The sequence below is a fragment of the Convolutriloba macropyga genome, chromosome 5 (genome assembly GCF_964194025.1).
Source record: "Convolutriloba macropyga chromosome 5, txConMacr16.3, whole genome shotgun sequence".
NCBI classification, from domain to species: Eukaryota; Metazoa; Xenacoelomorpha; order Acoela; family Convolutidae; genus Convolutriloba; species Convolutriloba macropyga.
The window spans coordinates 10,469,800-10,613,978 of NC_134472.1; the positions used below are offsets into that span (position 1 = coordinate 10,469,800).

Genomic DNA, 144,179 nt, shown 5'->3' on the forward strand with positions numbered 1-144,179 from the left:
AGTTTGTTTAGTAATTTTCTATTGCTAAAAAAACAAATACAAACAAAAACTGCGATTCTATGCATAAGTAAGGTGACTGCTTCCAGAAGAGAAATCTTTTTGAGAGAAATGAAAGCATTTTCAAAAATTTTTTACCTGCTAACTGTTCTCAATGGTTATCGTGGACTGAATGATAACCTTAGCGCCGCCTGCAATGGGCACTCCAATTTGGTTTGGCTCAAAAAGCCTGCACAAAAGATATTTTTTCACCAACTTCCTTATAACTTCCAGGACTGTTATAAGGTGAAACAAAAAAGTATCAAAAAGTGCACATATCGTAAAATGATGACAGCATCCCAATACACTGCAAACATGGATTAAAAAGACCACTATGATGCCAATAACAGCAACTGTGTTTTTCAAAAAGAGCATGTAATTTGTCCAGGCCAAAATTTGCTCAAATCAAAGGATTAGAAACCCTTTGTCATCTTAGAAGGATGAAATTAACTTTTTAATAACCCCATTGGGTCGGTTCGGAACAATTGTTAATATCTTTTTTAATGAGGCAAAGCGGCATACCATAATGGTGTCGAAATCAGAAAGGCTGGATATTCTTTGGAACATAAATGTTTTGCTTTTTATGTATCTATTTTGCTTTTTTAAGTTAAAACAGGTAATCATCTCGTTTCAGGTGAAGTGGAAGTTTTCGTTTTTGAAGCATCGAATTCAGAATCCATTAGCCTAATTCACCTACCTACCTTCATGGTCCTTCACTCTGCTTAAACTCCTTTCCCCAAACCTCACTAATAATCCCATTTCTTTTCCTTAAGTGTCTTGAGTTAGTTTTGCTCAAGTTATTCAGCCCGTCCTTTGCAGACGATTGTACCTCCAATCAATGAACATCAAAAAAATGATCAAAGACTGAATCAATGAAACGGCAAAAAGTTTACTTGTTACTATAAAACATTGCAATCTTGTTAAATTTAAGCAATTTTATATCTAAAAAATGCGTAAAAATGAAAACTTCAGATAAGAAATTGGACTTGGTCGTTGGTGAACTTGGCGTAGAATTGGTTTCTTCCGCTGGCGAAGTATTCAGTTTTAAATAAAGTATCAAGGTTTAAAAATCAGCTCCCGTTACATTCGCAGAAAATTGAAAACCGCGAAGCTTACTGTCACTTTTCATCGTATCACAAAATCTGAGCCTGTGATAAGATGCAAATATGACAGTATTTATGGAGAAGGAGGAGAACAAAATTATAGTGGAAAAAGCGCTGAGCTATCAAGTGTTTTTATATTGCTGCTTTCATGAATTTGAACAGATTGCGTTGAAAAAAAAACAATATTGTTTTGAAGCAAAAACGAAAGTATTCACCCTCGAAATCCAACTTTTCAAAAATTCATTTACGTGTTTATCAAAAATCGCGTCGTTATCATCTCTTAGTTGAAGTTTCTCAGACAAAACCCTTGTACAACCAAAAGTTTGAATCTTTTCCCCCTGAATCTAGTTCTTTCATCAACTCATGAGCATTTTTCAAACTCCCTTCTCATAAATTGGATGATTTAAAATTGCGGTTGCTAAATAGCAGAAAAAACTTTTAAATGCACCCATTTTCTGAACGCATATAAGTATTTTTTCAAAAAAGAACAAAAATATACCTACTAAATTTTGACTCAATTAAACCTGGTCAAATTGCGCGACCAGAAACCATTGAAGCAGAACTTTTGTATATGATGCTGAAAATATATTGTAGCTTACCGAGAGTCTCTCCGAAAAATTATTTTCACTGTCAGATAACACTGCTGACCTCGGTATAAAAGAATGGCTTGTTCAGCGAACTTAGCGTTATGTGCATTTTAATTTCGCTCTTCGGCTATTTTGAGCCCCCCCCCCGCCTTCTCTGCCACTTTGAAAATTGTTACTAATCGACGCGGTGAAGTCTTGGTAATGTCACAAGCAGCTGATTCGCGGAACTATCTAAGATGAATTCAGAATCCCAATTGGTCTGGTTGTGCTTGCAGAAATAAGACTGCTTTTCTCTATGACAACGGAAAGATTCGCAGACAAGAAAACAGGAACAAGATAACCTTACTTCGGACCATTCCTTGCGAATCTGTCTCCTCGACCGTGTCAACTGACAGCATGGTCACTGCAAAGATCTCTGGTTTCCATCACGCAATATTTACATTCTCGCTAACCAACACCAACCGGAATGCCTAGACGGTACCTCAAGCTTTCTCCAAATCCATTCAATTTCAAAGGAAGGTCCAGTACTGCAAGCCATTTTCCTGCTTGTGGAAGAAACAACGACAAGAGTAGGGCTCTTTCGGCTTCGTTTGTTTGGATTGATGGCTTCTTGAAATTTGGTTTTGCGTATAGTTTAGAACGCAGAGTAGTTGTTTATCTAGCAAATGCAACTCAGAGGTTTCAGAAACGAAAGAGGGAACTGATCTTATACAACCAATGAAAGTGGATTTTACTTGATCAACAAGCTCTGTTTTCCTATTCTTGACAAAATAAGAGACAAGCTTGCTTGAAGCCATGAATCTTATGACAAAGATTTAGCAATGAAGTTTTAAAAAATGTGTGTTTGAAGCTTATCAAAGGATTTTAATAGTACCAAATCTTAAGAAGGAATACTGTACCTCAGAGGAAAATTAATTTTGACAAAGCCACTACAACTTCTGAAATTCACTACTGCGCAATGTTTTTGAAACGGGTGAATGCAGCGTGCTAGGAGTGCAGCTTTTTTTACTCGTTTCTGATAACATCAGACCCTGTGTACGGGAGCCCTGCCACAGTTCCGAGTACGTCAAGACCTTAGTTGACTGATTGAAGGGTTGATGAAGTAGACAATGCAAACAAAAAAGTCTTAATGGTTGAAACTGCAGCGCTCAAGTTTGTTTAGTAATTTTCTATTGCTAAAAAAGCAAATACAAACAAAAACTGCGATTCTATGCATAAGTAAGGTGACTGCTTCCAGAAGAGAACTCTTTTTGAGAGAACTGAAAGCATTTTCAAAAATTTTTTACCTGCTAACTGTTCCCAATAGTTATCGTGGACTGAATGATAACCTTAGCGCCGCCTGCAATGGACACTCCGATTTGGTATGGCTCAAAAAACCTGCACAACAAATATTTTTTCACCAATCCTTATAACTTCCAGGACTGTTATAAGGTGGACACCGCCTTTGTTTCTTTTTAATAATATCAGAGAACAAATTCATAAAAGGCTGGATACAAACTGGAAATTTGGATTAAAATTGTTGAAAATTATGAATATTTTTTTTGATCGACACTGCGCTGTACATTGAACCGCATGGAGCAAATGCTCCAAATTCATTTCATTAGCGCAGCGGTGCCATGTTTGAAGAACGTCTTGAGCTGATCGAAGACGATCTGCTTACCGAATAACTGCGAGAACGAAGACAGTTCTGCTCTCTTTACTGTTGACCATTTGTATTCTTGAGGATGCAGTTTTTTATGCTTCTTGTGTGGGTTTATCGACTCAATCTAGGCCCTAAATAGAGGTCAAAATGATGGTTACCCTGCCAAATTATTGCTGCATGATTAGGATTTCGACTCTACGTGACAGAAAGTCATTGTCCTAATGACAGCTGTTGTTCCATTTGGCTTGTTTCTTTGAAGCTGCTGCTTTCTATAGACCACCAACGTCACTCTTGTTCCAACGCTCAGTTCAAATGAGCAGTTTCTGTTGCTGCTTGTATTTTTGTCGACCTCTATTATTCAATCAGTACCAAATTTAGGCACAACAAGAATTTTTCTCTCGATGTTCGAGTCTTGGGAAACCTTCGCAAATCTTTGCGGAATGTCAGTGACTAACTGTGACAGTTTAATAAAAAACATTATTGCAGTCTAGGCGTTGTTTGGGTGGAGTGTATTTAAAAATTACATACTGTTGCTCACCGTTAACTTGCTTCTTGAATGCGTTTTTTTCTAGGTGCCTTTCAATCAATTTTATGTCAGCGGAACGAAAGCACAAAAAATCAATCTTTTCTGACAGCGCTCTGGAAATCCGTCGCGACATGTAAAAAATTCCAAGTGAAGCCACAGTGTGTCCACATAGATGCAAAACTTTGTGAACCGCATTACTGGAGAGAGAGAGAGCTCAATTGTTGATACGGCCCTCTGTTTATTTCAGACCTCTCCCACCCTACACTATGAAAGGAGAAGAGAGTGCTTTTGATTGATATCACGCCTTTTCTTAGATGGCTTCGCTCACATGTTAGCATCTACTTTGTCCAGGGCACAGATAACATTCACCCCGATAGGAAACAAATTGAACGTAAAAAATTTACGAGAAAAAGGGTGCTGGCTTTAAAAACTGTTATTGTGTTAAGTATAATGTTGAACCTGAAGACTTAAAACATGATTCTTGGCAATTTTATCGACGAAGAATTCCGTGATAATCAGTGAGTGCAATTGAGTATTTGTGTTACAATCGCGTTCTGTTTAAAAACTGCTGGAAAAACACCAAGTTTCCATTATCACGATTACGGATCGAAAACCGCTGCATTAGTCGAAATCAGATTAGTCGGAAGCCGACGAATTTCTACGTAGTGTTAATTTGGGTGGAAATTCGCTACGTTTCTAATAACTTAAAGGGAACGCCTAAATAGAAAGAATTTTGATGGAGAAACTTAAATTTCAGAATGAAATCAGAAGAATGAAACATGCTCGAAAAGGTGTGAGATGAACAAAAACCGTCCTCACTAGACTAGAGGTAAAATTATGTCAATTGATCAACATGTACTAATTTACTAAAGTGAAGGAAACAAGGGAACATAAATTGGTACATTTATCTTCTGTACTACATATCCGCCCCTTTAAATTAAAAAATTGACGTGCCAAAATTTTAACAACAGATATTATTTAACAGTTTAGCGAACTATTTGAGAAGAACAAAAACATTTTTACTGATATATATATATATATATATATATATATATATATATATATATATATATATATATACATATATATATATATAATATATATTTGCTCTTTAATATAACTAATAAATATTATATGAATTGGTTAACATAGCTAGTGACAATCGTATTATACAATGGTACTGCCTTTGCAGGTTATAAATAGTTTTCGTCATTCCGTGTGGCAGTGTACGTATTCGCGTCCGTTATGAACGAAAATAAATAATTAATAGAAATGTGATAGGTTTCCAGAGAGAAACATAACAAGAGTATTGAAGAATTGAACAAAATGCTTTGGAAATGAGAACTAAATTGACTGCGCTATAACTTACATTGTACAGTTAATTAAAAAATGTGGAAGTTCGGCAAAATTGAGGGTTAAACAATGGAATATTGTTTTCAAATTGTTTGAATACTAAAATTCAAATCTGATTTTTGGGATCAAAAACCGACAAACTAATTTCTCTTTCGTAGTCCTCATATTCGTAATTGGTCGGAGTTGAATTCAAGGGTCTTGTGGGGGGTCACGGGAGCTTGTCACTGTTGAATTGAATGTAGGTTTCTCCATGGGAGGACAATTTTCCCCTTCTTGATGCATTGAGGCGATTAATGCGTCGTCACGTTGAGAGCTCTAGAGCTTTGTTACCATCTGAGTCAGTGACAGAGCTCACATGACAGAGCTCATCGAAGCATATCGTTGTCGTTTTCCAGTCGAGGTTAATGGAGTCGACTGAGCGAACTAGGAGATTGCAGCACTACTTCGGCGGTGTTACAAAGGAAATTGCTTTGTTGGCTTTCTGGAAGCCATTGATTGAGATTTTTGGTTTTGTTGAGAAAAAACCAGTATCTGGCTGACGCTGACGAATCTTAATGTCACCCTTGTATTTCTTTTTCAGTTTTTTTGTGTGGGAGCTTATTTGATCTTGTCAGACGGGCCGGGCTGACTTCGAGCCTATTGCCAAAAATTCGTACTTCTTTCGACCTTGTTGCCCAATTAAGTGATGTCGCTGTTCCGTACGCGACCTTCCTGATCTCCTGGCTCCTTGATTATGGAAGTTCTGCTTCGAATATGAGTGACAACTGACCCATGAGCGAGAGTTTCATAAAGGCCTTGTAAGTAACGTTTTGATCGCTTCTTGTCTTTTCGTGCCAGTTCCACTGAATGCTCAGTGCCAGGATACGGGATTTGTGAGTTTGGGGTTGATGATGAATCTAGGTACCGATTTGTTTTCTTTACAATTAAATCGTGGGCCAGCATCCACTTGTGTTCTCGTCATTGCCTTCCCGATGAGTAGGTCACTCCTGTCTGCAGTGGCTTACCCATTATTGCCTAGATGTTCAGAGACGGGTAGGGTATCATTGTCTAAATGTAATTTAAAAATCTTAAATAGATTTGTGCCGTTGGGATCAGTATTTATATTACAAAGTACTGTGTTTGGCAGTCTGTCCAAAGCTGCTTGGAAAAGTGCCATTTTTGTGTTGTTTTGTTTGCATATACGTAATTGATTTACTATTGATTTAACTGGCGAGTCTATTGTAATTGTGTTTGAATTTTTTTTTACTGATTTCATACATCGCAATCTCCTTTTGATGGTTGGTATTATTCATTCAACTAATCTTTTTGCGCTATGATCATTAGCTGGTGCAGTGATCATATTTATTTTGTTTTTACACAAATTTCCAACTTTGTTTCTGATAAGGCTTTGACCTGAACCGATCAAAAGTTTTGAGGTACACCATATATGATCATATAGTCTTCTAAAAGGCTTCACAATATTAGAAACTTTAGCTTGTTCATCAACTTTCAATTGACGGATACTTTGAAAAGCAATAAAAACATGCAAGAAAATGAATATCTTGTCCCTTTTCGTTTAATGTCAATTTGTATTCCTTCGTTTGACTCAGAACTGTTACGGTCACCACTGTGATGGGGGTAATGTTGATCGTAGGTTCTTACCAATATCAGTACTGTGTTTACACTAAGCAGTCTTCTTAATATTTTCCCTGTGCATATATGGCCAAAATGTGTATTATCCCAGTGAGAACAGTCGCTAGCTGCCAGGACGAGTCATATGTAACAACTCGTAAACTACCTCTTGTATAGACTTAGGAACCGCCACACGTTCGTCCACGCAAATGCATCCGGAGCGGAAGCGGAGATTCCACCAGAATGAGTGTAAATAAGTATTTAGATGCTTACACCGTTGCTCATCGTTTTAGAGGATACAGTCTCTCACCTCCCTGAGAACGGCATTCTTTGTTGTTAATACTGCGAGAATGAGAGGTTGTTGTCAAAGTTTTCTTTTCGAGAGATCTCAACGTTTGTGGATGACCGCTCTCTTGAGGACTTCGTCACGTTGTCATCTGAGTTGGGTGTAGACTAGAAGTTCGCCCGTCCAGATTTTGTAAGTAGAGTGCTTGGCGAGGTATTAGTGCTACATTTATTGATTTCTGAGTGTGACTGGAAAAGCGTTACGATTGATATGGTCAATAAAGCAACTGATTTGTACGACGATTGGGGGCAGAAAGCATTTCAGAATTGTTTGATAGTTAATTATTAGTGGCACGAGTGGAGTGTTTCATTTATTCTACCGTGATTGAAAAATTGACTTTGGGAAACGTATATAAAATAGTGCAATTGCGTCACAAATGCGCCTAATTGTAGCAAATATAAAAAGCTTGTCGTATTTGGTAGCAATATGATCTTCCCGCCCCATTTTTGCGCCCGGAATCTGTTGAATGAATAAATCAAATGGTATGGAATGATCCACTCACCGTGTCTACTACTATAGGATTTTTTATTGGGGTTTCCAATTTGAGATTATAGTGAGTATTTTTTTGTATATGGGACCTGATTTTTAATGTATTGGAAATGTGATTCGAAATTATGATTGCTTTTAATTTTTGTTTTTTTTGAAGTGGACGTAATGTAACATATTTGTGAAAAATTTTTAAAAAAACCGAGTCGAGAAACGAAAGTAATTGCTTAAGACTTTTTGCTGCTGGAAGATTTAAATACGCCGAAGCCTCTGCTTTAAAACCTGAGATGCCTAACTGCTTGAATTCATAGCCGAACCATTTGTTTTCTTTTCATTCAGATTGACCATCAGGAAGATTAATGAAAAGATTATCTTAGTCAAGTTTTTAAAGACATTTATATACTAATTTAAGATGTTCTTCTGGTCAACCACGACTAATATTTATGATGTGATCTAAGAAACTGAGTGTTTTTGAATCCATTTAAAGTATAATCCATAACATTATGGAAAGGTGCCGTCATATCAGTTTAGCCGTAGAAACCTGTAATGAAACCATTTGACCAGTATATTCGCCCCCTTACAATAATGTTGCAATGGCGTGACGTCCCATTACTAAATTTCATTTGTTGTATGCATATTTCAAATCCAGTGATGGAGAAAATGAGAATATGTTGTCTAATGTGTTGGCTGTGAATTTAAAATTCGTTGTATCGTATCTATCAAATTGTCAGTATTTGGCATTTGATATTTATGTTTATCAAATTTTAGTAGTCTAGTGCTGAATCAGATTTGACTCTTTTTACAGTAGGAGATAATTGGGGAGATAAAATTATAAACTGAACAACTTTTTAGTTTGACAATGTGTTTTTCATCTAGAAGATCTTGTAGTTCAATATTGACTTGAATTTGGAGATTATTAGGAACACTTCTGATGTGTGGTTGTGAAATTTTTGAGCAGTGTCCATTTGACTGTGTGTATACGTAACTTACCAATACGAGAGTTGAGATCAGGAAAATCTTGATATATATATATATATATATATATATATATATATATGTCTTGATTGATTTAGGGAGAGACCTAATTGTTGAAAGAGATATCTGCCAATAAAAGGCCGACGACCGTCTTCAACGACAGTTACTTAAACGTTTTCAACTTTCCAATTTTTACAATTTACTGTGGTGATATTCGTGCCCAAGTCGTGATAATGTTGTTTGAGAAAGTTTTCAAGTCTTTTTTTGTCTGTAGTTGTCATACAAAAGCTCTGTTCATCTCCATTGACCACTGCGTTAGCCAGACATTTGTGGATTATTGTGCAAGCAAGACTTCTGTGGTTCATCGGGCAAGCACTTCCGGATTCCCCCAATGTTTTTGAACTGCTTCCGGCAGTAATTAAAGATTAATTGGTTCCACTTCACGGCGATATTGGTTATTAGAAATGACTGCTGAGTATTTGTGATACAGTTTCTGTTTTAATATTGTTGAAATAGTGCAGCCTTTCCTCTATCACAATTACGGAGTGATTTTGTCTGAATCAGATTACTGGAAAGCCGCTGCGTTTCCACGTAGTTTTAAATTGGGTGCAAACTTGCAACGTTTCCAATTACTTCATTGAAACGGCTCAATGTTTGAGAGAGCAATTTAAACTTTAGAAGGAAATCAGAAAAATTGTATCAAGTGAACGACATTCACTAAAGTGGAACAAGGCAACAAGGGGACATAATTTGGTACATGATTACCTGCACCGCAGATTCGAGGTCATTACTGATTAGAAGTTTTAAAATAGCAAACTGCAAAATACTTTCTGCGACTCGAAGTAAAGTTGGGGAATCGCAAGAATACTCTGAACTGTTGCACTCATACATGTGTTGTTCTGAAGTAATTTCGAACGATATTAATCCTAGAAGTTCAGTTTTTAAAAAAATTTGGTTTTTTGGATATCAAGAATTGCGTGGTTTGCAGTTTCTTAGATAAAAACCCTTGTACAACAAAAAGTCTGAATCTTTCCTCTTGACTCTAGCTATTTCGTGAGCTCTCCTCTGTAACTCAGCAGCAATTCTCCATCTCCCTTCGTAAACATTGGAAGATTTTAAAAAAATGCTGAAAAGGCCAAAACCACATTAAATTGCGCATATTTTATGCACACGGAGCAGTATTTCATCAAAAAGGACAAATCTGTACCTTCTAAATTTTGACTCATTAATAACTCTGGTCAAAATGCGCGCTGGCTGCAGCAGTAAAGTCATGGTAAGGTCAGAAGCAGCCGATTTGGGCAACTCTCTTAAGCGAAATGAGAATGTCAACTGGTTTGTTTGTGCTCTCAGAAATAAGGCCGCTCCTGCAGACGAGAAAGCTGGAACAAGATAACCTCTTCGGGCCATACTTCGGAATTTCGTCTCCTCGACCGTGGCAAGTGATAGCGTTGTCACCACAAAGATCTATGATAGCGTGGTTACTGTGGCAAAAGTCACACCGGAACGTTTATACGGTACCTCAAATTTACTCAAAAACCATATCCATTTGTTTAAAGAACAAGGTCTAGTGTTGCAGGCCGTTCTTCTGATCGAGGAAGGAACTGCGTCAAGAGGAGTGCTCTTTGTGATTCGTGTGTTTTGGTTTTTGACTTCTTGGAATTTTTTTTGCGCATAACTTGAAATGCGGAGATATGAGAGGCTTGAAGTTAAATCAACTTGAACTTTGGTTTTTAATTTATTAAAAGAATTTTTTTACTTAATCCCGACTTGCTATTAGGCCATGCTTCTTCTGATAATGTAATGGTATATCAATAACATTCTCAAAGGTGTGTCTTCGAAGTTTCGCAATGGGTCTGAAGAGTTCCAAAACTTTACTTGAAGGAACACTGCAGCTAAAGGCATAAAGCATTTTGACAGAGCCACCACAATGGCTCAAAGTCCCTAAAGCGCAAGGAGGGTAAAGTGGTCAAATAAGGCGTGCCAGGAGTGCAACTAATTTTTAATCTTTTCTTATAACATCAGACCTCGTGTGTGGGAGTCTCAACCGCACCACCAAGTACTTCAAGTCCCTGACGCTTGTTTCGTTGGATTGATTTATCTACATCCAGCAGTGTACAAACCTCACAGTCGTCCTTTCGTATTGTTTAATTTTTTTCTGCGCTCTCCCTGCATAAGACATGATGCGCTAGAACTAATTCATTTTCTTTTCCAGCTACAAAGCTGTCATAGCGATAGCATCTGATCTTCACTAGTTCTTGAACTTCTTCGTTGATTGATTGAAGGGTTGTTGAAAAAGATATTGCAAATAAAAAGGTCTTAATGATCCACCATGCTGCGTTCTAGTAAGTTTAGTAAAAATTTGTTCGCAAAAAAGTAAATACTTGTGCATTGAAACAAAATTTCCATGCATAAGTTTGGTGATTGCTTCCAGACGAGCACTCCCTTCAAGGGAAATTAAAGCACTTTCAAAAAGTATTCACCGCCATAATGAATTCTTGCCATAATGAGAAAGAAGTGATTTTTTAAAGTCTTTCGCGGACTGAAGAATAAGTTTAGCGCCGCCTGCAACACTTCAATTTAGTAGTGTTCAAAAAAATTTTCGTTTTGTCTTGAATCTAACATATTGCTTTGTCTTGAATCAAACATTTTGGTACCAGTTTCCTTTAAACATCTAGGACGGCTATGAGGTCGACACAATCTTTGTTTTTCTTTAACGCTGTCTGAGAACAAATAAATAACAGGGCTATAAACTGTGGAAAGCTTCCTCAGCCAGCTTCGTTAACTCATTGGGTGAGAATTATGAAATATATTTCCGATTGATATTGCACTGTACATTGAACCTCATTGAGAAGTTACTCTAATTGCATCTCAATGGCGCCGCAGTGCCATGTTTTCAGAACGCGTTGACATTATTAGTGACGATCTATTTGCTGAATAATTGAGAGGAGGAGGACAGTTCTGCTATTTTAAGAGTTGACAAATCGTTTTCGGTAAAATGCAGTTTTTTATGGTTCCTGTGTGAAATTATTGACCAAAATCTTGGCCAAAATCTTGGTCGCCTAGCCAGAGGTTTGCTGCTTGAATAGGATTTCAACACTACCGGACAGAACATCATTGTCCTAATGAGATCTGTTGCGCTCCGTTGAGCTTGTTTCGTTGAAGCTGCTTCTTCAGATATACCACAAAAGTCGCTGATGTTCCATCGCGCAATTCTACTCAGCAGTTCTCTTTGCCGTTTGTGTTTTCGGTTACCTCTATTATGCAACCTCGGTTGACATTTGAACAATTTTTCCAGGTTCAAGTCTTCGGAATTCTCCACAAGTCTTTGCGGAACGGCAGCGATTAAATGTCACCATTTAATATAAAACAAAATTGCAGAATAAGGCATTACATGGGAGCATATACTTTTGCTCAACGATAATTACTTCTATGTATTTCAGACCAGAACAATGCTCAATTTTCTCACAGTCTGTGCAAACAGTTAGTACTGAAAAAAATCGAAATTTCGATCTCAATTTATTTTGATTTTTCCAAAGCAAAAAACTATTGTGATCTTACTTAAGTAACGACGAACGACGAGCTAATTTGTGCTTACTGTCTAAATATGGACTAACGCCCTCGTTCTCTTTTTGAAAAATTCAAAACAGTTGTTAAAGCTTCCTGGAATCTCATTCGGCTGTGTTTTGAGAGATTTTCATTCATTTTCTTGACTGAGTAGCAGACAATGTTTGACGTAATTAATGAGAATTAATCTGATCTTTTCTAACAAACTACAAAATAAATCGTGTTTTCTGTTTAAAAAGGGATTGATGTCATGATTTTTTTGCTAAAATAATTCAAAAAAGCTAAGAACCTTTTGCAAATAATCACTTAGCATCGTTTTGACAGTTTTGTACATTTCGTCAACCGAAAACCAAAAATATGTGATATAATTATTGAGAGCCTGAAACTCTCTTTAATAGTTTTTACATATAAACAATCTCTAGTGACTTTTTCACATATAGTATCACATTCTGGTAAATTTAGCGACTGATTTGTCTTAGTTGAACTATCCCTAAAATATGTTTGATTTCTCATTTCGTTCCTTCTAACTGTCATTATTTTTATCCTTATTGTTTAATATTTAGTTTTTGATCTTTTCGAAGCAAAATCAGCAAATACTGGGATTTTGGAAAATTTTAGTAAGGTGGGTAGTAGAAAAGCGTGACGTAATTATTGAGAAGTATTCTGATCTGCTCATCTAAGTAAATACAGAACAGATCGTATTTACTGCTTAAACAAAGATTAATATCATCAGTCTCTTGTTGGAAATTTTCTTGCAGAAAGACTATTAAACTCTTGCAGAAGTTCATCGGATAGTGTTTTGAGAGGGTTTCGTACCTTTCCTCCAGTGAGTAGCAAAAATATGCGACGTAATTATTGAGAACCTTACATTCTCATTCAACGTTTCATACATTAGCAGAAATGCGTCACGTAGTTAATGAGAAATATACTGATCTTAGCTAAGTAACAACAAAACAAATCGCCCTTACTGGTTAAATATGGATTACAGTCAGCATACTCTTTATGGAAGTTTTTTTTAAAAAGCTTTTCAACTTTTACCGAAATTCATTGGGCAATGTTTGGAGAGCGTTTCACACCCTTTCTCTAGTGGTTAGTAGAAATGTGTGCCGTATTTGATGAGAACTATTCTGATCTTATGTGAGTAACTGCAAATCAAATAGTCTTTTCTGTTTAAACATGGATTACCGTGATCAGTCTCTTGTTGGAAAAGTTCGGAAAGGCTGTTAAACTCTCGCAGAATTTCATCGGGCTGTGTTTTTAGAGAGTTTCATACATTTCATCCAGTGAGTAGCACAAATACGTGAGGTAATTATTTAGAACTTTAAATTCTCTCTCAAGTTTTTGAAATGAAAGCTTTTTTTCACATCAAGTACCACATTCTGATAATTTTTAGCTGCTTATTTGTCTTAGCTAAAATATCCGTAAATTATCTTTAGTTTCTCAGTTTAGTTCCTTGTAAATGTTATTTTTGTTATCTTCATTGTTTAACTATTGCTCATTCCAAAACCAAAACAGCAAAAATTTGGAACTTCTGAATTTTTTAATAAATTAGATTAACGATTGGAGTTCTTTTAAGTTAAGTTTTGATAACTCACCCCTCTTTTGGACAACAGAGACGCTGGCAGCTTTGCATCGACTCCTAATTTCAAGCTAAGTTCTTTGAAATTGAAGAAAACTTATTCCTCTGGTCTATCAAAATACCCCTAGGTAGATATTTTTGATTTAAATTTTACAATGTTACCTCTTACTGCCATAATTTAAAGTTTCCATAACAAAGAATCACATTAATTCGAGATTGCAGAAACTGAAGTATTTCAAAAAAGCAATTATAAAAGAATCATATTTACTGTTCTGCATTTAAATCTCACGGTTCAAAGAAATCAGGATTGCATAATTTGTATCAAAAATTTTGGAAAAAATTAATAGAATCAATTTACAATTTGCTCCGATTGCACAAAGTATTCTTATTTCTGCATGTTTCATGCGTAGAGTTATCATAAAAAATAAAGCTTTCGCTAGAGTTTTCGCTTTTAATTTTATTTTCACTAGAGTACTTGAAAAACTTAATTCATTTCTGCAGCAAGTATACCGAGCATCTGGAGAAATAAAAATTAAACACATTTTTAACGACAAAGTTTTTTCAAAAGGAAGAAAATCTAGTAAATCAAAATTTTCTCTGAAACAAATCTTTGTAATCCACTGGGTTTTGTACTTATCAAAATTATAATCAAAAACGTCACCAAAACAGTTTTGCGGTAAGAGAACTGCATTTTTGTAGCGAACTTATAAGCTACGAAAATCTGAACATTTTTTGACATAATAGTGTTAAGAAAACCAAAAAATTTCCACAATTTGTTTTTCAAATATAGGAAGTTTTTTTGTTTTCAACTAGTTTTTTTTTGTTTATATTCTTCAAAACTTAAAATTTCTTTTTCGGTGACATCACACTCAATTTTTGTTGTAAAAAAAAATTTAGCCAGTTTTGGTGACAAGATAGGTGGAATGTTAGATAACGCAACAATCAAGATAAAAAAAATTGAATAAAACTTTTGAAACACAAGTTTTTGAATAAAATTTTTTGAACAAAATTTTCGAATAAAATCAAAACGATCCGATTTTGTAGAGATGTCGCTTTGCGACTGCATGCATCTCAGAAAGCATTTTTTTTATTCAGATATCCGATTGCTTCCTTTTTGCTCTGCAAGAATACTTTTTTATCTCCAAAAAAACTTGCTGGAAGCTGAAATTTGGTAAACTCACAAAAGACATACAACTTTGGCGATCTTTAATTTCTTGACATTTACAGTCCTTCTAATGACTTATTTCAATTTTAGAAGGCTGTTTACCTGAAATGATAGATAATTCAATCTTACATAAAAACAATTCAAAGAATAGATTTTGTGTGATTAGATAGATCAAAAATAATAAAAGTCAACTATCTGAACTATCAATAAAAGCTGTTAAAGATGTTTACAATATTAAAAACAGATATTAACAACAGAGAAATAACTGTTGCCAATTAACAACAGAATGAGAATTTTCTGAAAAAAATTATGAGACTATAGTGATGAGGCTACGTTTTCCTGTAAAATCCAGGTTGACAAAAACAAAATTTCAGTTTGTTCAAATAAATTGAGCATTTGGAGTGTGTGTATAATTATTCTGCTATAGCACATTTTGGAGTTGAAAAATTTTGCAGCATCGTCCAGGACTTAAATTATTTTCGATCGCAAAATTGCCAAAGAACGATTTTTTTCTTCAAAGTTGATGTCTCTGAAATGCCCTGATAATGTTTTTTAATTATGTAATTCATTACTAAAATCCGACAATTTGTTCAAAAATGGCAGACTTGGTAGCCCTTACAAAGGTAAAAAAAACTCTTTGGCATAATTTAGATAATTTTATATGGTGCATAATTTTTGAGGTGTAAAATTTTTTATCACATGCGTGGTTCGAACCTACGGTCTACGAACGCCAGACTTTACGCATTAAGCTGTGCTGGTTGTTACACGCAAAATTATTACCCTCGCTTAATAATTTCAGAGTGACATCGATAAAGATCACGCAAAAATCAAATAATAAAGCGGGAAGAAGTCAAATCGCAACTAAATAACTCACACAAATGGAAGAATGTTCCAGATGACGTTTACAATAAATCTATCAAACTGCGTTTAAGCGCAATTGAAAACATTAAATGTCAAACGAATTTGCTGACGGTAATTTTGAATCCTACTCTTAATTTTCCTCCGTGTCGCCAAACTCCATGTGATCGGATTGAAAGCATTTTATTATCTAGTCAAATTTCAAGAACAACTGTGTACGCTATTCTCATAAATACTCGATGTTCTGGACGTTAAAAAATCGAGTTCTAGAGGCACTTTTTGAGGCCCGACAAAATCAAAAAATACAAAAACGTAGAATTTCGGCTTTCGGCGTTTTGTGTCAAATTCATCAAAATTGTCCAGGTCAGCATTTTTTGTGTAGTTCATTTCGAGCCGCCCCTACAGAGATCATTCCGTCATAATCTTTGGCATTTTGACATTGAAAGTAAAAAATTGCCAGAGAAATTTTAAACTTAAACTTTACAGTATTTTGTATTCGCCTTTTCGTGATAGTTTAAACGATTTGTCAAATAACAATTTTAAATTTTTTGACATTTTTCAAATCTCAGTACACTGAATACTCAAAAAATTATCCGATAAACGTTGGGAGCATCACTCTTAAACGACTGGGGAACAGTTGGCTTCATCAGTAGCTAGTTGCGGCTTAGAGAAGCTATCTTGAGCTTAATGGGTTGGGGGTGTGAGCATGGCGGGTAAGTGTTCGGCGTCACGGGTGAAATTAGGTGGAGTGTGGCTTACGCTGGAGAAAAAGCGGTCAACCTCTAAGAACCGACTTTCACATCATGAATTTATGGCTACTGAACAGTTTCGGAAAATCCCATACTTGGAGACTTGTGATACGTGCTGAATCCCACACTTGGAGACTAGTGAGACGCAAGGCTCTAGGAAAAGCTATTGCCCTCGAGCTTTACGTGTCTATCCAGATCTTGAGGACGAAAAGTCAAGAAAATTATACGAAGAGTCAGTAGAAAAATTGCATTTAAAAAGACGACCATGACTAATATAATTGCTACAAACTTTTTTCGAGAGCATAATCTTTTGGAAAACTTCTTTGGATAAATCTCTTTACGCCCTTTACTATGGCACAATCCTATTTCTCTAAAATGCGTTAAGCAATTAATGATTTTTATTTAAAGAACCTACCATTCCCCCATTTTCTTTTAAAATGCAATACTTGGTGGATTAGTATCATATTCTGCCAGAGACAAAGCGTGCGAACCTGTCTCTCTTACAATGGTTTTATAGCTACTCCGAAAAAATTCCTGGATATGAAAACTTGAATTAAATCGAGTCAATAAAACGCTCAAATGAAATCCAAGTTTGAAGTGTAGTCAACGATGTGACAACTTAATCAGGCCACCGGCTCGTGACATCACAGTTGTTTTAGTCATCTGGAGTTCAATGTTCTCCTAGGTGGTGGTGACTTGGGTGAGGTTATTACTTGGCATTGGAGTTGGGTCCCCTCTTCTTTCCTGGTCCGACTACAACATTGATGAACCTCTTAGTGTACTGTTGTCTCCTCTTGGCTCGTCCAGTCAGCTTCTTGCGCTTGTCCTCGTTCTTCTCAACCTAACAAAACACAACAGTCAGTCAACTTCAGAAGTCACTGCCCATGTTGACTGAAAACAGAACACAATAATTTGATTAAATTGTTAAACCAAACAATAGAGTTAGGCAAATTATATAGGTAAAATTCTGTCATTTCTATTCAGAAACAAGAAGCTGATCATCACATGTTGCTAATTTTCTAAATTTTAAGACAGCAACCAAAATTCTGTTCTCACCTTTGGTGTCTGGTTTCGGACTTTTCCAGCACGAGCCAGAGATCCATGCACTTTGCCTAAAACAATCACCCCCATTACTGTTTCAAATATAAAGCCGTGTTCAAAATAATCACCCGACTGGAAAGAACCTTGATTTCAACTAGCAATAAATAGCTTTGTCTTAGGTGTCAAACTCTCACATGTCTGCTTTCTTAACCAAACTACCTGGTTAAACTGATACAGGTACGCTCTTAGTGTGCATCTAAAAGAGCAGCATTGAAAAAGCAACAAAATTTCTGATGCTACGGAATCTAGGATAGACAATCAGAAAAACCTATGTTATCAAGACCACCGAAATGGACCATCAAGTAGTCTAACCTCCTGGAAGTCTGGCAAGCATCTCAACAGTGCAGTTCTCACTCAGCTGCTCCTCATTCTCCAGTGGGACTCCCCCCACAGCCAGGTAGCACTGCTCATCACTGAACTCGCCAACCAGAGCATCCAAATTATTCACCTCGGTGAGGTTGGTGGTGCCATCAAGTTGTCGGACGAAAATCTGCATTTTCTCGAATTCGGTTTTAATACTCTTGTAGGTGATAAGTATAGACACTTGTAATCAATCCGTAAACGGATACCGATACACTCTGAAAATGTTCATACCAATTGGGTTAAGGAGCTGGAATAAACCAGAGCTATGACTTGTCATGCAGTTACTATCTACAGAAAGTAACTTCACTGAAAATAAAATCATTGAACTGGTATCGACGGAAAAAGCTCTTGACAGTAAACCTAAAACCTGCAAGCTGAAAAACCGTAATAAGTTTCACAGGGGCACCCACGTCACAACTTTAACAAATTGACGTAGTTTCAGATTGTCAGGGTTTGTTTTAACGAAAATGGTGTTGCTGATCAAACCTTGCAGTACATTTTATCCATACTTTAATCTCACACATTGCAGTACATTTATCCATACTTATAAGTCTCGCATACTTAAATCTAGAAAAGACGATTCAAGGACAGCTTTATTCTCGTCATCCATGAAGAAATTGAAAAGCACCAATCAAGAGAAATAAGAGGCGACTTATTGAACAATAACATAATCAGAGTCATCTCACAATTCACTCTCGATCAAAATGCTGCAAAAATGTAAACGACAAATCATTATTGCCAGCTATTCCACTAATGTCATGTCGTGCTGTTCGGATGTCTATTTTCCGATGTGTTCGTTGACAACTGAGAGTGCCTCCGACTCTTCTCCAAAGTCAATGATGACTGCACAGGAGCACTTGACTACCTTTCTGGCATTTCCTGTTTCGTCATACTTGCACTGTCCCACCCACTGTCCAAGAGTCTGGTTACTGTCGACCTAACAAGCCAAAAAAAACAAACTTACCCTAAATTATCAGAAGTGATATCGATCCATATTACACTTTAATGAATGGCAATTTGCAAAATTAAACTGCAACGCATTTCCCCTCCTTATCCACCAACTTAACTTCTAGTAACAGCCTAATAATGCAAAAGACAACTAAAGTAGCTGGCCTAAAAATATTGAATTTTTTTTGGATTAAGGGAGAATGGCAATCTCCGTGTTGACTATTTAAAGCGATACTCGGCAAAATGAGAGCAGCTGAAAATTAAAATAGTCTGAACAAAATTGCAGCTATAGAAGCTGTATTTTAAATGCCATCTCAAACAGCACTGTCTATTTATAGAACACCAATCAAGCATACAAACACACAGTTAAACACACAATTGTAATATTGCATCATAATTACGTCAGACTATTCTGGCGTTTCTTCAATGGTTCTGTTCTATTTTAAAAACTGAATTCATCAAAAAAAATTATGCCACAATTCTCAGAAATGTACCAAAACGTTCAAAAAATAGCTTTTAAGAGCCAAAAAATCAAGACTGCGGTCAATAAATAACCATTAAAACACGGAGCCAAACAGAAACTACAAGACTAATGACAGCCATGTTTTCAAGTTAGTCCAGTAACAGATAAGCAATCCAATTAATCAATTTTCGCACATTCCGAGAAATGACTTTGGGAAAAGTGAGAATCTGAAACTTTTACATTACGAGCGACAATCAAACTTACTAAGACAGAATGTGATTGGAGTGGAGGGTTCATTAATTTGAGAAACAAGTCCACAAAAAGCACACGAAACAATCTGATCCAAAGTGATAGCATAAAATTTTTCAAGTTAAAAAAAATGTAACAGCTGTCATAAATGAATTCAAACGGACGGCTGCGACTTAGTTCAGAGAATATACATGAATTGATCTCAACTGACTAGCGAGGCGTTGACTTTGGCAGTATCTAGCTTATAAGCGGAAAAGCTCACCTCACTGATAGGCTTAGAAAATATGTTTGGCAAACAAACCTACAAAAATTGTCCGAAACAATAAACTCGATTTCTCTGAAGTCTACACTTTGAAATCAAAACGGTGCAAAGAAAACTGCACGGCAACTTAACGCCATTGTTTAAAAACAAGGAGGCTCGGTAATGTGCGTACGCACATAAGGTTCCGACCCCGCTCATCCACATTCATGACTAAATTGGCTACCAAATGATGAAGAAATAGAAAACTTTCAATAACAAACATGCCGTTCCAAGAACAACCAATGGAATACGATAATGCCACCCTAAAGGGCCGTTGAACGTTGTTGATAATAAGACTACTAGAAAGACAATAATAAATATCAAACAACAAGCATTATTTACGACCAAAATTCGATGTCTATAATAAATAAAATCAAAACAAAATCATCAAACTCGCATCAAATAAAACCTAAAGGAATCTATTTAACCTATACTTATTTAGATAAAATATGCAACTGGTTAACACTTTCTCCTCATTTTAACACGAAAGAGTTTTCCTTATAAAAGGAGTAAGTAGACATGACAAAAAGTAACCCAGAAATTGAACAGTATAGAAATCTCACAAACTTTTATGAAAGTAATGGTCAAATCAATCAGTCACAACGTATAACCACGCGCAAAAAAATTTTGAGTCAACAAAAATAATGGAGTTTTCTAATTAGTGAGATTGAGTTACATGGTTACGAAAATGAAAGCAAAAAGAACAGTTGAAAATTTTTTAATTTCAATTTTAGTCATTAAAACAAACAGCTATAAACTGAAATCTCTAATCAGAATGAGATATACGTCTTGCCGAAGCAATTGAAACCTAACGTTATCAGGTATATGGCGTAAAACAACAAAAAGAAAGACAAACATAGGAAGAAACAAAAAATCCATAAATTTTTGCGAGATAACTGTCTCAGCCCAAAAAGCATAAACTATATAACAAATACGATTAACATATCCAGATACGCCTTTTTCCAACGCTGTGCATTTCCCTACTATGCTTTCCTTCAGTTAGATTTGTCAACAATGTTATTATTCGACAAGGAAACAAATGAACTCATAAAATATGCAATTATGCTCAAAAATAAAAAAAAATTAAAACGCGTAGTATCAAAAAGAGGCCAATAGTTGAGCATAAAATTGATACGGAAATTAATTTAAAACGCACAGACAAGAGTTTCTGCTTGAGATCTTTGCTGGGATTGAGCCCGAAGTTGAGAGAAATAAGATAAAATGGTGGCAAAGTTCAAAAATTAACCGATATCTTAAAACAAATATATTCAAAGTCATAGCACACATTAGATAACATTTGAAAAAATTGTCTAGGTTCATTTTTAGCTCTTAAAGAAACTCGATCCTTGACTGGGGACATTAAGTCTACAAAAAAGGGCTACAAAAAGATAACAAACGAAAGCAAAATTTAAGAAGTACATAAAATTTTACGAAAACAATTGATCAGAGCCATAAAAATCATGAGCTTAACTCTGAAACCGTAATATAATCTCGTTAGGCTTCATTTTTTGTAAATAGTATCTGTCATGAATTGAGCCCTGATGTGAAATTCTTGTAAGTAAAAAAAGTTTACATAAAAATTTACACTCGGGAAATATTTTAAAAAGTCGCGGCCCATTAAAATCTAAATTTTTATCGTAACGATACATAGCGAGATCAAGATCAGCCCAGATGTTGCTGCGCGCCAAACCAAAAACTTACTTCTTCAAATGGTTGAGAAATAGATTAATTTTTTAACAAAATTTTTTAGTTTGTCAAAAATAAAAATGCATTTTGTTTAATTATCGAGTTTAAATTTGCAAAAAACTGGCATAATTATAATTACAGAAGACTCTCAAAGCAAGTAGATGTAGAACTAACACGTTTGTGAGCTTAAAAAGAATATGGCTGCAGTTTTAAGGTATCTACTTCCAGCAAATTTAAAGCAAGTGGGCTAAAAAGCAAATTTGGTCCCGAAAAGTCGAATTTTGAAAAATTTAGCATAAATTCTAGTAAAAAAACTCGGATCGAACAGTTCAGCAACCCTCCTCTATCAGAAATAAAGTCAATAACACTACAGTTAACAATCTTAACAAATTTTAGCAAAATTGTCGAAAATTAGGTCAAAAATACCGAAAATGTGAATAAAAACAGCTGAATTACGTCTAATATTCACAAAACTTTAAACCTCGATAACTCCCTATAAAAAGCGAAATTAAAAAAATCTTTTTAATTCCATATTCTACGCTCGACGGTCTTTTAATTGATATCACTCACATTTCTCTACGGTGAATATATCGATCGGCCAAAATTGTCTGAACAAAAAAACCCATTTGAGTATATAGTTCCTCCCCAACTAAAGTAGATCGGAACAACTACTAACCGCGAATAATAGCTATCAATATCAGATATCTCAAACCCGGATGACTTGCTCTCGAACAACAGGCGGGGTTGTAGCTCAGCAATGTTTTATGGGTGCAAAAAACGCCCCAACAGGGGTTTAAAACCTGCACCTCCAGGTTACCAGTCTTATCTTAACCACTCAGCTACAATGGCTTTAATCTCATTTCGCTTACTATCACCTAACAATCATTTTAACAACCAATTAATTTCAAAATGAGAGCAATTCACTTCACTCAACAATGAAGAACTAAAGTGTGAAAAGATTTTTTTCTGCAACAAAACGGCAAGAACAGTTGCACAATAGTTGTTGCTTCAAACTTCGTTGGAGAGCAATTAAAAAGAAAGAAATATCTTATTACCCAAAAGAGAGCATTGCAGGTTTTCATTGGCCACTAAGCTTATCTCTTTAACTCTAAAGTATAAGCACACAGCCGAAATAAACCCGATTTTGACCTGAAAACAGTATCTACCATACAAATTCAAGACAAGGATACGTACCTATTTCACACGCCATTTAGAGTTACTGATTATAAAATCTGTTCTAAATTTGTGTTCTTTATTAAATAACAATGATTCTATATTGTGTTCAATGAAAAAAATTCAAAGAGTTGGCTGTAAAAAACTATTTGATAAGTTGACTCAGATAATTACCAAACTTTGTTCTAGGAAATTTAAAATCGCTGATAGTAAACATTGCTGGGATAGCTTTGTTGACTTGTAGTCTCAAAAATTCAATGAAAAGTATCTGTTCTACAAAATGATTTACTTATTGAGGAATAATTGAGCTGAATTAGGCAAAAGTCAATTTGAAGTACAGCCAGTTTGAGAATGAGGCAAGGCACAATTGATCAAAACAATTATTCGCACAAAGGAACACAATATTTGCTCCACTAAGTATCCGCTGTGAGAATGACATCGCGGAAACGTGCCGGAACAATGATTAAATAATGATTAAGTCCAATAATAGCTCCAATCAGGTATCGTTCACGGTTGAAGCTATTGATAAAAAGTAAGCTTCTCATGAAAATTAATTTTGCAGCATTTGCCATGCTATTATTATTACTTTAATCTCAAATCCAAATTCAACATTGCACTTTTCAATCAAATTCGAATAAAAATTTTTACACTTGAACAAGGAGCATATAAAAAAACTCGCAGATATTCAAATCTCCTTTTTAAGTCTCAAAAACCACTCTTCAAACATTAACACTCCCAAAAACTTTGCGATACTGAGTACATGTAGATACTAAAGTCTGTGCAAGTGCTTTATAACAAAAAAGTGTTCAGTAGTTAATTGATAGTTCACCATATAAACAATTTAATTTCACCGGATAAACGAGTCACCTTGAGGAGGGGAATGGAGTGGAGGGTGCAGAGTGCTTCTACCAGTCTAGAGTACTGTGGCTCATCGCAGTCCTTGGCCAGAATGCACAGATGGGCTGCCCGCTTGTCCAGGTACTTGACAACCTCCCTCAGTCCCTTCTTCACCCCACTCTGGTACTTGGCCTTCTTCAACACCTGGGGAAGGGCCTCTTCTAGTGTCATTGCGGATGCCATTATAATTATACTGTTGTCTTGTTGTTATTCTACTTTTCTGCTACACACGTCTTTATCAAACAGATCTGAAAAAGAACTTTTTCAAAAAAATGATTTTTTCTAGAAGTGAAAAACAGTTAAATTTAAATAAAAGATTACTTTTTGCCAAACTTTCATGATGCCAGACTTTTGACAGAACGCCATGCAAAGCATGGTCAAAAACGATAAAACAACAAAAATTGATCCCACACGCTTGGTTAACAATAATTACTCTGCTAATTATTACATTTCAAGTTGAGTTCGATGTGATTTGATCATAGTTATGAAATGTCTGTTGTATGGCAATGCCAGCGATTAGTAGACATCTTGCAGAAAAAACACCCATGTTTCAAAATGTATCAATGAATTTACAAATATGACTTTGTTTTGTACAAGTATTTATACATACATATCGGTAAACCAAAATCAAAAGCACGGCAGTAGCAAATTTATTATACGCTATTTATCTCAACTTAAAACATGAGCTCGCAATGTTCTGACAAGAGTAATACTCTTTAATTGCTAACGATTAGGAAATGACTTATAATAACTTTAATAAGTGAACGAGCTAATAGCATGTTAATTGTTCTTGTTAGCTGTCGTCGACTTATCTATGGGCTTCGGAGGTGGCAATCCTAATAACTCACTGATAACATTCCTCGTTTCTCGTGCACTTTTAGTGTCTGCTTTATTCCAATCGAAATCTGACAACAAATTCTGAACTTTCTCCTGATCCTCTTCAGGTAACTCCATCGTAATTTCTGGACAAATAAGAATATTCTCGAACAGTTGACCAGCAGCGTGCTTTCTCAACTTGGGAAATTGGTGACCCAAAAATATCAGCATTTTCTTCAGACAAGGTGCGTGAATTTTTGAGTTGGAAGACAAAAGCAGTGCCGAGAACAAATTCACGAGCAGAGCTAACTTCGCGTAGGAAAAGGTTCTCGCTTCCTCACTTAAATAGCCGACTAGCCTCTCACCGAAATCAGTTTCTTCAGCATGTAAAGCGTCAAAAATACCCGCCTGCAACAAAAGCGCAGTGCCTTCTAAAAAAGGTATAATAATCCGATCATTGCCTCTATTTTCTTCGAAAACTTGCAAATAAGCGTTGAGAAAGTATGAACATTTTTCCGAGTCGTGTGCAATCATTTGTACGTAAGAATGAAAAGCTGCTAAAGTTTCCCGACAAAAACTTTCGGACATTCCCCCAATACACGAGGTTAGACCAATCAAAATATAATACGTATACGTATCTAAATGCAGCATAGGATAAACGAAACGAAGCATTTTGATCGAACAATAATTCTCACGATCTTCTTCATTGATGGAAGCAAATTCGCCGACTAGTTGCTCAAGTTTTGCACCCTCTTTGAAATGGCGAATCAATTTATGGTTATACAAGATTGTCAAACAGGACAAACACTCCCGCCGAACAGAATCAATTCTGGAGGAAATTTGAGTCATGATAAGGCACAAGCAACGATTCATTTTATCATCAGGTAGCAAACTTTGAAGATCATTAGCTGCAACTTCGGAAAGACAAGATGCGAATACTTGCATAGCTGCTTCTCGCGTTTTAGCACCAATGTTTCCGCGTTCGTTCACGCTGTAGTCCTGCAATCCAAAATTGATTGCATCAAAAATATTTTCCAGAAATTTCTCAATATTTGCCTCCTTAGCTTCACATTTTAAGGAAAATATTGCACTGATCGAGTTTAGAGCATTCACTCTCGCTGGGGCATAAACTGCGTTTTCGATAGTTTTCTCAAGTAAATTGAGGAAATTTGTCACAATTTTGTCCAAATAGTCGCTCGTGAAAATGCTGGTTGGCAATTGGCCACAAAGCAGGGCAAAACCAGCACGTTCCGAGCCATCATTACACTCCAAACCTTCCAGTAAAATCTTAGAAACTTCCGCATGACAAGAAGTAAATCTATTTATGAACTGCCGCGTAGATAATGCACCTGCTGTTTGGATGGCTTCCTTTTTGTGTTTGACACACGATATCAAAAAGGACAGCAAGTTTGATTCAAGATGTTGATTTGCAACATCATAAAAATCTGTTTCACAGACTTTTGAGATGAATTCACAAATAACTGGTTTGATTGTTTCTCCACCCAAACCTTTCAGAAAGTTATTATTCTCAAGGTTATTTACAAGCTCGTTGATATTTTTACCCATATCTTCATCAACGATTTCTTTCGCCGAGTTACCCAGATTGTGCAAGCTCAGTAGAACACTAGCTGTTGATTTTATAGAGCCATACCTAACATTTAATTCGTTTCTCGACATGTTTTTGACCAAAGTTGGCAAAATTTGGTTCAAAATGTACATCGAGTTGACTGAACAAAGTCCTGCCAGAGCTTCCGCAGCCAAGATCCGGATGGATTCATCCCAATGATTCACCCGTTTTTCGGCTATGTGATCAATGATACTCTTTTCGTAATTATGAAACCTGGCTATTTCAACCGACATTTTTACATAGCAATCGGAGCGGACACCAACTGCGTTGTAATCGGCTAAGGTTAAAATCTCAATCCCGTTTGGTAACTTCCCATGTCTTCCAACATTTTCCTGGAAGGCAGCCGATGCTGCACGTCGGCAATTAACTTCTCGATCAAATAGCACCACTAGGATTAAATCTGAGGCAATCTTTTCTACAAACGGTAGCATCACAGACTTGCTGAAAGTTCTAGGCAGAGCCCAAGCAACGAAACAGGCTGCGTCCCGAACACCCGCACCCACACTTGTGAAGCCCCGCTGCTGTTCGAATTGCAGGCTTTGGCCCAGAACTGGGATCAACTCGGGGAGCCGTTCTGGTAAAATTAGACCTCGTCTGGCTAGCTCGGCCAGAGCAAGGCAACTACCACTCCAAGTATGTTCGTTCTCAAGGACGTTGAAATTGCCCATTATTGTGTCAATTATATCATTTGCAAGCTCCAAAGGCAACCTTAAATATTGCAAACACATTTTTTAAATATCAGACAGATGAAATTCATAACTTTCCCGAATAGAAAGACGATAAACAAAATTTAAAACCAACGACTGATGACTAATTGATTCTTTTTCACCTATAAAGAAAAGCCGAAATATCAAAATATCAAGACCCAAATGGTTCTCAAATACTCTGAAGAACATGCGGACTAAAAGAAATCGACGACACCGAGAGTGGTCAAAAGATAAGTCCAACAGTCAAAAGCGTTCGCGGTTCTGTGAATACCGCTTGAAGTTTGAAAAAACCTACACTACAGCGAAAAAATCATATTATATGACTAAAATTACTTCCTGTATCGGAGACTCAAGGCGCACTTTTAAGTTGTTAAATGATATCAAGGGTCGAACTACTAAAGATTTGTCTCTGCCAGCTCTGTCATCTTGCGCGAGAATGGAAAAAAGTCCTTCAGGGTGCGAAATTGTTGAGAAATTTAATGAGTATTTTAGTACTATTGGACAGAATGTTCGCTCTTGCCTGCCGGATGTGGAATAAGTACTACCAAGTGATCAAAACTTTTCTATGCATCTATATCCAACAAATACAGCGGAAATTGAAACAATCATCCATCAGCTTGATAATAAATCATCTTCTGGGGTTGATAACATGAGCAACCTTATTGTAAAAGCAACTTCACCTGTTACATCGGGGTATCTGGCTGAGCTGGTGAATAAGTCATTCAAGAAGGGCTTTTTTCCAAGTCTTCTGCGCAAGGCGAAAGTAATTCCACTTCATAAGTCCGGTTCAAAGCTTGATGAGATTAACTACCGACCTATATCGCTCTTAATTGTATGGAGTAAAGTTTTTGAACGAGTCATGTTTAATAGAGTCTACTATTATTTTGAATCTTTTAGTCTCTTCTTTAATAAACAATTTGGTTTTCGAAAAAAGCATAGTTGCGTTGATGCTCTGGCAGAGCTGACAGAGAGGATAAGGCATGGTAGAACTAAATTTTCTGTGAACTTTTTCTTGGATCTTAAAAAAACATTTGATACTCTAGATCATAGCATCCTAATTAAGAAGTTGTCCTGCTGTGGAATTGGAGGAAATGCCTTAAAATGGTTTGAAAGCTATCTACATAACAGGTCTCAACGAGTTGAATTTTCTGGTTTTGCATCTTCATATAAAGAAATATCTTGTGGCGTTCCACAAGGGTCTGTTTTAGGCCCTATTTTGTTTTTGATATATATAAATGACCTACCAAGTGTGTGTAAAAAGTTAGAAGTTTTTCTTTTTGCTGATGACACAAATCTATCCGCACTCGATGTGCCTTATGAACAAATCACAGCCGACATTGAGTCGGTTAGCAGATGGTTGACTTCTAACAAACTAGTACTGAATCTGGATAAAACAGTTTGCTTAAACATAGGTCATCGTGCTTCCAGTGTTGGTAGCTTCTGTATTGAAAATATTAATGTGCAAGCTGCTGCTACATGTAAATACCTGGGAGTTATGCTGGACTGCAAGCTGGATTTTCATTCGCATATTGGAATTGTTTTGAAAAGGTTAAGCACCCAGTGTGGAGTCATTTCAAAGTTACGTCACTATGTACCCAGAAAAGACTTGATATTATACTACAATTCGAATATCAAGTCCGTTATTCAGTACGGACTTCTTGTGTATGATGCTGCAGTCATTCTGCCCTGTCCAGGATTTTTTCACTGCAGAAAAAAAATCTAAAATTCATTTGTTTCAGGAAAAAGCGTGATCAGTGCTCAGATCTTTTTGAAAAGCATCAAATTTTATCGGTTTATGAATTGTACTTGTATGAGCTACTTAAATTTGTTCTGCGTTCTCTGAACAGTCACCACAGTGAAGAGTATCTCAACTCGTTTTTTATTTTTGAACGTTCTGATCGTATTACCAGAAGTACTAATTTACGTCTGTTGAAACTGCCATTATGTAAAAAGCAAATCGAAAAAAATTCCATCAAGTATAGAGGTACTATTCTTTTTAATGCATTAGAGAGAAGTGGAGTATTGCCCAATAATCTTACAGAGCTTACTCCGTCATAGCTTGTAAATTTTGTGCATTTATTTAGAAAACATTATTTGATTGGGAATTCAGATTTAGTTACCTTGGTGTTCAAACAAAAGGGTTCGTGAGGGCTCCTGTCCCGGGCTGCTACGGCAGCCTGGGGCAGGAGCCCATTTTTTTAACTTCTAATTTTCCATACCAAATATGAGCTTCGTAGCTTTTTTAGTTTTCGAGATATGGCCCTTTTTTGGTCCATGATACCAAAAACACTTAGAAATTTTTTGGTCGATAGGAGACAAAATTATCGATTTTTCTGAAGTTTTGATTTTTCTACAGCTCTTTGCTTTTGTGAGCGTCCTCGTGGTGCTCAGACCTTGGCAGTGGGACCAAAAAGTTTTTGGACGTTTTTTAATGATCAGAAACACTTGTGACTTCTTTTGCTACTTTTTTACAGAGCCCTTTTCTTCTCTAGGTCTTTTTTCATTTTGCTTTGAAGACGTATTACGGAGTGGGGCAGACCTTGTGTAGGCCTGATGGCTTCGTTGTCTGCCCTCTCCAGCTTAAAAGTCCAGCATGACTCTATTGTTAGTATCCTTTCTTTTTTTGCATATCTGTTACCGTTTTTGAAAGTTGTTATTTCATTTAGTACTGGAGAAATAAATTCTTTCTTTCTTTCTTTCTTTCATTGATGACTAAAAAAAAGCGTTAACACCTCAAAAATCAAGGCAGCTAAAATGTTGAGTACCAATTGATTCAACTTTCTTCGACATTTAGTTAGGTAAACATAAACCGGCTGAAGTCGGATGAACTGCTCTCGAACGACAGGCACGTCGCAATTTAAATTAGGGGTGAAGCTTAGAAATTCTATAAGGGTGGAGAAACACAGCCCTTATAGGGGTCGAAACAGGGCAAAAACGGTCACGCAAAAATTTAACTTAAAAAGACCAGCAGGTTTACAATAATTGCTTCACACTTCCTTCCAGAGCAATTACAACCAACTAAGAAGGAGCCAAGACCTCATTAATAAAATGCGATAAATGGTCCTCAATTTACCAACCTGGCAGTGATGCGACCGACACTTTTGGCGGCACTCCATCTGACAATAGTGTCTGGATCTCGGACGAACAAACCCAACAGATCATTCAGAATCGATTCCACATCCTCATGGATTTCATCTTCGCACTCAAATTCCATCTCCACGTCACCTGCAACATAATCAATGATTTCTAAATATTTCAAGCAATGAAAATTCTCGAAGAAATCTAAATAATTAAAATATGAAATAATTATTGGATATGATCCAGAGATATTCATGGTGGCTAAACGATTTTCAGAAACAAGTCGTAACATTTTTCATAAAACTGGCCAACATAGTTGAGGAAGGCTAGAGGAATTGAAAAAATTCTTTTGAATAGCAAACAATAGAGCGAGTCAATGACATTATGTCACAACTGAGCTTATAATTTGATTTCAAATTATTTGACAAATCTTTATCAGCGCGTTTCCAATGCTACTTTTAGTGAATGAAGTCAGTCAGCTCAACTAAAATAGCTTGACTTAGAAAAAAAACTTTCCCTGATTTAAAAAAATTCAGAATAACCTTTGATCAAACTTCAGAACAAAATTCAGAATGAATTACTGCAATTAAATCAGTAAACTCGAATGATATGATAGCATTAAAAGATTCAAAATGCAGACTTCGAATTATTATGCGCCAAAAGCATAATTGATAACTTTTTTCGGAGTGATTATTTTCACTGCCCTAAAAAATTTTAAAACAAGAATTTAGATTTTTCCATAAATGCATCAAACAGCCGATAAATTTTTCTTTATGGTTGTAAAAAGGTCTAAACAAGTGACCTCTGGAGTCCTAGACTGAAGTCCTATCCACTCGTCTATCAGGCAACTGAGATATCCTATCTTACAATCGCTTTTGTTTTAGCAATAGACTTAATTTCTGAAAAAGGGCGCATAAATCACGCAAAAATTAAGAAGTCGGGTGTGCAAAGACACTCGAGAGCTTAAATCGAACGTATGTTTTAGATGAAAACGTACAAGCAAAAATTTTGCATAAAAAGAGACACAGTTTACAATAATTGATTCAAACTCCGAGAGCTATTATTTAACTAATAAAACCATACGCTTCAACTCACAAATAGTAGCCAAAGTGAAAAGCAACAGGTACATTGATCAAACTCGAGCTAATTACTATTTTAAAGCTGATCAAAATTTTTATGAACGTATGACAAATGTTGAACTTGACAGAAGATAGTAAAGCGCAAGAAAGGAATAAGTTCAGAAACGTTTCAGCACACACTTTTTCACAATCAGATAGAACTTTCAAGCCTGAGGCAACCTTCGTGTACAATTTCTCTTAAACTTTCTTCAAAAAATGAAATGTATTTCATAAAAAGTTTGCTAGATACTTGAAATATGACTTCTCGGGAGAAAAAAAAGTTAAATTAAAATTTGTCGCTGTGTTTGGGATCGACAAAGATATATTAGTCTGATAAATCAGTTAATAGCTAACAGTGTTTATGTCTCAAAGGAGCTTCAGTCAACTGAAAATTTAAGGCCAACTATTGCAAAGTCTTTGCAATTAGGGAAAAATTGGAAATTTTGAAGTTAACCTAATGGTCCAAACACAAATGCAAAATCTTGTTGTCTTCACAAAAGATTTCAGCCGGGTATAAGGAAAAAGATATGACCATATAGGTGCCATAACAAAATTACAAAGCTTTTAGTAGTTGCTTTTAAGATTTTATCTTCCTTGATATCGAAAATCGCTAAAACGAAGGACAAAAAATATTCCTGGATAATAGAATAAATCAGGCAACCTTCAAAAGGAACCAATTTTCAGTTTTCAAAATTAGCGTATCTATTTCATGGGTTTTAAAAAAACAAAGCCATTAATTGCTGTACCAACAACCTATTGCTAACTTCATATCTCAATGACAAAACTGGTCTGACCTGAAGAATAGAATCAAATCTTTTGAAAGAACCATCAAGTTTCAATTCTGAACCCTATCACGTTCTAAGACATCTCTTAAAACTGGTAGCTCTTTTAGTGAACGTCATTATCATTTAGTTTAAAGGCATGCCCCCGAACAAAGAATATAAGACAATATGGAACCTGACAGACCAAAAGCAATGAATTTCTCAATGTAATCAACTTTTCTGAAAACTATATAGCAAATAATTTTTTTAAAAAGGAAGAAACTGTAAATTACTTAGTTTAATGCTGACAGGGCTCTAACAGTCTACTAATTGAGTTTACCGCTCCCCTCTTGTTTAATTTCATCAATTGCTTCCGTCTTTTTCGTTTACTCAGGTAATTTGTTCAACTCCCCCCTCATTGGGTGAGTCGAGAAGAATCAATTGATAAATCAAGGCCAGAATAAATATGAAAACACACCCACATTACCTGTGGACTCTTCGTTATTTGGCAGAGCCGCTCTCCCTCCATCTCCCCCGGCCCCATTCACAATCCCATTAGTTATAACCTCTTTGCCTCCATTACTCAACGAGTTCACATTCAAGGACCTAGCACCTTTTTTGTACCTCCAAGAGGCTACTTTCGTCTTCAGATGAACCAGTCCCAATCTGTGAAATAATTTGCAGCATCCTTTTCTGTACAAACTTCTCTGGTCACTGTGTAAATTTAGCATTTTAATATTCTGATACAGCTGCGATGCATACGACTCCAATTCGCTTCGCTTGCCATGTTTGAAAATCAACGAAAAACTTCTAAGAATACTCATAATTAGAAAAGTATTAGCTGCGAACTCTTTCTCGCATTCAGTTCTCAATGACATAATTGAGTGATTCAGAAACTCGCCAAGATGCTTTTTAACAGTATCAGGACGGGTCAAAAATTTTGACAAGAAAAATGCAGCAGCATCGCGTGTTGCATCTGCAACGGCCAGATATTTGTGACCAATTTCTAAAAGTTGTTTTGAGACCGAGACCCCAGTACCATCAAACCTGGACATTTCAAAAGGAATCAAAACGATCACCGACAGCCAAATGAATAACATGTATCTCGTTTCCCAGTTTGAAATGTCAGTTACATCTTGATCTTGAAGAGTCTTTAAAGCCAATGGCAAGTCCGAAACCTCGTGAGGTAATAGTTTGAGCACATTTTTGTATCCTCGAGTTTTGGTCAAGTAGTACATAAATCTAAATGCATGGTGCCTACAAACAAGTGGAAATTTTTCGTCAACTCCAATATCGAGAAGACTTTTGAAGAAAACTGGAATAATTCTGTCTAAAAGATGCGGCTGTTCTTGATAGTAGTCAGCTATAGTGACGAATCGTTGAGCTGCATTTTCTAGAATTGTTGCATTTGTTTCACCCTTGGCAAGGGTATCGATTAGCTTGTTCACTTCATCCACTTCAGTGAACGCTTCCAAAGCACAACCCAAACCTATCGGATTTTCAAGGTCAATGGGGGCATTCATGTCATCTAAAAATAAACACAAACTGTGCAAAGCACGAAAAGTTCCTTCAGGAGATTGACGACCCAATAAAACGAAAACTAGAATGAGCCTGAACTAATTTGCGAATAATGATAATCAGCGGGTGGTAGTAGATAATCAGTAGTTGTACTTTAAGTCAGTTCTTTAAAAACGACCTTACAAAATTAGATCAGATCTTACAAAATTATAAGCTTACAGTAGAATTTTTGCGCCTTCAATACAACTATAGGTGTTTGAAGAAGGCATTAGCATTCAAGAACAATCATCTAGCTACTTCAGATTGCAAAAATTAGCAGTAATTAAGAGCTCTAACAATTAGCACAAAATAAGGAAGATCGAGTAGAAAAATATCTTGAGCACATTTACCACTACGCAACCGAATAATACAAGTTCTACATGCTTCCGCCGGCAGACATAGCGTCGAAATAGAATATCTGGTCCTAGAAAAGAAACAGATACATATCGACCAACTCCTGAAAAGGCGATTGCGACCCATTAAACTTACTTAGTAAATTTGAATCTTTTAAATTTTCAATAGAATAAAAGCAACCCATTACCGTCGGACGAATTGCTCTCGAATGACACGCCGCGGGGCGCAATTCTATTGCAACCTGCTTGAGTGAAAAAATCGTAAGCGAAAAAACGTCAGTCAGACGAAACAAAAAAAAAAACAAACGGTACACCAATACAGCTTCGCTGAGCTTCGCAATTATATTATTAACAAAGAGGCGCGGTAAGGTGCGTTTGCACAATGTTCCGAACTCCCTCATCAACAATTTGACTTCATAGTCAGCCAAATTAGGAAGAGATATGAAACACTAAAAATTCACATACTGTTCGAAAACAATTGGTGTACGGCAGAGACTAAAAAACCGCAAAAAACCGTGTACGGCAGAGACTAAAAAACCGCAGACTAAACTGTACGGCAGAGACCAAAAAACCGCAAACCACAAAGAATAGGAGCCAATAAAAGAATGAGACATTAACGGAGAGCATTTTATATAATCATTTTGCGCATTTGACATCATTAGGGCCCGTTTCAAAAGTTGCGACATGAAATGACAACAAAAAGAACCCAATTGACCAGTTTCAAAAGCCCACACAATTTTTAAATGAAAACTCACTGCAAAGGTAAAAAAAACGTCGGTTAAAGCACAAAACAAGTAGAACTTCGTGTTTACTCTGCAAGAAAGCGGATGGGAAGTACCATTTCTGAGACTAAACAATAAGTTGATAAGAAAAAGTGAAAGCTCAAAACTAAATTGATATTTTTGAAACAAGAATATTCAATGTCATTAGAACCAACAGATATCAATTGAAGGAATTAAATAAGTTCATTTATCATTAATATGAAGCCATTGAGATTTGGCATTATTCAGACTAAGTCATACGATTACAAAAAGAACATCCATTACAGGCAAGCAAAATTTGAAAAGTCAAAAAAAAAAATTGCGAGAAAAGTGTCGAAGTCATAAAAACCGTTCACTATTCACTGAAAATGTTCAACTTCCAACAGCAACGGAACCTGAGGTCTGTGTGATATCGTGACAAGTGAACTGAAAAAAACCCACAAAAACAGGCAAAATTTTTTATGATTAAAAATGCAATGATATTTCTTTAAAAAAATATTTAAAGACAAAAGAGCTCTTAGGAGTCGACTGAAAGCATAAGATAATTTCACTTATAACTCAATACACAGCTAACTATACCTGTGATTAATGAGACTAAGTCATAAGAGTACAAAAACAATGTTAAAAATTTACGAAAACACTATGTCATAGCCATAAAAGCCATGGTATTTACTCTGAAAGGATAAACTTGGTTCCTTAGACCTTAATTGAACTTAGATGGGGTCTATAAGTAATTGAACCTCTAAATGAAAGCAGACATGATTGTAATTGGGATAAAAAAATTGCAAAACTTTTTTTTAAAATGACGCCGCCCTAATACAATTGCATTGTCAAAATCTTTGATAAGACCAAAACTGACTTTGGTATAACTGTGCAGCTGCTGATTAACGTAATTGTTACTAATAGTTGCGTAAAAATTGCAAAAAAATCTTAATATATTAAGAACAAATAATGTATCTTCGATGAACCTCAGTTTAAATTAGAGAAAAGCCGGCAAATTCTTAGCTCCAGTACATTTTCTTAGTAGCTGGAGGTTAAAATAGACCTTATCAGGGTATACAAAGATTTTGTCAGCAAATTTTATGTTTGTATTACTGGAAAAATTTGAAAAAAAGCGCTAAAGAGAATATTTGTTGCTACTTTTTATAAATTTCAGCAAGTCTTTTTTTAATCTTAAAATGCAAAACCAGTATCATTATTGTTAACATTTAATGCATATTTTTAGCAAAATTGATCAAAGTTTGAAAAATTAAAAAAAAAATGTAAACAACAACGGAAGTGAGGTGAGGCTTAATGTTCACCTCGATAAATCTTAAAAATCTTAAAATCGAAAAATCTAAACCTTGATGAATGCTTAAAAAGCGAAATCCAGAAACCTTTCTAATTTGATATTCTATGCTTGACAAGCTTTCTAATGATACTACTCACAACTCTGTACGATCGGCCAAAATTGATTGAACAAAAAAAAGAAACACACCCAGTTGAGTATATAGTTCCTTCCTCCCACTAACGTGCGCTCGGAACAACGAGCAATAAAGAGGAGCCCTAACAGGCATAACCATTAAATACAGCGACGGCTTAAGAATTGAAGAGCGTGTAGTTGTTACGCACCCGTTAAGTAGATACTCGAAGGTTCTTCTTAAAAACGAATAGAGTGTATAAGATTTCTATTCTATTATTCGCACTTCGAAAAGTGTACTGCAGAGTAATTGAGAGTAAGTTACATAAATATACATAATTTTGTTAGTCGAATCACGAAAGAGAAGAGAAGAGAGAGAGAGAACGAAACTGCCAAAGGATTATTGCTTCAAGAGGTTTGGAACGACCAGCACACAAACGTCACTAACCACGAAACGCATCATCTAAGAACTTCTAACCCTACCTTTTATATCTTCATTTCTAAGAGATATAAACTTTAACACTACCATTTCTCGTACATGCGTTCCGTATGAAATCTATGCCACAAAATAAATCTGAGTGAGGGAAAATTCAGATGGCACATAAGAGGATTTCTGGCCAAATTTATAATTTCAAATTCATATTGCACGTATTTCAATCTGACGGATACAAAGGTTAAATTCATACTCTGGTTAATAAACTATTGAGCTTGATGGAAAACATTCAACCACAGTTAACACTTGAGATAGTAATATCCGTTTAAATGTTTTTTAAATCTCTACTGCTCACTAACATTCAAACACAAACACAAGAGCAACAAATATGGCTATTTTATGATATTCCATTAGGTTAGGTGGTTTTTGTGCGACTTACATTATATTATTACTTCACACAATCGGACAAAACTGATTCAATAATTATTTGACGCAGAAATTCTTTCTTGGCTTCATTTTAAAATTTATCGACTCATTTTCAGCGACTGAACGGGAGAAACAATAGGGGATAAATTGACGAGAAATTGAAGATATAGTATAATATGGCTAAGAGTAGAGGTGCAAAATGCAAAATTGCATAGAAATTCAACTCAAAAATTTATTCACAAGTTCTGCTAGACCAGATAGCGGAATATTCCAAGCAATTAAAATTTCAGTAGGCATGGAAAAGAAATACAGAATTCATACAATTGCGAACAATTCATCAATACTTCATTTTTGCAACGATTGTGGGGAAAGTTTTTAACCATTTGATAGTTGAAACTTGGTTATATTCCGCAAATCTATCCATGCATTCACTTTTACTAGTTGAATCGTGGATTGCGAATTAGCACAAAATGAACACATCAGCACGGCACAAGACCGCTTAATCTGTTTCCTTCTCGTGAAAAAAAACCTCCAGTGAGAATGAAACTTTTTTTAACTGAGAAGATTCTTTTATGTACGAATCTAACAAGGGACTAACAAAGCTAGAAACGAGTTCTAAATAGGGCAGTAGAGTTAGTTAAACTGTTAATTTTGGATGGGTGGGCGGATATGTGAGGAAACAGATGGGACACAAAAAGACTTTAGCGACAAGGTGCGGTTTTTCTAAAACAAGACAAGTAACGAATAGTCAAACCCAAAAATGTCGGGAGACGTAAAACAACAAATGAGCAGAGCTCTTTCTCTTTTGAGAGATAACCCAAAAGGGATACAATGGGAAACTTCGCAACCCGAGGTGTATTTGAGGTACTCAATCAACAGTCACTATTATTAGTAAACTAACCTATTAATTAGTGAAAAATTGCATTGAGAATTATGACTATAATCGCAGTCACTGCTGTTAATTTAGGACAATCAGCGAGTGGCTTTGTTTAAATTAAACTGCACTTGAAACCGTACTAAAATTGGACCATAATTCATAATTTTGGAAAGAGAAATTAGTGCGTGTGAAACCATAGCAAAGAGACAGACTCCATAGCAGTGTTTAAGATACCCAGTGCTGCGAGAAAGCAACAAATAGCAAGTGGGGTGACAATTGGATGAACGTTTTGAACAGAGATCCAGCCTCATTTCACTGCTACTCATGCTTCTGTTACGCTAAGCGATTGAGCAAGCATTGCAATGAGTTGGTGCTATGAGTATATGGTAACGAATTCTCGTCCAGATCCGCGCACCAGAACAATCGGCATCTTCAGGTCTTTCACCATTGACTCCACAAATTGAAAATCTGAAACAGCACTCGTATTACAAAACTGAAACATTTTGTGCCTAGAAGCTATTGATACAGTACTACGAATCAAACATTAGGCCTATTGTTCAATATGGAGTCTTAGTCTATTTTTGCTTATCTTTAATTTGCTTATCTTTAATTCGCTTATCTTTAACAGAGAAGAATTTCAAAAATCATTTATTAAACAAAAAAGAATCGATTCATGTGAGGAAATATTCCGGAAGCACTCCATATTGACTGTTTAATGATCTGCACGTTTATGAATTAATTAAATTTTATCTGAAAGCAAATAGTGGCCTTCATTGTAAAAGATTTTGTAATCACTTGTTAGTTCTTCATACCACAGAAAGAGAAACAAGGGAATCGGCAATACAGTTACTCAAACAACCCGTATGCAAAAAATAGAGCGCTGCTCAATTTTCGTGGAACAAAAACTCAAATTGAAAAGTCTAGAAATTGTACCGGCGGACTTTGAAGGGAAGACGTTAGGCGAAATTGCTAAATTTTGCCATACGTTGAAGGGTTCCTTTTTAGTTTGCAATCACGAACTTGCAAGATTTGTATTCGATGTTTAATTTTTGTGTCGCATTGTCTCTCTCAAACAACGTTTATTTTAAGCTTTTTTCCTTTTTGAATTGTAGTAATTGTTATTCTAATTTTTACTCAACTCTGGGGTAGACTGAAAAGTGGGTGTCTATAGCCCCGTTGTATGTCCCTCGGATGCAATATGATATTATGCTGTAATTTGATACCGAAAATACAAATCATAATAGACACGCTGTGAAATCATATAGATATAAAAATTGACTTGATTGTTTTTTCATGTACTGGACGTTAGGCTTCTTAATGACAGGCTAAATCGACTGAAGCCAGTACCAATTACCATTAAACCTAGCATTGCCGGAAAATAGCCCCCGTTGACAGGCATGACGCACATCGGGATTGGAAAAGTAAGCCAAAAAGAAGAGAAAATTGCAAGAATTCGTTAAAAGTGTCAAAAAGTGTTATAATTTGGTGAATCTTTTTCTTTTAATCTTGTTCAATCAATAAATTAGCGACTAACAAGTCAAAGAGACCAGCTCTGTCTCTGGGGATTAACAGTCTATCCCGTATCTCAAGACTAAAGGTACCGAAAAATTGTCACTCATACGAAAATCTGTCAGAGGAACAAATGGTCGTACGCACAAACGCATTACAAGAATTACAGAATTGACAGAATTTTTTTTCATTTTTTTGAGGGTCCAAAATTTTTTCAGTGTTCTAATTTGGCATGCAGTTTCAGTTGGATTCTGACACTATACTTAATTCAGCATCTAAACTGAAAGCTTATAAGCTTAATACCAATGTCAGCTAGCAAACGCTCTGATAAACTTTGATAACCTAATTCTCAATGACTTAAGGACCAGGCTTCATCGGTTTATCCCGTCTCTTTTGATTTCGATCTTTTGACTTTGACAGTACTCACTATATTACGTAATTCAATACGTGAAAGAACTTAAAATCCATTCAGTTGAAACAGTGAGTGAAGTAAGTCAGAAGTCCGTGAAAATTATGAATTATGTACAACGAAAACCGTGATCAGGAGGTAACGTGAATAAAAAGGCGAAGAACTTTCCTTGACTAAAAAAATTAAGACCTAGAATTGACTATGAATTAATTGAAAACTAAAAACGCGCACGAAAATCGAAGCAAATTAATAAAGGAGAGCACTTAAATACTAGCCACTGAAAGCAGTGAGTGAAGTAAGTGAGTGAAGTAAGTCAGAAGTCCGTGAGTGAAACAGTGAGTGAAGTAAGTCAGAAGTCCGTGAAAATTATGAATTATGTACAACGAAAAACGTGATCAGGAGGTAACGTGAATAAAAAGGCGAAGAAATTTCCTTGACTAAAAAAATTAAGACCTAGAATTGACTATGAATTAATTGAAAACTAAAAACGCGCACGAAAATCGAAGCAAAATAATAAAGCAGAGCACTTAAATACTAGCCACTGAAAGCCTGACCGCTAATAATTAAGACAGTTTAAATAACGAGCACTTAAAACAACTTTACGGATCTATCCATATTCCGGTTTTTGAGTTGCTTTGCTGAGCAATTGCTCTTTAAATGCAGATTGAACAGAATGAGCGATTGAGCAGAATGGGAGACGTAAATTCACAATGGGGGCTCAATCGGTTTTATAGCAACATACACCTTCTGAATGCGCGAAATTTACACTGAAAAAAATTAAACACAGCAGACTAACGTCGGGTGAATTGATCTCAAACGACCGTCGAGCGGTTGGCTTCATCAGTAGCTAGCCAGGGGGTGCACCGGTGGTTGATGGGGGGCGCAACAGTGCGGACGGGGCAACAGCGGGTGGGTGACATTTAGGGGCGGGGGAGGGGTCTTCAACCTCTAAGAACCGCCCTTGACACCATAAGTATAAGTCTCCAAAACAGTTTCTGTGAATTGCATACTTGGAGACCAGTGAGCTGAAAGGCTCTAAGAGCACTTAATGCCCTCTAGGCGCTACCTGTTACCCCGTTTTTCAGGACAAAAAGTCAACTGGGTCAGACGAAAAATCGAGGAAGTGAAAAATTGCATAAAAAGGACCGACAGGACTAATATAATTGCAAAACTTCGTTTGAGAGCAATTAAAAAGCCAAGCGTGAAAAATTCACTTGAGAAATAAAATGGAAAAAAAACGTTCTAGAAGAAAACAGTCAAGCGAACAGTTTGATTAGAAAAGACACACGTTTACAATAATTGATCCAAAATAAACTTTTAAGCATTCTAGTGCAATTGAAAAAAATAGCCGAGAATCCGGGAACCACACGAAGTAGGAAGTTGAATACATTATCAGAATTCACCAAGGTTTTCATTGAAAAAGCCATCAAAATAGCATATTCAAAGAACGCAAAAATCAATAAAAATTCTAATTTTTTAAATGATGAAATAATCCAAATTCAAAATAGTCTCTGAGGGAATCTTTAAAATCTTTCGTTTTTTTATATATTGAACCTGCTCATTGTAGATTGCTTGCAGGAGAGGATGAGTGGTGATAGCGGGATGGAGTGGAGGAGCGTAGTGGCGGTCAGGGAGCAAGGGGGTTAAAACTCTAAGAATACCCCTTCACAACAAGAATTTATGTCTCTAAACAGTTTCAGTGGATCGCATACTTGGATGATAGCGTCTCCAAGCATAAGCTTTTTATCCTGTTTTAAAGGACGAATTGCGTTAGAGGGCAATTAATAAAACATACCCGGCAGATTGCGGGAAAGTAGCCGCTATTGATTCCCATAACCAGGATTGGGATTTAAAGAAGAGAAAAAAACTAATGAAAAAAAATGAATTTTGTACGCAAACAATTTTTAAGTACAAACTATTTGAATGTCATTTTGGAGCTAAACATACTCCTGTTTCGTAGTGAGACGACACGGCTCCAAAAATACCATAAAGCATTAGAGATGGAAACTAAGAACAAAGTTCCAGGAACGCGCATCTAAAATTGTGCTTTATGAGTTTATCCCGTTTCTACTTCAGATTTCGTTTTTTGAAACGTAACCTGTTCATTATATATTGCTTTGCTGAGCATCTGCTGTCTAAAAACAATTTGAGCAGAATGAGAGAAGAGTAAAACTAGCCTAGAGAAGTTAAAAAGATTTCGCGCAAAATGTTGAACAAGCTGTGAATAAAGGTAAAGCGAAAAAAAAAATTAGTACGATGAAGTAAAAAAGAAAAAGGAGCGCTATAATAGCCGGCTGAGAACCTGAGGCACCTATTAAACATAACCGACTAATGTCGGAAGAATTGCTCGCGAAAGACTAGTGGGAGCTCGAATCTATTTCAGCCTGGTTCGTGGGGGGGGGGGGGGGGCTTAAAATAACGTCATTAGAGATTATATATCACTATAACCACTAATGAAATTTATATTTTCAAAAATTACACCAATTTCGGTTCAATTTCATTTGACTTTTAGTAGTGAAATACCTCCACTTGAGTTCAGCTGCTGACACTTGTGAATCAGAGAAAAAATATTTAGATCACGCAAAATGAAAAAGTCAAGTGCGCAAAAGTCACTCGAAAAGTCAAAACGTTCAAGCAAAAACTGTGCAAAAAAAGACCAACAACGTTTACAATAATTGCTTCACGCACGCTACACTCGAGAGCAATTAATAATATTCTCGAGAGTTTCCAATGAACTACAACCATATTTACAGGCCCAAAAAACCGAATAAATAATTTGACGACTCAAAATATATTTAGCACTGTTAAAAAGTCATTGTACGCAACGTTTCTATTACATAGCCGGCAGATTGCCGGAATAGCTGCTAAAGAATAGACTTGCGTGCCGTATGATAGAGATAGGAACAGATACAGATATAAGTTGGAAAAGTTATCGACGCCGTTAGAAAAGTTATCAAAAAGCAATGTAAAAAAATTAAACCACTCGTTTTTTTCGCTCCGATTCCTGTTTCGGCGTGACCAAAATAACTACTCCAATTTGACTGCAAAAACCATGAAAATGTGTGAACAGATCTTAAAAAAAGACAGCGCCCCAATACAATTCAAATTCTTTGAATTTTAAAAAGACAGCACCCCAATACAATTCAAATTCTTTAAATTGTAAAAAACCAAGAGCACCGCAATATAGCTCCGCTCACCTTACAGCTTCGTAGCTATAATAATACTTACAATTGTAAAATTTCTGAGGGCTTTTCACATGTGGCGGCGCAGGTAGGTTGATGAAAACTAGTTTGCTCTCGGATGACTTCTCAATCACCACTGAGTTCAGTTTCTCAGCCGCATCCATGGCTTTCACGTTCTTCTCATCTCTAAAAAACAAACTCTTTCTTCAGAATATAGTTTTATAAAGCGGAATTGCCCAAAAACTAGAGGCAATTGATTCAAAAGTATACATTTTTCATCTTAGCAGGTCAAAACCAATTTTTGATATTTGGAGATCACTTCACAAATCAGCACTCAGTAATAGGTTTTAAATTTGCCATAATTCGATACCATTTTCTTGCACTTGTTAGGGAGATACCCAAACACTTGCTCTAAACTTGAGTAAATTTCGTCCATTGATTCCAATTATTAAAACCGAGGACCGAATTATGAAGTCCACCCACAGCTGTTTGCAAGGCAAAACAATGCAATAAGCAACGCCTTAGAAATTTCAAGGTAATTGACAACTCACGGTTTTAGCTCCCTGTCCGATTCGGGTACCAAGAAAGAAGTATTGGAGTTTCCCTTCTTGGTTGTATTCCTGCTCTTTGCATTTGGAGGTGCCAGATGGTTGTTTTCAACGACCGCATTCGCATTCGAGAGATCATTTGAGTTTGCAGCTGCTTCATCACTATCAACCACTGACTCGTTGATGGCATCGGTTGCTTTCTCATTCCGAATGTAGAACTTGAGCAATCCACTTGTTGAGTTCACAACCTGCAAAAGATATCCGTTTTCTGAACTTGTTCAGTTTATTAGTCCTCGCAGGTAACTGTTTTTTGACGCATAAAAAAGCAGGACATACTTGGGAGTACCAGTAGTAAAAAGGAAAAGGTGTGCGGGGGAAAAACTGACTCAACTTAATGTCCACACTCTTGAGCTCACACAACTAACTAAACAAAGTCGGCAGATTGCCAGACAATAGATGCGATAGCTTTTTCGACTTTTAGCCTCAAAAATCCAATAAAAGAAATAAAAGAATGCGACTTACAAAAATTCGTTTCTCTACTGCCTGTTGAGCTGTCATTATGGGGTTTAGACTTATGCACTGTAAAGTTTCCTTTCAATAACCTTCAATTAGATTAAGATATCGTTAACTAACCTCAACTCCTCCAATTAAAGTACGCAAAAAACAATTTGATCACAAAACTTATCTCAAAATGAACATTAAATCTTGCTCCAATGAGTGTGAAATGACGATACTCGCACAATTCAGTCGAAAAGTTGCATGAATGAATAACCAAAAGCGTGACGTCATGTTCGTAACAAAAACGACTACTAACTTAAAAACAAAGCCTGAAGATTCCTGACTTAAGCCAGATACAACTGCATACTCATATAAACTAATTCTTTCAATATACTATTCATTTCGAAAAATAAGATAAAAACTAAATTAAAAAAGTAAAGCGACTAATCTTCTCTAAAAATTCTCAACAAATGGTGACTACTCACCGTGGGATCTCAATCATCTTCAATTAAAAACTGAAAATACGATGCAGAAAATAAAAAGAACGATACAAAAAAGAAAATGAATGACAAAAAAACGAAAGAAAAGATTCTGTTTCAGAAAAAAGTCCCTTAAAAGTTGCAACGTCACACTAGTCAGCAATAAAAAAAACGGACAGAATTAGTTTGAAAATCACAAAAATTCTGCATTTATGTTAGTCTAAACAGGAAACATTTGATTTCTTCCGTTTAGTAACAATACTCATACAATACTACAGAGAAGGCAATTGAATGGAAATAACTTCGAAAGATGCACAAGCATAGCTGACAGATTGCTACAAAACAGCCGCAATAGCTTCGTAGATCTAAAGTCTCAAACAGATAGCGAAAGAAACAGGACAAAAAAGAAACTTCTTTTATTAAAAGATGCGCTGTTATCTTCTGATTAAGATTCTGTTCAACTTATTGCTGCTTCTAATAGCTGCTCTCAAATAACCTTCAATTAGAGTCACACACTTGACCTTGTCTCTTTGAATAGAAGTTAAGAAAAATCAATTTCAGAGTGAGGAAGTCATTCTTGAGAGTGAGGTAAGTCACTCAGATGACCATATCTATTTGAATAAAAGTAAATGTCACATTTATAGTTAGGAAATTCAATTTTGAGAGTGAAGTAAATCGCGCGTGTCCAAAAAATTAGTCAAGGAAACTAACGAAAATTCGCTCCACTAAGATTGAAAAATAAAGTCACGCACGCAATTTAGTAGAAACTGCATGAACAGATTTGAGGTGATTGTGACGTCATATGGTCGACAAAAATCTTGACAAAATTAAGTTCACCGAATTTAACTTCAAAAATTATCAAAATTTGGGAACAGATCTTTAACAAGAAGACAGCGCTCCAACATAATTCAAATCCTTTTAATTGTAAAACATAGCCGTCAGATTGCCGAACAGCTGCGAATGAATAGACTTGTGACGTTTAATAGACATAAACAGATGCAGATCTAAATTGAAAAAAGTCGACGCCGTTCAAAAAGCTAGGTAAAAATATTCAGCGACAAATCAATGAAGCTTGCTAACATTCATTACACAGAAGACTTATTAGGGACCATTATTGCACACGTAAGTTCCTTTGACCTTAAACTAATTCAAATTAAACTTTTGCAATTAAATTAAGTTTTAAAGTGCAGAAGTCATAATATTGAGTGAGGTAAGTCAAGTATGATCAAAACCTAATCACGCAAATGATCTTAAAACCTTTTCTAGATAGAGATTGAGAAATTATTTCACGCGCGCAAACGCCGTTAGTGAGAGAAGTCATTCAAAAAAATAAACTTTTTGAGATTTGATGTGTGATTAAATCTAAAACGAAAAAGCGCGTCAGACGACGAAAGAAAAAGACATAACTGGAAGACTTCCGGAAACAACTCAAAGAGTCGCCTCTGTGAAATAATAATTTTTAAATTAACTGGTACCTACTATAGTGACTACTAAAACTAAAAAATTGGCCAAAGTTTGACAAATAGCCCATAAAAACCAACTGAGTTAAACTAACTGAACTGTAAAAATGAAGAAGTCAATTAATCTTGCATTAAATACATGCAAAATTGCTACAAAAAATTTTTAAAGAAATTGCCAATATCAAAATGCTCAAGCGGCAAAGTGCACGCTAAGTTAAGCTGTCAAAAATTTCTATTTTCGAAGGAAAATTTCAAAACTACAAAAAATTGTAAAAATTTATCAACTTCCGCAATTTTTCTAAAAAAAACTAACTTCTACAATAAAAACTTCAATCAGTTAATAACTAAATTAACATTAGGCAGCAGTTGTTCTATTCCCAATGAACGCGATTATAAAATCAAACAATGACAGAAAATTTATCAAGTCACATCAATAATCGAAAGCTAAAAGTCTTATAATAGAATCTAGCCCTAAAAATAATCACAGAAGAAAACTGTCAGCCAAAATTTTTAACAGTGAATCTAGCAAAAATTCAATGCTTTATTGTATTTAAAAACCAAGCTGCAAATAAAAATTTTTAAAAAATCAAAACAAATTATTAGTTCAAACCAATACTTTTAAAACTAAAAAGCAGAGAAACCATAAACCGTAAAACGATAAACCGTAGAAGATTGTTGGAAAGTTATATGCTACAGTGTGGAGAACACAGACATTGTAAAAAAGATAAAACTAATTCACAACCTTTAAAAAAATAAAATAGGAAATTCTAATCGAAAAGCAAATTGAATAAACAAAAAAACTTGAAAATTCCCTTATTAGACAATCGAGGCTCAAGTATTTGAGTACCCATCTTCCTGTCTCAGTAAGAAATGAAAAAATTTCAAGCTCGAAACACAAACAATTTGAAAAAAGTCAAAAAAGGGTCAAAATCTTTTGCTTAATTTAAATGGCTTATTACCAAAAACTACTTCAAAAACGAAACAAAAAAATTCTTGAGGAGGCAGATGAAAAGTTTTTGAAAAGAGTTTTGATAGTAAATAGCTACAAAATACAAACAAAAACTGTGACAAACACGGCCAAAACCGGATTAGTTTTGTACACTTTCACAAAAAAACATACCCGGCAGATTGCCGGAAAATAGCCGCCGTTGATTCCAATAAGCATGACTGGGATTGAAATAACAGAAGATATTGAAAAAAAAAGATTTTCGTACAAAAACATTTTTTTAAGTCCGATTTATTTTGATGGCATTTCGTAGTTGAACATACTTCTGTTTCTTAGAGAGAGGCTACAGGGGCTACTATCAATAACAATCAGCATTAGAGAGAGGTAACTAATACTTATAGGACCGACGTTCAAATAGCGGGCATCTAAAATTGGGCTTTATGGGTTTATCCCGTTTCTATTTGTGATTTCAATTTTTTATACTGACTGTTCATTTTGAATTGCTTTGCTGAGCAACTGATGTTCAAAATCACTTTTAGCAGAATGAGAGAAGAGAGAAACTAGCCTAGAGAAGTCAAAAAGATTTCACGCAAAATGTTGAAAAGGCGGCAAAATGAGGTAAAGCGAAACATTTTTTTATTCGACGAAGTAAAAAAAAAAATAGGAGCGCTATAATAGCCGGCTGAGAAGATGAGGGCGGCTATTAACAATTGATAAATTATGAAAAGGACGTTGCCATATTTACCGAGCAGGTAGGAAAAGGTCGGATCAAAGCTCCAAAAAATAGATGGAAAAAAACCAAAAATGACCAAAATTTGAGAAATGTGCCAATTTTGCGCTGAAACTCATTAATAGTCACGCAAAAACATTGTAGTATTAATTTCAGAGGTTTACATGCAGCATAGAGAATTTATCTCTACGAAAAACAATTTACGACAAAAAATAGGCCAAATAGATGAAAACTGTCATCTATATGCATCAGTCTCTCAAAAACATTCTTCAAAGTCGAAAAGTCATTCACTCAACGCAGCGCATGATCAAATAATTTCACTAGGTGGGGAGTGAGATCAATTTCTAAGAACTGCCCTTCACACCAAGTATAGGTCTCCAAAACAGTTTCTGTTAATCGCATACTTGAAGACTAGGGGATTGAACGGCTCTAGAGAACTTAAGGCAAATCGGGCGCTACCTCTTTTATCCCGTTTCTGAAGTCGAAAGTGGAATGGGTCAGACAAAAAAAACGGCCAAGCAAAAAATTGCATAAAAGTCAAGCAGGATTAATATATTTGCTACAATTTGCTTTTGAGAGCAATTAACAATGGTTTCCTAAAAAGTTCCTGTTAGGTCATTTCTGATGAAAAAATTTCTACTATAATTTATTGTTAATGAGGATCAGAGATGATGACATCACGCCACATAACAGCAGCTGAAGTGCGGCATCATCAAAAAAGAGAGAGAGATAGAGTGAGAGAAACAGAGAGATGAAACGTGAACGAGAAAGAGAAGGAAAGATATCCTAGCCGAAAGGGAGGAATAATTTCCATGATGAGATTCGACTCTGCAACTTCTGTTTTTCTAGCCTTGTTCATGCACATGGAACATGACAAAAATATTCCAAAAATTTGAAAAATTTTTTATATTTTTTCCAAATATTACCAAAACTGGAGTCATAAAAAATATTGATCATCATCCCATTATCTCTAAAAACTATGCAGCAGCTTATTATCAAACCTTGGAGGATGTCCCAGGGCCCCTGGTGCGGGAAAAAAACATGAAAAAACTGCAAAAATTATAAAAACTTGTTTAGATTCGTGATATTACAATCTTGAAAAACATTCGATTACATCTATCAACTATGCAGTAACGTTTTATCAAATCCTAGAGGAAGAGGCTGAGAAACCTAAAAAATGACAAAAAAAATCAGAAAACTTAAAAAAATGCAAGGTTTATAAAAAAAAATTGCTAAAGTTGAAAATTAACCCATGACTAACAAAAACTTTCCACCAACTTATTAACAAACTCTAAAGGAGGTTTTCTGACCCTTGGAGCACAAAAAATCTGAATAATGAGTAAATATCAAAAAATTGAAAAAATTGCCAAAAAAATGACAACATTCGTGATGTTAAAATCTTGCAAGACATTCCATTACGTCTAGAAACTTTACAGTAACCTATTTTCAAACCCCCGGAGGAGGTTCCTTGGCTCTTGAGGCTGAAAAAACGACAAAAATATTTTTAAAAAACTTGAAAAAAGCAAGTTCTATCAAAGAATTGCTAGAATTCGTGACATGAAAAAGTTGAAAAACTATTCCATGGTCAGTAAAAATTGGTCGATAACTTATTTTCAAACCCCTTAGGAGTTTTTCTGGTCCCCTGGGTCCGAAAAGAACTGAATAAGGAAAAATAAATGTCGAAAAATTTGAAAACAATTGCATATCATGACAAAAAATGCTAAAATTCGTAATGTTAAAATGTTGAAACCATTCCATTATCACTAGAAACTATGCATTAACCTATTATTAAAACCTAGAGGAGATTCATTGACACTACGGCTGATAAAAATCAAAAAATGACAAAAAATATACAGAAAACTTGAAAAAAATAGTATAAGTTTGCGTGTTTTTAGCGAACGGTTGTTCGTCAGTAGCTAGAAACGGGAGGGGGGGGGGGGGGGGGGGGGGGTGGGTGCACAGAGGGCTGATGGGGGGCAACAATGGGGTGGGGGTAACAGCGCACGGGCGTGGAGGCAATAGTGGGGGGGGGGGTCAACAGTGGAGCGGTCTTCAACCTCTAAGAACCGCCCTTCACACCATAAGTCTAAGTCTCCAAAACAGTTTGAGCTGAAACAGAGCTGAAAGTCTCTAAGAGCACTTAAGGTCCGCTGGGCGCTACCTGTTTATCCCGTTTTCGAAGACGAAAAGTCAAAAGCGTCAGACGGAAAATCGGTCAAGCGAAAAATCGCATAAAAAAAGACCGACAGGACTAATATAATTGCTATAAACTTCGTTTGAGAGCAATTAGAAACCGACAATCCTCTTCGAGTCGTAAAAAACCAGATCACCGCAATATAGCTCCACTCAGCTGACAGCTTTGCAGCTATAAAAAATTAGGAGCGCTATACTGGGCGGCTGAGATGAGGGCGCCTATTAATTACCTTAAACTAATGTTGCGTGAACTTTGATTATTTTGAAAATTCAAGAATCAACATTTCGAAAAAACAAAAATTGAAAACGTCTCTTCGAGGATCAATTCACATTTTTAAGAACTTCTCAATGATACCACTTTGTATCACCCGGGAAAAAACGTCGGGCTGGTATGCAGTTCCTGATTTCTAAATAAAATTGGAGGGTTGGACCATTAATGTCACCCCTCAAAATAGAGGTTAAAAAAACATTCAAAACAAAAATGTTATGGCAAAAAATTGCGCAAAATCAGGACACTAATAATTGCTTAAAATTCCGAAAGAACTGTGCAAAGATACTATAGCTAAAACTACTCCTATGTGTAACAGTTGCTACTACAAGTACTACCTCATGGTCATTGGCAGGAGCGGTTGAATCCGCTTGCAGGTTCTCAGAGGCCTGCTCCTCAAAGGAGGTGGAGATCTGAGGCTGGTAAGGGGGCGATAGGTGGGATTGGCCACTAGCAGCTGCTGCCATTGAGAATTTGTGGCGCTGTGAATCCGTCAAAACTTGCACCTGCACAGCAGTCAGCACAACATGTACACACATTCACACACATGTAGCAACCTCTCATATATTTCCAAAACAATGCATTTTGGCTATAAAACTGCAGGAACGGAAGAAACTTTCTCCTAGCTCATTGCCTGCAACAGCTCTAATTATTTCTGCTCATGATTTTTCACTTCACAATGTAGGCTTTTAACTGATATGCTGTTTGCCACCCAGGTTGCTACGCATGTACGAGGGCAATGGACACTTAGAGGGATAAAGATAAGAACTGCAAGTCATGCGGAAGAAATACGCTCGCTGCACGCGGAATTTATTCAAATATTTTGAGGTCAAATTACACAACCGCCATTTATATTACTCGAAGTCTTAGTCATTAAAAGTTGTTGTTAAAAGAATGACTTTCAATTGATTGAAGCTGAGGTCAGAGTTTACTCAGAATCTCCAATATACAGCATAAATTCATTGCTAAATTTACAGCTTATCACTGCTAGGTATCAAATTTCCCCCAATGCCCTAATGGCTACCAAACATGCTGATCTCCATCATGAAATTTGTTCAAATACGCACGTGCAAGTTGATAAATTCCGAAATTCAGCAATGCCAGAGGTTAAAATGCCTCTTGTAAACATAGCCATTGAAATGCCATAACTGCCGGAATTTTTAAACTTGCAAAATGCTTGTTTAGACCAACATTACGTTGAGTCTGCAGAAGTCACTTCAAAATCCTGGCTTAACATCTTGAACCCATAAGACGTCCTCGATAGTTACCAGAATTTCTCAGTGACTTCAAAAAGCAGTACACAATCTATAGTAGAGATACTGAATAGGGTGAGAAATCATTGAGAAGACGAGACGCGTTAAGCAACGATTAAAAATAAGTCTCAGTAGATGACTGACCTCTCGCCTGCTTTCTCTTCTGGACATGTTCAGGTTCTGCAGCAGTTTATTCCTCTGCTCCATAATTAGTGTCTTCTCATACGTGTACGCCGAGATATCGTCACTTGGCTGAAACATAACATAAAAATACAAGGGACATAGTACTTTAGACAACCATTGTGATAGGTAGCGTGGCATAAATTATGAGGCTAAAATTTGCGATGGAAATTTCATCCTATTCTCTGATTAATAAAGTCAAAATAAAGAGTCTCCTAATATTGAACATACCCGGCAGATTGCCGAAAAATAGCCGCCGTTGATTCCCATAACTCTATTGGGATTGAAAGAAACGAAAATATCAACAAAAATTGATTTTTGTATGAAAACATTTTTAAGTGCGATTTGTTTTGATGTCATTTCGTAACTGAACAAACTCCTGTCTCTCAGTGAGATGCTACAGGGTCTAGTATCAATACCAATAGGCATTATAGATGGTAACTAAAACTTATGAGAACAAAGTTCAAGTACCGGGCATCTAAAAATGGGCGCTTTATGGGTTTAACCCGTTTCTATTTCTGACATTGATTTTTTTACTGAATCTCTTCATTTTGAATTGCTTTTCTGAGCAGCTGCTGTTTTAAAGGACTTTGAGCAGAATGAGAGAAGAGTGAAACTAGCCTAGAGAAGTCAAAAATATTTCACGCAAAATGTCGAAAAAGCGGCAAAATGGGTAAAGCGAAAAAAGTTCGACGAAGTAAAAAAATATAGCCGGAAGAATTCCGGAAGCAAGTCGAAGCGTCAAAACTTCACTAACAAAACCGTAATTGCAGCTGAAGCCACTACCTTTTGTATTAAACCATTAACTCACTACCTCTCCAGGTCTGCTCTAAAAATTGGTGAATTTTAAACTCTCACCAAGAGAATAAAAATGCAGCCAAATTTTATATCATTGAAAACGTTTGGTAACGTTAAAAAACCGAAATATTTAAAGAGGTCAGAAAAGTAATAGAATGAAAACGCTGACAAGGTTATCAATTGTCCTCAAATAATTCATGATTCTAATCCGAAAAAGATCGCGAAAGCAAACGGCAGATAATAATCTTAGAAACTAAGTTAAATCTTTTCAAAACAGAAAGCTCAAATTTAAGAATCCAAAACACCTATAATTACACTTCTAATCACTGCCATTAAGACAAAAAACAACACACACTTGTTCCTTGTTGTACATATGCTAGACAACATGATTTCATACTAATTCAAAAATTAAATTGATCAATGAAAAGACATAAGCAGCAGAAGAATATTCAGAGGCAAAAATCGTTTAAATTAATACCAAGGCCGGAAGAAAGTTGCAGTAAATAGCCATGAGCGGAAATTTTGGCAAAGACTTGCTAGCAAACTCTCAGTACCGCTTTATGTTGAATGAAATCAAATGCAAACCAAAGAAATGACGAAAATCTAAGAAAAAGCTAAAATCATTAATTTTTAACAAATGAAAAATCAAAATAACAAATATAAATGTAGTCGCCAGGACAAAGATAGAATGATACTAACTCGAATGTGAAGAATATGGGCACAGTGTAAGCAACACCGTAACAAAAACACATTCCTGATTTTTGAAAGTTAAAAATCAATAAATTCAAGAAAAACGAATACATTTCATTGTTCAGCATTCAAGACATATAAAAGATAGCTAATCATCCGATAAAAAGATCTATTCTCCTGATGAGAACAAAAAATAGGAAAAATCAGAATTCATAAATACGAAAAATTGAAACATTTTGCAAAAACATGGTCAAGAACTTTTTGGACTGCATTTATGAAAAATTTTTAACTGTTTTTCAAACACCTAACGCCAAAACATGATTGAATTGTTATTGAAACAAATTAAAGTCCCTCATGTTGCACAAAGAGACTATTTCTAACAATTACAACCAAAATACTCTAAAAAAACTGACGAAAATCGGAAACAAACTACAAAAATCGCATTAGCATATGTAAATTTTACAAAACAAAATTACATCGAGGTAGAAAGAGGCGTTGAGTATACGAATTATTAAAGAGAAGTTGCATATTAACAGATAAGACGGTTAAAAGATCCAAAAATTAAAAATTAATAGGAAAAAAAAACAAATTAACTGAAAAAAAAAGAAATATGTGCCAATTTTCAGCTTGAAACGCATTTTCAGGCTCTGCGAAACACTGTGGAACCAATTTCCGAGATCGACAATTCAATATAGTATCGAATAAACTTAATTTCTATAAGAAACCAAATTAAAAGCAAAAAAATTGGGCCACTTAGTCCAGAAAACGGCTAAAAACGGTTATCTATATGTGCCATTCAGTCAAAAACTACTTTTCAAAGTCAAAAAGTCATTCACTAAACGAAGCGCATGATCAAAAAACTTCTCTCGCTTAGCAAAAATCTGTTCATCAAGACAGCTTTTCTCACTTTCGCTTTTAGGTCAGAATGCCGCGTGAACAAATCTACTTCCTGTAAAAAAAAACATAGCCGGAAGAATTCCGGAAGTGACTCGAAGCGTCAAAACTTCACTAACAAAACCGTAATTGCAGCTGAAGCCACTACCTTTTGTATTAAACTATTAACTCGTTACCTCTCCAGGTCTGCTCTAAAAATTAGTGAAACTTAAACAAAATGCAGCAAAATTTAGTATTATTGAAAACGTTTGGTAACGTTAAAAACTCCGAAATAATTAAGATGGTAAAAAAACTGATAGGCTGAAGAAGCTGACAAGGTTATCAATTGCCCTCAAATAATTCATGATTCTAATCTGAAAAAAATCGCGAAAGCAAACGGCAGAATCTTCGAAACTAAGTTAAATCTTTTCAAAAAAGAAAGCAAATTCAAGAAACAAAAAACACCCATAAATACACTTTTAATCACTGCAATTAAGACAAAAAACAACACACACTTGTTCCTTGTTGTACATATGCTAAACAACATAATTTCACACTAATTTAAAAAATAAATTGATCATAGAAACGACATAAGCAGCAAAAGAATATTCAAAGGCAACAAATCGTTTAAATTAATACCAAGGCCGGAAGAAAGTTGCAGTAAATAGCCATGAGCGGAAATTTTGGCAAAGACTTGCTAGCAAACTCTCAGTACCGCTTTATGTTGAATGAAATCAAATGCAAACCAAAGAAATGACGAAAATCTAAGAAAAAGCTAAAATCATTAATTTTTAACAAATGAAAAATCAAAATAACAAATATAAATGTAGTCGCCAGGACAAAGATAGAATGATACTAACTCGAATGTGAAGAATATGGGCACAGTGTAAGCAACACCGTAACAAAAACACATTCCTGATTTTTGAAAGTTAAAAATCAATAAATTCAAGAAAAACGAATACATTTCATTGTTCAGCATTCAAGACATATAAAAGATAGCTAATCATCCGATAAAAAGATCTATTCTCCTGATGAGAACAAAAAATAGGAAAAATCAGAATTCATAAATACGAAAAATTGAAACATTTTGCAAAAACATGGTCAAGAACTTTTTGGACTGCATTTATGAAAAATTTTTAACTGTTTTTCAAACACCTAACGCCAAAACATGATTGAATTGTTATTGAAACAAATTAAAGTCCCTCATGTTGCACAAAGAGACTATTTCTAACAATTACAACCAAAATACTCTAAAAAAACTGACGAAAATCGGAAACAAACTACAAAAATCGCATTAGCATATGTAAATTTTACAAAACAAAATTACATCGAGGTAGAAAGAGGCGTTGAGTATACGAATTATTAAAGAGAAGTTGCATATTAACAGATAAGACGGTTAAAAGATCCAAAAATTAATAGGAAAAAAAAATTAACTGAAAAAAAAAGAAATATGTGCCAATTTTCAGCTTGAAACGCATTTTCAGGCTCTGCGAAACACTGTGGAACCAATTTCCGAGATCGACAATTCAATATAGTATCGAATAAACTTAATTTCTATAAGAAACCAAATTAAAAGCAAAAAAATAGGGCCACTTAGACGAAAAAACGGCTAAAAACGGTTATCTATATGTGCCATTCAGTCAAAAACTACTTTTCAAAGTCAAAAAGTCATTCACTAAACGCAGCGCATGATCAAAAACTTCTCTCGCTTAGCAAAAATCTGTTCATCAAGACAGCTTTTCTCACTTTCGCTTTTAGGTCAGAATGCCGCGTGAACAAATCTACTTCCTGTAAAAAAAAACATAGCCGGAAGAATTCCGGAAGTGACTCGAAGCGTCAAAACTTCACTAACAAAACCGTAATTGCAGCTGAAGCCACTACCTTTTGTATTAAACCATTAACTCGTTACCTCTCCAGGTCTGCTCTAAAAATTAGTGAAACTTAAACAAAATGCAGCAAAATTTAGTATTATTGAAAACGTTTGGTAACGTTAAAAACTCCGAAATAATTAAGATGGTAAAAAACTGATAGGCTGAAGAAGCTGACAAGGTTATCAATTGCCCTCAAATAATTCATGATTCTAATCTGAAAAAAATCGCGAAAGCAAACGGCAGAATCTTCGAAACTAAGTTAAATCTTTTCAAAAAAGAAAGCAAATTCAAGAAACAAAAAACACCCATAAATACACTTTTAATCAGTGCAATTAAGACAAAAAACAACACACACTTGTTCCTTGTTGTACATATGCTAAACAACATAATTTCACACTAATTTAAAAAATAAATTGATCATAGAAAAGACATAAGCAGCAAAAGAATATTCAAAGGCAACAAATCGTTTAAATTAATACCAAGGCCGGAAGAAAGTTGCAGTAAATAGCCATGAGCGGAAATTTTGGCAAAGACTTGCTAGCAAACTCTCAGTACCGCTTTATGTTGAATGAAACCAATTGCAAACCACAGAAATGACGAAAATCTAAGAAAAAGCTGAAATCATTCATTTTTAACAACTGAAGAAATCAATATACCGAAAACAAATGTAGGTGCCAGGATATAGCTAGAATTATACTAACTAGAATGTGAAGAATATGGGCACAAAGTAATGAACGCCGTAACAAAAAGACATTCTCGATTTTTGAAAGTTAAAAATCAATTTAAAAAATTCAAGAAAAAACGAATATGATTCCTTGTTCAGCATTCAAGATATAGAAAAGATAACTAGTCATCCGATACAAAGATCTGTCCTCCTATGGAGAACAAAAAAATAGGAAAAAGCAGAATTCATAAATACGAAACATTGAAACATTTTGCAAAAAATGGTCAGAAAAACTTTTAAGACTATATTTATGAAAGTTTTAAGTGTTTTTCAAAAACTCAACGCCAAAAAATGATTGATTTTTATTGAAACGAAATTAAAAACCCTCATGTTGCACAAAAAGACTTTCTAGCAATTACAATCAAAATACAAACAAATAACTGACGAAAATTGGAAAAAAAACTACCAAAATCGGATTAGCATATGTACAATTTTAAAAAACAAAATTAAATCGAGGTAGAAAGAGGCCTTGAGTATATGAATTATCAACTAAAAGTTGCCATATTGACTGATTTTCGACAAAAAGATGGTTAAAAGCATCAAAGATTAAGATATTAGTAGAAAAAAGGCCAAAAATTAACTAAAAAATCAAGAAATATGTGCCAATTTTCAACTTGAAACGCATTTCTGTGGCATCAATTTTCGAGGTTGAAATTTCAACATAGTATCGACTAAAAATTATTTCTACAAGAAACCAAATTAAAAGCAAAAAAAATTGGGCCGCTTAGACGAAAAAAAAAAACGTCTAAAAACGGTTAACGATATGTGCCATTCAGTCAAAAACTACTTTTCAAAGTCAAAAAGTCATCCACTAAACGCAGCGCATGATCAAGAAGAATGATACTAGAATGATACTAACTAGAATGTGAAGAATATGGGCACAAAGTAATGAACGCCGTAACAAAAAGACATTCTCGATTTTTGAAAGTTAAAAATCAATTTAAAAAAATTCAAGAAAAAACGAATATGATTCCTTGTTCAGCATTCAAGATATAGAAAAGATAACTAGTCATCCGATACAAAGATCTGTCCTCCTAAGGAGAACAAAAAAATAGGAAAAAGCAGAATTCATAAATACGAAACATTGAAACATTTTGCAAAAAATGGTCAAAAAAACTTTTAAGACTATATTTATGAAAGTTTTAAGTGTTTTTCAAAAACTCAACGCCAAAAAATGATTGATTTTTATTGAAACGAAATTAAAAACCTCATGTTGCACAAAAAGACTTTCTAGCAATTACAATCAAAATACAAACAAATAACTGACGAAAATTGGAAAAAAAACTACCAAAATCGGATTAGCATATGTACAATTTTAAAAAACAAAATTAAATCGAGGTAGAAAGAGGCCTTGAGTATATGAATTATCAACTAAAAGTTTCCATATTGACTGATTTTCGACAAAAAGATGGTTAAATGCATCAAAGATTAAGATATTAGTAGAAAAAAGGCCAAAAATTAACTAAAAAATCAAGAAATATGTGCCAATTTTCAACTTGAAACGCATTTCTGTGGCATCAATTTTCGAGGTTGAAATTTCAACATAGTATCGACTAAAAATTATTTCTACAAGAAACCAAATTCAAAGCAAAAAAATTGGGCCGCTTAGACGAAAAAAAAAAACGTCTAAAAACGGTTAACGATATGTGCCATTCAGTCAAAAACTACTTTTCAAAGTCAAAAAGTCATTCACTAAACGCAGCGCATGATCAAGAAGAATGATACTAGAATGATACTAACTAGAATGTGAAGAATATGGGCACAAAGTAATGAACGCCGTAACAAAAAGACATTCTCGATTTTTGAAAGTTAAAAATCAATTTAAAAAATTCAAGAAAAAACGAATATGATTCCTTGTTCAGCATTCAAGATATAGAAAAGATAACTAGTCATCCGATACAAAGATCTGTCCTCCTAAGGAGAACAAAAAAATAGGAAAAAGCAGAATTCATAAATACGAAACATTGAAACATTTTGCAAAAAATGGTCAAAAAAACTTTTAAGACTATATTTATGAAAAAGTTTTAAGTGTTTTTCAAAAACTCAACGCCAAAAAATGATTGATTTTTATTGAAACGAAATTAAAAACCCTCATGTTGCACAAAAAGACTTTCTGGCAATTACAATCAAAATACAAACAAATAACTGACGAAAATTGGGAAAAAAAACTACCAAAATCGGATTAGCATATGTACAATTTTAAAAAACAAAATTAAATCGAGGTAGAAAGAGGCCCTGAGTATATGAATTATCAACTAGAAGTTGCCATATTGACTGATTTTCGACAAAAAGATGGTTAAAAGCATCAAAGATTAAGATATTAGTAGAAAAAAGGCCAAAAATTAACTAAAAAATCAAGAAATATGTGCCAATTTTCAACTTGAAACGCATTTCTGTGGCATCAATTTTCGAGGTTGAAATTTCAACATAGTATCGACTAAAAATTATTTCTACAAGAAACCAAATTAAAAGCAAAAAAATTGGGCCGCTTAGACGAAAAAAAAACGTCTAAAAACGGTTAACGATATGTGCCATTCAGTCAAAAACTACTTTTCAAAGTCAAAAAGTCATTCACTAAACGCAGCGCATGATCAAAAACTTCTCTCGCTTAGCGAAAATCTGTTCATCAAGACAGCTTTTCTCACTTTTGCTTTTAGGTCAAAATGCCGCGTGAACAAATCTATTTCCTGTAAAAAAAAAACGAGAGAAAACCAATACTCCTCTTCGAGTCGTAAAAAGACCGAGAGAAAAACAATACTCCTCTTAGAGTCGTGACAAATAGGAGCGCTATAGTAGCCGGCTATTAATAATAGGTCAGATGAACAGCTTTGCTTTAATTTCAATAAAGCATCATTTGTCGTGATGAACAACCTTTTAATCCTAAAGCCTCGAATTATCTGAACTTTTCGGAACATCCAATGATGATACAAAATGACTCGAAAGGAGGGAATACGAACCATTTCAATGACATCAACAGTGGCTTCGATCCTAAGGAGACTGAGAAACTGTTCGAGGTCCTTCTTGATCTTGATGCTGTTATCCTCTGGTTGGGCCACTGTGAAGATACGCATCGTGGTTTGTCTCCAGACTTTGTGTTGCCGCAGGAGGAAGCCAAGAAGCATCAGGATTCCACCATCATGCACAATCCACCAGATATCTATCGTGGCTACATAAGTAACAAATATAGAATCAAAGCTGCATCAACTCAACAACGGTCCCTCTATTTCATACGTAGAAATCTAATTCTGCAATTGCTCACAAGTCAACTCCTCAATTTTTGCAATTCCGTTTGATATTAATTAAGTTTGAAACTAATAATGACAACAGGGACAAAGACTTCGAAGCCCGTTCCAAATCTGATTGTTTAATTACAAAGTCGTAGAATCTCATCCCATGAGAATTGTGGAGACTGGCGTAGAACTAACAAACATTTCGGACAACTTTAAAAACAGTTCTAAATTTTTGGATGACTCCCTGCTTGCCAGTGTTCACAAAGATCAAACGATTATACACACGCAAAAAAATTCAATTCAATTCATCGGCTCAAAAGCTTCAGGGGGCTTCAAAAATGTTCAATGTTTAATATTTGTTCTTTTTGGGGATTGAATTTTGCTTTGAATCTATTTACTGGAACCACTTTTATCTCTACATTATGGGCAAAAGAGATGTTCATGCGTTAGATGTAGGAAAAATAAGTCAAAAATTTAAAAACATAGCCGGCAGATTGCCGGAATAGCTGCGAAAGAATAGACCTGCGTGCCATATAATAGAGATAGAAACAGATATACAGATCTAAATTGAAAAAAAATTCGATGCCGCTCAAAAAACTAGGTAAAAAACATTCAGCGATAAATTAATAAAGCTTGTTATAATTCAAACCTCTTATTAGGGACCTTTACTGCACAAATATGAGTTCCTTTGACCTTAAACAAATTCAAATTAAACCTAAGTTTTAAAGTGCAAAAGTCATTTTATTGAGTGAGGTAAGTCACGTATGATCAAAATCTAATCAGGCAAATAACCTGAAAACTTTTGCTAAAGCGAGTGAGAAATGACGTCACGCGCGCAAATGCCGTTAGCGAGAGGAAGAAGTCATTCAGAAAATTTGACTTTCTCAGCTTTGCAGTGTGAACAAATGTAAAACGAAAAAAGAGCGTCAGACGACGAAATAAAAAACATAGGCGGAAGAATTCCGGAAGCGACTCGAAACCTCAAAACTTCACTAACAAAACCGTAATTGCAGCGCAAGCCACTACCTTTTGTATTAAACCATTAACTCGCTGCCTCTCCAGGTCTGCTCTAAAAATTGGTGAAACTTAAACCACTGTCAGCAAGAGAAAAAAGCAATAAAATTTTATATTATTGAAAACGTTAAGTAACGTTAAAAAATCCGAAAAAATTAAGGTCGTCAAAAAACTGATAGTCTGAAAAATCTGACAAGGTTATCAATTGCCCTCAAATAATTCATGATTCTAATCTGAAAAAGATCGCGAAAGCAAACGGCAGATAACAATCTTAGAAACTAAGTTAAATCTTTTCAAAAAAGAAAGCTCAAATTTAAGAATCAGAAAACACCTAAAATTAAACTTTTAATCACTGCCATTGAGACAAAAAAACAACATACACTTGTTCCTTGTTGTACACATGCTAGACAACATGATTTCATACTAATTCAAAAATTAAATTGATCATAGAAAAGACATAAGCAGCGGAAGAATATTCAAAGGCAAAAAATCGTTTAAATTAATGCCAAGGCCGGGAGAAAGTTGCAGTAAATAGTCATAAGTGGCAATTTTTGAAAAGGCTAGCTATCAAACTCTCAGTACTGCCTTATGTTGAATGAAATCAACTGCAAACAAAACAACGAAAAAAAGAAAACGCTGAAATCATTCATTTTCAACAACTGAAAAAAATCAATATACCGAAAACAAATGTAGGTGCCAGGATATAGCTAGAATGATACAAACTAGAATGTGAAGAATATTGGCACAATGTAAGGAACACCGTAACAAAGACATTCTTGATTTTTAAAGTTAAAAATCAAATTAAAAAATTCACGAAAAACGAATACCTTTCATTGTTCAGCACTCAAGACATAGAAAAGATAACTAGTCATCCGATACAAAGATATATCCTCCTGAGGAGAACAAAAAAATAGTTAACAGCAGAATTCATAATTACGAAATATTGAAACATTTTGCAAAAAAATGGTCAAAAAAACTTTTAAGACTGCATTTATGAAAAAGTTTTAACTGTTTTTCATGAACTTAGCGCCAAAAAATGCTTGAATTGTTATTGAAACGAAATTAAAGTCCCTCATGTTGCACAAAAAGACTATTTCTATCAATTACAACCAAAATACAAACAAAAAAACTGACGAAAATCGAAAAACACCAAAATCGGATTAGCATATGTACATTTTTACAAAAACAAAAATACATCGAGGTAAAAAGAGGCGTTGAATATATGAATTATCAGAGAGAAGTTGCATTATTAACTGATTTTTGACAAAAAGATGCAAAAATGAAGAAATTAATAAAAAAAAGCCAAAAAAATTAACTAAAAAATCAAGAAAAATGTGCCATTTTTCAAATTAAAACGCATTTTCAGGCTCTGCAAAACACTTTGTCATCAATTTCCGAGGTTGACATTTCAATATACTATCGCATAAAATTTATTTCTACAAGAAACCAAACTAAAAGCAAAAAAATAGGGCCACTTAGACGAAAAAACGACTAAAAACGGTTATCTATATGTGCCATTCAGTCAAAAACTACTTTTCAAAGTCAAAAAGTCATTCACTAAACGCAGCGCATGATCAAAAACTTCTCTCGCTTAGCGAAAATCTGTTCACCAAGACAGCTTTTCTCACTTTCGCTTTTAGGTCAAAATGCCGCGTGAACAAATCTACTTCCTGTAAAAAAAAAGACCGAGAGAAAACCAATACTCCTCTTCGAGTCGTAAAAAAACCAAGAGCACCGCAATATAGCTTTGCTCAGCTTACAGCTTCGCAGCTATAATAAAGAATCTTGAAGCATTTCAAAAATTATTTTAACCGCAGTTTTTCATGACAGTTTGTCTCCATAGCTGCAGTTTCCGTCAAATTTTTTCTCAGTTTTTTTAGATTAGTTAAACTAGGTGATTTCACAGCTCTCAATCAATGCAGGCAAAGGTAATGTGAACAATCAATCAAATCATTGTCTGGACATGAATACAGATACTCTCGTGGCTATTTATTAACTCCTCATTTGATCCAATTACATAACAGATTCCGTTTTGCAATCAATCACTTACGATTTCTCTTCACAAATTTCTTCTCCAACTTCCATAGCACATGCGAAATATAGTTTCCGTGCGCACACGTTTCTTGCTCATTCAATGTGTCCAAGCCTATCAAGGATCAATATTCCCAATTTTGAAAATCATTATTTATTTTCATTTTCATGCAATTGATGGCCGCAGTTCCTGTTCAATACTGTAGTTTATCGTCACATTAAATTATGGACTGTAAAGCTTGGCTATTTTGCGCAGCTTAAAATTTGAAAAATATTGTCTTTTCAAACAGTGTGTCAAGTCTCATAGAGAAGAACCACCACTGAATAATATTTAAGCACCTTGGAAGTGGTAATGTTTAGGAGCGTGTTGGACTGGTAACATTTGTTGTTCAGAAGACACCACACCCTATAACTCTAACTTGAGCATATGTCGTTTTTTGTAAGTACAGTTTAAAATAAAAAAATTTCCGCTTTCAGTAATTTAGAATTACACTTGATCTTGGCATTTTCGGGGGTAGATACAACAGCGAAGCTCTTTCCGGTTGTATCTACCCTCGAAATTTCCAAAATCAAGCATAATTTTAAAACATAGCCGGCAGATTGCCGGAAAATAGCCGCGATAGACGCTTGTGGCGTTACATGAATTGAAACAACTATAGAAATAAAATAGACAGATCGACCACCAGTCCTTTAATAGACCACTAGACTTTCTTGGTTAGCTTCGGACTGTCATTTTTATGAGACAAATAAGCTCTATAAGGAGAAAGCCCTAATAGGGCTTTTCAAAATTAGGATCTTTTCCGTTTGTGCCCCCTCAGCTTAGTGGGCGCATATTATTTGCACCCCCCGATGCACGTGCAATATTTGGGGGGGGGGGGGGAGAAACGGAAAAGATCTCAAAATTAATATTCAAAATCAAAAACTCACGACTCTAATATTCAAGAATTAGGGCATATGTTTGGCACTACTTAGATGCACACTATTGACCTTGAATAAGTAAATGCTCATAAAATTTAAAGTTTCATAAGTGAGCTCAGAAGTCATTGTTTTGAGTGATGTAAGTCATTGAAAAAGTCAATTCTAAGAAGTCACGGTAAGACGAAACAAAAATCTGTTAGACGAAGTAAAAAAAAACATAGCAGGACAAGTCCTGACGTACAAGTCAAAGAATTGTCATTGACTAAACAGAAAACTAGACCTAGAAAGGACTATGAATAAATTGGGAAACCCATTTAGAAAATCCAATCCAAAAAATCGAACAAACAGAAAAAAATCAAACAAAAAACCACTGCCGCATGTGAACAAAAAAACCACTAGCGAGAAAGCGAATTTTTGTTCAAACACCGTTTTATCACTCTACTTTAAATTTAGAGCGAAAAAATTTCACGCCGCAAAACCACGCTTTTTCGCTCCACTTCCGGTTTCGGCGTGACCAAAATCACTACTCCAATTTGACTTCAAAAATCATGAAAATGTGTGAACAGATCTTAAAAAAAGACAGCGCCCCAATACAATTCAAATTCTTTGAATTGTAAAAAAAAAATTAGGGGTGCTCTAATAGCCGCCTAGAATTGAGGACACGGCTATTAATTACTGATAGCCAGAAGACTTTTATATCATACTGTACTTTCTAAGAACGACATATGCTCAAATCAAAGTCAGAGTGGAGCGTTCTGCTGAAGAACAAATTTTACCAGGGTAAACAACTTTAAGAGGAGTGAAAAATTGAGAACAATGTTGTAAGTTGTTCACTTACAATTGGCAGCCTGCAATTCCTTGTTGGTTGGGAAGAGGTGTTGGTTCTTGACAGCTATGAAGACGTGCTGCTTGCTACTCGTAACTCCATGCAGCACATCTGAGAACAGCTTCGCCTGTTGTGTGAAGTCAGTTGGCGATTGACTGATTGGCTGATGGTGTTCGTCCTCTTCACTCGGAGTCTGCTGCTGCTCCTCCATTATCTCCTTGGGCCAAGTCATGAGGACTGTGTTCGGTTTCAGTCCACCAAGCCCACTCAATTGCAACCTACAATGTCAAAGCATGGTGTGAATGTTATATGTTATTTCTTCATATGAACGCTTGCACAAGTTCTTATAGAGATCCGAGGGATCATCAAATTTTTCCATTTTGATTCAGCCAAACTTTTTCCAGCTAACACAGCCACCTAAGTCAACTTCTAATGTACAGAATGAAGGCTGATTGTCAAAAGGAGCAATTTTACCCCAACTGTATGGATAGTGAAGACAGCATACCATCTTGAATCCTAAAAATGGCCCACTAAGCGCTAGTTCAAATTAATGTGTTGTTTTGAAAAAAATGCCCATTCACAAACATTTACAGGTAGCTCTAAAAGAAGACGAAACAGAGGGCAACACTAACATGTTTATGTATCCGTTGAGAAGATCTCGGGATATGGAGACTTGAGTGAATCCTTTGACCTTGTTCTTCTGCATGCAGTTAGTGAGAGACTCTGCCAGCAGTTCTCTCTCGTCACACTTGGCCTCATTCAAACCTCCCTCCACTATCGACCCAACTATCGTCAGTCCTTTTCCTGTACAACACGTCACATACATATTCTCATTTTTTAAAAATTCAACTCACTAATTTCAACAAACGCAGTACATCACTTCCAAAATTTAATTAGTTTCCGCAGTTTAAAAATTTTAAGTAGGTTATATATCTCTATACGCCAAATAGTTCCCTAATTCTTTTTTGAAGAAAAATGATTCGTTTTTCAGCAGAGTCGAACAACCTCGTCGTTAAATTACCAGTATTTCTAGTAATGGATTTTTTTTACGTCTTCATCCTTGCACGTTACTATATCAAACACATTGTCGCAAGTATCTAAATTGAAAGGTAGAATTCAACTATGGCAAAAGTTAATCGCAGCGACATACAATTCCGTTAATTGAGCCTAACCTGCTTTAAGCTGACTGATGAAAGGGAATGGGAAATTGGAGTTGATGGCTGCGTGAGAAACATCTTCATTCTCAGTTACTAGTGCCAATATCTGAGGTCGCCAGTTCTTCGTGTGCACCTCGGAATCTTCAAGTCTCCTCAACCCATAGAGAGCTGCACTGAGGGACAGTCCTCGAATGCCGTCTCCCCACTCCTTCTTGGCACCCGCGTACTCAATGTATTTGTACAGGCACAAGGCTATCAGCATTGCTATCAACGCCTGCCACCAGTTAGAGATGAACATTATGAACAGGCATATGGCCATGCCGAGCAATGAAAGACCCCTGAAACCAAACCAACAGTACATCAGACACAATTTAAAGGCCACGAAGCACTAAAGCATAATTCAGTTAGCCTCCAAAAATCAGAAAAAAATGTGCTCACCAATGGTAGAATCGAAACTTTGGTCGCCAGTTTGGAGATTTGAGCAGGGTTTGCACTGCACAAGCCAGGTTCACAAACAGGTAGCACATCAGGAAAAAGCTAAACACACCCACAGTACACTCAAACATGTCAACGGCTGTTAATATTTCTCCATTTTAGAAGAGCACAGCATCTAGTTTATTCCACAAGCACTTATTTTTGTTCTTCAATTTAAAAGTTTTGCGAATCAATAACCTTGGCAATAAAACATTTAGTAGGTTACTGTTCCAAATCGAAATTTAGGTGCGAGTCAGACACATTACGCGAGACAATTTGGCCCGTTCAATCTTTTGCGCAGAGATTAAAAAAGGTGGAACACTGAGAAGATGCTCTCAAAATACGAATTGATTGAAAAACTTTTTATAGAAATAGATGTTCTCAAAACACGAATTGATTGAAAAACTTTTTATAGAAATGATAGGATCTATTCTTTTTTGCCCCCCCCCCCCCCCCCCCCCCAGTTACAAATTATATGTTGCTATATAGCGCCTGGGGGCATAAAAAATATAAGCCCACTAAGCTGGGAGGGTGCGGGGGGGGGGGGGGACAAAAGATCCAAAAGTTTGATTTCTCTACACAAAAACTTGGAGGTTTCCGCGTAATTTTGTATAGAATTTTGACATTCAATATTAACATCATCAAAAATTCACCGCCTAAATTTTAAAACTAGGCAGCAATCAGTTTTCATTTTTAAAAATCAGTTATCGAGCAGTTGACAAACATAGCCGGCAGATTGTCGTAATAGCTGCGAAAGAATAGACCTGCGTGTCGGATAATAGAAATAGAAACAGAGACAGACCTAAATTGACAAAAAAATGACGCCGCTCAAAAAGCTATGTAAAAACATTCAGCTATAAAATAATAAAGCTTGTTAAAATTCATCCCACAGAAGCCTCTTAGTAGGGACCTTTACTGCACGTTTGTGTTCCTTTGATCTTAAAACATACCCGGCAGATTGCCGGAAAATAGCCGCCCTTGATTCCAATAAGCATGATTGGGATTGAAAAAACAGAAGATATTGAAAAAAAAAGATTTTTGTACAAAAACATTTTTTAAGTCCGATTTATTTTGATGGCATTTCGTAGTTGAACATACTTCTGTTTCGTAGAGAGAGGCTACAGGGGCTACTATCAATAACAATAAGCATTAGAGAGAGGCAACTAATACTTATAGGAACGACGTTCAAATAGCGGGCATCTAAAATTGGGCTTTATGGGTTTATCCCGTTTCTATTTCTGACTTCAATTTTTTTATACTGACTCTGTTCATTTTGAATTGCTTTGCTGAGCAACTGATGTTCAAAATCACTTTTAGCAGAATGAGAGAAGAGAGAAACTAGCCTAGAGAAGTCAAAAAGATTTCACGCAAAATGTTGAAAAAGCGGCAAAATGCGGTAAAGCGAAACATTTTTTTTTCGACAAAGTAAAAAAAATAGGAGCGCTATAATAGCCGGCTGAGAAGATGAGGGCGGCTATTAACAAATTCGAATTAAACCCAAGTTTTAAACTGCAAAAGTCATTTCATTGAGTGAGGTAAGTCACTTGTGATCAAAATCTAATCACGCAAAAACCTTTTGCTAAAGAGAGTGAGAAATGACGCCACGCGAGCAAACGCCATTAAGGAGAGGAAGAAGTCATTCAGAAAATTTGGCTTTTTCAGCTTTGCTGTGTGATCAAATGTAAAACGAAAAAGAGCGTCAGACGACGAAACAAAAAACATAGCACGACAAGTCGTGACGTACAATTCAAAGAATTTTCATTGACTAAACATAAAACTAGACCTAGAACGAACTATGGGTGAATTGGGGAAAGCATTTTAAAGAAAATCAGATAAAAAAAAGGGAAAATCAATGTCAAAATGCTGCATTCGAACAAAAAAAACACTAGCGAGAAATAAAAATCGAAAAAAAACAGTAAAAATCAGAGTGAAATTGCCGCATGTGAACAAAAAATCACTAGCGAGAAAGCGAAATTTTGTTCAAACACCGTTTTCTCACTCTGCTTTAAAATTGGTGCAAAAAAATTCACGCCGCAAAACCACTCGTTTTTTTCTCTCCACTTCCTGTTTCGGCGTGACCAAAATCACTACTCCAATTTGACTACAAAAATCATGAAAATGTGTGAACGGACATTAAAAAAAGACAGTGCCCCAATACAACTCAAATTCTTTTAATTATAAAAAACCAAGAGCAACGCAATATAGCTCCGCTCAGCTTACAGCTTCGCAGCTATAATAAATACCAAGGAATTGTCATAACAGTAATGCACTTCGTTCATGTTCCCTTTCGCAGCGTTTAATGGACAGTGATAGAATTGAAGAGAACAACTTATATGAAGCAAATGACGAATGAGGAAAAGCGCGCTGTAGTTTGAAGCAGATAGGGGCACAATGACAGATATATAGCGAGTGAGTGATAGATGTTACAAACGATGATTACATTGTGATGATTGGGGCGACAGAGTCGACTGATGCGATCAGGATTCCCACCTCTGCAATTGCAGCTGAGAGGAGCAGAGCCCACGATGGCTCTCCGTTCTTCTTGCCCTTCGCGAAGTACTGAAACATTACACACATCAATCATTTCAAATACGACCAACCAAATAGTTGCAGCGAGTTTTGCCCGACAATTACAGATTTTGATTTATTCAATGAATCTCAGATCTATTCTTAACATACTTGAATTGTTTTCTAGTATTTAATTACTTTTGGATGTGATTAATTGAATACACTAACATTTCGAACAGCAAGAACTTAGCGATTTAGCAAAACAGAACTCGGATATGCGCCTCTATTCGTAACTGTTAAAATCGGATGAGCCCTATGCTTTTATGCAAACAATTGAAAAGGTTTCGGTCTTATTTTTGAACCAAAACTTAACATATCAACAAATTGCTTTTCTATGTGCCCCCGCTAGTTTGTCTGACTATCGTACCTTGAGAGGGGGTAGAATATCGTCTCTGGCAATTGCTTGTAGCAACCTGGGTGCCCCTGTGAGTGACTGGAGACCCGCTCCCACGGTTGAGAAAAAGGCCCCGAATAGCACTACATACTTATTAGGGAACGCCAACAACGCACAGAGCAGCTCTCCGCCCACACTTGCGCCGAACCTAAACAGTCAGTCAATTCACATCTGACTATGAGATTCAAACGATGACAGACATTCAAACAGAAACAGATGAGAATTATCATGTAGTGGTTCCTGTACTTCGAATTAAAATTTTCCATGGATTACTTTTTATTAAATAGTACAATTTAATAAACAAAGATCATTAGATCAAACGTTTACTAAATCCAGTCAAGAATTCAGAGGATTGTATAATACCATAGCCTATTCACAAAGTCTATTAATAGTACATAAATTAATTTGTCCCTCACTATCATGTGGTATTATTCGGAGGAATTTGTTTTTCTTCTTGTTTGCTTCTTTATAGACCAGATTGATACTACGATAATAGAAACTTCAATAGAAACTTACTGCAAAGAGTAAGTCACAAATATGCATGTAACGATATGTATGTCAAAAAACACACCGAGCCTATTAAGCACTCTACTCCAGCAAGAGAAATACTCCAAAATGTCAAGTTCAAGTCGAAATTTACAGAACAGTACATGAAAGCAAGATCAAAAAGGCTTCGAGCAAATTTAACATTCAAGATAAGTGTCAATTAAATTCAAATGCCATTGAGTTGAGATGTCAATTCAAGTGAAGTTACTCAAGGAAAGATAATAACCATAGTGCGGATTGCAAAAACACAAATGTAAAAAAAATCGCACTCGAGTCAACGATTTGTTTATCAGCACAAAAATAACGTTTTGAGGACTGTCTTCTAATAGAACAATCAAACAAAACATCTCGAAAATAGCTTCCAAAAACAATAAATAATTGTGAACCAGAATTGAATTCCTCCACCACTGTCCTCCATAGTTGGAGACAATTTGTTTATGCGAACTAAAAAAACCTATCAATAATAATAAGGCTCGCATGATCCCACAAAGCATCATATCGAGCATACAAAGCATCATATCGCCATATATGAAATGATAATAGATATTGCATAAATGTTTGCTTACGCAAACAAATTTTGTCCGTTAGGAAGCTTCTGAGCGATCCACAACTGCTATAGCTCAAGTTTTTTTTTTTAAAAAAAGAGAGAATTCCCGACTTGCGCCTATCTTTTTGAAAATTGATAACAAAAGGGTGCTGCTAAAATAGCAACAACCTCATCAATTATCCCGTCTCTGTTTCCAAATTTCAAGCGTTTAAGAGCATAAAATTTTCAGAAGACTCATTTTCAGATTGAATCCAGTTGAGTTAACTGTATTTGATACTACTTGAAATTTCAAGTAATTCATCGCGGTCAAAAAGAGTAGCAAAATTAGATGTAGAGTATTCGATGAGCTTAATACAATTAAAAAGTTTTCTTGCTCTGATACTCTCTGCTTTCCACACGCAGCGCATTTTATCCGAAAATAGCTAAAGCAGCCGTTGAAAATTCAATAGTCGACAAAAACTCCTGCTTTATCTTGATTATCATAAAGGAACAAACACGCATTAAAAAAGACAGCTGATGCCGAATTTCCACTCGACAAGCTTTCAACATCTTAAACTGTACAGGGCCCTGAGATTTTGTTTGAAACCTGCAGCTTTACAATGCACTGAAGTAATTGCTTTTTATCATTTGTGTTGCAGCCTTCAAAAAGTTGTTCATTTGAACGCCTGAAGTATACACTGAACGCTTTTAAAATGAATACAAATTACTTATGGCGACATGAAATGAGGAAAAAATAATAGAAAATTCAAGAATGCATATTAAAACAAATGGCGTCAAGCTTTTCATAGAACAGCCAAAATTTACACTAATTCAAAAGATTGTCAACTGTTTGCTTCGCACAATAAGCTTGAAACAGAAGATGACAAAATAACTATACAGCACTTGAGATGTGTCGGGTATTTAGATTCAAGGGAGTTACAACAGCAGGGAACTTAACTCCGTAATTTAAAAGTTCGTTTAAAAAAATGTGTCAAAATTAGTACAAATCACTGAGACGGAACAATTGCAGTTCAAAAATTTATCAGATCAAAATATTTTCAGATGAAGACCATTGAAAGATCAAGCTAGCTTTGCCTTATTACAAAGCAGATAAGATCTGTTATTTATACACAGACAACAAACACTATAAAAGAGGGCAGGACTAAAAACTGTCTATTAGTTTCAAACAAATGGCGTCAAAGTAAAAACATAGCTGGCAGACTGCCAGAAACAGCCGCGATAACTTTGTAGATATGCAGTCGCAAAAAGACAGACTACAAAAAATTTATTCTTTTCATTAAGGGCTGCGATGTTAAATTTTGATAATGAATCTGTATAAGTTATGGCTGCTCTTAAATAAACTTCAATTAGAGTGATATACACTCACTTGAACTTATCTCTTTGAAATAAAGTAAAGTCATTTTTGGAGCGAGGACGTCATTTGTGAGAGTGAAGTAAGTCAAGTGTGACCAAAAATTAGATCACCTGAAGGAACAAAAAACGCGATCCAATAAGAGTAAAAAATGACGTCACGCACACATTTCTGTTGAAATTGCATGAACGAATGAACAAAAAGTGATTGTGACGTCATATGGTCGTAACAAAAATCTTGACGACGAAATAAAAAACAAAGAGAAGGCCAATAATAGCCTCAGCTATCGCTTCGCGGCTATTAATCAATCAATAGACTCTTAACTAACTGATTAGCGCAATTGCGTTTAAGAATAGATAAACATAGCAGCCCTGATGGAATCAAACAGCAAAAAGAGCAGTAGACAAAATATACCAGACAAAATCTGTATTCTCTTTAGCTTGCAAAGTACCATTTCACGCCCTAAAGCTACGCAGTAGTATAAATCGCCTTCTCAAAAATCAAAAAATGATTAGATTTTTACAAAGACGACACATAAAAAAAATCTAAAGTATATGAATAAAATTAGGAAAGTAATAGTAGCCAACTGAGCAGATGAGGTTTCCTACAAACAATCATATTGGTCGTTTACTTATTTCTTTGACCGAGAAACAAATTTCATCCAAAAATTCAATATTGGCGAAAATATCAGCAAACGGAAAAACCTCAAAAATTGTTTTGGATCTTTGATATCTCAAGATTCCAGTCAATCTTGGCTCTGAAATCCTTTCCTGGAATTTCCCAGGAACTCATGAACAATCAACCAATGATACAGAACTCAAGTGACCTGTCGAGGAATCGAGATTATAAGTTGTCGAGATCTCGACACCTTATAAAATGAACAGAAGCATCAATTTTGAAAAGACTTAAAATATCGTCTCGAATTTTTCTTAATTGTCTTATATTTTTCTTTAACAAATTGATTGTGCTGTTTGCATACCCTCAAATAATTCCCTAGCCATATGAAATGATCAAAAGTTTTTAAAACAAAAATTAGATTAAAATTTAGGCTGAAGTGATATGAAATGATGTCAAATTTGAAAATCTGTTCAAATTCGTTTTTACAAAGAAGCATTTTCAAATTTCATTTTGCAATGAAAATCAAGATGCAGAGAGCTTTTATTTATACCACATATGTTAATCTGGGATGCCCTTATAAATGTCAAAGAGTCTGAACCACACAAGTGAGGCTAGCAACAAGTTCTCCCATTAATTTTGCATAAACGTTGGAAAGTTTAATTCTAAGTAGAATATATCTTATGTTCAATGCAGCTCAAATCTGGTGTCCGCATCAAGGAGGACACAAACGCCGCTTGCTAAGCAGAATTACTTAATGCTTCGGTATTTCTTGGAAAATTTAGAAGCAGGAGATTTATCGGGCCCATGAAAAATTTCGGCCTGTGGAAATGCATTTTATCCCATAGACATCAGAACTCTCGATCAAACTTGAACAAATTAAAGATTCCCTATTTTCTGTGGACAATTTCAGCAAATTTTTGAGCACCACCTTAATTTTGCGTTACGTATAATTTTGGCCGCAACGATTTGTGCTCCAGTTGAATTTGGGAATACGCATTTCAAAGTTAGGCATCAATCTGCATTGACATTTTTAGCGGCCAATTCAGATTTTTCAGCAGAGAGGGAAGCAGTGGGAGTGCGTGAGAGGGAAGGCGGGAGTGGGTTTTAGAAATTCCCAAGGGCGCGTCAGACAGAGGGCAGGAAAAAGCACGTCTCCTGTTTAGGCCGCTTCTTAGGTCTGCGCTGCTCGTTACGGGCTATTTTGACGGGTAATTTTACCCCGGGCAATTTCTTGTGTTACTTGCAGCCAACATTGCATTTAATTCAATTACCGGCTGCAGAAAGGGAAGCCAGGTCAAATTAGACAGAAATGCGTGTCTTTTTGTGAAGGTACACTTCCTCCCTATCATACACGCAACCCAGTTTTGCGAGTTAATTAACTCACCATAACAAAACAACACGCATCTCATTACAAGATCAAGTTACCCGGTATTCAGGCCATTCCTCATATTTTCTACTCCTCTTCCTTTTAAGTCACAACAGAGCTCTAATTTTGGCAAGAAGGTTTCCGTACAACTGAAAACATTCTCTTATTTAGAACAATGCTATTTCAGCTTGAGTGAAGTAAACACCAATGTTCACATATATGTATACTTAAAAATCGTTAGCTGCCGGCTAGTACTATATTAGGATTTCAGGTTGAGTAGCATGGAAGTACATTAAATCTGATTGCTGTAAAAATATGGTACAACTGTACACTACCATGGCCTGTTTTATATCATCCCCTCCCCAACCCTATACCATCCACCGCTTCCTTAGCCCTTAATCTCCCGTTGCGTTCGTCCCCTTGCATTCTCTTACGCTTCGCTCCTTTTTGCCCGTGGCCACTTGAACGCTAAGGCAACGTCAAAATCTGTCACCTTAATTCTGCATGCCATAAGAGAATCTACATTCAGCACATGTTTTAAGGTACAATTCGGTACTCCATATAATCACACACGCCTCCTTTCAACACGCAATTAAAGTGAAAACAAGCAACCAATGAGCATAAAAAATTAAAAGCCCGTTGTAAAAAATTATATTTCAGAACTGCATTATTTTATTTTCCATTGGTTCTATTCACTCCTTCATTCATTTTGGACAATTACCAACCGACTATAGAGCACTTTAACAAAAAGATTGAATATTGGTTGGGTACAGGGGAGAAATTGGATGGCGACAAGCTCGACCGAAAGTACCCTTGTAAACACGGGACGTAAATTGACGATTCCACTACTATTCTTTCTTTTGTCCAGTAGACATTCTCATTTAGTCCAATCAATAGCAATAAACCCTTCAAGCATTTTAAACCATTACTGTAATAACTTTCTTCCCACGTCACTGGCCGCAGGGTTTTAGGTAGTCAGGCCAATCGGGGGCGGAGTGAGGGGGAGGGGGCTTGGGTTGCACTATTTGAAGCGAATGAGGGGGATTGCCAAAAGAGCAGCCGGTGAAGTGTCGCTCTCATTGACATGTTAAACGGATGTGGGGTTGTGTAAATGAGGGAAATCTGCAGGGGGTATTATGATTAAAAACTAAGAGGGTTTACATTTTAACATAATTGACAATCTGTCACGCAAAATGTAATCTCCACTTTTCTTCCTCTTTTCAGTCCCGGTTTAAACTACGCAAGCTTCCAAAATCGCTTACATTATCTTAAGACGCCTAATTAATCCTCATTTGAATGCGGATAAGACGGTTCGAGTAGAAACGGCACTAAGCGAAGTGGCATCTTCTTAATCACATTGAGTGAAGTGAAACTGACGCCAGCTTTGTTTTATCCAGTTAACCGCTTTAGAATTTGTGAAAAGGAGTTAATTGAAGTTTTAGAACCAAAATATGACCGAAAACGTAAAGAACTCTCCTAAAAGCTTTAAACTGAAGCTGATATAAACTACTGACGCATTTTCACGTCAGAGATGGCAGAGTAAGAGCTCAATGACTAAATGAGAAGGGATTAGATCAATACAAGAAGTTTTAGTTTCAGCTTTAAAAACGTTAAAAATCTTCCAAAACTTGCTCAATTGTTCCGGGCATTTTACGAAAAAGTACGTTTAAGTATCTTTAACTCGAACAACTAATTCCACCACAATGCATTGGTCTTCAAATAACACAAAAATCGAATTCCATTTTCATTTTCACATTTGTTCCTGAAAGTTAAGCCGAACGATTGGGCAAAAAACTTCTGCTCTACTCTCAATACCACAAGTGAAACAGCAGCAAATAAGAGCTGGAAGCGGGCGAACTGACTCAATTCTATGCATACTGATCACTAAATAAACCACACGATCCTTTAAAGATTCTCACATGAGATGAAACTAATTTTAAGAGATTAAGCTAAACAAAACAAAACCTTAACAGGAATTCAGACTACAGAAAAGGCACCTTATTGCCACAAAAGATACTGGCACCTTTGCCGACCTATCGTATAAAAATATATTGCGTAGAGATTGCCCAAATAGACCCACGTGCCGTAGAATTAACATTTAAACGAACTGAATTGAGCTGACGGAGTCGTCAGTTGTCTATAGAAGCTATTTAAACATTATTAAACATACCCGGCAGATTGCCGGAAAATAGCCTCCGTTGATTCCAATGAGCATGATTGGGATTGAAAGAATAGAAGATACTGAAAAAAAAAGATTTTTGTACAAAAACATTTTTTAAGTCCGATTTATTTTGATGGCATTTCGTAGTTGAACATACTTCTGTTTCTTAGAGAGGGGCTACAGCGGCTACAATCAATACCAATAAGCATAAGAGATGTAACTAAGACCTATAGGAACGACGTTCAAATAGCGGGCATCTAAAATTGGGATTTATGGGTTTATCCCGTTTCTATTTCTGACTTCAATTTTTTATACTGACTCTGTTCATTTTGAATTGCTTCGCTGAGCAACTGATGTTCAAATTCATTTTTAGCAGAATGAGAGAAGAGAGAAACTAGCCTAGAGAAGTCAAAATTTCACGCAAAATGTCGAAAAAGCGGCAAAATGGTAAAGCGAAAAAAAGTTTGACAAAGTAAAAAAAAACATAGCAGTCCTGACGTACAATTCAAAGAATTTTCATTGACTAAACAGAAAACTAGACCTAGAACAGACTATGAATGGACTGGGAAAACCATTTAGAAAAAAATCAATCCGAAAAATCGAAAAAACAGAAAAAATCAAACAAAAAACCACTGCCGCATGTGAACAAAAAACCACTAGCGAGAAAGCGAATTTTTGTTCAAACACCGTTTTCTCACTCTACTTTAAATTTAGAGCGAAAAAATTTCACGCCGCAAAACCACGCTTTTTCGCTCCACTTCCTGTTTCGGCGTGACCAAAATCACTACTCCAATTTGACTTCAAAAATCATGAAAATGTGTGAACAGATCTTAAAAAAAAAGACAGCGCCCCAATACAATTCAAATTCTTTGAATTGTAAAAAAATAGGAGCGCTATAATAGCCGGCTGAGAAGATGAGGGCGGCTATTAATCAATTAACATCGGAACATTTGCTCTCAAACGACTGGCGTTGTGGCTGGCTTTGTTTGCAGCACATTTAGGCTTTAATGGAGGTCTGCCTCATTGAGTAAGTTGGCGCATAAATTGTAGGAAAGTTTGGGTGTTTGTAAGGAGCAAAAAATTAAAATCACATAAAAAGACCAAAAGTCATCAATAAACATACCCCGCAGATTGTCGGAAAATAACCGCCACTCCTATCACCTCGATTAGGATTAACAGAACAGAAAAAATAAAAAATTGAGTGATGTACAAAAACAATTTTAAAGTGCTAAATATTTTGAAATCATTCCTGTTAGACATACTCTTGCTTCCTGTTGAGAGGATACAGAAGCTAGTACCAAAACCAATAAGCATTAGAGATGGTAACCAAGAGTTATAAGAACAAAGTTCAAGTAGCGGGCACCTAAAACTAGGCCTTCAGGATTTATCACGTCTATAATTTTGATTTCGTTTTTCGATACTGAGTCTGTTCATTTTTGATTCTTTGTTGAGCAACTGCTGTTTGAAAACACTTTGAGCAGAATGAGCAAAGATTGAAACTAGCCTAAACAAATAATTCATGCAATATGTCGAAAAGGCGGCAAAATGAGAAAAAGCTACACAAATTTTTATTCGACGAAGTAAAAAAAACAGCCGGAAGACTCCGGATTCGACTCGAAGTAAAACTTAACTTATGACCAAGCCAACCACTAATTAAACTAGCAAAACTATTAGCTTCATTGTTTCGATTCCAATAACATTCACAATTTTTGGTAAGATTGCCTAATGTACTCAAGTTTTGTTGAATAAAACTGGTTCACCGATGTTTAAACTACCCAAGAGAAGACAACAAATACTTCACGCAAAAAGTTGAAACAGCCGTGATCTGAAGCGAAACAAATTTTTGTTGGACGAATTAACATAAAGCCACTACAATAGCTCGCTAAAAAGATGAGGGAGGCTATTAAAAACAAGCGATATAAATCGAAAACAGAGAAAAACCGAGCAAGAAAGAAAGGACAAAATCTAAGGAACCTGGTAAATTTTTAAACTAAATTCTCCAAAAACTGTCTCAGCAGATGATTGCAGCACATTTTAAGAAGAGGCTCCAGCTGAATCGTTTTGCACCAACACGAAATCCAAACGCACTGGAGAACACTTGAAATATGAGAAAGGAATAAAAATAATAAAAGCAGAATTGCTTTATTTAATGAAAATATGCGCTAACAAACCTTTAATTGTTTTAAACACTTAGTAACAATAACCCTACAGCCAACCCAAGATAAAAAAATCAGTATTTAAAAAGAGGCAAAAACGGTAATTAAGCGAAAATAACCTGCCAAAGAGAAAAATGAAGCACAAAATTGTTAAAATTTAGACTGTTCTCTTTAGCTAAAACAAACATCAAATGTTAACAAAAGGGCATAAAAGCCCACATAAAAATTAATTGAAGACAAAAAAATTACCCCTTGAAAATTACAAAAAAATTAATTGAGACACTAAAAACATGAAAAAGAGTACAAAATCCGCTTAAAAAAGTCCAAAGCGGCGAAATCACAAAAATGGCTCAACATTGCATAATGAACTCTAATATGATTGAGACGGCCAAAAATGCTTCCAAACAAACAATTATTAAGATGGTTCAAAACAACCATTTTACTGGAAAAAGTAGAGCTAAAAAAACTGCTTCGAAAAAGCCGCACGTGATCAAATTATTTTGCTCGCCCAGCACATTTTTTTCACAGCTACTTTTCTCGCTTTCTCTCAAAAACGCGACATGAACCGAAAACCACTCTCTCTTCTTTCTGCTCTTCAATTCGTTCAGTCGTTCGACCTTTAAACTTAGTTTTTACGAGCGGCGTTGATTTTTACATCCTGTTTTAAATACACTCCACAAATTATCGATAAAAAAGACGCTCCACCAGTACTCTGAGTGGTAAAAACAAGAGCGCTATAATAGCCGACTGAGAAGCTGTGGGCGGCTATTAAAACTAAAAGAAGTGTACATGTGATCAGGCAGTGTTACGCTTAATCTGTTTCAAAAAACTCTTCAGGAAATTCAGAATGCATCAATTATGTGTCAACTTACTTATCGCGCAGCATTGCTCCTGATGCCACAGATCCGAAAAGCAGCACAAATGACAGATACACAATCGACGTGGTGATGATAGCTCCAATGGTTCCAATAGGTATGGAGGCAGCCGCATTGCGCAAATCGCCAGACCGGTTGCTCCCAGCCATAATGCCCGTACAAGATGGGAAGAATATGCCAGTGAGAATCATAGCTGAAGTTGTGATGTCTGCTTTGACTGATGCAGTATTCGTTGCTATTTTTTCTGCGATGCCTGGGATTATTTCACCTTTGAGGCGATAAAATGAATCCAGATTTTCTGCAAACAGCAACAAATTGATTACCGGCATTCGCGGGTCAGAATGCTTTAAAAACCCAATTCAAATTCCTAATCATTACTCTTCAATGTTATTAAGCTGATGTTAAAATCACCGGGTTTTCATCGCAAAAAAAACATGCAATTCGCAAAAAAATCATTTCTGGAACCAAACAAAAATAAATTTGAGTCCATTTATTAACTGTTATTTTGTTTCGCATGAAATGCAATAATCCATAAAAACCAAAGCAACAAACTTAAGGAAGCATCATATAAAGTAACTACATACTCAGTAGCTCCCCTGACGTGATGCCTGGAATCCCGTACTGTATACTGATGTCTCCCTTAAGGAAGGGGAACTCTTCAAAGCACACCTCCTCCGTCTTGTTAGAGCAGTACATGTCGTAAATGTTAAGGCCCGTGTGGTCGGGTGAAGAGTCGAACGAGCAGTCGTACTTGTCAAATTGACCGGATAGCGATATCAGAGTCGGCATTTCTCTGCCACCGAAGCCAGGCAGATCGTCCGTTGTAATTATGCACACTCTGAAATTTGCATTATATGTGTAAACTGCTTTGAAGATAAAGTAAAGAACGTTTATGAAATGTCCTTTGTGCTCATAAACAAGCTCAGGGGGTGTGGTTGACTATATTTTTCCAAAATTTTGTAAACGCTCAAAAGTAACAGATTTAATTTATTATGAGAGGCATATATTGCGCATTAATTGATATTTGTCACATTGAGCAACCATGAAGTACTACGAGGAGCATAAGTAACCTTGACGAGTCGACATTTGAGGATGTGAAGAAGCCGATGTATATACAAAGAATTGACATGATGACACAAGTGAGAAACAGGCCGGCCAGTTTGTTCACGTACTTCACGCCCACAAACACTAATGTCGCCATGGCAACTAGGAACATGCTCCCGTACACACGCATGTTGTTCAGCATCTCTGTTGAGACACCCTCAACGCTGTTACCAATTGGTCGGAATATGGCTATGTCTTGAGAAATATACGTCTGAAAACAACACGTACACCAGTTAATCATAACATTTAGTTCAAATAAGATTTTTACAGCATTTTAGCATATACAGTTTAAGTCCCAATTAATCTGTAAAAATCAAGTCTTTTCTAAAAAACTATGAATTGATCAAAACAACAAAAAAACGAACTGAAGATTCCAAATTTTGAAATTTTTATCCTTAATTTTAGTCCACAACAACTGTTTTTGATAGGATATGGGACTGCTCTGAAAGTATTGCACAATTTATCTACAGTTCAATAACAACAAGCTGATTATATTTAAAAATTAAATAACAGCCTGACCAGTAAGATTTCAACGGCTCCGATGATGTACATGGCAGCAGCGAACGACGTCCCAATAAAGAAGAGCACTCCTACAGCCCCTCCACACTCTGGTCCCAAAGCACGAGAGATCATGAAGTAGGAGCCACCAGCTGAAGCAACAACCCAATGAAATGCCCAATAAAACATTCTATACAGAACTGGTATCATTAAACTCTTTGAAAAATGAATGCCAAAGTGGTCTTGAAAAAAGATAGCCGGACGATTACCGCAAAAATAGGCGCCATTGACTCGCATAACTCCATTTGGGATTAAAGAACAGAAAAAATATATAAAACATTTATAAAGCGTGATTCCTTCAATTATGCCTCTTCAGTAGATTCGGTTAATTGCTCATACTTAGACTAGTAAGGCTCTTAGAGACCTTCTCAACAACTTAGCTCCCACGAGATTTACCAGTTTATCGGTTTCTCAAGGCGAAAAGTCACAAAAATTCGACAACCAGACGAAAATGGTCAGACAAAAATTCATGGTACAAAAAATCGCATTAAAGAACCACGGGGCAGAAGCATTGGGTCACAAATTTCGTTCGAGAGGGATTAAAACGATATTTCTGAATCAAATATACAAAAAATGCAGTTCATAGTTCTCATTTAATTCTAACAAAATATTTTCTGACTAAGCTTCCTAACATCAAGTTGAAAGGTGGAGTGAAAAAAGTGAAAGAAAACATTGTGTGCTGTTATAAGAACAACAAAAGATAAAAATGAAGAAAAAATCCAATCTATCTATGAAGCCAACAAGGATGCTCGTTAATGTGCGTTCGCACATGATGTTCCGACCCGAGCTCATCTACATTTTTGACTTAATTGTCAACCTAATGATGAAATAAAAAAAAATGTTTGAGTTTAAAAAAATCGTTACACAACTGAACTGCTGATTGAATTGCATAAAACCATGCCTCATTACAGCGCTCACAAGATTTGCCATTAGAAAGACTACAAGGAAAAAAAACAAACAACAAAATAAGCAAAAACGAATTTTTCTTAGCGAATGTGCTAGAAGTAGACAACAAGAAACACAAATATTGACCACTCACAAAACTTGTATGAAAACGCATATTCTCCAACAAAAAAAATCAGTTACGACATGATATCAATGGAAAAATAATTTTACGACTAAATGAAGAATTAAAAACATGCAAAGACAGCAATTTAAAAAAAAATGAGCGAGAAAAGTGTCGAAGCCAATAAAAAAAACTTTAGGTACCTAATTTAATCATATAATTTTTTTACAGCAAGGGCGTTCTTTTTTAATAGGCCATTTAAACCATAAGCGTTTCTCTGAAAACTTTTTTATCTATGATCCATTGGACGTCATCTATAAACCAATTGGAACTATCAATATTAGGATAATGAGATAAGATTTCAAAAGGAACCACAATTACAAAAAAATTATCCAAAAAATATATTAAAAAATATTGAAAACTAGTGGCATCAAAGTCATAAAACCAATAGTTAGCAGATAAAACCACTTACCAGATTACTTTTGGTTGCAATAAAAAGGAGGGGGTCCTGTGGTCATTACTGAGACTGACTTACAGATCATGAAAATAAGCTTAAAAATGGTTGGTATTGAAATGAAAATTTCGAAAATATTTTTAAAGTCGTAACAGCCACTAAGAACAATAGCTCTTACAGGAAGTCAATAAATACGCAAAATTAAGCCTCAATAGGAAGATAAGGATGTTTGTTATTCTTTAGTCATCAATAAGACATCACAATAAGTCTTATGATTATGAAAACAACAATAAAAGCAGGCAAAAACCGAAAATTCAATAGAAAAAAGCAACAAAGTGTCGAAGCCAGTTAAACAATAATTTTTTCTCTTACAACTTTTAAAATGATCCATTGGACGTGTTCTCCAAACCACTGGGAACTATCAATATTAGGATAATGTAACAAAACTTCAAAGGGAACCAAAATTACAAAATATCAAAAATTGAAAAAAAAATATATGAAAACTCGTGTCCTCGAAGTCATAAAACCATTATTAGAAGAAAACCGCTTAAAAGATTCATTTTCGTTGCAGTCGAAAAAAGGAAGTCCATTTACTGGGACTGACTTACAGTTGACGAACAAAAGTTTAAGATTGGTCAATGTCCAAAAAAAAAATTAATTTTAAAGTCTTAACCATTATATTCTTGACTTTTCAACGGAAGTCAGAAAAGACACTACGTTATACTTCAATGGGAAGTCAACGATGTTTGTTATCAATATGGCATCAATGACACATCACAATAAGTCCTATGATTATAAAAACAACAACAATTACAGCCAAAAACAAATAAAAATTCAACAGAAATACAAGAAATTGTCGAAGCCATTTAAACCATACTCTTTTCTCTCAAAACTTTATCTATGATCCATTGAACGTCTTTTCTAAGAAAATGGAAACTATAAACTATCAATATTAGGAAAAAGAGATAAGATTTCAAAGGGAACCAAAATTACAAAAAAGAATCCGAATTTTTTTTGAAATTATGAAAACTCGTGTTACCGAAGTCAAAAACCAATAGTTAGCAGATAAAACCGCTTACCAGATCAAATTTGGTTGCATTAAAAAGATTGGGGTTGCTGTCATTACTCAGACTGACTTACTGTTCATGAAAATAAGTTAAATATCGGTTAATGTTCAAAAAATCAAAAAATTAATTTTTAAAGTCTTAACAGCCATTAGCTATCCACTCAAAATACTATATAGGTACCCAATGCACAATAGCAAGCCATTTGCACTTTTAGTAAGCGAGTCTATGCCATAGGACTCCCAAAATTCAGTAAAATCTCAAAAATAAAATCAAAATTTCATTAAAAATTTCGAAAACTCAGAGTCGAAGACAAAAAAAACAATGGCGATTCCTTGAAAACGAATTTTTTGTTCAGTGGGTATCATGTGACTGAAAATGAGTTTTGACTATAAAAAGTGACTAGTCTCTATAAGTGATTTAAAATAAAAATGAATACAAAATTTTTCCAAAAAAAAATAAAAGTTTTCCAAGAGTTTTTTATTGATTTTAAACTTCTAACTTCTTCATGAGACGAGAACTAGCCGTTTTATCGGTCTATTGGTAACACAAAATTGTTTCATTTTGTAGCGTGGTATGTAATTCTGAAATATTTTTATAGAAAAGCCTTAATTTGAACAAAAATTACGCTAAAAGTGAACAAAATCATGCAAATATCACGTGTTCACACAAAATTTTAAACCTCAATAAATCCGCGAAAAAATACGAAATTCAAAAATAAAACTTTTTTATTTTGAATTCTACGCTGGATGAGCTTTTTAATGATACCACTCGCATTTCTCTACGATGAATATATCGATCGGCCGAGATTGTCTGAACAAAAAAAAACCCATTTGAGTATATAGTTCCTCCCCCACAAGTGGGGTCGGACCAGTAATTCCTTCAAGTTGTTTAAGATTTCAAACGTGAAAATCTTAAACGGTTTGTATAGGTTTTATACAAGTTTCTGACCACATTTGCTTTAATTTAGTTCCAAACTTCAAACGCCTTTTCTACTAAAGTTCCCAAAACATGTCTGTTCTCTGCTACTTCAAATCGCTAATTCGAAGATGTCTCGAAAACAAGATCTCAAAGTTGGGATACCTAAGAATCAATTTCCGTATTTTTTGATCAATGTTTGTGGAAAACACTGACTATTGTGTACCCTTTTTTGAGAAAACTCCATATTTTTAAGAATTAGTAGGACTGTACTCCTGCAAATTGTATCGTTGCAGGATAAGTGATGAATAACTCTGATGCTTTCCAGTGGATTTTCCTGATCTTTTAAAACATCGTTTACTAACATTTTGTCTGGGGGTGAATGGCGGGGAATGAGTGGATGTGGGGTGAGTGGGGGAGAGGGTGACTGAGGGGGTCAAACTTTTAAGACTACGAACCGCACTTCACACCCTGAAATTGTGTCCTCAAAATAGTTTTGATGAATCTGATACTTAGCGACTCGTAAGGAGCAAGGTTATAGGAGAGCTGCTAAGCCAATTAATGCCCTACGGGCTTTTCCAGTTTATTCCGCTTTTTGGCATCAAAGTGTAGATAGTTTCTTTTTTTTAACCAAATTGATAAATTCTTTGCCACGACCACATAGAACATGAGGTGCCAACGCACATTACCCATCATCCTTTCATTTCATATGTTCTAAACTTGCCTAAACTTGGCTGAGTGGTAAGGCAAAAATTTCGGCGCCAGTTAAGAAATGGTCCACATTTTGTTCTAATGACAAAAACAGGAATTTTTCAGACTCACACACGCACAACTATAAGCGGTCAGTCTATTCTCTAGCCTTTCTCGTTTCTCTACATTAGAATTTCACGCTTGAAAACTTCAGTATATAAAACAGACCTCCACTCGTAACTCAAACCGATAAAGGATAGTAAACACGTCCGTCTGTGGTAACTTGAAGTTCTTCCTTAATAATATGAAGAATACACGCTTCATATAATTTGCATGCACTGGATTAATCCAGTCCTTAAAACCAGCCCAGGCCGGCTGCATTTGCGCTTAGAAAACCAGACGCTTGAGTTAAGTTCGTTAACTCTTCCCTTATTTATTTAACGCATTTATTAACCCCTGCGCCACACAGCACAACAGTAAAATGCTTCCTTAGTTGGAACAGAGCTCGCTTCAAAAATGGAAAATGTATATTTGATTTATGACCCTTCAAAATAAAAAGGTGTTCAAAAGAAAGGCTGTAAGATTTCCTGCTTGCTTTTTATTGTACTCTAGCTGGCTCTGTCTAACAAAAGAATACATGCAATCTGGATTTTATTTTGCTTTAATCGTTTCTGGGAAGGATTTAGGAGGCTGTAAATGCATTAAGAAGGCTCATCAGAATACCAACTTATGCGAGAGGACTTAAGTGAACACGCATGTGAACAATGTCATGGCACAAAGAATGCATGTTCTCTCAAGCAGGTGCTGCAACTTGTTTTTTGACAGCTTTGAAGTGTATGTTTCACTTTGAGCCCCGCAAATGCACAACTTTTAAATCCCTAACGACATACATAAATTCGCTTTCTCAGAAAAATGTAACTAGACTTAGCAGAAGTCCTTCGTACACCTCTGTGCAACATAAGCGTCTATTTTTAATATAATTACACCCTTAAAATGTTAATGGTCAAGGCTATTGCCACCTCTAAATTGGATACCGGCCAAAGTTCGTTCACACAGCGTACTAAAAGGGTGAGTGAAGGGGGAGTGAAATTATAATTTTTAAACTCCCATCAATAAAAGTTGACTTACCAGGGACATATCCATTGGTTGCAATGGCGCTCATGGATATCGCAGTCAGCATAGTCTGAAACAAAAGTAACCAACATTCATGAAAAGAAACTTAAAACGATTAACGTCGGACGAACTGCTCTCGAACGACAGGCGAAGATTCGGCTTAGGTTGTAACTTCATGAAGTTAGATAAATCATGAAGTTCGGCTTCCTAGGCAGCTTCGATGCTCATAAATTTAGAGCCTACAAAGTCTCAAAGAGTTACACAGTATTAATACCCTCGGTATTTAGCAGTTTACCCCGTTCCTCAGGATGAAAGGTCAAATCGCTGAGAGAATATTCTAGAATAAATTATCAAAGTCAAGCAAACAGGTCTGAAAAAGACACCCATGAATACAATAAATGCTTCAAACTTCGTCCGTGGGCAATTGAAAAAAGAGCACAGGAAAAATACCTCGCTTGGTTCACGAATATTTTGAAAACATGACGATAGACAGACAATATGATAAATAATTACAAAAGAATATTGTTTCTAGTGTTTCTTTACGGCGAGGCCATATTTACGCAGCTGCTTGGATTCACAACTCGGTCTCAAGAATATTTTCATTTCGCAATACTTTATCAAAACTTGAAAATGATATTTTTATTTTGTTAAAACCTTTTGTTTTTAAAGGTCTCATTCGTCAGAGCTTTTGAACACCACTTCGAAACTGCACATACAACAATGAGATGCTGTTTACAATAATATCCCATTCAAATTCAGGAAACAGTAAGAACAGATTCAACAGGAAATAAATCCTATTAAAGTGGTTTAACAATGGCTAATTTGTTCACCTTTTCCTGATTTGATAAACCTGTCTGGGACTAACTAAAGGGCGACTCAAGTGCCACGGTCAGCTAATCCCCCGAAGAGAGTCAGGACTTAGATTGACAAGATTAGCAATTCCAAATTGCATGTGAGCTTCGCACACTCCTGCAAAGACAGACGTCAACAGTTAGCCTCGCGCTTTACTCCTGGGAATTGTCTGGTCTTAATTTACACATTTAAAACCCGGTCACAAACTTAAACCGTGTCTAGTCTATGCATATTTCAACAACGAACCAATGGAGCTGTAAGCTACACAGCCTATGAACTGCTTAAAAAGACGGCTGCAAAATGGTAGCTTCAGACTAAACAACTCAATGGCCCGATTAAGAAAATAAATAATATGCAGAACCGGTTGAACTAAAGGAACGCTTCAAGCTTAATATTTATTAGTCTACAAAACTAACAATAATAAAAGATTAGTCTCGCAAAAAAACTTGGATTCCAAATTGTGCTAAACGGTTAGAAAGTGGAGTTTAAGTTCATTTCTTACAGAATACTTATAAAAGTGAAAAATGGCGACTTTGACCAAATCAAAAACAATTTCTGAGTAAAACTTGCATTAAAGCAATCAAATACCGGCAGATTTACCCCAGGAATGTAACCCGAATGTACAAGAATAATTATCTAAATCTGACCACCTACCAGTACGGCGGTTTTGCCCCCCCCCCCCCCCACCACAGCTACTAATTATGCGTATAGCACGTTACCATGTAAAAAATAGCACTCCTGTTGGGGGGGGGGGGGGGGTATTCTCATTAATTTAAAGGGCGGCAGAATAGATCTAATTACCATTTTATAATTGTGAAACAAGTTTTGAGAAGCTGTTGGTGCCTTAATTTATCGTTAGAGAGCTAAACTTACAAGAAATTCTCGCTTATCATTCATTAGAAGTCAAGAACATCAAAAAGCTTGATCTCGGAAAGGCATATTCTCATTAAAACGTTTCCCTTTTAATTTTGCTGCCCTTAAAATAAATCAGCTCAAATTCTCCAATTCTGCTTAAGCACACAATGAGTTCAGACAATTGGCTCAAAAACAACACTCTTTCACTTTGTTCTTGAGAGAAAACTGCAACTTAAACAAATGCTTGACCAAAAAATTCGATCAATTAAAACCGAAGCAAACTCTTCAGGAGCAAGTAAAAGCATTACAAATCAAAGGCTCTTTTTACAGCATTCTTGTGCTACTACTTTTTAGTATTTTTGGGGGAATATAAAATTAAAGCAGGCAATTAACCTCTCGTGCAATTGCTCAGGCAGAAATCAGTTCGCACCAAATTGGCATTTGCTTCACAAAAATTAAAGCGTATTGAAGAAATCCATAGAGAAATCAGAATGAAAGCGTAATTCCTAATAATAACTTTAATTTCATATTTCGATGACATGCGTTATACAGTTTCAATCTTTTTTTCATTATGACTATTTAGTACGCTTAGTATATTAAGGAAGGCATCATATGATATGGCCAAATTTGTGCCGCGGGCACGGGGGCGATCCAATATATAAAACCCTAATTTATAATGCAATCAGGGAGGAAAGGTAAATTCAATGCCAGCCACAAGTGCAATTGATTGGTGACGTAACAAATTTAGTTATAATTTACAATCCAAACCATCAAATTGACATGAACGCACGAACAACAGAGGTACAGAAAAGCACTCCAAGCTAATCAGGTAAAAATCTCCCCCGCTTGTTATCATCTCAGTGGAAATACATTTGACAAACTTTTCCCATTTCGTTGCCCCTCAAACACCGTAAGTTTGAACTGCGAGGTCGCCGTGTGTAAGGAATTAGGTTCAAGGAATGGTAGCAAAGTCGCCTCCAAATAGCAACATCAACATTAATTTTGCCCTCCATTCATCAGCAGTTGGCCACTATTATATTACACATTACCCAGGGGGAATGCAAACTGGATAGCATTCATTTCATTAGTTTTCGGTATCGTACCGTGCTGCTACTTGGGGCGTGCAATTTAATAGAAGCGGGACCACGCAGCGATAATGGAACAAGCTTTCAAGATAGCATTTATTAATATTGAATGAAACACACAATGGGGTTAATGTTGCATCACAAAAGATGCTTCATTTCTATATATCTATGAGAACTAAAGAAGCGTGCAACGCCTAAAGGGAAAGAACATATTACAAAGCAGAATAAATTTTAAATTATCACATCTCTTCAAGTGAGTCAAACTTATATTTTCAAACCCATTAAAAAAATCCACTTTGAAGCTGCAAGAGTTCAGTTAAATACCGTTTCATCTATTCACAGTACGTGTGATTCGCTCTTCTCAAAATCATGTGAATATGAATTTAAAAACGCAGACAATACAGTCAGTAAACATGTTTTTCCGAAAATCTGCGAATTCTTCCTGAAGCTAATTGCTGCCCGAGCGTATTGTGTAGATGAAAATGCAAAAAATCAAAACATAAACCGACTAATGTCAGCCAAATTGCTCTCGAACGACAAGCGGGTCAGTTTAATTCAAGGGCTGTAGCCTAGATACATTTTTGTTTATGGGTGCGCAAGTATCGTTTAAACCGGATTCGAACCCAAGCCCCCTCGAGTCCTCGACAGAATCATTCACCACTCGGCTATCAGGCACAGGTGATTTTTCACTCTAAAGTTTTTACTTTACTTCGGAGTGAGAACAAAAATTTTGCATAAAAAAGACAAACATTTTTACAATAATTGCTTTAAACATCATTCAAGAAATAATAACTTCTGGACCCTCGAGCTCAAAAAACAAATATAGCCGGAAAATAGCCGCCATTGACCCACTTGATTGCAAAAAAAGAAAAAATTTAAGAGAAATTGACAGAATTTTTCTAAGTGTCAGTGTTATTATTGGTGAGCAAATTCTGCATATTCCATTAAATTCTGAAATTACTAAATTCAGCTTCTAAACTGAAGGCACTAAAGCATAATACTAATGTCAGCTAACAATCGCTTTAATGAACATTGATAACCTAATGCATTATGACTTAATGACTGGGCTTGATATGTATACGCCGTTTCTTTTGATTTTGTTCTTTAGACTTTGACCGTATTCACTGCATTACGTAATTCAATACGTGAAAGAATTTAAAATCCATTCAGTTGAAACAGCGTGAGAATCGTGACTTATGTAAAACGAAAAACGTGATCAACAAGTAAAGCGAATTAAAAAAAGGAGCGGCTAAATAAGAGTCGTTGAGAAGCGGACGGCGGCTATTAAACATAAACAGACTCAATTCGGACAGATTGCTCTCGAACGACAGGTGGGGTAATTTAATTCCGAGGGGATTAGCCTATATACATACATTCTGATTCCAAAAAAAAATGACTAGGATACATACATTCTGATTCCAAAAAAAATGACTAGGCACAGTTTGAAACCCGCGATCTCCGACATTGTAGATTGAAGCATTAACCACTCGACAAACAACTCCTTGCAACTTCGTATATTACAATCGCTTTGGTCTCAGCAACAGCTTAATTTCTGAATGAGAGCAATTTAACTCACGCAAAAGTCAAGCATTCAAAATAAATTCGAGAAGTGACATCGGAAGAATGTTCAAGAAGAAAAGCGAGAAGGTAAAGCCAAAAATGCATAGAAGAACAATAGGTTTAAAATAATTACAGCAATATTTACTTCTTTCAAGGGCAATTAAACTGAATGAGAGCAATTTACACACCCCTTACTAACCACAAAAATTGCTTCCTAGTGATATCTCAATGTAAAATTAATTTTGAATATTAAAATTTCCATTAACATTCTATTAATATTACAATTAAACTCCCGAATAAGAGCAAAGACATGAAAAGCAACACCTACGTAAATATTGGAAAAACAAATCCAATTAGCTTCAATCTTAAAAGCTTTTTCTTAAGCTTCAATTTCACTCTTCCCTGTTATGTAAAAATGCATAACTCCTTCAAGTGGATTTAGCTCACTAGTGGTTTCAAAACATAACCAACTGACGTCGGCCGAACAGCTCCCAAACGACCGGCGAGCGGTTGGCGTCATCAGTAGCTAGCCACGGTTTAGTGAGACTCACTTTAGCTTAATTGAAGGGGCGTGAGGTGAGCGCAGCGGGGGATGATGGGGCTCAACCTTCACGCCATAAATATGTCTCCAAAAAAGTTTCTGTGAATCGCAAACTTGGAGACTAGTGGACTGAACGGCTCTAAGAGAAGTTAATGCCCGCTGGGCACTACCTGTTCATCCCGTTTTTGAGGACGAAAAGTCAAATGAGTCAGACAAAAAATCGGTCAAGCGAAAAATCGCGTAAAAAAGACCAACAAGACTAATATAATTGCTAAAAACTTTGTTCGAGAGCAATTAATGACGTAATTGAAGGCTATTAGAGACCACTATTAGATTCAAAATGAAGAGGCCGAAACAATTTCGGCACAAGTTCATCTGACTATCAGTATTAAAATGCCGTTATTTGAGGTCAACTGCTCAAATTTGAGAATGAAATTCAATAAGACAGGAAAGTAAACTAGAAAAGAAATGAAGGTCAACAAAAACTTTGAGAAGACAACATTAAGAAGACACAAGACTACAAAAATAGATTCAATGTTTGTTCACGAGCAACTAGCCTAAATACGATTCTACGAAATTTGACCAGGAAAAATATTCCGTAAACAACACAGGAATACACAAATACAAGTTATATACAACGCAGTTACTAAACTTAACGTCCAAATTCGATTTCAAGTTGAGTTTACTCCATGAAAATAAAGAAATAACTTCGCCTATATAAATTTTATGGTCATAGTAAAAGTACATGTAAATGATCTACGTTGAGGACAATTGACTATTTCTGGAAGAGGAGTAAAAATTATTAGATGATAGATAAGGTGACGTAGGATGAACAGACAAAAAATTGAAACGCTTGACAAGCGTTTCAATTTTTTGTCTGTTCATCCTACGTCACCTTATCTATCATCTAATAATTTTTACGCCTCGCCCAGAAATAGTAAATTGTCCTCAACGTAGATCATTTACGTGTACTTTTACTATGACCAAAGAAGTTATAATGGCATCGTATAAATCTATTTTCCGACAAATGGACAAAAATCCCATTACCCAGAAATTATACATTAGTCTCAAACGATGAAAATAGAAATCATGCAAAGGTTTAATTGCCAAAAAAGGAAACTTTTATTAAGAACCAGAAACAAAAATTTTTTTAAGCCAAAAATCTATAAAACAACGCAAAGTTTCCACGGATTGTTAACATTTACCCTGAGATATTCCGAAAAACTTTCAACACATTTCAAAGTTTCGCACAAGCATCTTTCTTAAACCTAAAAATTTTACTGATAATTTGATTCAGGGTCAAGGCATATAAAACAATTCCATTGAAACAGGCTATTCAGAGATAGTGAGCACAGAGCCTCCTTAATGCTACGTACGCGAAATTTTGCCACGCCAAAGATATAACTGTACCTAAGTACTACTTAAAAGTTCTGAGCGGTTGGCTCCGTCAGTAGCTAGCTGCAGCTTTGAGAAATTAGCTTAAGCTCAATTGAAGAAAGGGAGTTTTTTGAGTGTGACGGGTTATGGGTGAAATTAGTAGCAGGAGGGTGAAAGGGGGGAGGGGTGAGAGCGGCAGGAAAGTGAGAGTGGTTCAGGTTCATGCTATAAAGAAACGCCCTTTAGACTATGACTTTATGTCTCAAACAATTTCGATGAAACGCATCTCTAAGGCTCTACGAGAACTGAATGTCTTCCGGTCTTTACCAGTTTATCCCGTTTTTGAGGTAGGTTGTACAAAAAATCGCATAAAAGAGACCAACAGGACAATCATAACTGCTACTAATTTGGTTGGGGAGCAATAAAAAAACTTCAGGATCTTTTTTGTTTAGCTAAATCAACTAATGCTAACTTTAACTAACTTCATCTAATGCGAAATCAAAATTTTTGACTAGGATTGTCCTGCCATAAGCTGGAACACCGTTTTTCAGCAATAATTCATTGTAATACATCAGCATAACCTTTCTAAAAGTTGAATGTCTCAGAAATGATACCACATCTGGACAACTCATCACGATAACTTAAATTACTCTGACGGTTGAATGATAGGGAGTTATAAACCTACAATTGCTTCAGTTAGAGATATGATCTAGAGTTACTTACGCAAGAACAACACAGAAGAACAATGGCAAACGCCTGGAACACTCCAGCTGTGCCCACTATCCACGCCAAACGGAGAAAGAGTAGCACACCAAATATATTCTGCATGGTAGGCAAGTACACACCAACCACTGTGCCCAGCTGTGGCTGAAACCAAAGGTTTAATAACTGAGGAAAATCTGTACCTTCAACACTACCTTCTTTTAAGTATTCGCACGATAGATTTACCACAGATCGTTTTTCACTGTTTTCTTCAGAACTTCAGGTGTCGTTATCATTAGGCAAAGCAATTATTTTGGGCAAACTACAATTAAAATCGTAAAATGTAGAATGGTAAACTAAAATAGTTAGGCAACACTAACCCTTTTAGACTGTACTTTTGGCACGGGTGCTTGTTGATTACCAGTCGCATCATTGTTGGCCTTTTCCAGGGTTTCCGTCTTCCTAGTAGAGACATTCTGTACAGTAGAGCTGTAATCTATCAAGTGGGACAGAATTGAGGCGACCATAGGACGATGTTCCGCTTCCTCTTCGTACAGTGCTATCGCTTTTGCATGTGAGGGCTGTTTGAAGGAACCCGGAGCCGGGTTTCCGCCCATTCCCGTGGCCAACCCGTCAGTGGCAGCGCTTCCATTCGTTTTAGCGTCTAAACACGGCCGCATTGTCGAAAACTTATGGCTGTTCAGAAGCTTCATTTTTGCAGTTCTTAGTTTAAACTGCGATGCCAAACTTTTTCAAAATCTGAAGAGTTCTGCTTTCTTAATGCTTCAAATAAAAACAAATCAAGCAAGTCGGTTGTACGCAATCAAAATTTCTAAAACTTGAGAACAAACTTTGACCAAAATATTGAGATTTGAAAGTCAACTGATAACGAAATAAACTGATTTACGGCATGTGACTTTGTCATTCCAAGACTTAATCTGACGTAATACCATCGTAATTATCAAACGGAGCTCATCCTTTAAACACACGTTGCGTATGGAACGAGGTAGAAATCGTCCATAGCATTCCTTGAAATATACAAATTCCAGTACTCTAAATATCTTCCTTAGAGTTTACCGTTCGGATTTGAAGAGAGAACGATGACCGGTCGGCGACAATAAAGCGACAGCCGAACTGCGAGTAAGGTGCGGTGCGTTCATCTCAAACGCAAACAGATTCCATCTGATAAAATCGAAGAGCAGCATTCACTACGATTTAAATCGGCATGAATTGGTAATCTCAAAACTGTCAAATTCTCACTGCGCCAGAACGTTGACCTCTCTTTCAGCCCACGCTTCAAATTCAGAGAGAAATAAATGAACTTAATACGTTATATAGGTCTTGACTTTGAACAGCGAATGTCGAAAATTTAATTCTACTCCTAATAAGTTGCAAAAAACCCGCAAATTTAAGACGGAAGACTTAAAATATTAAAGACGTTTGATCTGCAGCACAAACTTTGTCAAACATATCTTTTATTATCAGAGGGCCGCCTAGGCTCGACAATATGTTGGCTTAAAATGAAGATATCCAGATTAGAGAATAAAACAAACAGTTAGTGCAATTGTTGAAAAGTTGCAGAATATGGGTGCAAGACCATTATTTGTTGATCAATAAGTTCATGGAAGTTGAATGCAAATAAATATCGCACCAATTAAGAGAATCGCTTAATTTTGTCTCGTGACATTCACTAATCGCAGCTCAAACGAAAACTTAATTTAGCCTAAAACTTTTTAAAACTAAGAGAACATGAATTACTGTAAAGCTGAATTTCATTTAACTTGTTTTGCTTCAAGATGTGGTAAGGTCAACTGGTATCTCTCCAAGACAATAATTGATTTGTAAGGATTGAAATTCAAATTGAATAATTTTTCAGATTAAATGACTAGCAAGTTATTTTGAGAACCAACCTGAACAGAAGCAGCACAGAAGAATGATATACACAGATATTATTGCAGTGATTTAGGCATCAAGTAAATTAAGTGAAGCCAACTGATTACACAAAAACGGTGTCACATATATAATTACCGGGTTTATGAAAAAAATTCTTTCTGAAACAAAAGTATCAAACTATAATGCAAACAAGCTAACGGCAGAGGTTTCTCCATTCTTGTTCAAAAATTTATGATTTCGCAAGTCCACAAATGTACGGACACTTTGCGACAATAGAGCCACTCCAAAAATTTAAACGTTATTCGACTGTCTCTTGTAGTGGTTCTTTGCAAATTTTTTCTCTAAAAATTTTCCGCTTCCGCTGGCGTTGCTTCAATTCTCCGTTTCAATCTAATGAACAAGTCATGGTTATCTACCAGATTGGGTAATGGTTAGGAATGGATAGATTGTATGTGATCAGACTCAAACTAACTTCCCTGAACGTCGTACATTATGTCTTTTCAACTGTTTCGTTGAGTCGCATTATTAGACTAGCAAGGCTCCACGAGAATTGCTCAGCAACTTTTAATGCCCTAGGGTTTATACCCTTTACCAACAGAAAAAGGGACAAAATTTGGTGATCAGACGAAAAGATACTGGGAGATTGCTTGAAAAATAGCCGCCAATGCTTCCATGACCCTGATTGAGCATGAAACAAGAACCGAAAAAAATTGATTGGCTATACACAAGCTACACAAGTGCATGCGATTTTTTTTTATTTTGTCGTTGAGCAAACTCCTTCTTAATGAGAGGAAACAGCGATTAGCATAAAAACCAGTAAACATTAGATCTGATAACTCAATTAGAGCAAAGTTCAAGTACCAGGCATCTAAAACAGGGCTTCTGTTAAAAATGGGTCTATACCTGTTCTTTTTGATTAAATTTTTTGATATCAAAATTGTTCATTTTAAATTGCGACAAAATTAGGTTAAAGAGTAACGAATCCGACGAAGTAAAAAAGGAGCATAATAACAAGCGACTGAGGAGATACATACCAGAAAAAAAATCGGCAGTGCAATAGATCGCATAAAGAAATCATCAGAACATAAATTTCTACAAACTTTTTTTGAGAGCAAATGAAAATAATTCCAGTAACTGAAATTAATTCAATTGTGTTGCTTGACTACATTTGTATCCATTTTGGTACGGCTTGTCGAAGTTACAATTTTCTTTGAACACACGCAAAACTCACTCGTACCTTTTCGGCATTCACAATTTTCTAATGATCAATAAGCATTATTTACAGATGCAAAAGTTGTCGACGAGAAACAAGACAATCATGGTGTCAGAACAATATACCCAATACCACAAAACCCAATGCCATAATACCCAATTTCAAAATACCCAATGTGCCAAAATACCCAATGCCACAATACCCAATTAAATTATACCCAAAGCCAAACTACGCTATTTATAATTTAATAGTTATACTATTGAACTTAACGTATAACCCCATAATTAGGGTACGAGTCTGCCATTAAGTTCAAGTTAACTAATTAGACGCAATTTAAGTAAACAAGACACAAAATTATCACAGAAACTGAATTGTTCAAGGAAACTTGACGCGTTATTCTACTCATTAAACTTGGCCAATATAGACGCTAAACATGAGCAATATTACTTGGGGTACGTCCCAGCAGAACCGATTAATTTTAATCCTTGATGGACATTAGTTTCAAAAGAACTGAGAAACAAAAACTACTACGCATTGGAAATGCTCAACATGAAGCTCTTATAAATGACAGTGCAATAGATCGCATAAAGAAACCATCAGAACATAAAATTTCTACAAACTTTTTTTGAGAGCAAATGAAAATATTTCCAGTAACTGAAATTAATTCAATTGTGTTGCTTCACTACATTTGTATCCATTTTGGTACGGCTTGTCGAAGTTACAATTTTCTTTGAACACACGCAAAACTCACTCGTACCTTTTCGGCATTCACAATTTTCTAATGATCAATAAGCATTATTTACAGATGCAATTGTCGACGAGAAACAAGACAATCATGGTGTCAGAACAATATACCCAATACCATAATACCCAATGACATAATACCCAATTTCAAAATACCCAATGTGCCAAAATACCCAATGCCACAATACCCAATTAAATTATACCCAAAGCCAAACTACGCTATTTATAATTTAATAGTTATACTATTGAAATTAACGTATAACCCCATAATTAGGGTACGAGTCTGCCATTAAGTTCAAATTAACTAATTAGACGCAATTTAAGTAAACAAGACACAAAATTATCACAGAAACTGAATTGTTCAAGGAAACTTGACGCGTTATTCTACTCATTAAACTTGGCCAATATAGACGCTAAACATGAGCAATATTACTTGGGGTACGTCCCAGCAGAACCGATTAATTTTAATCCTTGATGGACATTAGTTTCAAAAGAACTGAGAAACAAAAACTACTACGCATTGGAAATGCTCAACATGAAGCTCTTATAAATGACAGTGCAATAGATCGCATAAAGAAACCATCAGAACATAAAATTTCTACAAACTTTTTTTGAGAGCAAATGAAAATATTTCCAGTAACTGAAATTAATTCAATTGTGTTGCTTCACTACATTTGTATCCATTTTGGTGGGGCTTGTCGAAGTTACAATTTTCTTTGAACAAACGCGAAACTCGTACCTTTTCGGCATCCACAATTTTCTAATGATCAATAAGCATTATTTACAGATGCAAAAATTGTCGACGAGAAACAAGACAATCATGGTGTCAGAACAATATACCCAATACCATAATACCCAATGCCATAATACCCAATTTCAAAATACCCAATGTGCCAAAATACCCAATGCCACAATACCCAATTAAATTATACCCAAAGCCAAACTACGCTATTTATAATTTAATAGTTATACTATTGAACTTAACGTATAACCCCATAATTAGGGTACGAGTCTGCCATTAAGTTCAAGTTAACTAATTAGACGCAATTTAAGTAAACAAGACACAAAATTATCACAGAAACTGAATTGTTCAAGGAAACTTGACGCGTTATTCTACTCATTAAACTTGGCCAATATAGACGCTAAACAAGAGCAAAATTACTTGGATACGTCCCAGCAGAACCGATTAACTTTAATCCTTGATGGACATGAGTTTCAAAAGAACTGAGAAACAAAAACTACTACGCATTGGAAATGCTCAAAATGAAGCTCTTATAAATGTAAAGTTACGACCATTTCACTGGAAAACAATTACTATCCAAGAAAAAACGAGCACAACCACGAAATTGTTCGAAAAAGTTGATAAACCAACTAACGTCGAGCGAACCGCTTCCAAACAACTGGCGAGCGGTTATCTTCGTCAGCAGCTAGTTGCGAGGCTAGCTTCAGCTTAACTGATGGGGAGGTGGGGCGAGCGTGCGGGGTTACGGGCGAAATGAGGTGAAGTGGTGGAGTGTGAGAGGAAGTGGTGTTGGGAGGGGAGGGGGAAGGAGTCAAACTCACACAATGAATATATGTCTCTCAGACATAGCCTGAATTCTGAGAAACGAATTGCAGTTTTCCCAGCAAATTGCGTCCCATTAGAACTCAAGTCAGTGGAACTGACGTCAGAAGAGACACTGAGGTAATTACATCACGCAAAAGTATCAAAACTGCATTAGCCGGCCGGCAACTTAGGAAAAGATAACTAAATAAAATTTGCATTAAAAAGACCGACAGGACAACACTTAAACTTAGAGACTTTCATTTTCGACCAATAAACAACTTAATGTACTACTCCGTCGTTTCCTATTCTATCTGTTGGTAATTTTTAGTCAAGACAAGTGAAGCGCGCATTTTACATTTGAAGACCTAAATTAGCGTTATCAAAGATTTGAGCAATCGATATCATTTACCTGAAAGTCCCATATCCCGCGTCCTACTGTCGGAGTTCAACTTGAATTCGTTCACAATGCTTAGATAACAAATATGTAACACATGATAGCGCACAGACAGTAAGGAGCTAAAACTGTTCGTTCTTATTGAAGTTGGAGTGCTAACTATTGAGGAATGAGTAGTGGCGGCAAAGGTAAATTGAATGAACGACTACTGCTAGGTATAACTAGAAAGAGATAGAGAGGGTTGGGGGGGGGGGGGGGGGAAGATTTTCGCAACAAAATTGTCCTCTCGTCTAGGCAATTAAATTGTCCTTTAATGACGACGCTTCAACTCCATGACGCAAATGATTCTGTTTCGCTTCAAAAACTCCACAAAATAATCCCTTCGTAACAATAGTTTCCATCGCATTAAGTGCGCACGAATGAAAATGAATGGAATTAAATTGGCATTGGAGCGGACAACTGAAGATGCGCATAGATATATACACACAAATACACAAAAAACACACACGGGGTATCTAGCCAAAAAAACAAACAAGAAAGCAAGAAAGAAAACAGTTAAAACATCTGGTAGTGGCGAGCTACTTGAAGAACAACTTCAATCTCAATCCCCAAACAATTGGCACACATACTGAGGACGTTCAAGTTTAAATGCCATTTTGCTTTAACACTTTCTAAATTCTATTTTTTATTGAAAATCCATTTTCTTCAAACAGCAATTTAGCAGTAAAGTAATTGCAATGACGGATGAAACCTCGATAAGAGCAATTATGAATGAGTTGGAAATTTTTTGCACCCAATGAGATCTGGGAGCAACTTTAATTTCCAAAAAAGTTATTGATTTGAAAAAGTAGAGGCTATTGTTTTGAGAATGAGACAAGTGCAATTCAAACAGAAACAATGGGAAGTAAAAAGGAAGGTTGGAAAGTAGTTTGACGTAAGAGGCGAAAAAGGTATATATGAATGAATGTATGTATATGATGTTTCTTTCTCTCTGTTTGTGTTCAATTTTGAATGATCATTGCCAATTTCAAATTCATGGTAAGAACTGTTCGCTTGTTTGCTTTTGTGAGGCAGTAAGCAAGCAAGAAGAGCGAGCGAAAAGAGAGAATATTATACAATATTGTTAAACTGCAAATGATTGAAAAATTGGCAAAATGGTGAATTTTACGGCAGGATGTTTGTTCACTCAGGAAAAAGTAATGAATATTTAAAAAGTTTGGAAAAAATCAATCGATGCAAAATCAAGCTACAGCTCCACTTAAGCTAAGCCTCTCCTCAATTCAACGACTACGCCAAGCAAAGCAGGCACTAAAAGCAATTGAACAGTAGTTAACAAAGTACGCCTTTCAAATTGAAAACACTAAAAACATACGGCTTATTTGATCGCACAAAGCGAACGCACAAAAGCAAGTCAAACAGGACAAAATAGTCTTTTGAAAAGAACTTTTTTGAAGTATTCAAATGGCCAAAATGGACCACCGCCAGGATTACAGCGACTAAAACCTTGGCTCCAAAAAATGTTCGCTGACAATAACCAAATTGTATTTAGGCGTGTATTCAACATGCCAATAACGTACCACAATTGGCCGTAGTACCCGTCCTTTAAATAATTGAATCTTCAACAAATAAGCACTTAGCATTTTTTGAGATATTTTGGATTCAACCCCAATCGCCTCCGATTGTAATTGAATGAACGGAAAAAAGGTAGAATGGGGGTGAATTGGTGGGGGGGGGGGGTCAAAAATTTCTTGGGGGTCAATATTAGTAGGACTTATATAATTGCTACAAACTTCGTTTGAGAGCAATTTAATAGGGATTCAAATACTTGAATAGCAAAAAAATAGATTCAATTTGATTCATTCTTTTTATAATTACTTCAATGTACACAATCTACAGCTAAAATAATATCGAAAAAGCAGCTGCCAAGGGTGGTTCCAAACTACTGATGTTAAAAGACCACTCAGAAACCAAATCGCACTCCGCTGATGTAAAAGTACACAGCATCCCACAAGACGTACATGTTCAATTGACATAAGCAAATTTCTGCACAAATGCCAGCCTCTCAATTTCAAAAAGCTCAAACAAATCAGTATAAATTTGGCATAGATTTTCATTTTGGCGTTCTAAAATGTACATAACAATTTTGATTCCATTTTATCATAAAATTATGATTGAGACAAAAAACGGATCTATTATATTTCCCTCCCCCTTCCCAGCTTACTGGGCTCATATCTTTTCCACCCCCGGCACGCGTGCTATTTTTACATAGTAACAAGCTATATAATACATATTTTGTAACGGGGGGGCATAAAAACATTGGAGAGGGGGACAGAATACATCCAAAAAACATAACCGACTAATATAGGACGAATTTCTCTTGAACGACAAGCGCTTAAAATGCTGAATGGAAGAGCATGCTCGATTGTTCAAAAATCAAGAAGTCAAACGAGATCAAAGTCACTCCAGCAATCAAAAACCGTCGGGCGCAAACTTAGCATAAAATGACACGATTACAAGGTTTGTTTGATTTTTTTTGCAAACTGAGCGTACCTCCGTTACCTTCCCGACTGATCCTATGGATATGATTAGCAAAACTGGCATTGAACTGTATAAAATAATCTTCAAAAATTCATTGATCGACACGTTAATTTATTTTTGCTATTTGAACAAAAAAATCTTCACTCATGAATAAAAGTTTCATTAAATATCATAACTCAATTATTGCCTAAATGATGAAAAACGAATTGTCCTGAAAGTCTGCAGTACAACTATATAGCAAAAGAACTCAAAAAGCAACAGTAATAAATTAGTAATAGGGGTGATGATAAACTCAGCAACCATTCTCCAATTTGCCATTAAACTTTCTGCATTAAAATTAGACTTCCAATGAAATCCGTTTATCATACGTGACACAACTGCTCTAGGTAGCAGGCCAGAAATGAGTATTTATCCGAATCCTAACGATGCATCAAAGAAAGTGGTGTAAAAGAGTTCAATATAAAACCAATCGAGCGTAGATAGAAAACATAGGGTTTATGAATTTTAAATGCAAGATATCGAGCTATAAATATTTTGACAAAATTTCCCCAAAATCTATACTAGCACAAATAAAAAAACATTGCCGGCAGATTGTCGGAATAACCGCAAAATAGCCTGGCGTTCCGTGTAACACATATAGAAACATACAGATTTAAGCTGAAAAAATTATCGAAGCCGCTGAAAACAAATATGCAAAAAACATTCAGCGATAAATTAAGGCTCGTTAAAATTCACTCCGCAGAAAACTTTATATTAGAGAACCTTTATTACACATATGAGTTCCTTTGAACATAAACTAATTCAAATTAAACTTAAAGTTGAAACTTTAAATAAGGTTCTAAAGTACAAAAGTCACCTATGACCACAATCTAATCGCTTATATGACCAAAAAACTTTTATTTGAAAGAGTGAGAAATGACATCAAGGGCGCAATTGCCGTTAGCGAGAGGAAAAAGTTATTCACAAAATTTGACTTTATAAGCTTTGCTGTGTGAACAAATAAATGTATAACGAAAAAAGCGTCAGACGACGAAACAAAAAACAAACCGACTAACGTCGGAGAAATTGCTCTCGAACAACAGGCAGGGCAATTTAACTTAGAGGGGGCTGTAGTAAATTTTTCTCTATGAGTGCAAAAAATCCAACTACTGGGGGATTCGAACCCCGATCTCCAGCGTCCTAGACTGAAGCAGAACTTATCACTTGTCTATCATGTCATTCTGCTCTCCATGTTCACAATCGCATTTAATTTTGCAACACAGATTTAATTTCTCAATAGCAATCTAGATCAAGCAAAAAATCCAGTCTAACTAGTGAGGGGTTCGGATCCGCGACCTCACAGATAACAGTCCTGGACATTAAACACTTAGCTACACGCGCTATGAACGGTCTGTTCTCACAATCCGTTATATTTTATTAACATACATAATTTCTGATTTCTCGCAATTGAAATTACTCAAAAATCAAATTAAAAAAGTCTACCGTGTAAAAGTCACTCAAGATGTGCATCAAAAGAATGATCCAAAACAAAATGGTCAAGAGAAAATTTTGCATTGAAAATACGCGTTTACGATGATTGCTTCAAACTTCGGTCGAGAGCAATTAGAAACCAAGAAGACCCCCAAATAGCTACGCTCAGCTTACAGCTTCGCAGCTACAGCAAATGGAAGTTATTTGGGCCTCTAATTCATAACAGTCATTGATGCTCATGTTTTTCCAGAATCATATACTTTAGCCTTTCGACTCCATGTAAAGAGCCACCTTGCTGTTGTTTTTAGAAAATGTGCCAGTTTAATTTTTTTTACTTCCAGACGAATAAGGCTACATTTACACTGAAATTGACAATCCCACCAACTATTGATCTATATAAAAAGTATCCGTACAAAAATACGCATCTATTTGTTCACAGAGCTTTATCAGTTTCTTATGGTTGCGACACGACTGCCATCAATGGTAAAGATTACCGGTACACGACGGATCCCACGCCTCTGACAGCTTGAAGCTTGCATTTGATAAAAAAAAAACAAACACAAAAAATGAAAGAAAGTCTATCGATTAATGATAAAATATTTCACTGTTTTGATTAACTTCTAAGGAAAAATTATTCTACAGACAACTTACGTCGGGAAAATTAACATTTTAATTAAGAGCAGAGAGTGAATACCAAACTGTGTTCTTTCACACAATCACAACATTCTTCTCATGTAAAATGAAATCTAAACGTGCAAGCAGCATTCGCATTCCTATCACAGGACAGATTCATTCCCAACGCCATTCATCTTTTATTTCCCTCAAAACCAAATATTTGGGAAATAATCTTTAATCAAGTTAGGGATAAAGAGCTTTCCATCTCAAATATGCTTAGCCGTTTTGAGATAAAACCATTCTGATTTGCTTGATCAATGGTTCGCTGAAATGACATGCGGCTCTAATTAAACTGCTCTTTGTTTTGAAATGTAAACGCGTTCCTCGCCACTAAGACTATTCTATGTTTTCCATTCAAAACGATAGGACCTTTTGTTAGCTAGGTTATATTTTCTAATTTAACTCTTCACTGCTTTTGACATTGCCAATTTTGTCAGCTAAAAACATCTAGCCTACATGGCAAGATCTCTAGCCAGAATTTTGCCCACCTACACTCAGTAGGTTTTCATATAATTCTCCTCCTAGCGTTCCCAAAAAGGTATAAATCTAGTTTTTTTAATGTGCATTAAAAACAGCGGGATAACAAGAATTTGTTGTGACGCAACTTGTTTAATTTGAATTCCGCTAAAATAGAACAGCAAGTTCGAATTGAAATGGACAAATTCTCGCGATATACTAACTGAAAAAATATCGTCATAGGCAGAGTTATGATTACTGAAAGCACAAAAAGTACTAGAGATGTGTTTAAAATGAAAAAAAGGAGCTTTGAATAATACTGAAAGAGTCTGACCAGACATCCTTGGTAAACAGTGGTATATTTTTCTGATTACTCTATTTTTAGGACAAACGTATCAATGCCGCAAATAGCCACGCCTTTTCACAACGTGCACCATTAGTTCTAATCCAATGGTATACATTGTGTAGCATAGTTTTAGAACCAGACACCGACAGTAGTAGCCACTCCCTCAGTCCGAAAACCGCTTACGGCGCCCGGAACCTTGTTTAAGGATGGCTAAATATCGTCACTACACTGCACACTAGCTTCCCAGAAAACAATATGTATCACCTTTAACTCAAATTACTTTTTAAGCACCCACAGAGCTCTATTTAAACTATTCTCTATTTAATCTTTGCACAAAATCAGACAATCTGTCCCCGATTAACAATCAAATGAGAATATATAATGTCGCCATATTTCAAATAGAAACACCCACCCATTCACAAACCCCTGTGTTAGGATTTATACGCCTAATTATGTATTGAATTAACAATCTTTCACTCCTAATTTTATTATTTCCAGCATCTGCCGCTATTTACCATTCAAGGCAAAGAAGAAACCATTAACAAGCCACTTGGGAACAATTTATCCTTGTAAAATTTCATATTTTCTACCTGTGACATAGCACCGAATTTACCCGAGCATTTAGTTGCTAACCCTCCAAAACCAATTACACCCAGTTAGCCGCATAACTCCACCACCTATTGTCTGAAGCAGTTGAAATAACACAAGACGGCGCTTGGAAATGAAGTTACATTTAACACAATTTAATCGCCTTACCTCTGTGAGGCCATGCGTCTTAGCTTTACTATAGATTCCACGAGCAATAGGACAAGGTCTAATCCCCCATCAAAGTGCAATTCACTAGCTTTGAATAGTCACTAGCAGTTCATTTCCCACCACACGCCTATCATTTCTACAACCTTACACCGAATAAAGTAGAACAACATGGATAAAACCTTTGTGCTTGCAAAACACCATTACTACGCTACAAAAAACCACGCTCCTAAGCCTACCCGTTCAATAAAACGCCATTGCTCAATTATACAGGTGTCGGAACTGTAGCCTGATACTATCTTTACACTGCAGATATTCAGGCGCAAAACTAGAGAAATCGCTCTTAAAACGGGAGCTCGCAAAAACGTCAGCGCGACGTGACACAGGTCAAACATTAAAACGAACTCAAATGCCCTATTCTTAAGAAAATAGGGAAAACTTATTACACCAAAAATGGTATTAAGACCTACACAAACATTGGTGAGTTTTGCAAAACACTTTTCCCACATTTAAATTGAATTGTGAATCGGAATGTACTCTTTCAGTTTTGTCATGTTTCTAATCAAGATTATTGAATTTTTAACGGTTAGACTCTTTCTTGCCACTATTTTTTCCAGGGCAAGAAATATTGATTAACAAGGCGGTGAAGAATATAGAAATATTTGATCATTTAGCCTGAGCCAAATTCATCGAAACTGGCCACTTGGAAAAATTCCTTTGATTGATAACTACAATTTTTTTAGGCTCTGTTCAAAAGAAATACCATGACAATTAGCTCATCAATTCTATTAAAACATCTTTCAATTTCGGCAAAACTATACTCCTCACGCGCAGAAAAAAAATCGTGCATATGTTTGCACAACTTAATCCGACCTTCAATTGGCACGTACTCTGAAACATTTGAGCATTCAGAACAGCAAAAAGTTAATTCTATGTCGATGATTAGTTATCAAAGGAGAAGAACAGGATGCACATGTCTCATTATTGACCTATGAACAAATGAACAATTTAAATGATATTGAAGGAAAAGAACAGAAAACAAACTGTCAGAACTCAAATTTAAACTAGAAAAACTGCAGTAGAGTCACAAAAATTATTAGCTACGAACTTCAGCCATTCATAACTTAAATAGTTTCAGAGTAATCAAAACCAAAAACATTAAAAAACAACATTACATAAGTTTGCTAGACCTCGTTTTCGTTAGACCTTCAGCGAGATAGCTGTATTGGGACCTAGTGACAACATAAAACACAAAATGATGAGAAAATTTTTAAAGAAAACACAATGTCAGAGTCAACAAAATCAGTAGCTGAACACAGATCAATCCAGACATCAGCACTGATGCTTCATTAGAACCAATAAACTGCATTTGGTAGAAGGAGTAGTTCATATTGGGTAAATAAAAATTTGATTTATTCGTAAAGGAAAGACGTGTATGCAAAAAAGGGTTAATACCAGTTCAATTTAATACCTATGAACAAATGAACAATTTAAATGATATTGAAGGAAAAGAACAGAAAACAAACTGTCAGAACTCAAATTTAAACTAGAAAAACTGCAGTAGAGTCACAAAAATTATTAGCTACGAACTTCAGCCATTCATAACTTAAATAGTTTCAGAGTAATCAAAACCAAAAACATTAAAAAACAACATTACATAAGTTTGCTAGACCTCGTTTTCGTTAGACCTTCAGCGAGATAGCTGTATTGGGACCTAGTGACAACATAAAACACAAAATGATGAGAAAATTTTTAAAGAAAACACAATGTCAGAGTCAACAAAATCAGTAGCTGAACACAGATCAATCCAGACATCAGCACTGATGCTTCATTAGAACCAATAAACTGCATTTGGTAGAAGGAGTAGTTCATATTGGGTAAATAAAAATTTGATTTATTCGTAAAGGAAAGACGTGTATGCAAAAAAGGGTTAATACCAGTTCAATTATTTTTTTCATTAGTTCCCCAGAATGAATACCAGAACAATAACGACAGAAAATCAATCAGATCTAATGCAAGGTTGAAATTAGCAAAAAGAATTTATGTCGATTTCAATTGAAATTTCAAATCGTAAATCTCTCATATAAAAACTAAATAACAATTCAGCTTTCTTGGCCTATAATTAACAATAGTAATCTAATCACATAAACCCACATGCGAAAACAGTAAAAATCCTTAAAAACTCCAACTTCTTCAAATTTTCGTATTAATCATTTTAAAACTGCACACAAAATCACAGACAAATTTTTGAAAATGAAACTACTCAGAAGCAAACACGTTTGAGCATGAAGCCACAAGAACATCCAAAAAAGAATAGTTTACAAGTCGACAAAGCAAAATCGATACAAATTTTTTCCCATAATAGTCATTACTTTTGAAAAGTTCAGACGCCTTCGCTGTCAAATGGACAAATTCAGCTTTAATTAATCTTCCCTAAAAATCAAGTGGGATTGTAAGCAATCCAAAAATTATTATGTCTAATTGTATACAACCAATTTAACCGAAATTCCAAATGAGTGCAAAACCAAATGTAAACAAAACTCACTTTTTCATCGATCATCACCTATCAAACGGGGAGAAAATTTGGAATTACAAATGTCTCATTAGTGTACTTTAGTAAATGAAATTGAAGGGAAAGGCAACAAAAAACAAACTCAAAATTCACATGTTTTAAAACATTTTGTTTTGTGTCCAGACAAAACAATTAGCTGTGAATTGAAACCAACGATAAGTAGTTTATTTTACTACACTACTGTAATCACTCTGAGACCTTTCAATACGCATAGTCAAAATTCAAACCTTTCAATACGCATAGTCAAAATTCAAAAACATCAAATACCTAAAACTTTACCGAAACAAATAGTTTCAAAGTAATCAATGCCATCAAATATAAACTGAGTGTGTTTTCTGAGATAAATTAGAGTTAGCTAAAACTTCTACGAGTCCTGTCAACATGTCAGTATTTGTACTCAAGGCCGAAACAACAAACAAGAAACACGGAGAAATTTACAAAACTTTTTACAACTTTTAGTTTCAAATTCAACAAAATCATTAATTGCCCACAAAACAGTTCCAACAACCACACATACTCATTATTAAAACAGACGCATCTCAACAAACAAACTTGGCCAGAAAATCAGGAGAAAAAACGCGAAACATAACCGAAAAACTTAGGTCCAAATCTGAATCTGCTTCATTCCAACAAACAATGACGACAGAAACAACAGCCTCAATGTCACTTTAGGGTTAATAAAACCAAAAATGTTGAAAATGGTAGCATAAGTGGCAAAAAATAAAGATTTTTTGTTAGATCTCACAAAATGTGAACAAAATTAGTGCAAAAAATGAAATGTTCACAAAGAATTTATTCTTCGATAACTCCAAAGGATGAATTTTTGAAAATATTCCACACCCTACTCTTGTCGGACTCATGATATAGTTGAGCATATAGTTGATATAGTTGAGCATACTCTTGTGGAGCATATAGTTCCTTCCCCCTCAACAGTGGGTATGGAACAGTTATAGATTAATTGAATACATACAAAATTGTTCATACATAAAAAACTGTCCCTTCACCTTGAAATTGTTTTCCGACATTTTTGATCACTTCGCATCGTAAAGTCTCAGTGAAGCTCTAAGCCAAATGCACTCTGCCTTAGTTCTCTCGGGCTTTAACAGTTTTACGACGGAAAATCAAATAGTCAACCGAAAAAGCAAAAAAGAAAGCACCTCTAATACAATTGCTGTAAACTTATTTTGAGAGCAATTGATAAAGAAACTGTCCAGGTCACATTTCACCTTGAATTCAAAAATTTTCCAAAAACTAAGAAAAATTTCTACTAATTTTCATAAAAAAAACAAAGTGTCACAATTTAGAATTTCAATCAACCTTGATCTCGTCTATTCCCTGCTGTCACATTGCTTGCTGAACGATGAGATGAATTCATTGCAATTGAAAAACAATTACAAACTATTTATTAAACTATTGATACAAAACAATTCCCATTGCCCTAGTTATTTAATGTAGCATTTTTTACTTCATAAATTTATTCTTTTATTACCTAGGAACTAAAGTCTACACACAAATTCGAATCGAACAGTATTGTTGTATTGTATAGGGATGAAAAGATCAAATTAACAAAATGAAAGATAGCAACCAAGTTCAAATTTAAAATTCAGCCCTGAGGTGGTAAGAACAAACAAATAGGAAAATCAAACAGTCTAAATGCACCTGCTTCCAATTTCCGTGATAACATTTCAGCAAATTCCGCGAGTGCAAAAGTCACAAAATGGGAACTTGATAATTTATCAATCTCACGTATAGCACAATTATGAGACTGAAATCTGTAAAAGTGGGAGGAATTTCGAACGCATTAATGAACATCCAATATGAGGATGTGATGTGAAAACTTTATCTACGAGCTGAAAACACTCCTTACATCATGTAATGTTCATCATCGCAAAATAGACAGGAAGCTAGTAAATATGTTAAATTGCTCCACGGAAAAAAAATGTCAGATTGTCGGAACATACCATACTGAAGTGGCGGTAACTGCCATTCAATTGGAAATATGCCATAATAGAAACCGACATCAGAATAGTACCTTCAGTTTTAAAAAAAAATAAATTTCAAATTTTGCGATAAAGATTTGAATTCAATTTTGGAGCTATAATAGCACGACTTATCATCCCACATTGCAGATATCCGCGGATGAAAAAAAACAATGCCGAAATTATCTTCAAAGTAGGGGTAATATTTTTATCTAACCCCGACATGGCATTGAGATATTATCTGAAAAATATTTCTCCAAATAAAAAGATGGCTCGTGCGAGTCCGGGTAGCACAGTATGTTTCAACATAAAGCTCAAGGTTGCAAAAACAACCATAAATTTCTGTCAGAGAAATCTTCGCCAGTATCCGAAATCAACTTATATGCATTGGAAAACATAAATAGTACTGTTTGAACCAAAAAATATGCTGTCTTTTTTCGGCAGACAAAAGCAAAAACTCCTTAGCAATTAAAACCCCAACACCAAAAAAACATTCGTCACGTTCAATTACGTCGTCTTCGTTTTGTTCTAAATAACTAGGTGTTGACTGGCTGAGAAAATTGTATCTGCAATTGTAATTTTGGCACTAAACTTTGAAATGAAAGTTTCCGAAGTTTTTCGAAATATTCTGTCATTTTTGATGTCTTATAAGCATAATGAAAATTCTTTTTAAAAAACCACGCAGGTGTATTAGTACTGAGACTTGAAAAACAATATTTAGTTTTCGACAAATTCACAGCTGCAACTTATAATAACTTGAAATTTTCTTTATTTTTTATTTCCGACAGTTTTTGCACTCTGCCTCTATTTGTGTCTAACATTTAAAGGAACTAACTTTCTCTGACTACTTGCCTCTTTCCTTCTGAGTCTTACACACACATTCCACACAAATCAAACACACCAACACACAAACACACACACACACACACACACACAACATATACCCGCTCATAAGCATACACCCACACAAACACAGAACGCGACAAAAAAATTTCAATTTTCTTTTTGGCAACTGATCTTTACACACGGTTCGCTTAACCAATGCTCAACTTTGTCTCGCATCTTTATTTGGAAAACAAGGAAAGGACTTCTTAAGTCAATTGTATCGCTAACTGTACAATTGAAACAAATTGGAAACGAAATTTGTTCCAAAAAATTTGCCATTTCTGATGTTTCATGAGCATAATTGGCCAACTCCCTGTTTTTAAAATTTCAGAGCTGTGCTACAAGCTAGATTTAAAAACAGTTTTAGTTTTCAACACATTTAATACCGCATTTTGTAGCAAATATTCAGTAAATTGTTTAATTTTTTTGAAATTTTTCTAGTTTTCCCATTCCGCCTCTACTTGTGTCTAGGGCTTTCACGATCAATAAAACATTTAGTTTTTTAATTGATAGAGACGTCCACAGCCTTTTAAAGACCAATTCGAAGAGCATTTTCAAAAAAAATACAGAAGCGAATAATCGAATTTTTTTTAAAAAAAAAAGTATATGATTATTTCTATTAAGTTTTCCAACCTGGCAATCAATAAACTCTCGAACTAGCAAATTCTTTGGTGCTGCATTATAGTAGAGGAGGCTGATTCTAACGATGTGCTCGGACAACATATTTAGTTTTTAATGTTGAATTTGCTTGATTTGATGTTTATTCCACGTAACCGGTTATTTGACGTCTCCGCAGTTTTGCAAAAGCTTAAATGGTTAGTTCTGATTAAAACTGTTTGCAAAAACAACTTTAGAAATCCACATTTTTTGCATTTAGTTTTAGATTTACAAAACTGATTTTTGCTATTTTGAGAGCTCTTAATTGCATTAAGCCTTCTATTTTTCGACAACATGTTCAATACAGAGAAAACTTGTTTCTTACAATATTTCTCGTTTTTTCGAAATTTTCTGTCAAATAGTTAAAATCGCTATTGAAACTGTGAAGAATTACTCGTCAAAATCAAAGCTCCCTTCAACCCAACTAAATTTACTAAAAACTTCGTTTTTTGTCTCAGATTTTAATATGATCTGTCACCCCGCTTCATCAATATTGGTCGTGTACTATAAAAAAAAACTATTACATGATTGTCCAAATAATGCTAAAATCTTCGTATTTTCTGTCAATTTTGGAAATTTTCCTCTTTTGAACTTGTCGAAACGAGAGTGGTGCGTATTCCTTTTCCCAACAAGCAAATTTCGCAATATGCTATTGGCACTTTTAAATGATCTTCAAAATTGCTGACAAGTTGAGGCAAAAAGTTACGGAAAACCTTTTTTGAATAAAAACAGTCCATGCAAAAATTCTTTTCAAGGAACACATTGATTTCTGTCTAATCTTTCTGATTACTCAATCTCAATTCTGGATAAAACAAATTAAAAAACAACAATATTGTCGCATCAAAAATAGAGGTGACTACTGAAGGAAAAGTTGTTACGGAAAAGGTTAAAGTTTTTACGTTGGCAAATAAAGAATTTTGTTTACTTATTCAACTCATTTAGATAAAACCATCCGGAGTTGACATTTTTCTTGTAATGAACTACTTTAAACAAAAAACCACATCAAACAAACTCGCTTCAAAAGATCGCTGTTTTACACTTCACTTCAATACAAGCAAATCTTAATTAATAAAAAATGAAACTAGAGCAGAGAGAAGATGATACAAATTTTGGAGCGCAGTTTCCCTATTTAGCGCAACTTTATCAAACATTGTGATTCAAAGACTAGAAAGCTCCTTTTGATGATGATATAGGTGTTAAATATCATCAAATGATACAAAGCAAAATGACGTCAAAAACGCAACATATCGAGCTAAATAAACCTGAACAAAAACGTAAAACCAGCGTTTCATGTTTAGCGAAGCGAAATTTTTGACAACGCAACAACGACAATGATTTAGCTTGCTTGACATAACTGAAAGTCGTAAAAGTAATCAAAATGACAATGAAGAACGATAAACAATTTACAGTAGCTGAATTATTTATGCAAAAATCATTAATTTTTTGTAGCCTAATGCCATCACAAAAGACACATCTCTTGATAAGGTTTTGTTGCTACCTGTATATAGTTTATAGTTTTTTCATCTTAGAGTAGTCTTTGTACGATCATTGCAACAAACACCAAAAACAGTTTTAAGAATGAAATAAGATCCAATAAGTTCAAATTTTTAAACTGAAACGATAAAATTACCTGACATTTGGTTTGGCGAAAAAAGGGTTTGAAGAAGAAGCTTCAGCGAACTTCCATTCGATACATTTCCAATAAGGAGTGCATTAAGCTTTCAAATTAAATATTTGCTTTAATCCCACAAAAATGTTCAAATTGATGCTAATGGCGCTAAATGGAGTGTTCAAAAGACCCTTTACCTTTATCCGTGGGCCTTGCATTCGGTTCAGCTATTTCCACAACCTCAAATGTACGTCCACGTCCTATGTTTGATGGCAAATTATTCTGCTGTGGAGCATCGTTTGACGGTTGCTGCTCCGAGGCGGGAGGGCTTACGGCCACGCAATTATCTAAATATTACCTCTATTTTAATTTCAGGAACATCCCATTACTCAAGAGACGGAATGTGAAATCGCCAATTACATTTTAACCAAAAGTCCATTTTGAAAAATGACGTCCAATCTTTCATATGACGCTCACAGAAAATTTGAAAGATTAATTAAAAACGAGCTTCAGGGAAACTCATTAAGCTAGTAAATTAATCACGCTTTCTAAATCGTCTATGAAATTGTCCAGTTTAACAGGAATACTTACTTTCTGCTTGGGTCGAGGCCATTTTGAAACACCAATTGACAAATAAATACACATGCAAAAATCTGAAGTAATACGAAGTGAAAGAGCCTGAAGTGAGAAAAATGTGATCAAATTTTATCAAATGTTGCAATTTTGGGGCAAAAGTAGAAGTAGTTGTAGAAGCAGTGGTGCATTGTTCTCCATAAATATTACGGTTTAAAAGCTGGTAAAAGCCTCCTTTTGGATTGCTTTGCCACCACCAACTGAAGGAATTTGATTGGCCCTTGCGATACAACTAGGGGAACTGCGAGATAGAACAATTGCGTGTTCTGCGTACGAGTATTACCAACTAACGGTCAATATGCAAGGGCTGAGAAATAAGGAGAATAAATTCCCCGTTCAATAATTGATAGAAATATTACATAAGTCTGATATGAAAATTCACAATGGCCACAATTGCTTCAAAATTGCATTACACTGCCAGTACCAAGCAAGAAATGAACAACCTTAAAATTCACCGTTCTAAACTTGAGTGAAAACTCACACGCTTCGCAATGATGTACAAAGTATAAATAGAAGATTATCACAAAGTTCAATTTATACAGGTATCAGTTCAAACAGACGCAAATTTTGTAAAAATTTGAATTTATAAATAGTTCTCAGGTCGTGTGAACAGAAATATCATTAGCATCGACTCACAAAATGAAAAATACGCACAAAATGCGTTAAGAATATCGCCACTTAATAAAAGTGAATGGTGTATTATAAAAACTTATAATAATAGAAGTTTTAATTGTTTAATAGATGAAGTGAAGGTTTTTGTCAACAAAAACTAGCTTGGATACCAACCATCTGGTGTCAAATTAGTTCATGTCCATTACATGAAAGAGGCACAAATCTATAGCACCCTATACTTGAATATAACTAAAACAATATTTAGTTTTCGACAAATTCACAGCTGCAACTTATAATAACTTAAAATTTTCTTTATTTTTTATTTCCGACAGTTTTTGCACTCTGCCTCTATTTGTGTCTAACATTTAAAGGAACTAACTTTCTCTGACTACTTGCCTCTTTCCTTCTGAGTCTTACACACACATTCCACACAAATCAAACACACCAACACACAAACACACACACACACACACACACACAACATATACCCGCTCATAAGTATACACCCACACAAACACACAGAACGCGACAAAAAAATTTCAATTTTCTTTTTGGCAACTGATCTTTACACACGGTTCGCTTAACCAATGCTCAACTTTGTCTCGCATCTTTATTTGGAAAACAAGGAAAGGACTTCTTAAGTCAATTGTATCGCTAACTGTACAATTGAAACAAATTGGAAACGAAATTTGTTCCAAAAAATTTGCCATTTCTGATGTTTCATGAGCATAATTGGCCAACTCCCTGTTTTTAAAATTTCAGAGCTGTGCTACAAGCTAGATTTAAAAACAGTTTTAGTTTTCAACACATTTAATACCGCATTTTGTAGCAAATATTCAGTAAATTGTTTAATTTTTTTGAAATTTTTCTAGTTTTCCCATTCCGCCTCTACTTGTGTCTAGGGCTTTCACGATCAATAAAACATTTAGTTTTTTAATTGATAGAGACGTCCACAGCCTTTTAAAGACCAATTCGAAGAGCATTTTCAAAAAAAATACAGAAGCGAATAATCGAATTTTTTTTAAAAAAAAAGTATATGATTATTTCTATTAAGTTTTCCAACCTGGCAATCAATAAACTCTCGAACTAGCAAATTCTTTGGTGCTGCATTATAGTAGAGGAGGCTGATTCTAACGATGTGCTCGGACAACATATTTAGTTTTTAATGTTGAATTTGCTTGATTTGATGTTTATTCCACGTAACCGGTTATTTGACGTCTCCGCAGTTTTGCAAAAGCTTAAATGGTTAGTTCTGATTAAAACTGTTTGCAAAAACAACTTTAGAAATCCACATTTTTTGCATTTAGTTTTAGATTTACAAAACTGATTTTTGCTATTTTGAGAGCTCTTAATTGCATTAAGCCTTCTATTTTTCGACAACATGTTCAATACAGAGAAAACTTGTTTCTTACAATATTTCTCGTTTTTTCGAAATTTTCTGTCAAATAGTTAAAATCGCTATTGAAACTGTGAAGAATTACTCGTCAAAATCAAAGCTCCCTTCAACCCAACTAAATTTACTAAAAACTTCGTTTTTGTCTCAGATTTTAATATGATCTGTCACCCCGCTTCCCGAGCGATGTTTTCTTCATTTTCGACTTTTCCTTCAAAATTTTAAAGGTTCCCCCTTTTCCAAACTTCTGATTTTTATACAAATCAAAACAAGATTTTGAGGGCTACCAAATGGTGTTTTTATTCTTTACGATGCGTGAACAAAAAGTGATAATTTGACTGAAGAAATAGCCAGCATCGCCTATATATTCCCCCATTTTGAAAAATGTGGGAACAATAAGATGAAAAAAATTTATTCGAAATACCTATCAACAATTTCTAGTGCTTTTCAGCTGCGCATGCAACTTGAGCAACTTAAAAACGGATGAATACAACTCTTCTGAGCCCAAATTCTGCTTCATCAATATTGGTCGTGTACTATAAAAAAAAACTATTACATGATTGTCCAAATAATGCTAAAATCTTCGTATTTTCTGTCAATTTTGGAAATTTTCCTCTTTTGAACTTGTCGAAACGAGAGTGGTGCGTATTCCTTTTCCCAACAAGCAAATTTCGCAATATGCTATTGGCACTTTTAAATGATCTTCAAAATTGCTGACAAGTTGAGGCAAAAAGTTACGGAAAACCTTTTTTGAATAGAAACAGTCCATGCAAAAATTCTTTTCAAGGAACACATTGATTTCTGTCTAATCTTTCTGATTACTCAATCTCAATTCTGGATAAAACAAATTAAAAAACAACAATATATTTGTCGCATCAAAAATAGAGGTGACTACTGAAGGAAAAGTTGTTACGGAAAAGGTTAAAGTTTTTACGTTGGCAAATAAAGAATTTTGTTTACTTATTCAACTCATTTAGATAAAACCATCCGGAGTTGACATTTTTCTTGTAATGAACTACTTTAAACAAAAAACCACATCAAACAAACTCGCTTCAAAAGATCGCTGTTTTACACTTCACTTCAATACAAGCAAATCTTAATTAATAAAAAATGAAACTAGAGCAGAGAGAAGATGATACAAATTTTGGAGCGCAGTTTCCCTATTTAGCGCAACTTGATCAAACATTGTGATTCAAAGACTAGAAAGCTCCTTTTGATGATGATATAGGTGTTAAATATCATCAAATGATACAAAGCAAAATGACGTCAAAAACGCAACATATCGAGCTAAATAAACCTGAACAAAAACGTAAAACCAGCGTTTCATGTTTAGCGAAGCGAAATTTTTGACAACGCAACAACGACAATGATTTAGCTTGCTTGACATAACTGAAGGTCGTAAAAGTAATCAAAATGACAATGAAGAACGATAAACAATTTACAGTAGCTGAATTATTTATGCAAAAATCATTAATTTTTTGTAGCCTAATGCCATCACAAAAGACACATCTCTTGATAAGGTTTTGTTGCTACCTGTATATAGTTTATAGTTTTTTCATCTTAGAGTAGTCTTTGTACGATCATTGCAACAAACACCAAAAACAGTTTTAAGAATGAAATAAGATCCAATAAGTTCAAATTTTTAAACTGAAACGATAAAATTACCTGACATTTGGTTTGGCGAAAAAAGGGTTTGAAGAAGAAGCTTCAGCGAACTTCCATTCGATACATTTCCAATAAGGAGTGCATTAAGCTTTCAAATTAAATATTTGCTTTAATCCCACAAAATGTTCAAATTGATGCTAATGGCGCTAAATGGAGTGTTCAAAAGACCCTTTACCTTTATCCGTGGGCCTTGCATTCGGTTCAGCTATTTCCACAACCTCAAATGTACGTCCACGTCCTATGTTTGATGGCAAATTATTCTGCTGTGGAGCATCGTTTGACGGTTGCTGCTCCGAGGCGGGAGGGCTTACGGCCACGCAATTATCTAAATATTACCTCTATTTTAATTTCAGGAACATCCCATTACTCAAGAGACGGAATGTGAAATCGCCAATTACATTTTAACCAAAAGTCCATTTTGAAAAATGACGTCCAATCTTTCATATGACGCTCACAGAAAATTTGAAAGATTAATTAAAAACGAGCTTCAGGGAAACTCATTAAGCTAGTAAATTAATCACGCTTTCTAAATCGTCTATGAAATTGTCCAGTTTAACAGGAATACTTACTTTCTGCTTGGGTCGAGGCCATTTTGAAACACCAATTGACAAATAAATACACATGCAAAAATCTGAAGTAATACGAAGTGAAAGAGCCTGAAGTGAGAAAAATGTGATCAAATTTTATCAAATGTTGCAATTTTGGGGCAAAAGTAGAAGTAGTTGTAGAAGCAGTGGTGCATTGTTCTCCATAAATATTACGGTTTAAAAGCTGGTAAAAGCCTCCTTTTGGATTGCTTTGCCACCACCAACTGAAGGAATTTGATTGGCCCTTGCGATACAACTAGGGGAACTGCGAGATAGAACAATTGCGTGTTCTGCGTACGAGTATTACCAACTAACGGTCAATATGCAAGGGCTGAGAAATAGGGAGAATAAATTCCCCGTTCAATAATTGATAGAAATATTACACAAGTCTGATATGAAAATTCACAATGGCCACAATTGCTTCAAAATTGCATTACACTGCCAGTACCAAGCAAGAAATGAACAACCTTAAAATTCACCGTTCTAAACTTGAGTGAAAACTCACACGCTTCGCAATGATGTACAAAGTATAAATAGAAGATTATCACAAAGTTCAATTTATACAGGTATCAGTTCAAACAGACGCAAATTTTGTAAAAATTTGAATTTATAAATAGTTCTCAGGTCGTGTGAACAGAAATATCATTAGCATCGACTCACAAAATGAAAAATACGCACAAAATGCGTTAAGAATATCGCCACTTAATAAAAGTGAATGGTGTATTATAAAAACTTATAATAATAGAAGTTTTAATTGTTTAATAGATGAAGTGAAGGTTTTTGTCAACAAAAACTAGCTTGGATACCAACCATCTGGTGTCAAATTAGTTCATGTCCATTACATGAAAGAGGCACAAATCTATAGCACCCTATACTTGAATGGCGAATAAACAAATAAATTAGTCATTCAGATCAACTTTCCAGTATTAGATAACACGGTATTCCTAAATATAGCGCCATTAGTCATGCATTTAGACTGAGGTCTGTTATGTCTGTCAAACCATTCGCTCGAACATAAAAACCTAAGGTTTTCCTTTTTATGTAACAAATGATGGGAAAAGCACAACATACAAATCGATGCAGGAGCTGTTTCTAGGTACACCACTACACTTTTGTACAGCGTTGCAAAATTAGTATTCTATACCATTTCAGCGTTTAAATAACATCGCGATATGAGTGTTTTAAACAATGTTAATGCAAAAATTCAAAGAAAGCAATGTCTCACAGAACACAAATCCCTATCAATTATCTTGGCATATACACATTGAGTACCACAAAAATCAAGGCCTGGGAATCTGTTAGTTCTAGTACATGTATTGCCCCACTTATCTGACGTCGTTCTCCTTCTCATCAACAGCTCTTCGTGTACAAAACTGTCTCTTGTTCAACGATAGAAACTGCTAATTCACTCCATAATGGATTTCAGGGAAGTATCAAATATTTGAGACCTGGCAGAGCCAACAAAATTGGCAGAAGCTTTTGAGGATATCTGACTGTTGATAAACGATAATTTAAACTTAACAAAACGCGTGAGCAAAAAAAGTTTGAGTGCTTCTTTCAGCCGAAGGGAAACAGTCACCTCAATCAATCTGGTGACCAAAATCAAGGTCAATCTCTTCCTATTTGATTTTTAAAAGCAGGTAGACTGCCGGAAAATAACAGCAAAATCAGCTGTTTGTGACCTGTCGTAAAAATAGACGAATGATAAAGCAACGACAAAAATGCAGCACGCCAGAGCCTAACTACAACCAAACTACGCCAAGTTGATCCAGGACAACGGAAGTTTTGTCTGTCCTTTTCACGAGAGTACTTGCGACATATTCTGAGCTCCCAATGACAGCTCCTAGCCCCTCTAATCCTACCACCTACATTAACGTAAGTATTGTAATACTGCAAAAGGTGCGTATTGTTTGCTTGTCAAGTTTTTTTGAATGCTCTGTATTGGGTTAAAAGAGTCAAAAATTTTGACTCTTTTAATCCAATACAGAGCATTCAAAAAAACTTGACAAACAATATGCACCTTTTGCAGTATTACAATACTTACGTTAATGTAGGTGGTAGGATTAGAGGGGCTAGCAGCAGTCATTGGGAATATGTCGCAAGTACTCTCGTGAAAAGGACACACAAAACTTCCGTTGTCCTGGATCAACTTGGCGATCTCGACCACCCACAAAGCTCCATATGAATACTATGTCACTGTCTAGGTGCACCGAAAATGGTGTATTCGCTTCGCTGAAGCACTCAGAGAGAAATTGTTCCGAAAAAACCCTAAAGAACATTGCTGATAAGCGATAGGAAAACCTCACAAACACTCTGGGTACCGTTTGTACTGAATTTGTACTGACGACTCACGGCTCCAAGCAACCCTGCCTATAAATGCTTGTCAATAAAAAAAGTTTGGAGCACTAATCGAAAAACAGACCTCTACGAGAGGAGAAACAGTTAGACTACGATCATTGTATCCATGTTATTCGGAAGTATGGTCATCAGCAACACCAATACGCGCACTCGGTCTTCATTTAACTGCCAATGAATTTAGAGTAAGCGCAAAGTTCAGATTAGGTGTACCTGTCTAATGCAGAGAGAGAGAGAGAGAGAGAGAGAGAGAGAGGAGAGAGAGAGAGAGAGAGAGAGAGAGAGAGAGAGAGAGAGAGGGAGAGAGAGAGAGAGAGAGTCCGTACTGCATAACTGGGATACTAGACGTTCATGGTGACCAGGTGATAGACAACCAGGCTGTTTCAAGTCTCAAGCGTGGCGATGCAATAGCCAGGCATGAAAGAAATCAGCTTGCTCCGCAGCAAATTTGGCCTCCGTAGTAAACAAGAACCTTACACCAGACAGCAACTCACGGCCAGGCGACGTAGGCAAGTAGGCCGGTTGCCTGTGATGCGACGACTTCATCGTTGCAACCCAGCACAATTGTAATTGCGGCTTTGAAGGCTAGTAATGCTTTTGAAGCAGCAGAAGAGCTAAGTATGGCACATGAAAGCAATTGTTCAGAAACAGGCACTTTTTTCCACTTGCTATTAAAGTGCTTGGGGTTTCTCAGAGACATTCCAGAAGACGCCGAAGAGTGGTTATTGCTGATTCTGAGGGCCTGTCAGGTGCACTTAACTTTAATGCTGGTAATTTCTTTCAAACTGGATTCATAACAATGAATAACTTGGAGATTGATGTACTTAATTAATGATATGAAAAACCTGAATCCCTCTTCTTTCTACATACGTACACTCTGTTAAGGAATACAATAAAACATAACCATGAGCTCTTTACTTCTTTTTTCCATAACAACTCGAGGAGAGGAGTAAATAGATTCAGTCGAGTTAGCTTCTCCTGCTGCTTGAGCTCATTTAGTCGATCCATGACCATAAGTTATCTCTCATGTGTCCTGAACCGTGAGATTTTGGTGCATTTCCGCTCATAGGAGAGTTTTGATTTTTTTTGAATTTTTAGCATTCTTGGTCAGCAGATGTGATTCAAGTCTTAACTACTCTAATGAACCAACCTTTATAATTAATTTATTAAACATTAAATTTTATATATTAAATCTATTAAATTGCAAATTCTCACTTTTAGTTAAAAAAAAGAACGTTTTGTATCATGAAGAAGGGCCATTGAAGAAACTCATCTTTACGTAAATAACAATAAATTTTGAACAACTCAATAACCGGGTTTTATGCGAACCCGTGGATTACTTTATCCTAAATCCTTTGTTATTATTATTATTATTATTCTAGAAGGGCAAATGACTTTGCTGGTCTCTAGTTGATATATTGCGCCTATTATCTTGATGTATTGTACTTGAAATAGATGTCACCTTGAATTCTTAATTTAATCTAACACGGTCCTCCAAATCAATAGGGCCTATTTTAGGTGCATTTCATTGATTTTCAAGTGCAGATGTTACTTTAAATACTTAAAAGTTTGAGCAAGAAAATTTTATTGATTTACGTACGATAATAAAAAGTTATTGACTTAGCGTTTCCTTAACGTTTCGTGGGATAAAGTGTTTAAATTATAAGAAGGAAGCAAGAAAAAATAATTCAGATATTTTTTTACAAATTTTCTACAAATTGTAACGACCCAGTAATTGTTGTTCCGAGCTCTTTCAATGCTATTTCTGGTTGATCAAGGAACTTACACTACAAATGCCCACCCTACAAATACCCACCAGCTGTAATCGCCTCATAAATAAGAAAATCAGTGCCCTTAACTACGCTTTGTATAATTATATTGATTCTTGTGCCTTAAAGCTGTTTATTGTTTCACCCTCATTTAGAAATATTCTTGAACCTAACCTGTTCTGTAAAGACACCGTGCACTTCTCCTTTCATGGAAACCATGTTTTCACTATTATTCTATTTAACATCATTCAATACTTTAAATATCGTTGCTGTTATTACTCTCCTGTAATTAACTTAATCTAGTCCCCCTCAGTGCAGCCTTCCCAACTCCTAGCCCGCAGCTTGATGGCTGATCAAACCCATTGTCCACTCTGCAAGGGTCCCCTACGTAGGGGAGGCGTCTGGTGTCATACATGTTATAAATATTTGCACGTGAAATGCAGTGGTCTAGCCGCAGCGAAAGATTGGACCGAAGACTTCAGCTGCAAAAACTGCTCTGAGATTACCGCAGCCACCGAAACAGCAATCGCAACGCCGGCACCACACAACGCTTTGACCGTTCCCGACACTGCACTCATAGATCCTGCAACATCGCACGCCCCCGAACGTTCCGTCGCCGCAGCATCGAATAATTTTTGGGACCACTTCCAGCCTCATCACGCGGTAACAGTGCGCGAAATATACCGCGAGGTCGTCACTTGGAAGCCCTCGTTCTTCACGCTCGGTAAGAACAAGACAGGGGAACAGTTCGCCGAAGCCCTTCACAGTGTCCTCTCCCCGATTGCCGTAAACACGGATAGATCCGATATATCTCTGACCCTCTGTATGATTTTTCCGCACCTAACCCTCAGTCGAACAAAGAATAAGGACGATGGATCGAACAATAAGACCATCAAGCGTAGACTGCAAGCATGGTACAGCTGCAACTTCTCAGAACTGTTCTGTGAAGCGAAGGCAATCCAAATGAGAATGAATTCAAGGAACAAACAGCAGCACTCTGACCTCAAGATGTTCAACGATTTCATGTCTCGTGGTAAGATCATTAATGCTATTCGCGTTCTTTCGGATGAGCACAAAGGCGGCGTGCTCGCACATACCGATCTCATAGACGGTAGACCGGTCCTCGAGATTTTACGCGACAAACATCCGGAAGGTCAACCCTTGGAGCCCAACTGCATTCAGAGCGAACATCCACGCACGCTTCCTTACCACCCCGCTGTCTTCGACAAAATCAATGCCAGGCTCGTCCGAAAGCATGCAATGAAGTCTCATGGCAGTGCCGGGCCTTCAGGTCTCGATGCCGATGACTGGCGTAGACTACTTTCTGCTTTCGGGCAAACCTCCACGAACCTGTGCAAGCTTGTTGCCAAGTTTGCTAAGAGGCTGGCCACGTCCATAATACCACCGGATGATTTGATTACATACAATGGTTGTCGACTAGTGGCTCTGGATAAATGTCCAGGTGTGAGACCTATTGGTATTGGTGAAGTAATGCGTCGCATCACCGGACGCATAATCGTCGACTGCATCAGGCAAGATTTACAGAATTCCTATAGCCACCCGTCTCATCTCTACATCGGTAAGTCGACCATACTGTCTCAGGAAGGTACGACACAAGGCGATCCCCTTGCGATGGCAATGTATGGAATCGCAATCCTACCCCTAATAACAAGACTTCATAATGACTCTTTGACACAAAAATGGTATGCTGATGATGGTAGCGTCGTTGGTAAGCTAAAAGATATCAGGGTACTCTTCGACAAGCTCACTGAGCTTGGTCCCAAGTATGGATATCTTGTCAATGCTCCGAAGTGTCAGTTGATAATTAAGCCAGGAGGCGAGCGCCAAGCGTCAACTGTGTTTGCAGGCACAAATGTGGAAATCACGCAGGGCGCTCGAGTCCTGGGATCAGTCATCGGAAGCTCTGAGGCCAGTAAAAATTTTCTTGAAAGATGCAGAAACTAAATACACAAAAAGTTTAGACAGACTTGGTCAATTTGCTCTCACCTCTCCCCAGAATGCCTATGCATGTTTGACGAAGGGGGTTCAACAGAAGTTGAGCTTCCTCTCGCGTACTACACCTTCCATGGACGGGGTTCTGGACAAGATGGAGGAGCGGCTTGGCCGAGTCATACCGAACATCGTCGGCAAAGAAGTAATCCAAGAGGAAAGAGAACTTTTTTCTCTTCCTTTCAGAATGGGTGGGCTTAACATCGCCCTCCCACAAGATCTTCACAAAAATCTTGAGCAATCAGTTGAACTCTCAAGACCATTGGCGTCATTCAATAATATTCAACAATGTGAAGTAGAACAAACCAAGATCAGTCTCAGACAGAAAGCAGACAATCAACGTGAACTCATCGCGAAAAAATCCAGAATCGAAAACAATCTACCAGAAATGAAGTATACCATCCAGCTGGCCTCGGAGAAAGGAGCATCAAGCTGGCTTAACGCGCTTCCGTTGTCAAAACATGGTTTTGACCTCACGAAGACTGAGTTCCGTGATGGAATAGCACTTCGCTACACCTGGGAAGCGAAGAACACGCCAGCCATATGCCCATGCGGGAAAGAATTCAGCCTCACCCATGCCCTCCATTGCGCCAAAGGTGGTTATACGGACCTACGACACAACGAAACTAGAGATGTGTTTGCAAACCTGATGGATGACGTTTGCCACGATGTACAGATAGGGCCAAAACTTCAGTCGCTCGATGGAGAAATCTTCTCGAGTAATTCCACCACCACTGATGATGACGCTCGACTGGACATCAAGGCAAACGGTCTGTGGGGCTCCCGCTTTAATCGCACTTTCTTCGATGTGAAGATTTTCAACCCTCATTCGAAGAGCTGCCCTAAGACCATAAAAGATGCATACAAATATCACGAGAGCATCAAGCGAAATAAGTACGAAGAGCGAATCCGCGAAACCGAACACAGCAGCTTCAATGCACTGGTTTTTGCTTGTTCGGGTGGTGCAGGTCCATCAGCATCGCGCGTTATGAAACAACTCGCAACCAAGATCAGCGAAAAACGCGGAGAGCCGTACGCCGACACTATAAGCTACATCCGAACGAAAATCAGCTTCGCACTTCTGAGGAGCTGCGTTCTCTGCTTGAGGGGATGTCGTGCCCTCAAGCCTCGTGTTCTCAGTGAGACTTCGATTAGCGCCGTCGTGGATGAGGGAAGGCTGCACTGAGTGTTTGGCTGCTTATCCTTTTTCATTTGCTTATTCCTTGATGTTCCATTTTTATTTTAATCCTTCCATTCTATTTCCCTATGTGTGCTATATATATATATATAGGTGCTTTCCTCTCCACTTGTTATTTATTTTTGTGACTGGGCCGTCTTTACACTGTCTGGAGGGGAACAGCTTGGAGTGCAGCATCCGGCTACTAAGTGCTACTCATCATGCCCTATTTCTCGACCTACATCCATCGATGCCGGATGGTGTACACCCCCTTTATTTTTTTTAACAAATGGCATATTAAATAACATTGAACTTAACAATGAAAAATAAACTTAACATTATATGCTTAAAGATAGGTATAAAATAAACTTCGAATATAAGCGTCTAAAGAGGCAAAAAATAAAAAAACGCTCAAAATTGGCAGCAAAGTTTTACAAATTAAAATGCTCAAAAAAGCTCGCAAAAGCACATTGATTTCATATTATAAGTTAGATGATTTCCTTTGGAAACAGAGAATTGGCTTTGAAACTAAAAACCTGCTTCAGAAACGTCGCATGTTAACATAAATGCGCTCACTTTCTTCATTTCTATGGTTCAACAATTTCTCCTAAACAAATAGTTTTTTCTAATATCTAATTAGGTAGGTTCCCATTGAAAGTTAAGCAAAAAAATCGTAAAAATCAACGGGGAAACGAAATATAAGTTGAAGCAAAAAATAAATTTCTATGGGATTGAAAAAGACATTATGCTCAATTAATGCTTTGCCCGGCTTGAGTTGTGAAGGAAAAATGTTAATCGTAATTCAACTTGGAATTATCAAGGAACAACACTCAGCTCCCAAATTCAACTTCAATCGTTGTTGTTGTTGTCTTTACAGCAAAGCTGATGGGCATTTATCCCATACTGTCCACTTTTCTCTGCAGTTTTGGCAGTTGCATGCGAGCAGCCAGGTGCAGATGTTGTTTTCGTTGAATTTTGTCTCCACGAATTTCCAGGGGCGCTGTATAATTCGTTTCTTGAGTCCAGTCGAGGAGCTGATATCAATCAAGCCGTTTACTTTGTTGGCCAGTCCAGATGTGCGGAAGGCGAATTCTTTTCGCATTTTATCAGTCCTAGTCTTTGGCAATTTGAACAGTTGATTCCATCGTGATGACAAATCCTGTGTATGTCGTAGTTCGATGCCGTGTTGTGGTTTGTTTGAGAGCTGTGAAAGTAGCAACAAGTTTGCGACTGTATGTAAACCGGTAGCGGGAGAATATTCAGCATCCAGATTTGTTGAATATTTGAGCTAGTTCCACTGATCCGTTAGAGTACTTTCTTTTGAAACTTTTCCGAGATAGAAACGTTTGATTTTGACATCTATATGCATTGGATGCCATAAAGTAGAATTGTCAATATCAGCAATGTGTAGAGGAAAGTTTTAACTCTCATGCTCACATTGTAGGAAATATCTACTTAGTAAATAGTAAATAAAGAGCGCTGTAGTCCATTTTTTACTCTGTTAATCTGCATAACATTAATTCAGCCTGATGTGTGGTAAAATAAAAATTTTCCAACGATGATTATTTGAAAATAGCTCTCCCAGAGCGTAAACTATGCAAAAATGTTTGAAAACTATCCGAGTAAAAAATCGTTTGATATGTTCGACACATTTTTTGACATACGTCATAGTTAGCATAAACCAATGAAAATATCAAAGTCCTTAACAAAAATAGTTTACCTTAGAATTGCTTCGTCTGATAAATGGAAAAACTTATTTTAAAGACTAGAAGAAACAAACCAAAACCCAGTTTTCTATCATTTACAAAATATAACGTTACTTTGTAATGAGAGAATTAAGCAAAGTTGATGACTACAAAAAAAAACAATTTCCTAAGGAAACCAGACGTTTGAGAGAACATTGTTATTTAATAGAGGTTTAAAAGAAAACTCGTTGGCGAAACGAAAATATAAGTTGAAGCAAGAAAGCCTAATTTTGGAGAGTGAAAAAGCCATAATGCTGAATTCCTGATTTGCTAGGCTTTAGCCGTGAAGAAAAAATGGTAATCGTAATTTGCTGTTGAATTGTCAATGAACAGCTTTTAGCTCCCAGATTCAATTTCAATTGGATAAAAATTCAGGTGATCTATCTAAACGAAAATCAACTTGATCTGTTGCAAAATGTATGCAGAAAATCTCATTTGACTTATAACAAGCCAACAATGAAAAATTAAAAATAAAGACAAAATAAAGACAAAATAAAGATAACAAACCGTCTGCTAACTTCAGGCACTGTAATTTGTGTAAAAAATTTTTACTTGAGGGAACGCCTTAATTGCTTTGTCGTTCTTCTTTCACAGTTTGAACTCCAGCTCGAACAGTTTACAACCACCAGACTTAAATCACGTTGTTCTTTACATGGAATTACTGATGATCTGATTTGGTGTTGCGGAAACTTCGTTTTTGAGATTAAGAATGTGACTGTTTTTGATATTTAGTTCTTCCTAATTTTCCTGCAACCAGTTTTTGTTGCTTTGCATGGGTTTGTTCATTTCTCTTTAGCATTTTATGATTGCTTTAAAGTCATCTGCTTTTCCAAAAGTAGTGATAGTTAGAGCTAATTGAAGTTCATTGATGAACAAAAAAAGAGGAGCAGCCCAAGGATTGAGCTTTGAGGCACACCGCTAGTTGCGAGTTGATTACTTGAGACTGAGTTACTTACTCTCACACATTGAGGATGGTCACTTAGAGAGGATTGAATTAAAGAGAAAAAACTTTTCATTAGTGTCGAATGTTCACAGTTTACTAAGAATTACGTTGTGTGGAACATTGTCAAAGGCCTTAGAGAAGTCTAAGTAGAAACTGCTGAGGTATTGATTTCAACTTGTTCGTTAAGTTCATGGATGATACCAAGAAAAACAAAAAAGTTGTAGAGTTGCGGATCGGTGCTTGTGGAAGCCAAACTGACTTTAGTGCAACTTGTCCTTTGTTGCCTAGCTGCATTCGATTTTAATATGGCAACAAGAATTACTTCGGAATTAGAGCAATAGTGAACACACAATAATGAAGAATGAAATCTTGAAAAAAAATGAGAAGTCATAAAATGTGATAGAAAAAAACGCAAAAGAAATGCAAGCAGAAAATTTCATAAAGAAGACCAATACATTTAAAAAGTTGCTACGCACTTCGTTCAAGAGCCGAAAGCAACTAAAATTTGTTTGAGTAGAAAAAATCATTGTCATACTTTGTCAACGACTTTAGTAAAATGTGCTAGTAACAACTTGGATTCCTTCTTCCTGCATTTATCTGCATACACGACAATTCCAGTTGCTGAAACGCGACATGTCATTTTTGCATTTCAGTTCTTTTATTGGATCTGCCATTATAATTTTTACACGTCGAGCAGAAAGTAAATCCTGTTTCGGCTACGTGTTTCTCTACACGAAACTGATGGGCCTAATAGCCAACGTTAGTTGTTATTCATCTGGTGAACGTTGTAGCCTCGGTACCATCATCAGCGGGATTGCAGGCAGACAAAAGGTAGAACCAATCTTGGTCAGAGAAAACGTCTAAAGTGTTGGCTAGTCTGTTAGCAATGAAGATCCGGTGACGACTCTCAGGTTTCCGTAGCAAGTAAAAAAATCGTACTATCCGACCAAAAAAACTTGTTTAATGTTTTCAATATGCATCTCATCTTTGACAAATTGAGCTAGCTGAGCACCATATACCGCAGCCTGTAGTTCCAAAACAGGGATCGTCATCTGTTTTATTGGCGCAACTCTTGCCATACCAATCACGAATGCGAATGAGACGGATTCGTCAATGTATTCAATTCGTAGATAACAGACTGCTGATAAAGCTAACTCGGATGCATCTGTGAACGAGTGTAATTCAATCGATGAAATCGTTATCTCGTTTAACAATTTGCGAGGAAGGCTTACTGAAAAGACGAAAGTTCTTTAATCAGGTTCTTGATACCAGAACCTTCAGCGAGTTGTAATGGCTTGTCCCATTTTGGACCGTGGTTCCATGCTTCTGGGAGAGTTTTCCGGAATCTTATTGTAAAAGATGCGATAACTCCTAAGGGGTTAAGGATGGAAGCAACAAAGCGAAGTAGTATACAATGACTTGTTTTTTCTTCGAATTTGATTTTATGGAACAGTTTTTGCTCTAACAAATGTATCTGTTTCTGGAAACCAGGGTAGACCAAAAATCATTTGATTTTGGGGTGCGGATGATTCTGGATCAAGTCGGATATCCGGCTTTGGCAAGTCAGGAACTTATTTACTATTTGAATTCCACTTCGTCAGATTGAAGCCACCAGTAGCAAGAACCTTGCGAGTCTTATGGACAATTTTTGTAGCTTCTCTTGTACTCGATACCGCAACATACAAATAATCCATTTAAATGTTCCGCTCTATGACATTTTGAACACCTGGATACGTTTTTGCATTGTCTTGAGCAGATCTTCTGAGCGCGCATGCTGCAATGCAGGTTGGCTTTCTTGCACCAAATATATGACTGGCGTAATCATTAGTTTCTATGTGTCCATTGCCTATATGTCCTTTGTCCATTGTTTATATGTGTCAAATTTTTAGCTTTCATCCAATCTTGGGCCAATTTGAAAAGAGAGTCGTCCATATTAGGGCAGTTCTGCACATGAGTATAATGTACAGGTGTAGACTCATTCAAAACTACAATCATTTTACTGGCGCACGTCCAGCCTAATGGAGTTTCAGCGCCCCATGGAGCATTTTTTGGTCCTTTTAAAATTTGATTATAGTAAATCAAATCTAAGTTGTCAGTGCCTATAATAATTGAGACGTTGTTCCGCTCAAGTTCAGGAAAATTTATATGACTCAGATAATCAAAATTTTTGCAAAAAGCGTTTAGTTGAGCTACATTCACTGCGGACATGTTCAAATCTGTTACTACCATAACATCATTAAGTCTGACAGTTTCAATTGAGCTATCTATTGCCTTTATGTCAAAGCAAAATTTTAGAGCAATCAATTTCCTTAGTCTTGTGATAACCACTTATAGGCATTTTACATGTTTTATCGAAGTTAGGACCCAGTTCTTTTGCTGTTGACTTCAGAAGGAGACTTTGACAGCTAGCGTTGTCTAGATATGCGTATGTCTTCACAGACTGATTTCCATTTACCAGTTGAAATGCCACAAAAGTTACCTGGCCTGTTCCAACAATTTGCACTGGTTTAACGTTTGCGTCGCTTTTGTTCATAAAACTATCGTGCAGGAGTGTGTTGTGTCTATTGCCGCAGCCTTTTGAGCGGCAGACATTTTTTGAAATGTATTGGTCTACATGATGATACTTGATGATTTCCAAAGCAATTGAAGCAAAACTTTTGCTTCATTACATAATCTTTCCATTTCAAAGGACCCAGTGCTTGGCAATGTATGCATTTGTAGAGTTATTGACAGTTGTCATTGTTCGGACAACTAACGCTTTCCTTCGCTTAGACTGAAATTGCTTTTGTTCCCTGTTACTCAAGAATTAATGCTTTGGATTCGCATTATCATTATATCTAGTAGAGTGCGAAGTTTTCCAAGCCATTTTATGAACACCTAAATGTTGAAAAAATGAGAAATTGGCGTTTGTTGGTAAATCTCGCCATGGTTCTGCATAGTTTGGGAGCCACTCAGCAAGCGCGTTTAAAGATGGCTGCGTGATGGTTTTTTCCAGGACTTAACGGTTCCATTCGAGTCTGACGAGATTTGGAAACTTTGTTAACGCTATGTTCATGTTGATAGTGGAGTGAAGATTATGAACAAAACCGAGTTGTTGAAAGGTATCAACAAGTGTTAAAGAAAACGAGGAGTACTGTGTATAACTTTCCGGATTTGCTAAGTTTGGTATTTCAAAGTTGGACAAGTTGTCAAGAAAGGCATTGTCAATCCTGTTTGAATTGCCATAAAGTTCGTGTAGTCCTGATAGAGCTGCTGCGTATAATTAACCATTTCAACCGTAGCCGTCAACTAGTGCTCTTGCTTCCCCTGTGAGCAGTGATTGCAAGTGGATCATTTTTCAGCTGAGGACAATGGTGTTTGAGCGATAGTTGCTTTGAAAATGCTATACCATTTTATCCACCTCGTAGGATCACCGTTGCAAGTTTCTGCGTGCAGTTTTGGGACAGATTTTTGGAAGCATTATGACATTGAGCTGGTTTAACCTTGGTTTGAGCTTTCCGCGTTTAGAAGTTGTCGAGGATCAAAGATATTGTTCGATGCGTTGCGATTTGTTTCAGGGGAAAAAACTCTAAATAGTGGGCCAATTGAAGGAATATGTGTTAAGCAATGACGATGGAGTGGCGTTAGAATCAAATAGTAATTGCTGGGTGCAGAAAAACTGACATTGTTGTTCACAGCGGGAGCTGATGAACTAACTGCGTATTGCTCTTGATTGCTGATACCAACATCAGGTTGAACTCGGTTAGAAAATTGAAAATTAGAGCTGTCCGACAGACAGTTAGATCTTTTGGTGGCACTAACACCGAGACTGATGTCTTCTTCGGTATTTTTTATGACTTCTCTTAGACGGATTCTTTGAAGTTATCGATACATTTTTCAAAGTCTTAAGACGACTATTATTGCGAGAACAACTGCATTGTTCTGATGGATCAATCAGAATGATTAGTTGTGACACTACGGCTTCAAGTTTTCGCTGCTTCTCTTTTATCTCTTCGACTGTTTCTTGTATTATGTCAACATTTTCTGATTCATTCTACGAGGAGTTTAAATATATATCGTCCGTTATCATCATTTTGGAGGATTAAAGCATCTCCTGTTCTTAAAATGTTTCTGGCTTTTCTTCTGAGAGTTGTTGGAGCACTTGAACATTGGTAAAGATTTTCCAAGATAGTTGTTTCCCTCTGGTCAGACTCAGAGTTAGCGGTTGACCAAGTGTCTACAAGGACTATAATGTAAACTGTCTTCTTTACCTTGCTGGAGAAAAGTTTTTGGTTTTTGGCTTATCTAGCTCCCACCTGCTAAGTAACACCCAATTTAACGTACTTACTGCAATTATCCGGTAAAAACTTGTTCTCCCGGGCTACTTACCAGCGCTATCTAGATGTTTCCACATATACCAGTTACCTACTTGTTAGATGCCTAACTGTTACTTGCTACCTATTTGCTATGACTTTTACGACGTATATCTAATAACGGGTTGTTAATAATCCAACTAACTAACACTTGCTACCTACCAGCAAAATTATACAGGACGTACCTACCTACAAGCTCCCCAATTTCACCTACCTATTTTTTACATACCTGCTGAAACTTATACCTACTTTTACCTAATTATATCCACTTATACGTACCTATACCTACTTATACCTACTTGTACCTACGTTCTAATTACCGGTTACTCTTTTGCTTGATACCTGCAATCGATCTGGTACAGCTTTCACCAATACGTTAACACCTATAAATGAAACGCAAAAAGATTGAGATAGTAATCAAGCTGGCAATGTGAGGTTTGTAAGGTATCCAAAAGAAACGAAAGGCAAAGATAGCGTGAGTGGTTTGGAAGGCAATTGACCGGGGAGTTTTGGGCTGATAAAACCCCAAAACTGAAAAGCAAAGAAAAAGCAGGGAGTTGAAAAGGCAACCAACCTGGGGAAATTTGTGTCAGGTAAACCCCAAAAACCAAAAGCAAAGAAAACGCAGGGGGTTGGGAGGGCAACCAACCGGGGGGACATTTGGGGCGGGTAAAACCCCAAAAACTGAAAGCAAAGAAAGCACTGGGGGTTGTGAAGGCAAACAACGTGGGGGGATTTGAGGCGGTTAAAACCCCAAAACCCACAAGCAAACAAAACGCGGGGTGTTAGGAAGGCAACCAAATGGGGGGATTTTGGTCGCATAAAACCCCAAAAACCGAAAGCAAAGAAAGCGCGGGGAGTATGGGGGCAACCAACCGGGGGAATTTTGTGCTGGTAAAACCCCAAAAACCGAAAGCAAAGAAAGCGCGGGGGTATTGGGGGCAACAAACCGGGGGGAATTTGGAGTGGGTAAAACCCCAGGAACCGAAAGCAAATAAAGCGCGGCGGTTGGGAGTGCAACCAACGGGGGGGGGGACATTTGGGGCGGGTAAAACCCCAAAAACTGAAGGCAATGTAAGCTCGGGGGGTTGGTAGGGCAACCATCCGGAGGAGTTTGGGGCGGGTATAACCCCAAAAACCGCGAGCAAAAAAAGCTTGGGTGGTTGTGAAGGCAACCTACCTGGGGGAATTTGGGGCGGAAAAAACCCTAAAAGCCGAAAGCAAAGCGCGAGGGTAAATATTAAGATAAATTTTTAAAGACTCTCTTTTGATCTTTTGAATCTGCTTTCAATCTCTTGTGATGTTTTGCAAACCCTCTTGCTGTTAAGTTTGGACTGTTTTAGCATCATTTCTAGGTCTTTGGATACTGAAACATCAAAAAAAATCACGGTGCAGATCAATTGTTTTCCATTTTAATCAGTTTTTAGAGCAATACATAGCGTTTTCAGGGGTTGAATTTGTTGCCTGACGTGGTTGGGCGTCATAATGTGTTATCAAAAACAACTTAATTTACGTGGGGGCTATCATTCGATTGTGCTATTAAAAAATATTCTTTGTTATTTTGAATTAGGTCAAATATATTAGTTTCCTTTGATCGCGAGTGTTTTGTATGAGTGTGTTTTGTGTTCTGAGGCTCTTGTCGAAACTTACTTCCATTCGTTTTCGACAAAAAGAAGTCATTTCAGTGATACCATGGTTTTTGTAGGAGACGCTCTATATTTTAGAAACCCACCTAAGATGACATCGTGATTTTTTTCTCAGAACTTAAACACTGCAGAACTCCCGTAATTGAAAGCATTTTTTGCAAATAAGATTTTGCAAAAATATTTTCAAAGATAACAATTGAGACGAATCATCTAAATATACTTTGGTGTTTTTTATGATTGGGCTGCATCAGAATGAAATCTTGAATTAAAATTAAACTGACCACCCAGGTCGAGGTTATCGTTTGTGCTCATTTATGACGCAGACCGTTTTTGAACGCACACAGGGGGTATGGTGCGTTCAAACATACACAGGCGAGGAATTTTTTTGAACGAGCAACATAAACGCACCAAGTACTTACGGTCGAGCCAAAGTCTGCCCCATAGACGAGCCAAAAACTGCCCCATAGACAAGCCAAAAACTGCCCCATAGACGCACCAACTCTGCAACATAGACGAGCCAAAAACTGTCCCATAGACGCACCACTTCTGCAACATAGACGAGCTAGAAACTTTATCATAGGCGAGCTATAGTCTGCACCATACACTTTTTAAACATCTTTTTATTGAAGTACTGTCGGATGACTACTACTACTACTACTACTACTACTACTACTACTACTACTACTACTACTCCTACTACTACTACTACTACTACTACTACTACTACTACTACTACTACTACTACTACTACTACTACTACTACTACTACTACTACTACTACTACTACTACTACTACTACTACTACTGTTTCAACACTTTAATTCCAAATATGAAATAAAGGCACGGTTGGCAACAAATACAAACAAAACAAAAAGAGTTATTTGTTTGGTTATTCTGTGAAGTGCTGTACGACGAAATTGTTGAAGGCATTCTTTGACCCGGTTGCTGCTTTCTCCTGCAATCTGGTGAACGATACTTTGTTTCGTACACAGTCTCCTTCGATTTGACTCATCCACGTTTTCCGTTGCCCCCCAGGAGCGCGTCTAGCATGGACGTATTGATCGGGCGGGTCCCAATCGAAGGCACTGCGGGCTAATCTTCCTGGTTCCATTCTCTGGATGTGTCCGTACCATTTTATCCGTTTGAGCATGATCATCGTGGATAGTTGGGGCATTCGTGATCTTGACATAATTTCTTCGTTCGTTGCTTTCTCCAGATATGACACACGTAGAATTCTCCGAAGACAACCATAGTGGAAACTCCCAAGTTTTCTCTCCATTAATTTCGAAAGAGTCCAAGTCTCTGAGCTGTACAGCACGGCTGATAAAACGAGTGCTTTGTACAAATTGCACTTGAGGTGCACGCTGAGCTGCTTGCTCTTCCAGAGATTTTGGAAGTTAGCAAACCGTTGTCTACCTTCTGCAAGTTTGCAATTGACTTCCTGCAGGTCTCCATGCTTGAGGCTGACATATGATCCGAGATACTTGAACGCTTCTATGTTTTCAAACTCGTTTCCGAGAACATCTTGTACTTTGCAGGAAAACACGCGTGTGGCAGCTGCTTTAGGTTTGCCACAGTATCTCGATTGGTGAACTTTTCGGCCATTGACTGTTTTGAACTTTCTTTCACACTTGTCACAGGTAAGGCTTGCCACTAGTTGCTCGAACTTTGACTTGTCGACGACATTCTTTGAAAAACCGGCTTTGCAGAATCTTGTTTGGTGCACTTTGCGTCCGGTAACTGTACTGAATTGCCGCTGACAATTCTGACATCTTAAAGACTCTTGGTCAGCCACCACTGACCGACTCTCATTTTCTAGCGACTCTGAATCTGCTACCGCAGATTGTTGTTGTGAAGCTACCAACGCTGGCTTAGCCACCGCTAAGCTTTTCAATCTTAGCTTCCGGCCATCTTGTGTTTCGAACCAGCCCGCTTTCTTTTTCGTTCCCAGCAGCACCTCCGTGCTGATGGTTAGTCGTGACTGGCTAGATGTCTCTGCCAGGAGTCCTAGTTTGCCTTTATGTGTTCCAGTGAGTATCTCCACGTTCTGTTGGATACTAGGCACTGCAACAACATTTGGGCTGTCGCATTTTACGCCCATATTCTTTGTTTTGGCCACATTAATCTTCAGACCAGCGGCTTCCGCAAGGGCCTCGATTCGATGTAGGTTTTCTTGCACCTCACTGTCTGAGACCCCCACGAGAGCAACATCATCAGCAAAATCTAAGTCAGCCACCAATCTCCCAATGTCTAATCCTCCATGCACCGAGTTAGCCAAAATGTAGTTGATGACAAGGCCGAATAGGATTGGGGACCACACATCACCCTGCCTAACGCCCGTTCTGACATCAAATAAGCGTCTTTTCTCACCTTCGGCTTTGACTCGACATTTGAATCCATCATAGCTGTTTCTTATGATGTTTAGCACCCCTTACCCGGGACTCGGGGCCATGGTTGAATGTACTCATTGCTTTGGTGTTTGAAGGCTGAGATACGACTAGTTGCGCCACAAACTAGAAGACCAGTGCCTCGTTAGCTCGACCATGTGAGCGGAGAGCCGCAGCACAAGACCTACCCCCAGGGGACACCACGTGGAGGTGAGGTTGGATTTTGTCCCCCACTACTACTACTACTACTACTACTACTACTACTACTACTACTACTACTACTACTACTACTACTACTACTACTACTACTACTACTACTACTACTACTACTACTACTACTACTACTACTACTACTACTACTACTACTACTACTACTACTACTACTACTACTACTACTACTACTACTACTACTACTACTACTACTACTACTACTACGATGATAGGACGATGACTTTATTACAACTGGCAATTTGAAACTGGCAATTTCGATTATCCGACGCTTCTCACAACCAATACGGATTACTTCTACGAAACCGAAAAAACCCACGCTTCATACAAGCAAAACCGATGAAACCAACAAATAGCGACGTTTCGTACGCCATTTTTGTCGGTATGTCTTAGCTCCTGTGTTTTCATAAAGTGAACGAGCCAAAGTCTGGATCATAAACTTTTTCGGTTTTTCTGAGTCTTTTCATAAATCGAACGAGCCAAAGTCTGGATCATATCGCATTTTGGTCTGTACGGGTCTTTTCATAAGAGTTCTTGAACGAGCACATAAACGCACCAAAATTTTGAACGAGGCAAAGTCTGGATCATAGGCATTTTTGGTCTGCCTGGGTATTTTCATAAGCAAAAATAGTCTGGATGGGTATTTTCATAAGGACTTTTGAACGAGGACCTCAACCTGGGCAGTCACAGATACCTAACTCTCCATTGTGTATTATATAACTACTACTCAATATTATTCTTCCTCTCTTAGATACTTAAGCGATGCGTACTTGTATAACCGGCATACCATTTATTGGCGTTATAATTGAGGTGATCCTTCAGCGTTTTTATTATAAAGCTGAGTTGGTTAGTAACAGGTTAAATAGAGTTTAGCAAGTCCACTTCGCGCGCAGAAACAATTGACACCCTATTATTTAGCCTTAAGGCTGTTAAAAGAGCCCTCGCCGGATCTGCCTTAGAGCGTTTTTTGCTATGTAATAACTATCAAAAGGGTTTCAATATGTCACATATTTATGTAGATTAATGTATATTCTTTTTTATGACACTCTTTTATGACACATTATCTGGTATGTGAGGTCAGATGAAAACAACAAAATTTGTTCAAACTATTTTTCACAGCACAAAATGCAAGTTTACATTATCAAGATGAACAAAAACAAAACAAAACAAAATAGTCTTCAAAGCAAGCTATAGAGAGATTAAGACTGTAATGCGTTTAGATTCGTAAGAGTTATGTGTTTTACTTTGCAGCTTTTAGTATTACCTTAAGGCTGTCTTTGTTTTTCGATCTAAGTACAATTTTTTGTTTAAACTAACGTGTCACCAGTTAGAAATGAACTTTGATTTTTATAATCTGTAGTTGATTTTGAAGAAATGAGCGACCCGATAGAAACCAGTTCAAAAACAGAGGAGGACAAACCAGCTTTGACCTTCGCCAAGTATGGAGACGAGGCTAGAAGGAACGATTTCGAGTTATTTTTACCCCGCAAGAAAAGGTATGCTTGGACACAAACACTTGGATCTAATATTGCTTATTTTTGTATAAAAAACAGCAGATACCTTTTGAAATAGAATTTGTTCACATTTCCTACCTTCTTGAATTGTTTAACCCTAAAAATATCTACAATAGACAAGAGGACTTTTTCAATGGAGAAAATGTTCTAATAGGGCTGATATATCTGCTACAATAGTTGATCTGATTCAACGTCTCGAACTTGAAGCTTAATAAAGCTGAATCTAGAAAGTCTAGTTCATTGAGTGTTTGAGTATACTGCGAGGATGGGACAGGCTATGAAGTTTAACCCGAACAAAAAAATGACCCGATTTAGGTGGGCGACCCTAGACCGCTCTGATCAGACTATTTGGTTCGAACACCGGTGATGTGGTTCAACCCACATTACATGGTCTGGAAAACGCTTCAGTAGCACGATGGTATGGACAATGGTCTGACTACGGTCTGATCAGAGGGCAAAGTCTGAGAAATGGTCTGAACAATGGTCGCGCAACGCTCTGATCAGAGAGCAAAGTTGCACTAGAGTCTGATCACAGGTCGCACTAAAGTCTGGACAATGGTTGCACTGTGGTCTGATCCGAGAGCAACGTCGCATTAAAGTCTCGACAATTATCGCACTAAAGTCTGGTCAGAGACCAACGTCTGGACATAAGTTATCCCAAAATCTGACCAATTACACAATTTATGTACAACCATTCGTTAAAAGAAGTTTAATACATATTAAGAAAGAGTTTCAGTTTAAAATGAAGAATTGAAGAAAAAAGTTCTCGTTAAACCTGAGTTTCTGTTCCTGTGGTATTAAAGACTTCGTTTGCATCCGGCGCACTCAGCCATTTCAAGCACCATGCAGGGCTTCTGCTGGCTGAACTTGGCATTTCAAAAAGATAATGGATCGGATACATGGCTAGCCTCGTAGGAGATGATGTGATCGGCATTTTCATTATCACAAGGTAAGTAACAAGTACTGTTAATTAATTAAAACAAAAAAAAATAAATTTTCAGGATATTAAAAGTTTGATGACGTTGGTGGGACTCGAACCTCATTGTTTGGATGTCAGAATTTTAATCGATATTAGTGCATTGCACTAAGTTTTCTTCTGTTTTTGGAGATGTTTGGCATCATAGTTTCATTGTTCTCAGTTTGGAAGTGTCTGAAAAATTGAGATGGATGAAATTGGCTCATCCTGAGTCTCGAACCCACGCTCGCATTGTTAATATCGAGTTAGCTGTCCGCGCTAAGTTCCATGTTTGATGGCCCATATTTTCAATACTTTTTCGATCGCAATACGAAATAACTTCCAACCAATTAAAGCAGATAGGTAGTATAAAACAAATGATCTTTATTCGTATAATATAATAGTCGTCAGTCTAAGGAGAACAAATGCTAAAATTTTCTGTTCGAAAAGGAAGGACTCAAAAAGTTAAAATGAACTTTGTTTTAATTTCATAAAGGAAAGTGAATAAAAAAACTCAAAACTGACGAAAAATAAGAAGTGCTTTTTTAAAAAGTGCTATGCTGACCTAACCATAAAACCACTGAAACCAAACCGCGCGCAGCACAAAGCTAGATGATGAAGTGTTTCTCTTGTTTAATTTAATTTAATTCAGTGGAGTATCAAAAAGATGATAAAAAGACTGAAATAAAGATTTCAAAAGGAAACGAAGCTTGATTAAATTGATAATTGCCGTAATTAGCTTTTGTTTTGATGTTTTTGGTGATCTGGTCAGCCCCGAATTTAGTGATCTGTTCAGCCCCGAATTCATCCCAAAATCTGACCTCAGAACATTAATAGACCATATTTATTTGACTGCAGTTTTACTACTAATGGTTTTGATCGCTCAAAAGAAAAACTGCAGGCAGTTCAAAATTACTTTTTATAATTTTATCAATTAATTTTTTCTAACCTTAACAAGATATACTATCTTATTCAAATTTAAGTTGAGCACTAAAGATTTGAATTGAATAATTTAAACAAATTCCATTTAATTATAACATGTATTCGGGAGATGTCTTGCTGACAAAGTTTGGAGTACGGTCTGATCAGAGGGAGCGTTGGTCGCACTAAAGTCGAAAAAAATTTTGGTTTGCAAAAAAGTCGCACAAAATTTTTGGGTTACACGATAGTCTGATCCGAGGTCTTTTGGGTCGCACTATGGTCTGATCAGAGGGCAAAGTGTGTGTAGTGGTCTGGTCAGAGCGGTCTAGGGTCGCATACCTAAACCTGGGTGGGTTTACAATTAAGTGAACCACCTATTAATTTGGGTTATGATTCCCATTCTATTCCTTCCTCTTATGCATGGGTATGCATTTTTAGGACTGAAAGGAAACCAAAGAAATTTGAACTGGTAATGGACTTCGAAAAGGACTTTTCTTTATCAGCATCACCTTCACCGAGATCCGAATACAACAAACTAGCAGTCGCCGGAAAACACGTGAAAAGTTAGAACTATCTTTTCTATTTGGTTAAGTGTCAGGGTTTTAATTTCCTAATTCAAATTAGGGTTCTTCATTACAAAGATAGACACATTTCTTCTGAGCCAGCTAAAATTCAACTAGCTGTTTATTCTGAAACTGTGGCTGGATTTGTTGATAACAGCCCCAATTGATGGGACCAGTCAAAAATAGTTAAAATTTGGTTAGGAATGATCGTTTCCTACCATTATAACAACTTGGCTATGGAAGTTGTAACAATCTTCCTAAACTTTGCTGAAATTAAAAATATTGAAATTATTTCTTGTTTAAAGCACTGCCATTAATTACAGGGCCCCATTTTTTGAAAACGAAATGGTGCAAGTTTCAAAATTGTTTAAAGGTTGCTTCCTTCCAATAATAGGAGTCGGAGGTAACTATTATTGGAAGGAATGGAGCCATACTCGGATCTGAATGGAGTCCGTTTTTTGTGAAATTTTAGACGAAAAAGAGGGTCATTTGTAACGAATTCAACGCAGACGTCGTTAGAAACTTGTATGAAAACTATCAAAACGGTCTACTAGACGGTCAAATAAGCTATATTTGTTATGGCGCGTTACTAGAGAACTAATTTGAGCTTTAGATGTGGCTTGTTTAATGTTTGGACGCTTTTTAAGATATTTTTAGGAGTAGGTACTTTTTTGGTACCATAGTGTAACAATCAATTGGAAATCCTTATCCCGCACTTACATATCTATGCGGATCTGGTTCAAAGATGACGTTCATGCTTACCACATAAACATGGCAAAGTAACATGTGATCGGGCATTTTTCAGTTCAAAAAGAAATCGAGGAGCAATTGAAAGCCACGGAAAAGGATCCAAAACCGGACAATAAAGATGACAAAGACGCCAAGGACGAATCCGATGATACAAGCGCCTCTAAAGACGAGCAACTATCTGAGGAAATTGCTTCCCCGCCACCTGCAATATCCCCTACTTTTGCTGTGAAGGTACCAGGAGGAGGAGTGAGAGAAATTGACATTCTGGAGAGAACTGCCAACTATCACATGAGTCTTGAGAGGCAATCCAGACCAAGTAAGGCTCTATTAAAACTTCAGGATAAGCTTCCGGGACCAAAGCACGTATAGACTAGAGAGAGACTAGAAAGACACATCAGAACGCCATAAGTTGGGAGTTCTTACCCACTTTGAATTGTTTCATTTTGAGCGGATTATAACAATATCAGCTCCGGGTTTTTTTGAAAAATCACAACAACGGTACCCTCTAAAACTGTCTAGGCGATTGAGCTGCAGTTTACCAAGATTTTCCATAAAGACTTTTCTAGTTTTTCTTTAAAAATTCGAGTCAATTCTACTTGTAAATTGCAAAAAAAGTTGCGTCTAATAAGATGATCAAATTACCTAGAAATATCTGCAGGTAAAATTAAAGGAGGGTAAAACTGCTCATTAAATGCATGTAACTATACGTAGCATATAAATTTAGCTAAAATTGTTGCTAGTGGAATTTTCCTGCAAGAGAAATCTAGGTGGGCTGAATAAAGGAAAAATTTAGGTGCAAATTGTAAAGAAAAAATACCTCCATTTTAAAATAAAAAATACCTTCAATTTTTTAAAATATATGTCCTTCGTCGCTACTCCATTCTTATCCTGGGCAAAGAGAACGAATGGAAAGCAAAGGGACCATAAACCATTGAAAATCATTTACCAACAGCCTTATTTTTCATCTGTCAGAATAAATGATTTAAAAAGCACTAACTTTTTGGCAATCAGATACTTTAAGCATTTAAAGAAAAGAATTTTTCCTCAACTATTCATTTGTCAATTCAGCTCTAATTGTTCCGACCCCTCTTGAAGGGGGAGGAACTATATACTCAAATGGTTTTTTTTTGTTCAGACAACTTTGGCCGATCAATATACTCATCGTAGTGAGCTGAGACTGGTATCGTTAGAAAGCTTTGTCCAGCATAGAAAGAGATTTTTTTTTATTTTCGTTTCTTAAAAGGAGTTATCGAGGTTTAAACTTTTGAGAAAATAGAGTGCATTCCGTTGACTTTGTTTATTTTTTCCGGAATTTTTGACTAAAATTTTGACAATTTTGCTAAAAATATGTTAAATTTTTTAAAGAAAGTGTTTTGTTTTTATTTTTGAAGACAAAAAAATATTTGCGTTATTTTTATTTATGTTTTTGTCAAAAATTCTGGATAAATATTTAAAAACACAGACTTTTTCATTAAAAACAGCACAAAATAAGTTTCTTTAGAACAATCTTGGACTATGAAAATCCAAAAATATTTCGAATTGTCTAGATGGGCCGATATTCTGATATTAGTAGATAGCTGATGAATTTCATGACTTTGAAAACAATTGTTTTCCAAAATAAAAAAAACTTTTTAAGTTCGCAATTTTGTTCCTTTTATTATCTGTTTGTTACCTAGTCTCGTTAACTACAGGCCAAATATGACAAAATTGGTGTCAAGAGAAGATGTAAAATGGATTGGTGTCACAAAATCTAATTTTTTTAAAGAATTTGTTATGATTTTACTGGATTCAACACAGGTTTTTCACAAAAAAAGTAAATTAATTTTTTTTGTCAAATTTTACGGATTTTTAGACCTAAGTTATATTCTGGACAATTGCAGGTCTCGAAGGCTTCCTTTGGAAGACTAAATGAACTTATTTATTAATTTCATTTTGTAATTAATGGCGTTTTGAAGCGGACATAAATTTTTTGATGTAATTAATGTTTATTGTTGATGTTTGATTTTGCTGTACGTCTTGACTCGCTTTCTTAATTTTTGCATTTCTCATAAATATAATGCATCATTTGTTACTCCAGTTATTTTTTTTGGAGGTTATCTTTTCGTTCATAACCATTTTTTACTCCAGGGAATCAAAAGATTTTGAAAAATTTGTGAGAAAACTGTCAAAAAATTAGCTGACTTTCTTTGTATTTTGATTTTTCTACCATAGCATAATGAAAATTCGGCCAGGCTTTACACACAACACACGCACACACACACCCACTCACTCACTCATACACACACACACACACACACACACACACACACACAAACACACACATACACACACACACAAACATTAACAAACAAACATACCACCACACACTGTAATACAGATATGTAAATATGCAGGTAAAATGAAAGGAGGCTGTATGTAGCTGCTATATTCAGCAGCAACTGCAGCTATCGAATATTACAATAGAATCTAGGTGAGCTGTATTCAGGAATAATTTACTCCAAAACTGTAGAGAAAAAAATGCCTGCCTTTTTAACCAATTTGCATTCAACGTTTAAAGTGTATACCCTTCGTCGGTGCTCCACTTTATCGTGGGCAAAGAGACCAAATTGAGCTCAAAGGCCCAAAAATCAATGGAAATCTTTTATAAACAACTCATCTAATTTTACATATCGCAGATAAAAGAGTTTAAAAAATACTACATTTTACCAATCAGATTCTTCAAATATCCACAAAAAGGCGTTGGCATGTAGCCTCAAATTTGTTCTCTCTTATATTTGCTCTGTTGTCATTTAAGCTGTAATTCTAGAATCCTCTGATCTTCGTTGCGTTGGTCTCGATTCAAATTCAAAGTTGTTTTCGGTCGCTAAAGTTGATTTTTGAAAAGAATTTGATTCAGCATATTCTTTGGATAAAATTTTCTTTGAAAAAAATCTCAACAGATTTTTTGTATAAAATTAGAAAATTCATCCTATTATTTTTAACCTCGACAGACCTCATGAACCTGATGGCACCGATATTTCTATCTGAGGGCACCGGCTTTTAAATTGGATGCTATAATGAGTCACACCATGATACCGGCCATGAGCAACCAAGCGGTCAATTTTTATATATCAGTGGTCTTTGGAATAAAAATTTCGCACTAAATTAAACCGTGAGTGCTGTATCTATTTAATTGAATTCAATAAAAACCGGAAATTTTTTTTTTTTTGAAAAAATTCAGGCATCAAAATGAGCGGCTCAATTTATATCCCGCCTTACATTTTGTCTCAAGTTCTCGTCAGTGTCAGTTTGTCCATATACAGAACAATTTGGAGATGGCTTTTTAGTTCAGTTTCTCCGTAATTCAATATAGTGAACTTAGTTTGGAGGCAGCGTGTTGTTAACTTTTCAATTCTTGTAATATCTGAAGAGTTATTTTTTGGACTTTTGAGATGCAGCTTTAACAAATTTACTTATGATTTCTAGTAAAGGTGTCTAAACAAGAATCAACGGTCTAATGGCTCTTATGTTTTTTTTTATACTTATTCTTGCATTCACAAGCGAATTTCCAAACGTCTTCAAAAAAATTTATTGACGAATGTAAAGAATAATAAGGTATTTTTATGAAATATAAATTGAAGTTATAGAGTAAATTAAAGAGGACATATTAAATGCCATTTTAAAAATTGAATGGAATAAAACATTTTTTCACCATCAGGAAAATCAATTTCTGTAAACTTAAACCAAGGGAAGCTAACTCTGGGTATCGACGTCAATTTATTAAAAAAATGTCCAAATCAATTTTTTTTCTGATTGAATGTTATTCACTGATGCTGGGCTGCAGCAGTTTTCTCGTTCTTTCCCTTTTA

At 36.1% G+C, this 144,179-nt stretch overlaps 5 protein-coding genes across 8 annotated transcripts in view; 1 reads left to right on the plus strand and 4 right to left on the minus strand.

The window, feature by feature from the left end:
• Positions 1-17,115: 17,115 nt before the first annotated feature.
• Positions 17,116-18,289, minus strand: LOC142339128 (ubiquitin-like FUBI-ribosomal protein eS30 fusion protein). The gene is made up of 3 exons (XM_075388873.1): positions 17,994-18,289; positions 17,637-17,692; positions 17,116-17,421 (listed from the first exon to the last, which is right to left on the minus strand). Exons 1-3 carry the CDS (start codon positions 18,175-18,177, stop codon positions 17,290-17,292), a joined length of 372 nt encoding a protein of 123 aa, XP_075244988.1. The 5' UTR covers positions 18,178-18,289; the 3' UTR covers positions 17,116-17,289.
• A 335-nt stretch (positions 18,290-18,624) lies between these two features.
• LOC142339129 (small ribosomal subunit protein eS12-like) lies at positions 18,625-24,039 on the minus strand. The gene is made up of 2 exons (XM_075388874.1): positions 23,732-24,039; positions 18,625-18,981 (listed from the first exon to the last, which is right to left on the minus strand). The coding sequence occupies exons 1-2, from the start codon at positions 23,942-23,944 to the stop codon at positions 18,823-18,825; spliced, it is 372 nt and encodes a 123-aa protein (XP_075244989.1). The 5' UTR covers positions 23,945-24,039; the 3' UTR covers positions 18,625-18,822.
• Positions 24,040-24,309: 270 nt separating this feature from the next.
• On the minus strand, positions 24,310-33,418 carry LOC142339127 (tubulin-specific chaperone D-like). The gene is made up of 3 exons (XM_075388872.1): positions 32,356-33,418; positions 29,989-30,136; positions 24,310-26,912 (listed from the first exon to the last, which is right to left on the minus strand). Exons 1-3 carry the CDS (start codon positions 33,389-33,391, stop codon positions 24,542-24,544), a joined length of 3,555 nt encoding a protein of 1,184 aa, XP_075244987.1. The 5' UTR covers positions 33,392-33,418; the 3' UTR covers positions 24,310-24,541.
• Positions 33,419-36,189: 2,771 nt separating this feature from the next.
• On the minus strand, positions 36,190-112,985 carry LOC142339130 (solute carrier family 12 member 7-like). Of its 4 annotated transcripts, XM_075388878.1 has the most exons (22): positions 112,718-112,971; positions 112,324-112,473; positions 92,777-93,060; positions 92,418-92,561; positions 85,440-85,494; positions 80,141-80,271; positions 79,588-79,832; positions 79,102-79,355; positions 78,515-78,815; positions 68,871-69,045; positions 68,376-68,494; positions 65,900-65,998; positions 65,477-65,799; positions 64,937-65,108; positions 64,317-64,582; positions 62,580-62,675; positions 59,243-59,451; positions 51,294-51,401; positions 50,235-50,402; positions 43,326-43,570; positions 42,821-42,960; positions 36,190-38,142 (listed from the first exon to the last, which is right to left on the minus strand). In XM_075388878.1, exons 1-22 carry the CDS (start codon positions 112,737-112,739, stop codon positions 38,048-38,050), a joined length of 3,801 nt encoding a protein of 1,266 aa, XP_075244993.1. In that variant the 5' UTR covers positions 112,740-112,971; the 3' UTR covers positions 36,190-38,047. The 4 variants fall into 4 exon arrangements, with proteins under 4 accessions (XP_075244993.1, XP_075244992.1, XP_075244990.1 ...); XM_075388877.1 differs by lacking the exon at positions 50,235-50,402 and having other exon boundaries at positions 112,718-112,985; XM_075388875.1 differs by lacking the exon at positions 62,580-62,675 and having other exon boundaries at positions 112,718-112,983.
• A 23,882-nt stretch (positions 112,986-136,867) lies between these two features.
• The window catches only part of LOC142339785 (uncharacterized), a 9,079-nt gene continuing 1,767 nt past the window's right edge, over positions 136,868-144,179 (plus strand). Inside the window, exons 1-3 of the mRNA XM_075390045.1 lie at positions 136,868-137,124; positions 139,457-139,581; positions 140,387-140,647. Coding sequence (XP_075246160.1) covers positions 137,003-137,124; positions 139,457-139,581; positions 140,387-140,647 — 508 coding nt within the window. The 5' untranslated portion in view covers positions 136,868-137,002. The remainder of the gene's footprint in view (positions 137,125-139,456; positions 139,582-140,386; positions 140,648-144,179) is intronic.

Bases quoted from the DNA above. Each gene is read 5' to 3' on its own strand.
- LOC142339128 (XM_075388873.1), bottom strand. From the start codon at position 18,177: ATGCAGATTTTCGTCCGACAACTTGATGGCACCACCAACCTCACCGAG. The intron at 17,693-17,993 runs GTTAGACTACTT...TGATTGTTTTAG, and splicing joins GCTTGCCAGACTTCCAGGAG to GCAAAGTGCATGGATCTCTG. The intron at 17,422-17,636 runs GTGAGAACAGAA...GTGTTTTGTTAG, and splicing joins TCCGAAACCAGACACCAAAG to GTTGAGAAGAACGAGGACAA.
- LOC142339129 (XM_075388874.1), bottom strand. From the start codon at position 23,944: ATGGCATCCGCAATGACACTAGAAGAGGCCCTTCCCCAGGTGTTGAAG. The intron at 18,982-23,731 runs GTGACTCGTTTA...TTGGCTTGTTAG, and splicing joins ACTCCATTCCCCTCCTCAAG to GTCGACAGTAACCAGACTCT.
- LOC142339127 (XM_075388872.1), bottom strand. From the start codon at position 33,391: ATGAATGCCCCCATTGACCTTGAAAATCCGATAGGTTTGGGTTGTGCT. The intron at 30,137-32,355 runs GTAATGTGGGTG...ATTATGTTGCAG, and splicing joins AAATAACGAAGAGTCCACAG to GTGACGTGGAGATGGAATTT. The intron at 26,913-29,988 runs GTTGGTAAATTG...GCAATATTTAAG, and splicing joins GTCGGTCGCATCACTGCCAG to GTTGCCTTTGGAGCTTGCAA.
- LOC142339130 (XM_075388878.1), bottom strand. From the start codon at position 112,739: ATGGCCTCGACCCAAGCAGAAA. The intron at 112,474-112,717 runs GTAAGTATTCCT...GGTAATATTTAG, and splicing joins GGCCTCGACCCAAGCAGAAA to ATAATTGCGTGGCCGTAAGC. The intron at 65,999-68,375 runs GTAATCATCGTT...GGGTGTGTTTAG, and splicing joins GTCGCCCCAATCATCACAAT to CTTTTTCCTGATGTGCTACC.